The sequence below is a fragment of the Numenius arquata genome, chromosome 6 (genome assembly GCF_964106895.1).
Source record: "Numenius arquata chromosome 6, bNumArq3.hap1.1, whole genome shotgun sequence".
In the NCBI taxonomy this organism is placed as follows: Eukaryota; Metazoa; Chordata; class Aves; order Charadriiformes; family Scolopacidae; genus Numenius; species Numenius arquata.
This window is the reverse complement of record NC_133581.1, coordinates 35,599,616-35,743,794: the sequence shown is the minus strand read 5'-3', so window position 1 is coordinate 35,743,794 and position 144,179 is coordinate 35,599,616. Positions and strand designations below refer to the sequence as shown.

The 144,179-nt window shown below is 45.1% G+C and overlaps 2 protein-coding genes across 3 annotated transcripts in view; one reads left to right on the top strand and one right to left on the bottom strand.

Moving 5' to 3' along the window:
* COMMD9 (COMM domain containing 9) overlaps positions 1-49 on the top strand; it is a 9,102-nt gene extending 9,053 nt beyond the window's left edge. For both annotated transcript variants that reach the window (XM_074149097.1, XM_074149098.1), the window contains one exon: positions 1-49. This exon is cut by the window's left edge and continues 2,954 nt beyond it. The gene's annotated coding sequence lies outside the window, so the exon portion shown is untranslated.
* A 26,837-nt stretch (positions 50-26,886) lies between these two features.
* On the bottom strand, positions 26,887-140,485 carry LDLRAD3 (low density lipoprotein receptor class A domain containing 3). The gene is given in 8 exon segments (XM_074148809.1): positions 26,887-27,148; positions 28,794-29,139; positions 79,537-79,671; positions 82,916-83,041; positions 105,233-105,379; positions 139,854-139,983; positions 139,985-140,168; positions 140,292-140,485. Coding segments are annotated over 8 exon segments (1,524 nt in total).
* Between the last annotated feature and the right edge of the window lie 3,694 nt (positions 140,486-144,179).

Below are 144,179 nucleotides of genomic sequence, written 5' to 3'. Positions count from 1 at the left end.
AGTAATCTGATTTAGAATGGTTGTGACCTAAGTAAAAAATATTAATTTCAATTTGTTTGGTATCTAATTTTCACTGGAGCTAGTACCATTTATATTTAACATTTCTTAACATTTATATTATGGGACCCTCTGCCCAGGTTAGGACTGAAAAAGGCTTTTTTGGTAATGGATCTCATGTTAAGGGAACAACATCTCTCTTAAAAATCACAACAGCACTTAACCTCAGTTCTTGATACTAGGAACAACTTATCTAGTGGTGTAATTTCCTCAGCTGCTTTATAAATGTCATTATTCTGAGTTATAATAACCCTTACAGAAGTAACCAGGTTAGTGAATTCCCTAGTCTTTCTCACATACCCCTTAAAAGATTAATCTCCCGAAGCTGTAGAGAGGCAGAGCAGGTGCTTACGGCTGCAGTGAATCAGTAGCAGCACTGGGGTTTGAGGAATCCCACCTCCCCAGACCCTTTTCTAATGTCTTGACTGCTAAGAAACTTCATTCCGTGACACAGTAATTACAGTGTCATATGGTTTCCCCCTCTACACAGACATCGTGCAGGCAGTTGCTGATTTTTCACTCTATTTTTGGGTGAATACTTGGGACATTTGAGCCTTGCTTATTGAATAACTGTCAACTCCAAGGTGTAATTGATTACCGTTTCGGAATCCAGTCTCCCGTTGGTTTAACACTTCCCAGTACCCACGTGGGGAGCGTCACTGCCCGAGCACAGCTCTGTAGCCTGGCAGTGCGACCCCTTGGCTCACCCACTAGCACCACTGGCTGATCTTGCCTGGCGTTCTCCATCAGCTCTCGTGGTTTCTGTTGGTTGGGCCCCTGCCTGGAAGCACCGCAGCTGCATCACACACAGGGGTGAGTTAGACCTCACAGACTACAGGGGAGAAGGGGTGTGTCTGTAGCCAGAGAGTGTGCAAAAGGTCCTGAATTTCTCAGTTACACCCCAAAATCCATAGGTATCCTTAGAAACCTCACTGTTGGCATCTGTTTTTAAGTGACATATAACTATGTGTCGACGCGAAGGTGTTACGCTGTGCCCAGTGGGTAACTAGATCATCTGCCGTAGCCTTCGGTTTGTCCCTGGGCTCCACAGGGTCCATGTGGCAGTTGCTGAACAGTCCTTGCCATTCTCAGTACATAAGAACCTGACTGTTGCTGCATCTGCTCAACACTATAAAACTTCTTTTCTGGGGTTATTAACGCATAAATATCTCGCCAATGACACTGCTGCTGCTGAAGTATATAACAAAACTACCAAGAGCGTACCCACCACAGAATCACATGGGGTTGGAAGGGACCTCTGGAGATCATCCAGTCCAACCCCCTGCCAGAGTAGGTCCACCCAGAGCAGGTTGCACAGGAACGTGTCCAGGCAGGTTTTGAATGTCTCCAGAGAAGGAGACTCCACCACCTCCCTGGGCAGCCTCTTCCAGGGCTCTGCCACCCTCACAGGAAAGAAGTTCCTCCTCATGTTTAGGTGGAACTTCTTATATTCAAGTTTGTGCCCATTTCCTCTTGTCCTGTCCCTGGGCGCCACTGAAAAAAGACCGGCCCCGTCCTCTTGACACCCACCCTTTAAGTATTCATAAGCATTGATCAGATCCCCCCTCAGCCTTCTCTTCTCCAGACTAAAAAGGCCCAAGTCCTTCAGCCTTTCCTCATAAGACAGATGCTCCAGGCCCCTCATCACCTTTGTAGCCCTCTGCTGTACCCTCTCCAGCAGTTCCCTGTCCTTCTGGAACTGGGGAGCCCAAAACTGGACACAGTGCTCCAGGTGGGGCCCCCCCAGGACAGAGTAGAGGGGGGAGGATGACCTCCCTCCACCTGCTGGTCACACTCTTCCTGATGCACCCCAGGATGCCATTGGCCTTCTTGACCACCAGGGCACATTGCTGCCTCATGGGCATCCTGTTGTCCCCCAGGACTCCCAGGTCTTTCTCCTCAGAGCTGCTCTCCAGCAGGTCAGCCCCCAGCCTGTCCTGGTGCAGGGGGTTATTCCTCCCCAGGTTGCAGCACCCTACACTTGCCTTTGTTGAAGTTCATCAGGTTACACTTTGACGTAAATTCAGTGTGTTATTTTAGTGAGCCCCAGGTGAAGAAGAGGGACCACAGCAGGGTCAGAGCTGGGGCACTGCAGGGGTCCCTAAGCCTGCTCCTGCACCCGTGCTCTGTCACAAAGACAGACAAGTGAGAATGGAAGGAAGGAATAAAAGAAAAGGCTTTCCTGGAAGCGTAAATGCCTTTTCCCCAGGAGATGGCGAGCTTGGTCTCCTGCTTCTATCGGCTCCCCGGCTCCCGGGCAGGAGGCAGCCGGCTGGGCTGTGCTCGGGAGCCGGGAGGGATGGGGTGCCTGCGATAGCCCCAACAGAACGCGTCCCTTCAGTAGCAAAAGGGAAAGGGGGGTGTTAGTCACCGGGTAGCGACAGGGCTCTCGTCTGCTGACACCTCTGCGGGCTGTGGCAGCTGAGTAGGTGTTGGGGGAAGCCGGGGGAGAGGGGAGCAGCAGAGGGCTCTCTGCAGGGTGCCAGTCGTTGCCGTCGGTCATTGTCACCACGGAGAAGCAGGAACCCTGCCTTTTTTTTTTTTTTTTTGCCGGGTTAGAGGCAAATTCCTCCGGGGACAGCTCTGGCACCCACAAGGGCAAGAGCAGCGCTGTATTTAAAGTCATGCTGGCAACTTGGAACATCTCCAAACTGGCCCATCTGAGACAATGCACGTTTTGCAGGGATTTATCTTTAAACAGCCGCAGGCAGGGCACTGTACAAATCATCTCTGGAGAAGGAGGTATGATGGGGGCGGGGGTAGTACCTTCTCTCCCAGGCACGTTTCAAACCAGTTTTAAACAGTGCACTAATCACAATGGCATCCTATGCATTTGATCTCTCTCCTCCACATATACACAACGTCTCTTGGTGCTTCTCTGGGCTCACTGTTGCTGCTGCTGTTAATGGAAGGCCTGGGGTGAAAGCGTCCCGTCCCCTTGCTGCCCCTTCTGCGTCCGCGCTCCCCGGAGGCTGGGGGGGGGCCGTGCTAATGCACACCAGCAACGCTGACACCCCACAGGTGCTGGCAAATACCCACACACTGACCAGCGACAGATGAATAGCAGCCCCTTCGCATCCTTACTCTCTGCCAGTTTGGAATGACACTTGGAATGGCTTTGGGGGTGGGGGGGGTCCCTCCCCTCTGAGGAAGACACAATTTTTCAAGCTGACAGCATCCCTTTATGTTGCTGAGCGAGCGAAGGCTGGGTGCCAGCCAGCAGCAGAAATATAATAGCAGCCATTAGAGCTGTGAGCTCGAGTCTGCCAGTGCTTCTGTTTGTAATTTAGAGGGTTATAACTCGGCCATGCAAAAAAGGTGCAGGAGAAACTTTTCATTGGAAATCTGGACCTTGCAGTGGGCTTTGTAGTTGCTTACAAAAAAAAAAAAAAATAAATACCAAGTTTGCTTTGACACTCTGGACCATGCTGTAAGGGAGAGATAACAAACCTAGGTGAGACGGCTGCAGTACACCAGTGCCTGGCCTCTGCACTGGCAGGGAACGGGGCTGGTGGGAAATACTGGCATCTTCCCAAGTGGATCAGTGACTGTAGGGCCAGGGGTGTCCGAACCCCTGTTGTGCATCAGTAAGTCTTGAGGCCAGCGTCATCCTCCTTCCCAGACGGAGCGCTGTACGGGTGAGCAGGGCTCCCCGCGCTGTGTCTGTGCTCCGCGCCGCGGCGGGGCTCACCCTGCAGAAAGCTCAGCAGTTATCACCAAAGTTACACAGTGTCCAAAATATTTTGGTCCCTTTAGTGCTTTGTGAGATTTTTGGCACTGGTGCCTCATTCTGCAATGAATGCCTGTTTCTGCGTTCATTTAGTTTATATGCCTACACAGAGACATGACCCTTATTTTGATTATTTATTTTTTTAATCCACTAATAACAGTCAGTGTTATTATTCCACGCTCTTCTACACCAGAACGGCAGAAAGTCATGGACAATCGAGAAAGTTTGAACTGGATGTCAATAGACAGCTGGTGTGCTTTCCTAAAGAGGTATGGTGACAAATAAATAATCAGAAGATCCGAATGAAATTGAAGAAACACAAAAGCATGACTGAGTGCTCTGTATAACTGAAAGGTATGAAAAGTGCATTTAGAGACAACTCCCCCCCCCCCCCCCCAAAAAAGCAACATGACGTGTGTACTTGGCCATCTGTGGCTCAGGATGTTTTCTTTTTCCTGGGCACAGATGGTAAACTTCAAACATCACTATCACTCTCATCTCCCACATCAGCCCTGTAAGCAATCTTATTTACAACATCTACCCATTGCTTTCCAGTGACCTCAGCTCTCCCTTTGGTGCTCTCTCAGAAGTTCTGGCTAATATTAAAGGCACTAAAACAGACATGTTCAAAGCTGCCCTTGTGGGTGTGGTAACATAGTTCTCAATAAAGCAAAGACCCTTTAAATGAAATAAACACCAGACACATCTTTGCCTTGCCCTCAGGCAAGAAACAAATTAAAATCCTTTCCTATGCTTTAAAAAAAAAAAAAAAAAAAAAAAAGGTAAGGAAGAAATGTCACCAAGGTGCCTGTCGTCCCCTTTGCTGTCCTAGTTTGCCCACCACCTCTCCAGACTGCATGGTCTCGGAGGCACAGACCTTGTCTTCACAGGGGCAGATGCCCCAAGTGGTCTCATCAACAACAGGGACCCTGTCCCTCGGCTGTAATGCATCACCACAGCAGTTTAGTTATTTCAGGCTTGGTCTTGTCTTTCCCGAGATAAGTAGGGCTGATCTATGCAGTTCAACGGGGGGGACTGTGTCCCCAGTGGCAGCTTCCAGAGAAATGGCCCAATTTTCAGACATGTGGACTCCTTTCTTTGGAACTTCAGATACTTCTGATGTGTTTCTGATAACCCTCCCTCTGGACCCATCCGATCTGTAGTATCAGAAGGGATCCCAGTACAATTTTCCCCAAGAGAAGTAATTTTTGTGCCATTTTTGGTTAAATTTTCTTCTTCCTCTACATTTCCTTTTTCTTAAATCATTTTGTATCATACACACTGTCATCCTCCCCTCCAGAGCAGACTGCACTCTGGCAGTGAAAGAACACCATCCTATTTCAAGAATTCAATAATAATACATGAAAAGTACCAAAATTATTTAAAAAAAATACACAGACTACCTTAATGCCTCCGTTGAAGCAATGAAGAGAGCTGTGAAGTCTGCGAGTAGCTGAAAATGAACTTGACTTTCAGGTGATGAAATTCAATTCACTGGTAATTCTCTGGAGAGGGGGAAGCAGCTTTGGGGATGGTCACTGCATACAAAGTACGTAGTTTGGTCACTAACGATACTTACTCTGAAGTTCAGGCAGGTTATTCTCGTTAGCAGAGTTCTGGGGAAGGAGTATCACCTGGCGCAGGGCTGTTCTAGCGGTAGGCAGTGGTGCAGTTCTGAACCACAGCCTGGTTTTCCTTCAACCTCTGCATCCCCTGCGAGAGATCAAACCCCTCACAGCTCCTTGGGTGCAGAGACCAAGAGGGCTCAGCAGAGCAGCTGCAGCTCTCCGGGCCCATCCGCCACATCCACCCCCGGGCAGTGGGACTGAGCCTGGCCTTTGTAGCAGGGACCCCAGTTCACTGTTCCCTGGGACCCCAGTGAAACTGAAGCGGGGGGCCTGGGTGGGGGTGAGGGCCAGGCCTGGGAGCGCAGATGCCTGAGCTGCGTGCTTGTCGCGGCCATCACTCTCCAGCATCTCACCACCTCCATCTTCTGCCTCGCAGGCAGGAAGACAGGTTACACCTAGTTGGGGGGAAATAGGATAATTAACCGATCCACTTGTTATTAAGCCTCTTGAAGTGTGTAGTCGAAGGAACTTACAAGCGTACTGAGCGTATTGCCAAGAAAAAGATGTGTCCCCCGTGCCAGAGTACTGTGTTCCCAGAGTATTGTGTCCCCCTGTTTCAGCGCAGGCTGAAATGATTTTCTTTTGCCTACAAAGAAAACAGTGTTTTGCAGAATTTATCAGTCTCTCCAGTTCCTCAGGAGCACAGCTTTGAAAATACAACAGGGTTCGACTCCTGAACATAAAACCTGAATGGCTGTTACAATGCTCTCCAGAGGAATCGCGTCCTGCTGGGGTTTATAGCTGAGAGCGAGCCTTCACCTGTCCCTGACCCACTTCAGAAGCTTGTCCTTCTACCTCACTCATATGAAAGACTTTCAGAAGGAAACCGTGAATGAAGGCCACAATGAAAGAGCAGCTCATCTGTTCATTTCAGAAGAACTCTCTTTGCTTTACCTCAATTTCAGACCTGCCTTGTAAACCAGCAACTATTGATGATTCCCCTGGGCACGCGCCGTTCCCTTCTCCCCCTCTCCAGTGGCATCGTGTCCCTTGGCCTTGCCTCATATGACCGTGCCTGGGGAGATGAATTTGCTGCACGGGAACAAAATTTCATGTATTTAAATTCCCCTGTGTGATGGGGCGTGTGTCTGTGTGACGCACATGCCTGTGCAGACCAAGGAAGGGACTGTGGCTCTACTGAATGAGTCAAGCCTGGATAATTCTCACCGACTCACTGACATGAATTTCCGTTTCACAGCTAGCGCCCTGTTGCCCAAGGTGTTTCATTTTTGTCAGATTTGCCTGGTTTCCAGTCATTTGCTGTAGGATTTGCTGCAGAATGAATGTGTCCTGGAGGGCAGTAGAGCCTCGGCAGGCCTGTAGGAGGGTCTGCAGAGCTTGCAGATACCGGCGATGTCTCATGGGTTCAGTGATGTATCGCTCAAATAAACCTGAGATGAAGCAGATGCAGGGGACAGGGGAGGGGTCTGATAAGGCTTCAGCCATCCTAAGTGGATGATAAATACAAAAATAAATACAAATAAATACAAAAAATACAGATTATTTTTTTATCTGAAATCATCGTTGCCATTTATTGCCTTATTAACTGACTTTTATTACAGGATTTAGGATGTTTGGACATCCCACACCTGACAGAGAAATGCCTGCTATGGACTAGTTATGTTCAGGTGTTGTCTTTTATCAGGGCTGGCCCACAAAGAGGTTTATGGTTCAATTACTTTCCCCTTGAGATCTACTGTACGTTGAGTTATATGGAAAATGTCACAAGCTCTTTTATAATTATAAAACAGGCCCTCAGCTAGTGTTTCTGCCTCTCTCCCTCCCCTCGCGCCCCTCAGGAGCCCTCCAAATGCATCATCAAAAAGATCACTTGTCTCTCGAGTCCCTGCCATTGCATGCAGCTATCACATTGCCACGCAGCCCTGCTGCGTTTCTGAAAATAAACCAAAAGTAAACCCAGGCCATCTCCACAGATTCTCCACGTTCGTTACCCACCCAGCTCTTTTCCATGCCTTGTTAGCACCTTCCTATCCTGTTTGGAGCAGGGTCTGAAGGGCAGATCTGCTGCCAGGAGCCTGGACTGGGGCTCTGGGGTGTTAATCCTGGCTCTGCACAGCCGTGACGTGACCGCCAGCAGCACGGGGCTCTGTCACCGGCCAGGCGCTGTTCAGAAGGCAACAACAGTATCGATGCTCCTCCAGTGACTGCAGCTTGCCTTTTTTACTTGGTTCTGGGAGTATTACAGAAAAAATAAAAAAAAGAAAAAGCGAGGGAGTGAGGCAGGGAGGGGAAATATCAATTTTACTATGCTCTTTGTGAGCAATGAGACTGAGAATGTTCACCTATCAGCCTGGTGACGAGAAACGGCGGGCTGAGATTGACCTACCCCATGGTCCTGTTTTAACACACAGTAACTGATTGCTAACTAACCTAACTAACATTAGATTAGCAAAACCTTTTGATTTAGAAGTTCAAAACCTATATTCACCTGGAAAAAAAAAAAAAAAAAAAAAAGCTTGTATTAAAAATACTTCTGCTAACTCTGGCCTGACCCAGGAAGGCTGGATCCCCCCAAGCCACGCAGTGTTTAGAGCATGCTCCTGGTCCTGCCGAGTTCAGTGCCCAGTTCAGCCAGCTCAGGGGGCTGTGCCGGGTACAGCCAGGACCCAGGTACAGTCAGGACCCAGGTACAGTCAGGACCCAGGTACAGCCGAGACCCAGGTACAGCTGCAGGGACCCAGGTACAGCCGCAGGAACCCAGGTAAGGGCTCAGAGGGGACATGTGGGAACAGTCACTGCTTTAACCAGACAATTGTCAGTCGGTGCTTGCAATCTAGCAGGCAGCAAGCAGGAAGGCCTCCAAATAAGAGAATTATCTGCTACATAAGGGCTTTGTGCTCTAGCTGCTAGTTGGCAACAAAATTTGTGCTGATTCTGATGCAACAAGCTTTAATCCTGCTATGATATTGACACTATATTTCCGGGTTTAAACACTCCCAGTAGATAAAATGGCCTTGAAAACTCACAGAAAAAGCACAGTCTCTTTGATTCCCAACACTTGAAAGCATTATCCTAACTATCACATTAACCGATGGTCACAGCATCCTTCAGCCACTCTGGGACCCACATTGTCACAGTCCAGCCTCAGAAATGCTGTTAAGAGACCCAGTGCAACACTGCTGAAGTCAGACGATGGATTGCCCTAAAATTGCATATCCTGACATTCGAGGAGACGACTGAAGAAGAAATATCTCAGGGAAGGTAAAGTGTTTCAGAGGAGCAGAAAGATGGCCAGGGCACAGCAGAGACATTGTCACATGTCTTTGTCTGACCACAAACCGAGACTGGTTGTGAATGAAACCTTAGAGAGTAATTTCGTGTTCCAGTTTTAAGCTCATGCAAATCTCAGAGTTTGGCCACACAATCAGCCTACCAGCATTTAATGAGTTACTGCATGTCAGCCTCGACTCACCAACTCACCAGTGCCTTCTTCGTCCCCTGCCTGGGAGCACCTGCGACTGCGCTTACCCTGCGGCAATAGGCAGGTTGACACCTTTCAGCTTACCCCAGCCCCCTGTTACTGCAGAGACTCCTTGCCTTGCACAGACAAGCTCTTCGATGGTGAGTCAGGGATGCGGCTCTCACGCCAACATTTCCCCCTGCACACTCCGTCCCCCTCTGAAGATCTTCAGATCTGCCAGTCTCAGCTACAGCTCTTGCCTCGCAGACAGGCAGTGCCTGGAGTGATAACTGGGGATCGTAAACCTCGGCAAGCAGATCCCCGGGGCTTTCGTTTCTGGCTGTTGCGCCATCAGCATTATCAGAAGGATTCGGAGGAAAGCAGACATGATGGCATCAGCATTTAGGGCAGAGGGCAGGGAACACAGAAAAGTTTTTGGGAATCTGAGATGGGGAGGTCGGTGTTCAGTATTTAAATAACGAGGCTACTCATTTCAAGATAGACTCTCATGGGTTGCAAAAAGCCTCAAGTTAATTCCAACAATCCTCTCTGTCTCATCAGCCTAATTTCTCCTCTGCTCCTTCACCCAAATGCGGTGTGGTCCCTGTTGCTCAGGAACCCTAGAGAAAAGCTGGGGAAGGGACGTCTCTTCTCCTCAGCCAACTTCTGCTGACAGGAAAAGCGTCCAGCCTGCCGGGGATGCAGGGTCCAGCTGTAAATGAGCGTTCGACACAACCACTTCCAGCTTTGTATATAAATCATACATTGCTGAGCAAAGGTACTTGTAGATCTTGGATTCACAGCCCCACAGAAAAACACCGACCACAGCCAACATTAGCAGCAAAGCAGAATAAACACAAAACTCACAAGCTTATGAAATGACCAGCAGGAGGGACTGAGGCTGGGATTTTCAGCTCTGCCAGCAGAGTCCCACCACTCAGATGGACAAAGAGGAGCCTGCAATCTGGGAGTCCAAACAGCATGTTCTGTCAGCCTGAAAGGGGCCAACATTTCCCTCTTTGGGCCATCTCCATCTGAATTGCTCATTTGTACATGCTTGATAGTGAAAGAGTTAACTTGGAGAGACTCCCTCGATACCCTCTTCTGAAACGTGATGGAAATGCCAAGTGACCCCTCTGGTCCAGCACGTTCGCTCAGACCAGAGGCTGCTTCCTCATTAGCAACAATAAATTCAAAGCAGATGGGAAAACTGTGCTCCATTCTCTGATCCAGCTTTCAAAGCCCTTTGATTTCAGATTCCCTTGGCTGCTCTTTGACTTTTCTTGTCTGTCAAACTCCCCGGCAAGATTGATAGGGTTTGGACAGGAGGACATGCGTGCAAATTCTGGTACCAGCCCTCTCCCCTGCCGAATTTCTCACATCTGACCATGTTAATTGCAGCTTTTCTCTCTGCCTGTCATGTAAAGACTCTTTGATTACTTTTTTTTTCCTATCCTTCCTCCATCACCAGTTTATTACAACACTTTGGTGGTGGTCAGTGGCTAATGCCTTATTGCACACACACTGTCACACACAAACCGTTGCCTGCACGTCACCCAGCCAGGCTGGCCACTGCTCGAAGCTACAGTAAGCTTCTTCAGAGAGTGTGCTCTGCTGTTTCCACACCACAAGCTGAAAGCCATGAAGTGAGGTGACGTTTGGAAAGGACAGCAAGACAGAAACCTAAGTGCTAATGTCTGGAGAAAACTCCACAGCAAAGGTAAAGGTAAAGGTCCCTCCCCACCACCATTGAAGTCTCCTCTCACATCCCCTCTTGGAGCTCCTGAGGCTGCTTGAGAAGGCCCTGTGAAATGAGGAGGTGCAGAAACAGTGATTTACTCAAGGTCACCCTGGGTAGCAACTCTCACCCTGAGGCCCTGACACCTCAACATCCTCAACGGCTCAGAGCCGTTTCCACAGGTGGAAACTCTGGGGAGCCTCTGAAGTAGGTAGGAGTCCCTCCCTCCTTCCCTCAAAGCTCAGCTTGAACAAGGCAACGCTGGCTGATGAGGCTTGGCAGAAACCCCCATTCACCATCCCAGTCCCATCGTGGGCTGAGACCAGCTCTGCCAGTTAAGACAGCTGCTATACTCCATCATTTCCACCTATGATAAGCAAACTCAGGTTTCTCCGTGGAGCTGTGACCTTGGTGGCAGAGGTTTGTGGTCCCTGTTCCCCACTGGCCTCCTGGGCACTGCAGATGCTGCTGGCGATCCAGCACAGGGGGTCCTATGCCATCGGAGAATGTGAAGAAACACTCCCGAAGACTGGGCAGGTCCTCACCATCCTGGGGCTGTCCTGTCTGGCCCTGGCTCTTCAGGAAGACCTCAGAGAAGTGTCCCTAAGCAAGGCAAGCTGAAATGAGGTTAAAAAGCTTTTGCATTGCACACAAATATCTAGGAAAATCTAATAATAAAACCAGCCTCAAATCACATTAGCCTGAGATTTTGACCTCTCCCAGAACTGCTGACCCAACAGTCTTCTAAAGTGCAGCAAAATTCTCTTATGTACTTCCCTGTGATGACTCATTACTCCTTGCAAAAATGTAGCAACACGTATTTCTAGCTCTAATGAATGGCCACGGGGACAGCTCAGCCATCATGGCACGTGGCTGCAGGAGCAGGGTAAGAGACAGAGATATTTCCTTTGCTAAAAGCAGCTCCCCAGATACTGTCAGCAGGACTGAATTTACTGTGCACAGATCAGCAAAAAGCTCATTCCACGTAATGAAAAACAACCACGTGATAATCAGCTTTTTGACTGGACATTTACTTATGCCTGGTGCTTGATAATCCACCTTATGGCCTCAAAGCTAATGTGGGTAATGCATGCTTTTTACACACCCTGTAGTAACGCAGAGCTGCGCCAGTGGTGTATTCAACATGTATGAGACGATACATTTTGGAGCACGTTGCGCTTCCAAATCCCTTGGATGCTTTCAAAGATCTCCCCATCGTCATCCCTTTTGGATGAAACCAGTGCACACAACTCAGCTGTTGGAAGAGCAAGCCGGGGTGCCAGGGGTCAACCCCGACTCAGGCAGCAAGCCTTGCGTTCAGGCTGTTTCACCTCTCTCTGCTTGCGAGGATAAAAGCCGGATCGTAATTTCTTCCTAGCTTACACACAGAAGGTGAACAGCTTTAGTTCTCTGTAAGGGACTGTGTAATAACCTGGGTAAGGATTTCAGGCCAGGACTGAAGTTACATATTTCTTATCCACTAAACCTAGTTGTCCTGGTTTCAGCTGGGGCAGAGTTAATTTTCTTCCTCGTAGCTGCTGTGTTTTTATTTAGTATGATCAGAATAGTGTTGCTAACACATATCGTTTTAGTTGTTGTTATGTAGTGCTTATATTAAGCCAAGGACTTTTTCAGCTTTCCACAGAAGCTGAGAGGGAGCACAGACAGGACAAGGTGGCCAAAGGAATATTCCATCCCATAGACGTCATGCTCAGTGTATAATTAAGGGTTGTCCTGGGGAAAGGAATCCACAATTGCCGCTCAGGATGGGCTGGGCAATCAACCATCAGGTAGGGAGCAGTTGTATTGCATCACAATGTTGTATATTCTTTTACCATTACTATTATTATTATTATTATTATTTTCTCTTCCATTACTGTTCTATTAAACTGTCTTTAGCTCAGCCCACTAGGTTTTTTTGTCCTTTTCTCCCTCTTCTCCCCATCCTGCTATTGAAAGGAGGGGATATGGGAGTGAGTGAACAGCTTCATGGTCCTAGTTCCCAGCTGGGGTTAAACCACGACACGAGTGAAGGCACAAAGTGACACTAAAGTTTCTCTCTGAGGCTGAGCAGCTGCCGCTGTTGTTTTGGCACAGAGCTGAGTGGCAGTGAGCTGGGCCACCAGGGCACCCACGTGTTTCTGCTGTGGGAGATGTGATCGGATGCAGGAGGGAACCAGGGGACTTGCCGTACAGCAAGGGGAGGTGCAAGATGATGTTCAAAGGCTGCAAAACTGTTGTTGGATGATTACAGGGAGATTGAAGGCTGCTTTGCCTTCCTCCTCCTTCCAGGGTGCAATCGCAGGCACAGCACAAACAAGGAAGCGTTTTGTTCACAGCAAACAAAAGCCAAGCAAACAAAACTGATTTCTAGTTCAGCAAGTCAGGAGAGAGAAACATTTGGTGGTGTGTTAATGAGACTTTGGCCAACAGAAGAGCACAACTGATGTTTTCTGGAAGTAGCAGAATGTCAGACACTGAAATGCTAAAGCTTTGGAGTTGTGTTTGCCTTGGATTTACTTGTTGCCTCCATGGAGTCAAGTGCAGATGAGGGAGAGGGTTCCTCTATGGTACAGTGTACTTCTAAAACTCACTCCTTTCCTTCCAGCTTTGGTAGCTGGGCCTGAAACAAAGGTGTCACCTCCCCTCTTCCCACCCTGATGGACTTCCTCTTCGTTTAAGTAAATCCCTTGTAGCTTCCCAAAGTGCTCAACACCTCGGTAACCACTGTCAGTGCCATGGCAGGGGCTGGGAAAGCAGGCTGTGACAAACTAGGACAGGGAACAGGGAGACACTCCATTGCTCCAGCAGCAGAAGCCTTGAGAAGAGCAGCAATAAAAAAAAAATCAACTAGCGTTTTTCCTCAGCCTGCAGTCTTGGGGCAGATTCTGCTACCTATTTTTACTTTGGACTTGAAATAAGTAAATTATTTGGTTTTATTATTCTCTGCCCTCACAGCAGCTTATAAATCTTAAGCCATAGTGTTTGCAAAGCAGCCTGTGATCCCCAGGGAGAAAGCACTGCTGAAAAGCCACCCAGCAGCATCAGCCCCGCCGCCGCCACAGAGCACAAGGCACCCAGAGATGGAGCAGAGGGGACAGACAGGGGAGGGATGAGGCAGCCCAAGGGCCACCCTTCCCCAGCCCCTTTCCTGATGGAGGGAGAAGATGCTCAGCTTGCCACGACGCAGTCTAATACTCAGAGGGTCACAGTTTTGACTTTCGCCTCAGGCCTTCCAGACTATCTATCTGGCACAGCCTTTCAAATTGCATTAGTTTGGGAAAGAGACAAACAAAAAGAGTTGTAATTTTTTTTTCCCAGGCATTGCTTAAAATAGAAAGCAAACAAATGTCGTTGCTGACACACAGACCCTGGAGACAGCAGTGAGACATGCAGACACAGATGCACGCAACTGGCCCCTGTGCTAGACCAAGACTACAATGATAGAAAAAAAAAATTAATATCAAATTAGGGAAGATAATTAAACACCTTTCCACCCACATGCTGGGCCATTTGGTGAATAACATGAATACTGTGGTGGTTTGTTCTCAGTTTTCCATCACTGTCTTTTCCCCAGTCTCCTGTGTAATTTGCTCTGTCTGGCTATTTCAAAGCACATCTTTATGATGTCCTTTTACTCTATTCAAATCGCCATCTGTTTGTTTCATTAGCAGTCTCACTTGGGGGGCGGTGTGTATTTAGGAGGGCATTCAACATTCAAAATTAAAAGCCTTGGAACTAACATTATTCAATTGGAAAATTATAAAGTGCTGTTATATTGCATTTTTCAGAAGCTTGTCCAAAAGTGCCAATTTCTTGGTACTTCCCCCTTCTCTTTTACTTGTAACTGAGAATCACTGGTTTACTTGCAGACTGAAGAGGACCAAATGCTTCATGCATTTCAAAGAGAGGTTGTTAAATAATCAGGCTGATACTCGACGGTTTCACTTATTTATCTGAGTGCGTGGTGCTCAGCAAAGAAATGTGATGTTACCAGACACAAACCCCAGCCCCCCCAGAACCACCAGCCCCTTCTGCCCTGCCTTCAGTGGAGTCAAATCTAACAGAGATTCCTTTTGGCCAGCAGTTCGTAGGCAGCAACACATTTGATTAACGAGAGAGCCACTATACAGCTTATCTAGAAAAATGCACAATGCCATAAAACAAGCAGGCATAAAAAGGGGAGCATTTGTCACCCGTGCTGTCAGTGCCACACGGAAGACAAAGGATCATTTTTCACATCTCTACCAGGAAGTACAAGGTTGTTGGGACACGATGGCAACTCATTGATCTAGGAAAAAATCTGAGTAATTTCTTGCTGAACCGGAGGGGGAGCAATGAATTCAGCCTCATGTCTGCATGCCCCCCCTCGTTCTGTAGCACAGGATGGAAAATAAGCCCAGCTGGAGGGGGAAAAGGAAACCATTGCATTGCATTTGATTATATTGCCTTGCATTTGGTGTTGGGGTGACAAGGGTAGCTTGGCTGCAGGGGCAAACCGGAGATCAGGCAGACTAGAAGCATAAAGAACCACACAGTGATTTGTTTCTTCACTGGGCCGTTAACGCAGCAGCAACCATCCTGGATGTTTTATTGGTTCAGATCCTGGATTTGAAAGGTTCTCCCATAAGTTGTGACTCCTAGACTCACCAGACTACAGCCGTAGCTATAATTTCCAGCTGGAAAAGAACAAGACACTTGAGAAATACAAACACATTGTAAGTAATGCGCTGCTAATCTGCCTGAATCCGGGGTCCCGCTGCCAGAGAAGGACGCTGCCACTCCTGCCCACACGGGCTGCTGGCGGGAAACACGTCGGCATCAGAAGAGGGTAAGTGGTGCCTCAGGCCATTGCTGGTGCACTGCTGGGGAGAGGCTTCTCCAAACTACTGCCTCAACAGGGGGACGCTCACTGGCCCCTTCCCACCGGCCGCCGAGAGACAGCGGGCGGACATCCAAGCGGTCAGTCAAGCCACAGCAGTGCAGCCAGGCCTGCTCCATGCCGGCAAGTTTTGGGGCAAAGCCCTCTGTGAAAATATCACCAAAGAGTTCAGAGATGGCCTTTAATTGCTGGAATTACCCCCCGTCAGCAGGGCACTGTAAAGCACCGAAGAGAAAGCAAGGGCAGAAGGCCGTCCTCAGACTGAGCACCACACCTTCACCACAGTGACACCCAACATGAAGCTGACAGAAGAGAACTAACCACAGGCACAAATAAAATGAGAAATTCTTCAGGGTATCTTAATAAACTCTCAGACTGCACAGAGATGAGGGCAGGCAGACCCTTGCAGTCGAGAGCAGTGGGGGAACCCTCCGCCATTGCCTCAGGGATCCATGGCAAGCCCCAGCTTGGCTAATGGTGTGAGGTCAGACACTCCCCAAAGAGAACAGCACAAGCTCATTTACAGATGACGGTTCATGTTCCTATCCCTCCCTCACCTTCATTTGCCCAATTTGCCTTTGGACCCGTCACAGTCTATTTGGCAAAGATGAACTGTGTTGCTTCTGTGGAAGTAGAGGCCTGGATCCCAGGATGTGGGTTGAGGGCTCTCAGACAGACCCACTGTGTGAGCCGATGCAGGCAGGACGCAGGAACAACCACAAAACCATGGATTAAAGCCAAAGAACAAATTTAATCTCAATACCTCATGGATCGGGGGAACCTCTGAAGCAGCACCCGGGCAGAGGCAGGCAAGCAGGGGACGCAGGTACCACGGAGCGAGAGTCCTTATTAGCAAGAGAGTCCTCGTTAGCAAGGGAGTTCGAGAGTGAGAGAGCTCCCACCTGCTGTTTGGGCCTGTATTTCAGGGATTCCGGCAGGCAGAGTTTTCCGCTGTGCTTTGATCTCTTCAACAGCAGGGCAGGAATCTCAGGTGTGTTCGATAAGGTGCCCCTGAGTCCATCCCAGGCCTGTGTTATCTAAATGCAGATGTCCTACTTGTTGAGCATGCAAAACTAAGCAACAATTAGTGTGATATATGTGTTTTCCAGCACCCCACATGCGAGTAACTTGAGTGTATTTACAGTCCTCCTCGCCGATCTTCCATTACTTTCCCACACCCACTCCCGGTGCTGCCACCCTCCATCACTACAAGAGGGCTGAAGCCCAAAGCCTCCGTCCTGAGCATATCTCGCAATCCAAGATCTCCCCTCACATGGATCTAGTCTCAGTGACCTGAAAAATAAAAATCCTAGGAATGATTAATTCCTTAAAGGCTCTCTTACTTCAGAAGTAGGACAGCCACCATCAGAAGTCCACTCAGCACAGCTCAGTGGGACAAGAGATGAACCACAGGCTACAGGTGATTGTAGAAGCTCAGATCAGACTCTGCTTCCACGGAAATAAGTACCTGTTTCTTCAAAAGAACGTGAAACCCTCAGGTGTGCCCGTGCAGGCAAGTTCTGCCTCACTGAGAAATAATGGGGTAACCCCTGAGGCCGGCGGTGCCACCTGGCACACGGGGCAGCAGCACTAACACTGTGCGGGAGCTACAGTCCTCATTACCCAGCGCCTTCATGGAGCCCCCCCTGAGGCAGCAGCACTGATTCCAGCTCTCACGCCAGCCAGGGCCTCACCCCGCACAGGACGCACGCACACCCCCAGGAAAAACAAGGCTGAAGGCAATTTCTGCCTTGAGGTGCTTAGCAGGCAGCAATGCCATTAGCTCTCCTGCTCCCTGCCTCCCTCTTCCTGCCCAGCCTGGGCCTCATCCTCCCAGGATTTTGCGTTGGGTCCCCTGTCTTGGTGTCACACCACACCATCCTCCCAGGATTTTGCGTTGGGTCCCCTGTCTTGGTGTCACACCACACCATCCTCCCAGGATTTTGCGTTGGGTCCCCTGTCTTGGTGTCACACCACACCGTCCCGTTCCAGCCCGAGGCACACGCTCACAGCCCACCGCACTGGGCACCGCCACTGCTTCCCCACACTGTGCCCAGCCTGGGCTGGGAACATAGCTCTTCTGCTTACCTTATCAGATTAATACAAAAAAATGCTATCAGCATAGTGGCAGGCTCTTAATAATGATTAATAGCTGCAACGTAGGCGTGATTAACGAAGGGAAGGGTTAATGTCAGCGTTTGTGTGACTGAGGCTGTCAGTGGGGATTAGGAGAAACACCCATCATACCTCCAAGTTCTTGTCTGCTTCCACTTTCTTTTAAATAGAACATTTTTTGGATGGTATTAAAGTAATTTGGCTCATTAATTTTTTATGTTTTTCATTTGTCTTTTGCAGATCATGGCTTTTTTTTTTTTATTCTTCCTCCAGTCATCATCACCATGGGAAATTAGCTCCTTAGGCCTTACTCATTCTTTGCTGGCAGTCTTTCATGGCCTTGGATCTCACAAGGCATTTCATTCATCTGGCGACTGCTAGGCTGCAGGAGCACTGGGGTGCTCTCCCCCCACACCCTTTTCCTCAAAGCAGAGATAAGAGCACAGCTATTTTAAAAGTAGAAGGTGAGATGAAAGCACCCGCTTCAGATCAGACCTTGCTGCCATTCCATAATTAACTTCACCTAAATTTTCAAAGGAAGAAAAAAAAAACCCACCATCATTTCAAACCGCTCTCTCCCCCACGTTATTCATCTCATTCTTGATACCAATATCAAGAAAAGAAAGTGGGAACAGGACTTTTTTCTTTTTTTAAATAATATTACCAAGCCACCCTTCAAAGCACTATCCTGAGCTCATTTTTCAAATGCCAGCACAAAAGGCAGCCTCTCTTCTCTCTGCGATTCCCTGTATCACTTTGGGCTACCTGTATGCTGAGGGTCAAAATGACATTTCTCCCTCCCACTTCCTCCTTCTCCTTTCCCAGTTGCATAAAGGAGAAAATGTTGGTGCCAACCATGTGACAAAGTGCCCCTGCCCTCCATATGCTGCAACTGCAGTTTGTGTCTTGAAGCCAGCACTGTTTAGGGAAGCCACTTCCAACGTACCCTGGCTCCCTCCTGGGAGACATTCACAGTCCTCATATTTGTAAACCTGTGGAAACCTATGGAAATCTGTACTGCAGGGTAAGTCCCAGCCTGGAAACTTATTCTGGAGCAGAATCCTCCTCCACACAAGGAGCTATACAGGATAACTGTTTCAATAAGTCTGCAAACATAAATAAGGCAAACAAGTATCCAAAGGTTAGAAGAAAATATAGAATTCAAATACTTGTTTCTGTTTTTTGATCACTGCCTGAATTTTTGCAAAAAGGAAGAGAATTTGAAAGAGTTACCTGTAAATCTGGACTTACCTCTTCATTTTTTTTCTTAAATCTGCAAAAATCTTTTTTGTAGATGTTTTTTGGTGTAGAATTATTTTCACACATTTCAGGTATCAGACACCAGACAGTCCAACTCCCGCTACCCAAACTGTAACTGCTCCTGCCTTCAGCCCCGAGTGCTGTGTGGGAAGGAGCTCCAGCCCTGCTCCCAGCGCAGGGGGGTGTAACCCTGACCTGCAGCCAGCTCCTTCTCCAGTGCCCTTGCTCATGAATCACAGAATCTTCATGGTTGGAAGGTACCTTTGAGATCATTGAGTCCAACCACACACACACACAAAAAAACCCAACCCAACAACCTCGGGCACTAGAGCATGCCCTGAAGTGCCACGTCTACACGTTCCTTAAACACCTCCAGGGATGGCGACTCCACCACCTCCCTGGGCAGGCTGTTCCAGGGCCTGACCACCCTCTCAGTAAAGTCATTCTTCCTAATATCTAATCTAAACCTCCCCTGCCCCAACTTCAGACCATTTCCTCTGCTCCTGTCATTATTCCCTTGGGAGAAGAGGCCAACACCCACCTCTCTACACCCTCCTTTCAGGGAGTTGTAGAGGGCAATGAGGTCTCCCCTCAGCCTCCTCTTCTCCAAACTAAACGTGCCCAGTTCCTTCAGCCTCTCCTCATATGACTTGTTCTCCAGACCCCTCACCAGCTTGGTGGCTCTCCTCTGGACACGCTCCAGCAGCTCAATGTCCTTCCTGTAGTGAGGGGCCCAGAACTGAACACAGCCCTCGAGGTGAGGCCTCACCAGTGCCCAGTACAGAGGCACCATCGCTGCCCTGCTCCTGCTGGCAAGGAGATCTGCTGCATCTCTCAGACGTGCAGGGCTGTTGGTTTTTTTTATGTAGAAGCTCAGTTGTCTTATCTAATGCATGTCTTAACCAGCATATCTAACAAAACTCCTTGAAAGCAGGTATTTAAGCCAGCTCCCTTGTTTCTGAAGCAGAGCACCCTCCAAATCCACTTTGGATAACACATTGGTTCTGCCAACTCTGCTCTGCACAGACTGCCAAAGGAGAACAATAAATAGAGCAACAGAAGCTCAGAGAATTTCTGCTCGACTTTGCATCATATTTGAGTAAACAGAAACTAGCAAAAGAGCAGCCAAATATCAAACATGTTCCTTTAATCTGCAAACGCACCTATTATTTCTTATTCAGGTATAACAGCCGGAACACTTAAGAAGCCTCCAATGAATTATATCTGTATCAAACAGCTGACCGTACTGTCCCTCCCTTACCCCACACCTCTGCAAGCGAGTGCTGCTTTGGATGCAGTGCTGGGTGAAGAGCATTTCCTAAGGTAACTCTTGCACGAACAAATGAGAAGAAAAATCTACTCTGTCAAATAAAACATCATACTTCATCGCTGTGCTGCAGCATGACTTGCACTTGCCAAGGAAATAGCAGGTATTCCAAATAAGTGCAATAGGCCATTCATTCATACCATCAAATTTGCCACTCCCAGGGCGCTCCTCTACAAGTGAGCTGGTTTGGGTCAAGCTGAGCTATTTTTCTTACTCCTATTGTTCTTACACAGATGAAGGCTCTTGTACTTTTGTGCTGAGAAATGACCATGGTTTAAATTTGAAGGCTGTGGTATCAAGTAATGAGGTATGAAATTTTTTACCTCAGGGTAACTGTTAGGAATTAACCCTAAGTGAGAGCTAATAAAACAACCCCCAAAAAACTACTGACCCAAGCAGTGGCTGTTGGGAAGTGTAAGGGAAGCAATAGTCCCAAAGCAGGTCTCAGTGAGAAGGGGTCTTCTGCACAGTATCCAGCACAAGAGCCACTACGCTTTGTGCCCGTTCTCACAGAAATACTTTGGGCCAGATCTGTCGCAAAACTGCTCTACCTTTTCCATCTGCTGTGGCCCCCTCAGTCAGGCTGTACGGAATACTGTCAGGATTTTGGGAAGCAGAGAATCACATTTTGGTTCATCTGTTCACAGTATGTTTGGCAGATAAACAGAAAGGTTAATTCCCTAGAGATCAATCCAGTACTTTTCCAAAGTGCTTTACGCAATATGCATACCCTCAACTTCGCTTTGAAAAGAAGAGCTGTGAATTTTCACAATGAAGATGCCTTTACTTCAATTAATAACAGCCCATCGTTTTGGACTACAGCTGCCCAAAAAGTGAAAAGCTGCTTTGTCCTCTCACCAACAGATAACAGGCTGAATGATTAGGAGACTGCTTGCAAATCAGCAAGAAAAGATGCTGCATTCCAAAATCACTGCTGAAATAAACCGCATATTTAATTTTTAAGGTGTAAAAATTAAGATCTTTACACAGATCGAAGTGGAGAGAATAAAAATGATTAATCAGCAAGCTTAGCTGGAGAGTATGCTATTTATTTTCATAAGCAGCTGTCTTCTAAATCAACGTTTCTTAAGTATAGCTCTTGCTGGGACATGACTGACTGAGCCAGCTCCAAGACCCCAGTGTCCCCTCCCCTGGGAGAGCCCATTGCGGCAGCCTCCACAGCTCCGTCTCCCTTGTGCCGCCGGTGGGAATTCTGCATCCACAGGTCCTGTCAAACAAAGATCACCATCTGAGAATTTCAGTGAGGTATGCGACTTAATTAACCAGGATAATGATAAAACTGACGTGCCCTTGTGAAGGCAGCAAGTGGAGATGAGTCATGGAAGCGAAATATGTCAAGCTCTATATACTTACATAGATTGCAATATTTAGACATAACATTTGAACCCGTTCTCCTTAGTCTGTGAAAATTACTTCATAATATAAGGGGTACTTCCTCACGCTAGTCCTCTGAGTCACAGCACCATCTCTAATTAAGTACCCTGACAAGAAGAGTGCCTATGATCCAGAGGCCAAGTGGGTTTGGCCTTGGTGGGGCTGGATGGTTCTCACGATGGTGGTGGTGCCTGCAACAGGCATCTGCTGGAATCTGGCTCACCCGTCTGGCACGTGAATCCTGGACCTGGAGATAAAGAGGGATGCTGCACTAGGAAGGTAAGTGGTGGGAGAGCAACAAGCGGAAAGGGGGAGGTAGAAGCTCACACCAGTAAATCTGTACGCAGCAACCAGCACAGAGCACCAATCTCTGCTGAAGCCTCTAGAGCTTTGCTACAAAGCAGACAACAACAAAACATGAACCCTTCAGATGTCTTGTCTTTGATAGTACAAACTGAATGGCAAAATGAAAACAAGAAATTAGGAAATGAGGCAATTTTCATTTGTATAAATATGGAGACATATGTTTCAGTATATTTTTATACACCTGTGTGTATAAATTTCCGGGTTTCCAATATCACTTCCTTTTAAAAATGTTTAAAACCCACAAAGATTTAACAAAACTTAACACTGAATGCAAAGGAAGTTGGGAGAAGCCTCATGCAGGAGGCTATAAAACTAAACCAACTGAGACTTCGTGAGACAGGGGACATCCTGCTTGTGAACAGCATTAGAACACCAACTTTATTCAGGAATACAGAATACATTCTTGAAGATTTCCAGTTTACAAAAGTTTAAGACAAGGTTGGGTTTCAACATACAACCTCCCTTAAAGCTCGTATGTAACATCTCCATTTCAAGTTGACAAAACCCCTCAAATCAGAAAAAAAAGGACAAATGAAGGCCACAGACCTGCTATACATTGAGGCAGAATCCAGCATGGTATCAAAATTCTTTCTGCAGTCACAGAATTTAGTTCACGGGTGCAATATAGCCTTGTGTTAATAAAAAATATTTCAGATCTAATATGAACTGGAAGTAGAGCATCTGTCTTACCATTTTAGTTCCAGGCATTATAGGCAAAGTAGCTTCCAATGAGCAACAGTCAAAACCAGTACTTGCCATGTGATCACCACGTTAAAAATACAGCATTAAATTCTTCCTTCATTTATACAATTTTAAATATTCATTAAAAATTAAATTCAGCATCAGTGTCCCTCTATCCTTTTCATCACTAATAGTTTTTTTCTTATCTACTAAAACCATTTGTCTTTTCTAAGATGTCTAAAAAGTAAAGCGCACAAGATTAACAAGCTGCAGCATTAATTAAAATGAGAGTCATCATCTCTTTCCTCCACCCAGCTTCTAAATCTATCACAAGGGCCCTATTAGCTGTATCAAAGTGAAGTGGTGTAAATAAAACTGATTTGACTTAAAAGGAGAGAAAGAACGAATGCAGAGTTATTTAAAAATCGCAGTGCAGTCAGTGTCGTTGTGGATGTCACTGTAGACAAGAGCTGAGAAAATTATTCCCAGGCTCTCTTTTAAAAGCATTACTGCCAGATTTCCATTACCACAATACCAGAGAGGTAAATTGTAATTTGCCTTACAAGGAACTTCAGATTATTATCAAGTGGATTCACAAATGGCCTAATTTTAAATAGAGAGCACTCTGACTTTGGCAGAGGTTACAGACACTCAAAAATCCTGGAATTTATTTATTTGCTTATTTTTAAATAACTCAGATCTTATTTCCAACAAGCTAATCCACATTCTTTCATCTACCTCAAGCAGTCACTTCTTCAAATTGTTTTGTTGGAAACATTTATATTAATACCTCTGCTGAGAACTACTCTCAGTGGTAACCCTACAATACAGATGTGGAATCAGAATTTGGCTCTGGAAGAAAACTTTAATCGGCTTTACTTTTGTAAGAATAGGTCTTTGAAATAACACCCATTTGTTTAAATATGAAGTATGAAGGAAAGCTCCTGGAGGACTATTCTCAAACAAAAAGCTTAAGAGCAATTGCAAACAATAGAATGATCAATTCCAATTTTACTGGCTACTGAAAAGAAATCCTACCACATGGTATTTTGCGAACATTTAACTTCAGCCTTACAAGCTGCAGGATTTTCAATGAAATATTTAATTTCATCAGTGCGGTTGTTGCCACCATGCCTTCCCAAAGATTCTACTGAATAATGCAGTATAACGCTGTATTAACACTACTAGAAGTGACACATTATGAACAATTTCTGTGTGATACCACAGCAATTTCCAAATAAACCAGCTCACAAATCTGTTCTACAAACCAGAAAACTGGAATAAGATGAAAACCCTCTTAAGGTATTAGCATGCCTGTTTGGAACAAGATACCGAACTCTGTACTCCTCCAAGTTCAGTGGTCCCCATAAGTAACTACAAATAGGAAGACAAGACTTGTTTCTCTTTTTGGATCTCTAGAAAACGGTATGTAACAACACCCAGAAATGTAGTTAACAGCCGCCCAAATCAACATTCAATCAGAAAGGCACAATATCCTTTTGTAACTTGTGTTCTCAAAAACTAAAAGATTCCTATACAAAGATAAATATACCCTTAGCTGGAAGGGAAAACGTCACACCATTTAGAATGTTTTTTCCTTCTTTTTTTTGTAAGTCCAAATGGATTATCTTAATGCCAAAGTTACATGAATATATACAACCAGAAAGAGCATCTTTTTATATATATATATATGTACATATATGACAGTGGCTGACACAGAAGGCAGAAGAAGCAGGCTACGTCCACTCTTTTCCTACTTCTTACCAATGCAAGGCAATGTTTTTCAGATGCCACAGGCAAACAATATTTGGTTTGCACACACCCTGGTGTCTTAGAATACACACATTGAAATACAGTCCCCTTTGCGTGAGGGATATGTGCGACCTAAGTTACACCGGACACAACGATTTAGTTTCACTAACACAGTCTTGGGCAACTTTAAAATTGAAAAGATGTCTAATTCTAATGAAACTACTGCAAACTCTTTAATAATATGTTTTAAAGTCCAATATAATGTTTTAAAAACTGCAACAGAAAAATGTTAAGGCTAGTTCTGATATAGCATGATGTAGCGCTATTACAGAGGCCTGGCAGAACAAAAGGCAAGAGGGACAGCAGGTGCCCAAAGGGGACATCCCTGCACCCACCTTTACTGTTAACTCTGCTACGGACCTGAGTTTAACATGTCTGTGAAATAAAGAATAACTGTCTGCTATGTGACAATGACAACAGTCTGCCTATCAAGGCAGAAGGAGTCATTAATTAACCAAGTCCTGCTTTGCGAAGGTCAGCATAATTTCATTGCTTGAGCTCCCAGCAAGGATTAAATCTGACCCAATGTCATACATTGTTTTACAAGGACCTGGGATCACCTTCACCAATGCACTTTCAGGACAGGCCGCCTCGGCCCGGAAGGGAAGGCTGCCATTAATTTGCTTCCAAAGTCAGCCAGGCCCATCAGCATTAGAATTCCCTAGTGCTCCCCGCTGTGTCATCTCAGCCCTGGAATGACCTGTGCTTGTAAATCCATCTGGTCGCTGCCTCTTACATACCATGGCAGTAGACTCCAGAGCTGGAAATGAAAAAAAATACTACCAAGAGTTCAGGTGTATGTGTGGGAACCGAGACAGAACTCGAGTCATTCCCCTGCCTACACTCAAGCTCAAAAATTCTTGGGTCCTGAGCATATAACCTTTGGGCATAAGAAGTTACCTTTGAAAGCAGGTGGTGTGGGCAGTCAGCTTCCTTCATTTCCATTAAACAGCAAAGTCTGATTAATGACACTTTTCATTACATGGAAGGAGGAGTGGGAAACCTGTCTGATAGACAAATATAAACAATTTTTAATGGCCAGTTTCCCTCTGGGCAAGAGGAAGACACTGCATTGCTTTCTGTATACTGAGCATAAGCGCTGCACTGGCATTTAAATTCACAGCTAAGCTTGCCTCTTGCCACTCTGAACACCTTCACCTCCCAGATACTTTCACACGGGTGATTCAACACTGTGCCCTGAACCGCACTTCACAGAAGACCATTCCAAGAGCTAGGACAAAACAGACATAAATAATTCTGTTTTTCTGCACAAGCTAGAATTTCAACTAAATAAACATGAATAGTGGCAAACTCTGTAAAAAACAATGAGAGTATCATCAGTGAATCTTTGACATTTCAGAGTTCTACTCGTGCAGCAGAACTAAACCTGCGGGAGACACTACTTACATACATACACGTGGTACTAAACATGTGTATCCATGCATGTACATATACACACTGTAAACAGGGCTGACAAGCCCAACACCTTTCACTACGTGACCTCCTTTCAGTTATTTTACAAATATAACAAACTAGTCATTCACACTAAAGCTTTCTGTGACGGGTGTTTGCCTCGGGCTGGTTTTGGTGTTCAAGATTTAGCTGGCTTTTTTTTTTGGTCATGTGTTTTTTGTTTTGTTGTTTGGTTGTGTGTTTGTTGTTTTTTCAAGAAGGAACACATGGAGAAATGTTGTTTTGCCACGCTTGAAAAGAAGTCTTGCGCTGGTTTGTTGAGAAGCTTCAGTGCCTCTGTACTCAGCCTTGAAGTCTGACAGGTAAGCCAACTTCTGTGATGTTCCTGAGAAAACCCATGCAAATTTGGCCTAGATATTAGCAATTGGGAAAAAAAAATCTCATTTGCTCAGTTAGAGAGTTGTTGCATCTTCAGAAGCTTAAACTTTGAAAATTACATTCACAGTGAGAATGTCCCAGGCCATGAAGAAAAGGGTCAAGCAGGACATTTTCTGCAATTTGAGCGCTACCGCTGGGCCAGCATTGGACACCAGAGCTCCAAGCAGAAAGACTGCCTCTCATGTGCTTCAGCGACCACCAGTTGGCACCAGCCAGCAAGAAGAAACAGCTCACATGTCAACAGGACGGTAGGCAGTCTGAAAATGAGAGTCCTTCTGGCACAGTTTTTCTGTGCAACATCTGTATATATTACACATGCACATATATACATCATATACAGTCCAAGAAATACATCACATCAATTCTTTGACACAGCACTGATGTTTCTCTTACAAGTCTGAACTGGAACTTGCTCACAGAAATATTGTGGAGAGCTGATGTAACTCTCACAGCTCTGTCTCTGATGAGCCCAAAATGCGGAATTCAAATATTAACTTAGTATGGATTCAAATCAAGTCATCATTCAGGCACGTGTGCCCCTAGAACATATTAGCCACAGCAGATTAACCCATACAGACTTGAAAAAGTACATGCCTTGCTGCCCATCCCAAACACTGGAGCAGTTACACTTCTCTTTCAGCAACATGGTTAACCAGCACATCGCTCTGATCTGCTGTCCTCTCCAGAAGAGTTCTGTGCCCATCTATGCTGCCATGGATATCTCTTGCCCAACTGCCGGCTGTGCCCAGGGGGCTCCCTGCCGCAGGGGTGTCCATGCTCACCAAGCTTCCTGTCCGAGATCGGTAAGGAGGGAGATCTGGCCGATTAGGGGAGTCAGATTCAGAACAGTAAGGTGGAGGAGGAAGGTCAAACCAAGGCGGTCTGCTGTAAGACAGACAACACAGCAAAAGGTTATTGAAAACAGTGATACGGAAGAAAGTACATCGGTTTCCAATTTTGGAGAAAAACAAACAGTATTTCTTAGCTTTTCCATGATGACACCTATCAGGAGATCTCAAACAGACCTGCCCACATTATTCAGGTCATCCCAAAACATCCGCAGCACCACTGGGCACCAAGGTTTCTGGTCAAGATGCAACACAGCTAATTACATCCTGCTTAACACTCTACACTCCGATTTTCCTGGGTATGTACTTCCAACAGATCTCGGCTTACCCTCAAAGACAGCTGCAAGAGGTAAGACTTTTTCCTGTATAACATTTACACAACCTGAGAAAGTGCTTTAAAAGAAATAAGGCAAGTAGTGGATTTACACCTATAGATAATGATGTGAACACAAGAAAGCTCTGAGGAAACCACCATTAAGTGACAGAGATTAATGGCTTATGGTCTACAAATAAATAACAAACTGAATTCTTCACATGACAAATAACTTTTGCTGTCATGATACCACTTTCAGAGCAACTGCAATGTAGGCATACACAAGATGAGTACTGGATTCAGGAAAACTGTTTCTTGGTTCTAATAGTAAACAAGTAAAGGGACTGAAGGGTTTAGCAGATTGATAACAGGTCCTGGGAGCAATTAGCTCTGAAATTGCTGATGCTTTGTATCAGCCCAGGTGAGAAGTGATTAGAAGCTGGACTGCTGCTCATTTTGTTGTCCTTACTGATTAAAAGATACCATTATTATGAATGTCAACATTAAGACAAGGGAGCTGCTGCCAAATGCAGCAGAGAATAAGAATGTAAGATTATACTATCATTCTTAGATCCCAGAGTTTGTACTAAAAAAATAACGACAGTGTGACAATCTGGACCATTAAAGTTCATACCAAGCCCTTTTTATGTACAGAGGATGTCAGTCTAGGAGTTTTGTTTGGAAAGACTTTAGAGACAGAGGTTAAAATGAAGGTTATTATCTACAAATAAAGCCAGTGTCATAACTACAAAAACATCATAACCCAAACCACCCCCACCCAAAAAAACTGTCCAAAGCACTTTCAGCTATTTTAAATGAGAACAGCACTTCCCATTTCAGAGTCCTGTTCTTTTCTTCTATTGGCAAAGGGAAAGCAGTGCAGAACAGAGAAACTATAAACCTTCTTTATGCAGGAATTGAAGACCTCTTATCTTTATATAATTATCACATATGAGGGTAATTTTTTTAAAAATAGTATGACCTATAACCTAACTGCTTTTTTGGCAAAATTCCACATTCAGTTTTCATGTTTTGATTCTAGACTGGCACAGGATACACTTCTTTGCATTCTCCTTCCATCCTCAAACTCTCTACTACCAACAACACGTGCTAAGAGAGCATGACTTAACTTTGCATTAAATCCCTTTAATACCAGTAACAGTAAGGGGACCTGAGGACCATGAATTTTTCATATGCAGAGGGAGCTCAAATTTGCCCAAATTTGGTGCTATGCGTGTGACAGAACTGCAACGCGGTACTTCTGTCAAAAGCAGTAATAAGAATAAATGGGGAGCAGAAGCACAGATTAACAGACCTACAACCAGCAGCATGAAACTTTGGTGAGCACAGAATGAGCTCCTGTACATACCTTTGGTCGAGCACAGCCTCGGAATAGGATGGCGGAGAGTCCAGGTCCACCGGTCTGTGGAAGGCCTGGTTGGACGTGTACTGGATCCCATTGTTGACGTTGTAGGTGACGCTGCAGTGGTGCGGGTGATCGAGGACCACCAGCCGGGACAGCAGGACAGGGTGCTGCAGTCGATGCACTGGCAGGGTCATGAGATTGTTGCGTTTCCGTTGGTGATGTAGGACCAAGGCAAGAAAGGCCACCACCAGTACGAAAATGACGGAGCTGCCGATGATAGCGTAGGTAATACTGGGGTAGTAAAGCAGCTGGTTTTCTGAGGTCACGTAATCTTGGCCGCTGCCTGCCTCTGCAAGACACAAGGAAAAGGAAGCCTGAGATACGTTTCAATATAAAACTGCTCTTAACCTATGCCGTGTTTTCTGCTAACGCACTGTGTGACAAAAGCAAGTTTTCCTTTATTCTTCGGACTGTGGAAAATTAGCTTGTGCATGGAAATCAGAGTGGCTGACTATCCCTCAGTCCATCCAGCAGATAAACTGCTAGGGAGAGACAAACTGAGAAGGAGGAAAACGCACACCGTAGTAGGAAGCACGTGCGCTATCATGGGAGCATCTCTCCCATCTCTACCTACCAGTCACAACTCTTTGCTTCCAGAGGTGAGACACCCAGTTCCCAGGCATAAGCACAGTACCTCAGCTGTACCCGGCAAAGCACACTAGAATCAGAGATGTAAAAGGCCTCGTCTTGACTTTCAATGATAACTTGCAGTGCAGTTAAAGTTTACATAGAGCTCATCAAAAAAGGCAGCAACAATACTGTGCTCCATAGATCTAACAGTCCAAAAGAAGTACAGGAGAAAATATAGATATCTGCTGACTAAAGGGTGGTTATTTGGATGTTTGTGACCAGAAGACCGCCTGCTGGAAAAAATTCAGGAGAAGGGTGTTGGAACAGCAAAACCAGCGATGTGTGGTAGATGTGATACCAGTAAAAGATATGAAAGTCTAAAAGCAAAGAGGGCAGTGAAAGAAGTGAATGGTAGAAACAAGCCAAACCAAACCCCCCAAACTAAAAAAGGTTAGGATAGAAACAAGATGAGGAAAAAAACCCATGAGCTGGACTGATGCCATGAAAGATCACGTAAGTGAGCTTCAATTTGAGATGGAAATGGTGAAGGGAATGGTTGAAAATGGTGAGTGGCAGGGAGCAGGAGCAGAAGTATGAGCTCAAGCAGCAGTATTAGAGGGATGATGAGAAGAGATAAGAAGACCAGATCAGAAGATACCTCTTCAGATAGGAAAAAGTATATATTTTATTTGCAGGAGACACTGAGGAATCCGCAAAGTTACCAAGAATTGTAAGCGAAGTTACAGATGGATTTGTTCAGAGTTACGATACAGAGGAAGTAATTCCCACCCGGGCTCTGGGCCCAGATAAGCAAAATGGGAATGGAATAACGACTTTGGAGAACATCTGAAGGGATCTTGCAAATCTTATAAGAAAACACAACAAACGGCAACAAAATGCAAAGGAGGAAGGAAGCTCAGAGAAGCAAAATGGCAAAAGTACACACCTATGTGACCTGGCTGCACTGGAGGCCAGCACCAGCACCACAGAACCATGTCCCTCTGACTCCATTTCAGCCCCCTGTTCGCAAGGTCATACAGCCTCTGTGGATTGTTTCCTTTCTTGGGGGAGAATTTCTATTTCTGTGCAGGCTGTAACTCCTTACAGCCTCCAAAAGAAAGATACTATTCTGATACAAGACATTCATCTCCCTCAAGAAAAATGAGAGGCTGAGTGAAAAAACAAACAAAACAAACCCAACCCCTTGACCTCCAAAATCCACACGATTACAAGAGGACTATCCATCCAAATTCTTCATTTCCTACTGCAGAGGCTGGGGCGGTAAATTTTAACATACCGTTTTCCATTCTTTTGCCTATCAACTAAAACCACTTTTTGGCCACTCAGAATTGCAACTGAGCCACTTACAAATTTCTCTAGCAACAAAATAATGAAATATATCCTGACTGTGTCCAGCATAATAGAAGAGCTTTCCTCAAGCACCCTTTGTTCTGCATCAAGATGCTTTGTGCAGTATTTGATTTTGGTAGTTCACTTCCATGGTTAAACACCAAACCACATTTTCCAGCATAACTAAAAATACCTTATGCATTAGTTAGGTAAGATGTACAATGTAACATGGCTAATCCTTTAAACATCTCCATTCTAAATCATAGATATTTTAGTAAGAAGGGATGAGATGGGAGAGAAAGACTGTATAAGAGCTAAGAGAGCATGATTATTGGTCCTGCTACTGACTACAAAAACTACCGTGCTGAATAGATCTGGTTTACTGGTGATGCCATTACAAGCACAGACCAGAGCTTGGCAGGCCAGCTGCAAGCCACGCTGGTTCCTTCTTACCAGAGCCACACTTCGGTCAGGATCCTTACGAAATTTATTTACTTGTGCCACTGTGCTGGAGAGAAAGCAAAAATCATTGGTGCCGGTCAACACTAGTGAGTCGGCAAAGTGAACAAAGTCTGCATGAAGAATGTAAATCACAGCAAAAGGGAGGAAAGGAATTTACATGTATTAGTAATTTTAATTACAGCTCATCACATATTGCTGTGGCTTCTTCAATACACTCCCTAAATTCACCAGCTGAGAAATGAATTCACATCAGATATCACGGACAAGGGCCAGTGTAGGGAGTATAGTGACAAGCAGATCATTTTAATGCAACCATCAACAAGTTTATTCGCAAGGAACGATCCATGGATGAATACCACTACCTGCATTTCTTCAGTGCAAGGAAAGTACATGTATTCTGACATCCCAGTAAAATACCACAAGACTTTCACTCAGCTTGGCTCACTGGTCGCAGCGCATTGGCATCAGACTGACAACAGGACGCCTTTGCAGACCTGATGAGACCTGATTATTTACCATGGGATCATTCTGCAGCAGCAGGGTCCCTTCTTTTTATGATCCACCTTATTAAAAGTGAAGAAAAATGAGATAAATGAATTATACATCACCCTCTTTTCAAAATTTTTAAGGTTATCCATCTGTTTAGGATAGTATCTTCTAGCTCCTGCAGGAAAAGCCTCCATAAATCCAAACAGATTAACCAGACTGTCAGAAGTCAGATGGGATCTGATGACCAGCTTTAGGACAGCCTGAAACAAAACCAGGTTTATCTGGTTTTATGATCCTTTTCATACAACAAGCACCCACATTTCTTGCAGAGATTTTGTACTTTGCATGGTACTTCTTGGTAATTCCTTGGTGACATTCTGGTTTTTTTGCAGAGCCAGGTGAGTAGGCAGAGGTGTGGGAGGGAACGGCGGGTATCTAGCCGAGGCTGCTCAATGAACCTCTGCCCATTTTGTGCACATTGTAATAGGGAGAAGGCAAGACAAAAGAACACCTGAAAAATCCCAACTGGACATGAACGACTACTTCAGAAAGAAAAAGCCAGGACTCTTTAGTTCTGCTCCAGTGACTTTCAGGAAATGTTTATATATCACAGGAGCCACTGAACTGAATTTCTTGATAATGTAGTCATCTTCTCCCAGAAGAAGCAGATATTGCCCAGGCAGGTTTAAAAAGTTTTGTCTGCTCTGCTCTTAAATGCAAATTCACAAAAAAGGTGAGTGGGCAAGCTAATTTAGCTTAAATTCATGGAGTATTTATTCTTTAGTGCCTTTTTTTTTTCCTTAAGAAGATCTATGTTTCCTACTCACACCACACATGAACAGTTTATCAATGCCACTTACGCCTATTAAACCTTATTACCTGGGAAATGCTGAATTCACAGATTAGAGATTTTTGGAATGTAAAAAGCTTTGGAAACATCACAGGTTGTTCTCAGAGGGCTATCTTATTGACTGTGAACAAATTTGCTGTCTCAAAGTTTTTAAAAAGATGTGAAAGTAACTGCATTAAGTCTGCCAGACACAGGGATGAGTAGCTATTATTTTATCTTTCACAATCCTCTGCTCAAGCCTGGCTTTTCACAGTTCATCAGAGAAAAAGCTTTTGAAATACTTAATCTGAGCAGACATCTGTAGCCTTAATGAGCGTGAGTCACGGTCCATCTCCAACAAAGACACTACTGTAACAACACATTTAAATTCCAACTGGTTAAAGAGCAGAGCTGCAGCTTGGGAGGTTAGAGACAAAAAAAAAATCAAATACAGACAGGCAGAGCCTCTGCACATTATTTACTTTTCATGCTGGGAGTACCTAGGGCATCCTTCTAAGGCTCCAAAAGCTATTAAATTTCTGATCCTTGACGATCTTATGCCCCACTAAAACAAGTCTTATGTAGATTTTGCACACTGGACTTTCAGGATATTCTGTACTCTAGTGATGTCCTTTCTAAACCAGTTATCTTTTTTCCCTACTGCCCTTCTCCAAGCTACAAATGAGATCTAGCCCAGGTGACAGCGCATCACCTTGATTTCGTGGCGTTTCATGCTCAGTTACCATCTGTTCCCCTCCCCAAGCAGCTTTGTATTTCCCTTAGACACCCAAGACAAGGATTTCTTTTCAACTGCATTCAAGTGTGTTTTCTGCCCTGCTTTGGCTTTCTCCCTTGAAGGCACCAAAGAGAGATTTGTTAATAGAGGTGTTACACGTACTAAACGGACCTTATCTATGGGAACTGGCCAAAGTAACACAATGTGGTTACATCTTTGCTTACCAGGTCCTTGGTAAATGTGTAAGATTTCTGGGAAAGCAGCAGGATGAAACCTCATGCTTCTTCAAGGTACGTCTATAACAGCAATGGCTCCACATCCAGACAACACTGATCTGCACAGATGTCCTGGCTTGAAATGGCACCAGATTATTCTGCGTTTCACCCTGTGCTAATCACAAGTGTCCCTTATACACAGGGACCAGAACCACAGCAGCCAGCACATCCCTCGAGCTAAGCTGGAGCAGAGGGTGCCTCTATTCCCAGCTCTTGAAGTTGCCCATCAGGTCATTCTCTCCACCTCTACCTGCCTCCCTGCCCTGCTATCCCCACCTGAAAACCAGATGATGATGTTCTTGGGCTCTCAGGACTTTATCCCAAGCTGTTCTGTATTGACAAGAACTACATTGTCCTCAAAAGCATAAATGTTTCAAATATTAATCAGAAATCTAAATACCACTGGGTGCTGTGTCTTTGCCTATTCTTTCAGATGACTGAAAAGACATTCATGACCTTGCCTGCATAAACAGAGTAGGACATCACACAGAAAACTGGTTTTCCATCTATCCCTACAAATTTTTTTTTCATCATTATTAGTACTAGTGCAGTGCCTTGAAACTCCAGTAATGAAACAGGATTTCTCTGTATAACATACTGTACAGGCTCCAAGCAAGATGATGGCTATCGTTCCAAAGAATTTAAAGTTAAGCTTAAGATTTATAAGCCTATGCGACTAGCCAGCGAGATACAGATAAACCTCAAGACAGTACTAGTCAGCAGAATTAGCCGCAGCCTCAGCACATCTCGTTCAGTGCCTCAGAATGAGTGCGTTCCCCGTGCCTTCCTCCTCAGACCGAACCCCTCATCCTCACCAGCATCACGAGAGCAGCACTTTCAAGTCTCTGCAGCTGCTGAAAGAGCAGCCGTGTCATTAGATCGAGAGCCTCGCCTCTCATATGCCCTCCTTTTTACCTTCTGCAGGGTAGGATAATTATTCCATGCACTGCACACATCGAAGTTTAAATGTTAAGAAACAAAAAAAAGGATAGGAAAGCAGCAAACTTAGCAAATAAGTAGAGAACTAAGAAATACTTAGCAGTAGCCATGGCAACTAAAGATCTAAAATTAACTTGTCAGCAATGTAAAAACCTGCAAAGCCAAAACCTTCCATCAAGCATGGAAACAAAAGGTCCAGGTTTGGCAGCTGGATGAAGGCCAAGGAGGAAATTAAAGTGTTACTCAAATGCAATTCAGGATCACTCCAGCATTGATCTCAGCAGCACTTCCCGGACACGTGATAGCCCAAAAGGCTAGTGGTGTAATTGGATTAATTCACAGCCAGTACAGAAACTACACTCAAAAGCAGGGGTGGGATATAAAAAGGATGAACTTTCTCCTAATAAACCCTTCCTCTTTAAACAGAGGAGTTCAGTTACTTCTCTGTCTCCTCTTTCTCCTCTGAAAATTGAGGGTTGCCATCAAGGACACTGCCAAGAAGTTAGTTACTATGCACTTCTCAATATTTTATGACAGGAGGATGCCACTCAGCAAGAGTCTGATGCACTGATAGCTCTAGGGGCGTCTGCTCCTATCGTCCTCCTTGCAGTCACTAAATTAAACCTGTTCTACAGAATGAAAATCTCAAATAGCAGCGCCACTAAAAGGCTCTTTGGAGGATCAAACATAAAATAAAGCAAGAATGTGCTTCAAAGAAAAAAAATCAGGAAAAAAAGAGAAAAAAAAAAGAGAAGAAAAAAAGAGAAAAAATCAGGAAGGCAAAAGCCCAGCTGGAACTCAACCTGGCAATTAATATAAGGGACAACAAAAAAAGTTTCTATAAATACATCAACAAAAAGAGAGTGACAGAGAATGTCCATCCCTTACTGGATGCGGGGGGAAACCTTGCAACCAAGGACGAGGAGAAGGCTGAGATACTTAATGCCTTCTTTACCTCTGTCTTTAATAGTCAGACCAGCTACCCCCAGGGTGTTCAGCTTCTTGGGCTGGAAGATAAGGATGGAGAGCAGAACAACCCCCCCATAGTCCAGGAGGAAGTAGTTAATGAATTGCTTATGCACCTGGACACGCATAAGTCTATGGGGCCGGATGGCATTCACCCAAAGGTTCTCAGGGAGCTGGCAGGAGAGCTCACCAAGCCTCTCTCTATTATTTACCAGCAATCCTGGTCAACAGGAGAGGTGCCAGATGACTGGAGGGTGGCCAATGTGACGCCCATCTACAAGAAGGGCCGGAAGGAGGATCCCGGAAACTACAGGCCTGTCAGCCTGACCTCAGTACCGGGAAAGATCATGGAGAGGATCATCCTGAGTGAGCTCTCAAGGCAAGTGCAGGGCAGCCAAGGGATCAGGGCCAGCTAGCATGGGTTTATGAAAGGGAGGTCCTGCCTGACCAATTTGATCTCTTTCTATGACCATGTGACCCGCTTTCTCGATGAGGGGAAGGCTGTGGATGTTGTCTACCTGGACTTTGGTAAGGCCTTTGACATCGTCCCTCACGGCATTCTCCTGGAGAAACTGGAGAATCATGGCATAGACAAGTGTACCCTCCGCTGGATAAAAAACTGGCTGGATGGCCGTGCCCAGCGAGTTGTGATTAATGGAGCAAAATCTGGTTGGCGGCCGGTCATCAGTGGTGTCCCTCAGGGCTCAGTTTTGGGGCCAGTCTTGTTCAATATCTTCATTGATGATCTAGACAAGGGGATTGAATGCACCCTCAGTAAGTTTGTGGATGACACCAAGTTAGGTGGGAGTGTTGATCTGCTTGAGGGTCGGAAGGCTCTACAGAGGGACCTGGACAGGTTGGATCAATGGGCCAAGGCCAATGGGATGAGGTTTAATAAGGCCAAGTGCCGGGTTCTGCATTTTGGTCACAACAACCCCAGGCAACGCTACAGGCTTGGGGCTGAGTGGCTGGAAAGCTGCCCAGCAGAAAAGGACCTGGGGGTGTTAGTGGACAGCTGGCTGAACATGAGCCAGCAGTGTGCCCAGGTGGCCAAGAAGGCCAACGGCATCCTGACTTGTATCAGGAATAGCGTGGCCAGCAGGAGCAAGGAAGTCATCGTGCCTCTGTACTGGGCACTGGTGAGGCCTCACCTCGAGTGCTGTGTTCAGTTTTGGGCCCCTCACTACAGGAAAGACATTGAAGTGCTGGAGTGTGTCCAGAGGAGAGCCACCAAGCTGGTGAGGGGTCTGGAGAACAAGTCCTATGAGGAGAGGCTGAGGGAACTGGGCATGTTTAGTTTGGAGAAGAGGAGGCTGAGGGGAGACCTCCTTGCCCTCTACAACTACCTGAAAGGAAACTGTAGAGAGGCAGGGGTTGGCCTCTTCTCCCAAGGGAATAATGACAGGACCAGAGGAAATGGTATGAAGCTGTGGCAAGGGAGGTTTAGATTAGATATTAGGAAGAATTACTTTACTGAAAGAGTGGTCAAGCACTGGAACAGCCTGCCCAGGGAGGTGGTGGAGTCACCATCCCTGGAGGTATTTAAGAGACGTGTAGACATGGCTCTTCAGGGCTTGCTCTAGTGCTTGGGATTGTGGTTTGTGGTGGGGTGTTGTGTGTGAGGTTGTGGGTGTGGGGTTTAGTTGGTGGGTGCTTTTTTTTTTTTTTTTGGGGGGGGGGGGTTGTTGTTTGGTTGGTTTTGTGTGTTGTGTTTTTTTGTTTGTTTGTGGGTTTTTTTTTTTTTTTTTTTTTAAATGTGGTTGGACTCGATGATCTCAAGGGTCCCTTCCAACCACTAAGATTCTGTGATTCTGTGAAAAAACACTGTATTGTCTTATTTTCTTCATAGCATAAATGTGCTCTTGCCAAGTTGTCTGACAACAAGCAGCACCCCAGGCTCTAGCCCCAGTGCTTGCACTGAGGGTAAGTTGGAGATAACAGCAACTGATCTTTTCCCCTAATCTCCAAAGAGGTATTCCCGTTTTACCTTGTTCAAGTCACAAACGATATCCCCCAACTGCAGGAAAAGTCCAGATTTTGGGTCTCTGGTTGCTGTGTAATCCCTTGTGTACAATTAGTGAGTAGTATTGTGTAGTCTTGAAAGTTAGAACAAAAGTATGTTTTAATGGAAGAGTTAACAGAACTGTGAAATTCAACCAGCAAGACCAAAGCGGACTGGCAGTTGGAACTCTCCAACATCAGCTTGATCTTCACTTCTTTAACTAACGGCATAACAAGCATATTTTCTACCAAATACCCTTGGGTATTTAACTGGCAAATTTATATGCAAGTGCACCATCCTGTCTTTTGCAAAGGTAAACTGGAATAATGGAGCTTTGAGGTAGCTAAGAGCCTGGATGTTATACCAGGTGCCTGCTAGCACAGAAGGTTGCTCTACCTTGATTAATTTTGAAAGGTCTGAAGCAGTTTCAAGTCAAAAGTATGAAGGAAAATAAATTTGTCAAAGGCCATGGGTGGCTTTGCCTTTCCTATTCCAGTCTGACCCTGAGAACTTAGAATCCAAGTTTCCATGACATGGTCCACTAACATTCTTGCTATCGTTTGAATATCTAAGAGGAAAAAATACCCAACTCAAAACAAAAAGTAAACTAATTACAATGAAAATCAGTGGATGAATGCTTGTGTTTTTATCATCTGTCAGCCCTGAAACTAAATTACACCACATTGCAAGACTGTTTGCAATTTATCTTGGGTGATCTACATGCCTGCAAAAATACATGTTATTTCAATAGAAAGTCTGGAAAAAGCTGAAGGTGGGATTCTGTACAGGACAGGCAGATGAACTGCATTTTTACAGCATTTACTCTGGAGGTTGGTAAGAAGAGACACATCCTGCTGAGCCAGAACGTGCACATTAACTTTTTCCTGGATGCCGCATTAGTGGCACGGACAGCTGGTGCATAAGAAGGATAATAAGGCTTGAAGAGATGCGGTGCAGGGTTTAGGGAGCCTGCAGAGTCAGCTATACTTGGCAAGGAATACTCCTTAAGTGTGATTTAGATAGACTGAAAAGTAAGTTTTTAAGCAGCTTTTCAATTTAGTCCAATCATTCAAGGACTGTGTTTTTGAAAATGTGTTAGTACAAAGTCCATGCCCTGTCTTATATTTTACTATTATAAATCATATTTTTTTCCAGAACTGTGAAGAGGAAGAGATACTGTCAGATACACAGCCCATATAGCTTCACTCGTTCAAGACAGCATCCTAACGATAAAGGAACCAGTAGCAGGTTGTGATCTGTAAAAGTAATAATCAAAACAGAAAGCAGAGACAGACAACACCTCCTAGGTCACCAAATCCCTTCCCTAGGGTCACATTTCACATCATCCATTCATACCTACCTAACATCCCTTCACCGACTGCTTCCAGGATGCAGCAGAGGAAGCGGGCGGTGAATCCACTCTAGCAAGAGAACTGCAGGCTGTCCTGTCTGCCCCAGGGGGCAACAGGAGACTGGAGAGGAAAGCAAGACCACGACCATCCAGTGGATTTGGGCAGATGCGCAGTACAAACCAAGGTGGACATCAGTGCTTGGTTCCACCAGAGAAAGCACCTGCCTGAAGTTACATCATGAGATGCTTTGCTTCTTAAAGCTCTCCTGACTTTGCATTACAGTTGTTTGACATACAAACTAGTGTCCCCTTCCAGCTACAAGCTCTGCAAACTCAGTGTAAAAAGGAAGAACGTCTTGCCAAACAGTGGCCTCAGCAGTTTCACTATGTTCAGGTTACACCTTCAGGAAGGTCTTAACAAACATCATACTTGGTTGCAAATCAAACTCTAAATCTTTCCTTTAATGTTATTAAAAAAAAAAAAACCAAACCACAAAAGAAATAAAGCTTAAAGCACAAGAGCAAAGATGACAACAATTGGTTGGGAAAGTAGCTATTGCATAGCTCTGTTTGGCCTTCATGGTCACAAGACACTGACTGTCGAATGCCAGAGAAAGTGAGGGGGAAGAAAAAAAAGAAAAAAAGAAAAGCAACCAAAGGGAAAAAAAAAAAGAGAGAAGTAAGGGAAGCAAAGAGGAAGAAAAAGGAAAAAAGCTGCATTTGAAAGCTAGTGTACACAAATGGGGCACCGATGAGCATCTGGAAAGCATTAGCACCTGGAAGAAGAAAAACTTGTGTTTTTCGTTCTCTACTAAAAATCTCACCTGATCAGAAAATATGACACTGAAAACAGGGAGCGGGAGGGAACCATTCAAAGGCTGTGGCTGCCAGTGCTTCATTACAAAACAGAAAGCTTTTCAGGAGGGCCCTAGGGGCTCTGCTCTGAATCTGATGCTATTCAATAACTACCTGAATGACAAAGCAGAGAGAATATCCTTATTCAGCTCACTGGTGGGGAGCGCAGGCACCCTGCTAGACAAGACTGAAATTCCAAACGATCAGCAAAGAGATGGTCAGGATCAGGGTAGTCAGGTGTCAGCAGAGAACAGGGGGTTAACCAGCAGTGAAAAATGCACCCCGGCCCCAGTGAGGTGTCTGCTGGGACACCTTGCTCAGGCCCAGCTCAGGACATCACACTTGAAAAAAAGCAAAGTTGAATCAGAGCTTGGTGGAGAGCAAAATGAATTATCAGATGTCCGCAAGGCACTAACACAAAAGGTTGTAAGAATCGGGGTTGTTTAAGCTGAAGAAAAGACTGCAAGGAAGCTTTCAGGATTTTCAACTACAGCAGTTTGAAGTGGCCTATAGTCTGCCCCCAAAATTAACAAAACCTCCACCCCTGTCAATCAAATAACCCAAAACAACCCATAAACCCCAAAGCTGGGTTATTTCTCCAAGTGAGCTGACAAACCTGCATTAGTTTCACCAAGTCTGATTTCAGATAAAAAAAGATACCCTCTAACAATGAGGACCGATCTCCTCTTTTAAAGAATTTTATCTCACTTGTTGCATGATTCCATCCTACTGCCAAGTTCAGAAGTTCACACTTCATTGACAAATCTATAAATTCTCCAAGGCGTAGAAGCTAACCAGGCATTCGCAAAGGAAGAAGGGGCTCACCTCCTCCTTTAATGTGTAGAGGAAACTTGGATAGCTTTCCTTAGCGCATGGACTCAGCCTAACATTTCAGACAGTAAATCAAGATACTGTAGTACCTGGGACTTTATCCAGAACCTTCATTTCTCTTTTTGAAATATGCATTATAAAAATTTTGGTCTCACTTCAGCAAGTTTTCATATAAATAAATTAAGCAGAAAATACCTTTGATTACAGAATGAAGAAAATTGCTGCACTTGATGAAATGCTGTTTATTCAGCACTGACAAACGCATCCTAATGAATGTGAAGAGTGCCAGGTCTTACTCTCATTGAAGATGTGGTCTTGCTTTTTGTTTCCACACAGATTGTGGAACCATTTATTCTCCCTTTGACCCTGGCTGACTGACTGAACTAGCCATACTCAGTCCTGCAATTCTTGATATGAAAAGCATGTGTACAATGCAAGAAAGAAAAATGTATTTTAAAATTTGTATTAAGAGGCAAGAATCATAATTATTAATCACTATGTCAAGATAATTACTATATGCAAGGGCAAATGAAGAGATTTCTGGTAGCATGCTTAGAGCTCACATTCAGCATGGAAAGAAAGACTGGAGGCAAATAATGATTAGTAGAGTTAAGCACAGTTTAAAAGACACTGAATTAGCTAATGTGCCACATGAAAATGAACTTTTATTGACAGAATACTGGTGTAATGCATAGCAGTGGTAAAGAAGGTTAATAGAAAACTGGCTTATCACAAGCAAAGGATATTAAATATATTGTTGCAGGATTCTACAAAACCCCAGTGAAACCACGTTTGAACACTGGCATCCTATTTTGGCCAGCTTATTTGAAGACAGACAGAATTAGGTTGGTGAGTACAGCATGCGAAACAAAGATGATGAATGGGGAAACAGCTTAAATATCAAGAAAGAAAAAAGCAGGATTTATTTAGTCTTGAGAAAAGATGATTAAGAGGAGACATGATTGAAGTGTTTATAATAGCCATGGGTTATAAAAATTGAGGTCAGTGACTCATTTTTAGATTGTTGGGCAGACCAGAACTAAAGGCAACAAGGGTAAAAGGGAATAGATGCAGGACAAATTATTTGATACATTTCACAGGAAGATGAGAAAGTAGGTGAAATGATATTTTGTGACGATACTTAAAGAAAAGCTGGCTGACCATATAGAATATGTGCTGGGGAATAACCACATCATGTGGGAAAAGCTTCTAGGAACACCTTTTGTAGTAGCTGAGATATGTTTCCATACACACACACATAAGAGAATCTTCAGTTTTTTAAAAGTAATTGTATAAACAAAAAAGGTTAAGAGTTTACCTAATTTCAAACAGGAAGAAACAAAAACATTTATTACTATTCCTTTATAGTACAGATACAAATAACGAACTATACTATTACTTTTATAGTACTCTTCCTTTAAGTATTTACAGAAAAATCACAGAAATGTTACAGTAATCTAACAAGATAGGTAAACATATTCCCTACCTAAAAAGCAAGGCTTAAATTAATAAAATGATTCACCTAAAGTTGCAGAGCTAAAAATTGTCAGCCAGGGTCAGAAATGGGAGTTCTCGGCTTCCCTCAGCCATACCCTGCTCTCCACACTTACAATTTGATGGATTACTTCCTTTTTCTTTACTGTCATAGAGGAGGTAGCTTTACTGGTTTACTTTTAAGGTGCACTTAATTATCCTTGAGCAACTCAGTACTGTCCTCCCCAGCACTCTTTGGTATTTTAACAAGCCATCTACAGTGTCCATATATTCAAGAAGGAGATCGATTTAACATGCCCATGTATCAGCTTAAAAACTTAAATAAACAAAAATTAGGAAAGTGTCCCAGATTGAGGTAGAACAGAACCAACCTTCCGTTCAGTAATTTTACATCTTAGCCAGGCCTCTTCTAACTCTCTGACATTAACAGCATGTTGGGCAGACACTGTTCGTTCTCAGGGTGGTCAGACCTGTGTTTATAGTCAATGCCAAGGAACGGTGTGCAGAGAGGCTCTTGCTTGTACTTATTGCTCTGACAGCCAAGCTCAGCTCGTTTCGTTATTTGCCCCGTTGGAGGGTCGGAAGAGGAGAAGCCTAGAGGGGTCCCACCTGTGGGGAGGAGGAGGGGACAGGAGAGGTGACCCCAAACTGACCAACTGGGTGTTCCATCCCATCTGCCCCATGCTCAGTATAAAAGCTGAGGGATCAAAGGGTCAGCTCTTCCTTCAATGGCCAATGTCCGAGGAGGACCCTGTCTGTTCGTCTGCCTTTGATCCCGATCCGTGTGTTCCTGACTCCAGAGCTGGAATCCAGTTCCCATCCATCACTGAGTCCAGTCCAGGACTTCCCCAGTGCCTGCCGGTGACATCATCCTGGGAGCTTGATACGGTTTTGTATATACTGTATCTATTTCATTATTTCCTTTTTATTTTATTATTAACATTTAGTTAAAGTAGTTTGGTTCCTTCTAAACTCGTAAATCTCTTTATCCCTCCTCCTCCTCTCCTTGGAGCAAGAGGTGGGGGGAGAGCATCTGTCGCCTGTAATTGGCCAATTTGGCCTGAACCATGACAGAGAGAAAATTAAAAAAAACCAAAATCACACTGGATTCTAGACTAAGTGGAACATACCAAATATTTAGAAAATACTGAATTAAAAACCCAAACCAAATCACATACACACACTCACTCCTCACAAATCCTTTCTCCCTTTATAAAGCACTTTTCTTTAATTTTTCAGCTAATGTCCGTTTCTATAGATAAGGACCCCATTAAAAAGACCTGTGGAAGCTACAGCCCTGACTCTGATCTTAGCACCACTGTGTACAGCAGTCACTCTTGGCCCGTGCTATTGAAGATCAGGACAGTTGCTCCACCTCATGCTCACCTGTGCAACTCTACATCTTTCTCTTTGAACATTTTAAATACACAAACAATGAAAGGTTCAATTTGCTTTTATCAGGCTTTTCACAGAAGTTTCAAGGGCTGGAAAGCTGGAACATAATGGCTACCTACAACTCAGGAGGTGACAGATGACTTGGGAGACCTCTACAGAGGCAAAACAGATCCTAAAAAGTCATTTTCACGCTCTGGGGTGTAACTACCCTGCCTGGGGAGTTTCACAGCAGTTTTGAAGGGATTAAAACAAAGAATAGCCTCCATAACTAAGCCAGCTAAAAGTTTAATTAAATACAATTGCTTGCTGTGCTTCCCTTCCCCAAACAGCCTCATGCATATTCATCACTGTAATTACAGCAGAAAAAAGTCCACAACTAATTATGCCACGCTTCTCATCTTCTATATGCCTGGAATTTTTTACATAATTACTACTGAAATTAATTGCAAGTCAGTAAATTTTGCACTTTGTCCTTTCAAGCTTAATTGAAAATTAAAATTTTTCAAACCAAGTCATTCTTGTAAGCATGGTGCTTTTACCTCAGATAGGGCCATACACCAAAATGTTCTTTTAATTGCTGTTAGTAATGTAGCACAGAGGAGTATTGTAAATTTTATCATTTACAATAAGAGAGTGTTGCCCTAATGCATATTAACTATATGCTTGTTAGTCGTACACTCTTCAAAGAATGCTCAACCTGACCGCTGCCACTTGGCACCTCATGCAGAACTTCCACGCGTCATCCCCGGAGACACAGGCTACTCCATCAGCGCCACAGTTAGCTTAGATCAAGCTCAAACCTGGAATTATCTTTGACTGTGGTTCAAACATTGTGCCTAATATTTCAAGGGTAAATAATGATTTCAGATGTCCAGTTCTACGATGGAGTTTGAAAAAAGTAACAAACCCTTCTTCTTTTGAGAGATGGGGGAAGAGGAAGAATCAAACAGGGAGGACAAGTTTTGACTTGTCCTAGAAAAATAATTGTCTGAAAAATTTTGACTTGGCCCAGAAAAATAATTGCTCAAGAATCCATGGTGTGTACGGCAAACTTTTAAATCAACAGGTTGAAGTCTTTCAAAGCTATAAGCAAGCATTTAACAGAGCCTCCTCATTTGCTAGGGTAGTCCAATTGCACATGATGTTCTATTGATCTGGGATATGCCTTTTAAGAAGGACACTGTACAATGTAAAATCTTGCTGTCTACTAAAAAGCATCTAAACTCCATGCTGTGACAGCAGTCACAAGATGCAGAAGCCTTGGATTGGGCCCCAGCAATTTCCAGAACACTGGTCCTCGAACGGGAGCAGTAACATGTCTCAGCAAACCAGAGGACATTTCAGACACCCACATCACATAGCCCCATGTAAATCAATCAGCTATTAAAGTTATTTTAATTTAAATCCATGTCCTTAGTACCTTATAATAATGATAATTACATATTAGCTTTTAGATATCAGATATTTAAATATTAGCTTTTTGACCCATTAAAATACTTCACTACTTTTTAAACAAAACCAACAACAACAAAGTCAAGTCATCTGTATGCACAGGCTGGGGGCTGACCTGCTGGAGAACAGCTCTAGAAACAGGAGAAAGACCTAGGAGTCCTGGTGGACAATAGGATGACCATGAGCCAGCAATGTGCCCTGGTGGCCAAGAAGGCCAATGGCATCCTGGGGTGCATCAGGAAGAGTGTGACCAGCAGGTGGAGGGAGGTCATCCTCCCCCTCTGCTCTGCCCTGGGGAGGCCCCATCTGGAGCACTGTGTCCAGTTCTGGGCTCCCCAGTTCCAGAAGGACAGGGAACTGCTGGAGAGGGTACAGCAGAGGGCTACAATGATGATGAGGGGCCTGGAGCATCTCTCTTATGAGAAGAGGCTGAGGGACTTGGGTCTTTTTAGTCTGGAGAAGAGAAGGCTGAGGGGGATCTGATCGATGCTTATAAATACTTAAAGGGTGGGTGTCAAGAGGACGGGGCCGGTCTTTTTTCAGTGGTGCCCAAGGATAGGACAAGAGGGAACAGGCACAAACTTGAATTTAAGAAGTTCTATCTAAACATGAGGAGCAACTTCTTCACTTTGAGGGTGGCAGAGCCCTGGGCTCTGACACCTGGCTGCCCAGGGAGGTGGTGGAGTCTCCTTCTCTGGAGACATTCAAACCCCACCTGGACACGTTCCTGTGCAACCTGTTCTGGGTGGACCTGCTTTGGCAGGGGGTTAGACAAGATGATCTCCAGAGGTCCCTTCCAACCCCATGTGATTCTGTGATTTTGTATTTCAAACACCTTTTTTAGCTTAACTCCAAAGCTTCAGTCTTGCCGGGTTTAATTCAATTAAAGTTTTTTCATCTGTCAAGAAATCTTGCAAATGTCTATCCAGCTAGTAGATTTTCAGGACAAGAGATGTTTTCAAACAGAACACTTGTTCCTTACTCCTCCATGATCTCTATAAGCCACTTACTTAATAGGTAATTTTTCTCTTACAGCCTTTCAAGGCTTCACCACAAGAACAAGAGTGAGCTGCAACAATGCAAGGTGGACACTTCGCAGGCCAACTCCTTCAGAAGGCAAGTTCTTCTCAAAAGTGTGGCTTTTACTTACCAATTGCCCCATGAGCAAGACATGGCCTACATGAAGGGAATAAACCAAGTTTATCGATCCTGCAATTCTGCAAAATTTCCTGTTGCTCCAACAGGGCAAGAGAGTCCACAATACATTTGTCACAAAGACCCACAGCATGGGCTGTCCTCCAGGAAGGCGATCCTTACCGCTAGCTAACTTTTCTTCCAGTTACGCAGCATGAAGCCTGGTGTCCTCAAAAAGCAAAAGGTTGAAGAGCAGCACCTCAGACACAGTACAACATCAATAAACAAGAGCTTCCAAAAGACTGGTAAAAGCAACTACATCTGGAACATGTCCGGAATCTCCAGAATGTTTCAAAATCTTGTTGCAACAATACTCAAATCCCAGACACTTAACCCCGTCACCTGTGCTGGAAACTGCTTAATTAGAGCATGTGACAGTAGCATTAAAGGCTTGAGCAATACACAGCTGTACAACAGGGCACAGGGTTAAAGCTGTCCTGGACCACATCCACAGAGACAGAAAGGGACCTTCATGAAGTCAGGAGGTGGTGTACATCATAACCTCTAGAGCAGCTCTTATAAGGAAGGTGGAAACTCAATAGCCAAGAGGAATTCCCCATTTTGAAACTCCTGCCTGAAGAGCCAATAGTGAGCTCCCAGGGTGAATGGGGAGTAATTAAAAAGGTAATTAAAAGGAAAAAACATTGAAAGTCAAGAGCCCAAGAATGCCAAAAAAGCACTTTCAGTAAGTGTCGTAAAGACCTACGATTAGCGATCCCTTACCCGTAAAGCAAATGAACACAGTATTTCTTGTGTCTCAGAGGTCTGAGAGCTGTTGAACCTGTGAGCCACGTGCGTATGATTAACTGGGAGGTTCTGTACAAACCTGACTGGTACACTGTCAGAAAGCAGTGATTTCTGTTTTACAGGTACTTAGCAATTTCATGGGGAAAATTCCCTACTTGTTTACCATATCCAATTTAAAAAGAGTAGCTAAACACAAATCAGTTTCATGCTTTCATAGACTGACTATAGTTAAATACTTCTAATCACACAAAATTGCAAAACTCTTTGTAAACAAGTCTAAAATTTTCTTAACCGAAGTATTTTTTTTTCTTCATTCTGCTCATGGCTAGCAATAGCATTTCACAGATATGTACGCAAAAATGCCATAAAAGTTTTGGTGTGAAATTCTTGAAGATTTATGTATTCTGTATCTTTCACCTGATGGAAGTCTTCTATGCTCTTATTCAAAACTTGGAAAATACCTGCTAGGAACTTTCCAGGCTAGTGCATACTTCCTGAGGATTTCTCCACGCATACCTACATACTATACTAAGAAACATTTTTTAAAACCTAAAACGAAAAAAAAAAAGAAAAAAAGGAGAAAAATAAGATTGTGGCAGTCTTGCAAATGTTGACTGTCGTTTATCTAAACTACCCCACCATAATACTTCTGCTTTAATTAAATATCAAATTGGTCAAGTAGGCACACAGATTTAATTACTGCTGCGGTTTAAAATTAGCTTGTTTCCCCTTGAAACCAGTGAAGGTTAGTAGGATGACCTCAGTCTAATGGAAAATCCTCAGCCTGGCAAGACTGCTGGACAGGAATTTGTCCCTTATGGCAGAGTTTAAATACCATTCTCAGTAATACAATGCTCACAAAGAAGTACTGGTTTAACAATTCTAACCCAAATACACCTGAGGTCTATGGCAGCTGAGCATCTGATGGAAATAAATGAACTGGACTGTTTTAGGGAAACGGTGTATTCAGCTTTAACTCTGTCAGCTCAGTAAGAGCGAACCTGATGTCAGAAGTCCCTAAACATCCTCAGGTTTGATTTGATATCGTTCTCCTCTTACTCACAACTCCCAGCAACCATTTCCCTCAGCCTCCCTGGAACACCAGCCAGGGGTCAGGTCGCATCAAGGGAAACGGGCAGAGCTCTCACAGGGGACAAGGGGAGGTACAGGAAAGGGGAAAGAAAAGAGGAAAGCTAGGAAACAACTCTGAGCCAGAAGTGAGAGTGGAGGTGACTGAGGGACAGAAGAGTCTTTTAGGCCACACGGCATCAGTACAAAGTGTTTCCCATCACACATGGAGAATGAGGATTGTCACCTCAAGCCCAGCCTCTGCAGAGCTTCCTGTTCACATCAAGGGTTTGGCAGAGACCAAGAACACACCCAACACGATGACGGCAAGAAGTTCTGTTCTCTCCTAAGGTTCATCCTAAAGGGACTTCAGCAATTTGGATTTATTCAAAAAACATAAGTATTCAGTGAAAAGCAACTCACAGCTGAGAAGGTACTTAGTAACACAGTCCTCTTGCATTTAAAAATTGCAGATGTTCCTGAGTATCTTTATAACCCTCCTCTAATACTCTGTCTAGACAAAAAACCCATAGAACATACAACATATGACACTTTCTACATCCTCTGAGGGGATTAACCAATAAATCAGATTTGCAGATTCAGAAAAATTGCATCCTTTTAAAAGTGACTTGCCAAATCTCAGCAAAGGAAAGGTTTTCTGCCCTTGGGAGTAAAACTATGATGCTTTAAGGATGAGTAGCTAAAGACTATACCCAGGAAAATAATTAAACCAGTATTGAGGTAATAGAATTTGTAGAGATGAAGGAGAAAACAACGACAATTTCTGTGCTGCACACCTTCTTTTCAATGCTGCATCTTACACAAGGACTCCAAACTTGACACTCATTGCACAGAACAAATATTACGCATGGTCTTCATTGCATGCTAATTCCATAACAGAACTGCAGCATGATGACATTTAACGCAAAAGCAGCATTCTGTTCTCCTCCTTCACTAGCATCTGACAGCAAAGGAAATCGGGGGTGTGTGATCGTCCCTGGTCAAGGGAGTTCAAATCAATGTTCTTACTGAACCTGCCCAGGCTGTAGGTCATGGCCCAGCAATTAGAGTTCACCTGGGAAACAGGAGATGGCAATTCTGATCTCTTGTTCAAGGACTTAACACTTTTCCATACAGTTCAATATACAAATACACAAGCCATACCTAAGGAGGAGAACGGAATACAGAGCTGCCTCCTCCCCTGCCATTTTTGCAGCATCCTTCCTCCTTCTCCCCCTTACCAGCCCAAGGACTCTCAAATTCTCTCCTGCAAAGGAAAAAAACAGAAGGAAAAGAGTGTTTCCACCCAAATAGCCTGAAACTGTACAGTTAAAGGTTCTCTCTTAAGGTGTTTACTGGGCATGTTTAGTTTGGAGAAGAGGAGGCTGAGGGGAGACCTCATTGCCCTCTACAACTCCCTGAAAGGAGGGTGTAGAGAGGTGGGTGTTGGCCTCTTCTCCCAAGGGAATAATGACAGGAGCAGAGGAAATGGTCTGAAGTTGGGGCAGGGGAGGTTTAGATTAGATATTAGGAAGAATTACTTTACTGAGAGGGTGGTCAGGCCCTGGAACAGCCTGCCCAGGGAGGTGGTGGAGTCGCCATCCCTGGAGGGATTTAAGGAACGTGTAGACGTGGCACTTCAGGGCATGCTCTAGTGCCCAAGATTGTTGGGTTGGGTTTTTTTGTGTGTGTGTATGGTTGGACTCAATGATCTCAAAGGTACCTTCCAACCATGAAGATTCTGTGATTCTGTGATTCTGTTTTGTTCTTAATCATCTTAGGATGAGGGCAGCAAAGTGTTCCATACGCTTTGACAAAGATTTAACTATGATAGTGGATGAAAGGGAAAAGCAGCTTATCCTATGTCTTTCTGAGGTAAGTGGACGCAAATGAGATATTTCTGGTGGAACTCAACCCTGCTTGCGCATGTGAGTCTCCAACTTGGGACTCTTTGGTAAATGAGCTCCTGCTGAGCGCATCCCAATCAGATACAGGTGTGAAACCAAAGCCACACTGCTTTGCCCTGCCCAAATGGAAGCAGAGAGAACACTTCCATTTCATTAATCTAGGTCTATTTTTTCGACCAACTACTTGCCACAGCTCAATGGCACAGATCTTTCAAACATGCACCCTTCTCATTCCGTTGTCTCCACCACTATCATCAGTTCTAAATTACGGGGGACAGACTTTCTTTCTGGCTTTGTCTTTGGTACAGCTTCTTTGCTGAAACTCTAAGTATAACTATTCACTTGCTTACTAGTTGCTTGCTATTTCACTGCTAACTGGACATATGGCGTTTCATTTAATGAACTGCACATCTTTATTTAACAATCCTTTATAGTGCACTGCATTTTTAATAATGGGCTGAGTGAAAAAGAATATACTGCATTACATCACCCAAGGCCAACACTTTCTTAAATAAGGGGAATTTCCCTTAATCTGAAGCCCAACAGACTAACTTCATCCATTCTATTTACTTATATTGGGTGAATGCATGCCACAAAGCATAAGCATTTGCCATGGCAATACATTCAGGGCTAGGGCTTCTGGTGTGTGATAAACATTTTAAAAACAATACGCAAATTCCTTCTTTTCCAGCAGAAGAAAGCTCCTATTCATTCATCCATTGTATACTGTGCATTTTTAACAGTGCAAGGGGTCACTTCACTAAACCCTAACCCAAACTGAACTGTACAGAAATAGTCCAAGGCTCTTTCTCCTGTAACTAATGACACTTTTTCCTAAAACACACACTACATGTTCCTTACTATTGTTCTTGATCTCTTAAGGCAAGATAGTACCTCAGAATTCTCCCTTCCCCCCTTCCCTTACGAAGAAATCAAATAATTTCTTTGTAATGGCTCCATAGTTCCTAAGTTTCTCACGCTCTAAGTGTAACTTCAACAAACTCCTGACCATTAAAATGTCCAAAAAGTATGCAAGCAAGTGCTTTCATCTGTCTAGAACAATATTCTGACCCAGGCTGCAAAGTAGGAAACAGAAGATACAGACCTACACTTTTCAAGCCACAGCCTGTCCGTAGGTGAAGCCTGGTGTTCATTACTGAAAACATTTTGGCAGGAAGAAACCATGCCAGGCACCCTATACTCCCCTAATATATGCATAAGTATATAAAAAAGAACATATCTGTCAAGACTGTATTAATTTTCACGTTTGATGGCTCTGGTCAAACAATTAACCTGCTTTGCTGACTAAAAAAAAAAAAGTAACTTTCTCCCCTTCTAGTTCATACAGACTCTTCTCCAGACTCTTCTAATACAGACTCTTCTCCAACAAAAAAATACATTCTTGTGGAGGATACCCAGAGCTGTGTGTCCACGTCGGCTGTTCTGCCTCTGGGTTATACTGTGCATCTCAAATCATATAGCATTTAAGCTAAAATAATAATGATCCTGTTGGTTTTTGAAAGCTAATGATATGTGCTACTTACAGCAAACTGCAAGCCCAGTGGGAGGCATTTTAATTAATACAGTTTGTTCAAAGAAAAACAAATGCAATTCCCCCTCATCTGTCAGGCAGCTGTACTGCAACCTGAACGCAAGGAACACAGAACAATAAAGCAAGCCTGGGAGAAAAGCAGACAGAATTGGGACTTGACAAAGAACAGTAAGAATTTAAGCCAATTCCACCAATATTAGGCAGGAAGATTTGAGGTTTGCAACAACTATTTCTTAATAAATATAAATTTTCACCATCTGCTCTGGTTTCAGGTGTATCTTTCCTAGCAGAGATTAGCAGACAATTTTGAAATACTCTCCCCCAAGGAGATCTCTCCAATGGAAATAGGCAGTGGTCTAGATAATGACAGCTTGCAAATTCAGGCATGGAGGAAAAGCATGGTAGGAAACACGGTAAAGAACAAAGATCAGAGTTTGCACAGCAGAACCGGCCGCGGGAACTTCTCCCCAGCCCCTGCAGCCATACCTACACCAGTCAGGAGCCAACGGTCACGCTCATCAGAACCTGGTAACGGTTCCTTGCTCCAATATTAGCACTGAACTCAAAGCACTCACTGAAGCTTGAAACGATGGAGACATTTCATTTTTGGGACCAATGTGAATGTAAATCTATCAACATGCCATGCTGCTGAGACAAGACAACCTCCCTCTGAACGAGATCCCAGTCCCGTAGGCTGCAGGTCAGCTAATGGTCTCCAGTTAGAACACGGGGATAAGAACAGGTATCCTTTGGCAGAAATCTAGATAATGGAAGGGAAGCATTCTCTTCCCCTCCTGCTGAGATCAAGTGATCCAAGAGCTGCCAATTGAATGTTTAAGTTGAGGTATATATATCTGTACGGCTGAGTTTAACTTACCACGCCCATGGCAACACATGATTGGGCACGTCTTCACGTACACCAGACACAGCTTCATTCTCCTTCAGCTCTGGGCTCCACTTTGCAATGCCCAACACTTGTTTCTATCTTAAGGTGATCAATGCTTAATTTTGGAAAAAGAAGAAGAATCAACCAGCTCTTCTCTACACTATATATAAAATTAACCTGGCCCATGAGAGGAGTGACTGCAAGAGGGGCAACATCAGGATCCTTCCTCTTAGCACTGGAATGGGCTGCCCAGGGAAGTGGTTGAGGCACCATCCCTGGAGGTTTTCAAAAGACGGGTTGACACAGTGCTTAGAGACATGGTTTAGTGATGTGGGGAGGTTTTTTGTATAGTTTTCTTTTGTTATTTTGTCAGAGTTAGGTTGATGGTTGGACTAGATGAAATTAAAGGTCCTTCCAACCTCGACAATTCTATGATTTCCCCTCAAAACACGGGGACTGCTACTGTATGCATTTCTTCTAATTGGGTTAAAAGGAAATGAAAATCCATGGGTAATGACATGCACTGCAGATCAAAAAATTACTCAAGATCTGGCATTCATGAAATTTTAAATAAATCAATTTTTTTTGCACTGTTTCTCCTCCTTCCCTACCCCCCCCCCCCCCCACCTCTACAGACATGAAACAAACCTAATCTATGCAAGTCCCAAAATTTCTCTTGGCACAAAACTTTTAACAATAGACTATTTTTCAAGCAAAAGGGCAATTCTGAGACCACATGACCCTCAGGTTGGCATCCACCAGCACCCCGCCAGGTCAGTGAGAAACTGCTGTGGGCACCAACATCAGACCTTCTCCTCAGAGTCAATTACCACAGAATCACAGAATGATATGGGGTTGGAAGGGACCTCTGGAGATCATCTAGTCCAACTCCCTGCCAAAGCAGGTCCACCCAGAACAGGTTGCACAGGAACGTGTCCAGGGGGGTTTTGAATGTCTCCAGAGAAGGAGACTCCACCACCTCCCTGGGCAGCCTCTTCCAGGGCTCTGCCACCCTCACAGGAAAGAAGTTCCTCCGCATGTTTAGAGGGAACTTCTTATATTCAAGTTTGTGCCCATTTCCTCTTGTCCTGTCCCTGGGCACCACTGAAAAAAGACCGGCCCCATCCTCTTGACACCCACCCTTTCAGTATTTATAAGCATTGATCAGATCCCCCCTCAGCCTTCTCTTCTCCAGACTAAAAAGACCCAAGTCCCTCAGCCTCTTCTCATAAGACAGATGCTCCAGGCCCCTCATCATCATTGTAGCCCTCTGCTGTACCCTCTCCAGCAGTTCCCTGTCCTTCTGGAACTGGGGAGCCCAGAACTGGACGCAGTGCTCCAGGTGGGGCCCCCCCAGGGCAGAGCAGAGGGGCAGGATGACCTCTCTCCACCTGCTGGTCACACTCTTCCTGATACACCCCAGGATGCCATTGGCCTTCCTGGCCACAAGGGCACATTGTTGGCTCATGGTCATCCTATTGTCCACCAGGACTCCCAGGTCTTTCTCCTGTTTCTAGAGCTGCTCTCCAGCAGGTCACCCCCAACCTGTCCTGGTGCAGGGGGTTATTTCTCCCCAGGTTGCAGCACCCTACACCTGCCTTTGTTGAAGTTCATCAGGTTCCTCTCTGCCCAACTCTCCAGCCTGTCCAGGTCTCGCTGTATGGTGGCACAGCCTTCTGGTGTGTCAACCACCCCTCCCAGTTTTGTATTGTCAGCAAACTTGCTGAGGATACATTCCATCCCTTCATCCAGGTCATTGATGAATATATTGAAGAGGACTGGACCCAGTACTGACCTCTGGGTACCACATTGCTCCAGCTTCTGCTCAGTTGAGTATTACACTACTGAAGCTCTGTAGTAAATCATACTCATTTAAAGTGTGTCCACCAGCCTCTATTCTTCTCACTCGGTCTTTTCTATTTAGAAAATCAAACTCTTTAAGGGAATGGTGTTTTCACCTCACACAACGTCCTGACCCCATTTGATGGATTTTCAGCCTGACCAGTCTCTTCTTTGAACTGATGTTTTAAAGTGGTAGAGACTGTATTTCCATCACATTTATCCATGAAAGAATTATTAATAACTTAAATTTGGGTAACTTGAGGACTGTTTCACTTAGTTATGCAAGAAATAGATATGAAGCAGCTTAATGAGCAGCACCAAATACAGAATTCACATTAATGGATTGTATATCCCACATAATGCTTTATATGATGTGTTTTTAATATATATATTAATTCTTTTCAGTATGTACAGAAACATGTAAAATTCAGAATCGTATTCAGAGTGGAAAATGGCTTTTTTTAATTGTTTAAAAGTATCCTGTCAGACCCAAACAACTTTTGGAGATGCCAGAACAAAATGGTGTCTTCTCACATATAGATTAGAAATAATTAACAAACGAGAGCTGTTCTTTCTCAAGTTGAAGGGGGGCAGGAGCATCTTCATAGGCGTCCAGGCTTCACATCACCACAAAATCAAGAAGCAATGAGTCTCTTATCCCTTGTAGTTGCCTCATTCCCCAAACTCCAAGGGGCTTGTACATTGTAACTTCAGAGGAACAGAGGCTGGCATGTACACACGCCACGTGAACATGATCATTAAGAAAGAAATTACTTTCCAAGTAAAAACCCTCTGCAGAACTCCAGATGCTTCTTCCTGCTGTTAATTAATAACAGTGAAATATCCTCCCCCGCCCCTATAATAAAACAAAAGCCATTTTACCATGAAAAAACCTCAGTGCCTTCTCCGTGCTACGCCTCACGTTTACTTCATGTTTTGGCCTTCATCACTGATTTACAGCTAAAACTCCTCTCTATCCGTATCATTGACTTCCAAGAAGAGCTGCCCTGAATGAGCATAAATTTCGCTCTTGAAGAAGAACACTGTGAAAACACTCTTAACTAATTGCATTGCTGTAGCTACCAGGTATTTTTCTCTTCCTGATGAGTAGTGGATTTGATTAATAAAGGCAGTCTTTCAAAGAAGTAAAATCTGCCTTTCTAATACAAACAAGATTAATTTAAAAAACCAAACCAAAACAAAAAACCCCACCAAAACCCAAAAAACATAAAATCAGAAAGACTTAATTGAAAGCAGAGGATAACATACCTAGACTCATTAGAAGTATATGCCAAGACTAGGAAAAGGCTAGCTAAGCCCTTCATCCTCTCCAGAGACACAAATTGATACTTTTCTTACCCATGTAAGCAAAAAAAAAAACCATACAAAGAGTAAGAGACAACTGATAAACTTCCCTTCATCATTATCTACTTGCACAGCAGAAGCAAAAGAGTGACTTAATTATGCTCTGATATTCTGGTACTTGTATTTACAAACTGCTGGACTGATTTCAAATGAAAATGTAGAAATATGAAAAGGGACAAGTGAGTGAGTGTATGTTCTCATATTTTGCTAGATAAGATAAAAAAACATTTGATAGAGAGATTTAGAGGTCAAAGTGAATATTTTGAGATTAAGATGTAAATGCTTGTTTTGCAAATATCCTCTTTTCCCCACATTATTTTTTTTCATACAACTCTAAAGTGTTACCTTCCAGGAATTCAGAGGTGAAACAGGTCTTCTGTATTAAACTCTCTTCTTGCTGCTCAAGAGGATTAACCAAGGCTAAGAGAGTCGTGCCAAAACCACAGATGAAAAGGCTAGAATCAGACTGTATTCATCAGAAGGGGAACTGCATATTTTTGTTGCACTTCAAATCGCTGAGCGATACATGCATTTTCCACACAAAGAAACGTGCCCGTTTCACCCCTGCAGAGGTCAGACAGCAGTTCTGCTGGCGTTTGGGGCAATGAAGTTTTGATTTCTTGTGGGAAACTCCACATACACAAGCTCCACATTCCCAGTGAAATCATCTTCTACGAGAAGCACAACTTGAATCAAACCACAAAATGTACAGCAGGATCCAATGGTTAGTTCACTAAAATTCATCTGAAGGCTGTGTTTAAGACCACTGGCACAAACCCATTCATATTTCAATGCAAGGTATTACCCCATTCACTAGTAAAAAAAAAAACCAACAAAAAAAGGAGCGTATTTTTCCTATTTCCTAGAAGTCTTGGTCTGTTCAGATAGTAATTTCATGCTTCGCAGCTTGTGTAGATAATATAAAACACCCTGCTAAAAGTAGACAGAGATATAATCTTTCAGCTAATAGGGAACCTTCTGCAAATTTTGGATACCACATTAAGGTGCAAACAACATTACCCAAATCCCATGACGTGAAGATTTTGCCCCAGTCAGCACACAACTGCCTGACTGCTTACAACACAGCAGGCATTTTTATTGTGGGCTTGTGTTTTTTTTTTAATTACCTGAAATTATAGCTACTCTGTCAAGCTTAAAATTACATCAATGATTCCTCCCTCCCTTGAAACCTGTAAGAGCCCTTAAGAAGAGAGATGGACTTACTTTTGTATGCATGCTGTCAAATGTAAGTAAGCTGTGATGGTAATGAGCATTAAGAGATATTCAGTATAAGAAAAAACTCAGGATTGCAAAGAACAAAACTGTTCTCTTCTAACATCAGTTTGACAATTAAAAATGATTTATGCAGCCTGTAAATCAAATAACGTGTCCGTTAAGTGTCCATGATCAGATGATTACAGTGTGCATTTATCACCTAGCATTCTTCTCTGATGATTTGGAGTAGTGAAAATAGCCACGTTAAACCCCAAAACTCGGCCCCCTTCTTTAGAACACGCAGATGTTACACACCTGTAAAACACCACCACGGGCCTCCCAAGGTCAAGTGCAAGGCTGCTGAAGACAGGCTTTACATCAAACCTATCAACTTGGAGAGCCAGGTTCTCTCCTCCTGGGGTAGGAGAGCTCCAACACCAGGCTGCTGGGGTGGGAAGAGCTGAGGTTTGCAGTGGCAGAACGCCAAAGTGCCCATCCTTGTGCCACAGCACGATGGCTTCCCATGGCCATGGAATGGGCATCCTGTCCCACACCCGCTTACGGTGGCCCGTAGGCGGGTGTGGGACAGGATGCCCACTCTGTGGCACGCACTCACCTTTTCCTCTTTTCAAAGCTTTCCAAACTTTTTCCAAAACTCGCCTTTCCCTCTTTTTCAAAGCTTTCTTAGAAAAGGCCGTGGTGGGTTGGCAGGTCTGTGCTCTGCCTGGAGCTGCCTGATGGACCTTGGCTTTTGCTGGGTCCCACCACTGAACAAACACAGCAGCACTGGGACGAAGAGACACTATTCAATCTGCTGTATCTAGAGAATCAACAAATAGAGAAAAACACCAATCAAGCATGATCAGTCCCAGGACACTCTTTTCAGTGTCTCATCATAATGTTCAAAATTCATATTTTGTGTCATTTCTGTGACTCTCATTACCTAAGACAGAGAATTAAGTAAGCAGTCAACGAATACTTTCTATAATCTCCAACTGCATCCTCAGAAGATGAGGAAGCACTACTGCTATTTTAAAAATTATGGGGGTGTGGTGTGTGGAAATTATCAAGACTGAAAGTTTCTGCAAGTCACATAGTAGGATCACAGATGATCAAGGAACTGCATTCAGCTTCTCAATTCTTTGATTAGGATGGTCCAAGTGGCACGGACGCTGTCTTTGATCTTTACCTTTATGATCTCTGGTGACAATTAAGAGTATGCCAGGAAGCCTGCAGACACACTGTCCCTATATTTATACTCTAGCTACAATAGCAGAAAAGTAGTTTTAAAAATAAAAGCAACATTATTAGGATTTTGGGATAAAGATTGGGAATTTGGGATAAAGAAATTATATGAAAACCTCTTTCTTTACATCTCTGATGATAAAGAGAGCTCCTGCTTTTAGTTGAGAAGGTCTATTTCAGCTCAGGATAGTGGTAAATGAAGAAGGCAGTGAATTATCTGCTCACCTATGGGGCTTCAATACCCTCCTGAGATTAGGTTGTTCTGTTGCGCCACTGCATTCCCAGCACAAGTCCTGGGGCCACAGCTGTAATCTGGAACCAAAAATACCTGGGCCACATCATGCAAAGTGCTAGTTTGGGATAAGAAATTTAATAAAAATAAGTAAGTGACTGTATGTGAAGACTTTGTGCTGGATAGGTATCATCTGTCCTCCTTCAGCTGACCTAAACCCAGTGTTGTGGTTAACAACAAAAATATTGGTCAAATCTGTACCCACAGCTGACACAACAGCACATGTCCCCAGAATGAATGATTCTGGAATCACGGTCTCAGACCCATCCTATACTCTAGCAACAAGGCAGTTTGAAGGAAGACAGTATTGATCATCCATGCCCTATCCATGGGCATAGGATTTAATTCTTTGGGGCTGAAAAAGAGGAGGTTGGTTTGTACGGGTGTTTTATGTTTGTTTATTTCCACAGCTACTGGATACATTTAGAAATTCTGCTACAGTTCAGAGGCAATATAATCCCCTTCCATGAGGAACAAAAGAAACAGGGTACTGAAATAATTGGAGCCACAGCACTTGCATGGACAGTTATCCCAAAGTATGCAAAGAATTCATAGTGCCAAAGGATGCAGACACAACCAGCTGAATGTTAACATGATGTGATGCAAAAAAAAAACCCACAAGCTGAAAAGAAAATATTTGACAGTCCATTCTCTGGATCACTAACAACGTCTAAAAATACCTTTGGTCAGCAGCTTCCCTTGACACAAGCGGTCCATTCAGAAAGGCAGGTCAGTCTCCCACTAAATCCTGACCAATAAAAAACCCCACACGATACAGAAACACCTTCTCTTGACAAGTTGAGTAGCCAGTGCTTTGAACATCTGCCTAAGCATCGCAGCAGGGGAACCAACAATGAAAGCAGCAGAAAGAGAGAGGGAGACCAGGGGGAAGTGCAGAGGACGTACGTTCCAAAGTCCAGCATTCAAGCGCCTCTCATAAGCACTCAATTTACATAGCTGGTCTGAAAACTCATGTAAAATACGTATTTCCTTTGGAAAAAGTATCTACTTGGCATGCAGGAATCAATCACATGATTACATGTTAATAGAGAGAAACAGAATGCTCTGAATGCATCTAATTATAGTAATGGGAACCAGAAGGGAAAACATTATCCTCTGGAGTGACTGAGGCGACAGCAAGTTTTTCTGATAGGAAATCAAACATATTATTCCAGAGCTTTTGGTATGTCGCCCAGAGAAGAATGATCTTCCCTTTGCTCTAATAATTTTAAACATAAACCAAACTCAGCATTTACATGATACCGTTAATAGCAAAACAGAAACTACAAATATAACCAGCATCACTCTGGCAGGGCACAAACGTATGTAAGGCTGATAACCTCCTGCAGAGTGACTGTGACACACCGGAAAAGCTCAGCCACAACACAACCCAGAGCTGATTCCTTTATCTGTACTACGGGAGCACAGAAACTGTTGGAACAGGCATAAAGTTACTCAATAACAGCTCAAGACATTTCACTCTTCCATGACAGAGGCCACGTGATTGTTATCATATCAAATGATACACAACTGACATTCAAGTGTGACGTTTCTAATTTTAAAGGTTCATCTTCAGAAAGATCTAGATCAATTTTTAAATTGTGTCTGAAAAAGTGAAAAAGTGTCTGAAGCAGCCCATTTTCATGTCATAAAAATATGATGGAACAGGCATATCTGCAGCTCTGGGGCAAAACATGGGCAGTATTCCAAACACTGGCTCAGCTTTCAAAGCAACTTCTGCACTGGACAAGGAGGAAAAAAATGCTTTTAATGTTAAAACCCACTGTGGTGATTAGCATATGCATGAACCAGATCACGGCACATGGAGCCACCACCAGCAGAGACGCTGTGGATCTGCTGATCCCGGGCACCGAGGTGGCGCCAGTTGAAGACGGTGGGAGGTGTCACCCCCGACACCCCGTGCTGTACCTCCCAAGGCCCTCCCTACAGCGAGGTGGCAGCTGGTGAGATGCCTGTGAGATCCCCTCCTTCAGAATGAAGAATCATCTTCATCAGTGAGTGGCTGCAAAGGCCAGGACAACAAAATGCAACTCATTTATCTCGCTGGTGTGAGGATAGAATCATAGAATTGTCCAGGTTGGAAGGACCTTTAAGATCATCTAGTCCAACCATCAACCTAACTCTGATAAAAACCATCACTAAACCATGTCTCTAAGCACTACGTCAACCCATATTTTGAATCCCTCCAGGGATGGTGCCTCAGCCCTTTCCCTGGGCAGCTCATTCCAAGGCTTAATAACCCTTTCCGTGTAAACATTTTTCCCGTTAATCCAATCTGAACCTCCTCTGGTGCAACTTGAGGCCATTTCCTCTTGTCCCATCGCCTGTTCCTTGGGAGAAGAGACCGACCCCCCCGGCTACACCCTCCTTTCAGGGAGTTGTAGAGAGCGAGAAGGTCTCCCCTCAGCCTCCTTTTCTCCAGGCTGAACACCCCCAGCTCCCTCAGCCTCTCCTCATGGGACTTGTTCTCCAGACCCCTCACCAGCTCCGTTGCCCTTCTCTGGACCCGCTCCAGCCCCTCAATGTCTTTTTTGTGGTGAGGGGCCCAAAACTGGACACAGCCCTCGAGGTGGGGCCTCACCAGTGCCCAGTACAGGGGGACAATCACCTCTCGAGTCCTACTCCCCACGCTGTTCCTGGACACACTGCTGGATGCAGGATGGTGAAGCGTTAGTGGAAGGGTCCACTGTAGGACTGGGACCCACAGCGCCGTGCTGAAACCAGGCTGTGCCACAAAACACTACAGAGATTATATTGAATAATCATCAAGTTACTAACATCATCTAACCTTAAAGCTACATGAAAGTGAAGAGATACCCATATTTGAAAAACTGACACTCACCTCTAGCTGCAGATATTGCTTATTCAATATTCTGCCACCATCAAACTGCAAGCCTATAGCGCTAAGAAGCCCCATTCTCTGTGTTCTTGGCATAACACAGACCTGCAGAGGAAAGTTCTTTCCCAAACAAAAAGTTCTCTGTTTAACAGGTGAGAATCTCATCTCCTGTCCTGAGCAACAATCCCACCTAAGGGTATGTTGTTTTGTTTTAAAAAGGACAAGATTGGTAAAATAACACATCACCCATTGCAAGCTTCAAAATCAGAATTCATGGACTAACAATCTTTTAAGGTTAAAGACATGTTAACATGTTAACTAATGTGCCCTGAAGTATGAAGTACACTGTTCTCCCAGGGCAAATAAATCCTTCCATGCCCACCATCACCTGTCCCACTAGCTCCTGCCTGCACACGACTACCACCCACAAAGTAGACTTTAATGAGCCTTCTCTTCTGCTGATCTGGAAGGTGAACTACCTGACGTGGGAACCCCCAGAGCTGCCCTCCAGCCAGGAGAGCTTCAGGCAGTGGGGTGCTCTATGGGGTCCCCTCATATTGGATCAGACATACAATCAAATACATCAGGCCTCCAGAAGCCACGGGAATAAGGTTTTGTTGAAGATCACCTCCACCAAAGAACACGTGCTTGTGTTGTGCTAGGCAAAATTAGGGATCCAATACTAATATTTTTTTTAGGTTTTATTTTTTTACCAGTCAGAATAGCCAGAAGTGCTTTTTCTTCAAGCATATTTCTCTCTACACATTTTCAACAAGAGCACGGCCTCACACAACACACATCTTTTCTTTAAGAGAGCCAGCAATCAGAGAGCAGCAACCCACCGAGCCTCGGTGCCACACATACAATGCAACACGGGACACACTGTCTCATCGGGTGAACACCAGTCAGACAGTCAGATTTGTTTGTTTTATACTGTCAAGATGCTTCAGAGGCTTCAAGATTAATTATAAATCAAAGCAACACGACTCTCTTTCAACAGCAGAGAGAGTTCTGCCTAGCTTTTGCAGGATGCATCCCATGCAGTGCTCCAGACAGACACTTAATTCTCATGGCAACTGCTCAAGTTAAAAAACCACCCATTTACATAATGAGATTGTGAGATAAACTCTTGGAAACCAAGGATTTCAAAGTTAACAGTCAGCTCTTTGTCAATGCTAATGATGTGCATACTTGTGTGCATGTGAGTGGGCAACAATCATCTGCAAAATGAAAAAACTGCATTAGCATTAAATTTTGAATTTTCTGTGTCTTGCTTGGGTTGCAGATTTAATTACTTTTTAATACAGGCTTCTTGCCCATTTTCTGAAAAGGGAAAAAAATAAAGGGTTATGAAAAATGAAACGTATCCACAGAACTTTATTGCTTTAGCCAAGTAATTATTTTTAAGCCGTTTTAATGTTTTGAAAGCGTTGTCTCAAGTAATCAAACACCACTTTAAGGAAGCTGTTCATGATATTTATGAATGCAATTGCTACAGCAATTTATTCTCAAGCTATTAGCTCATTGGGTCTCATGAGTCAAACAAAGGATTAGGGTAAATGAGTTTCTTGAGATGCCTGTGACAGCGTGAAGAGAGGAAGAAAGGGAAGAAAAAAGCTACCGCAAACAGTAGAAATAGGAATTCAGCAAGTTAAGTGCCCACTTTGATCAGGAACACTGCTGCACCACCGCGCTAGAAGATTCCGCAATATTCAAGGCTTCGTCTCAGATGAAAACACAAAGTCCTGACTGAAATACAGCCCTGCATTTCAAGTTTCAATACCTGATTTGCAGTTTACTTGGCATTTTTCACAGGACTCAAATGACAACTTCCCACTACTGCTTCTCCACTGACACAGCCAAAGCCACATGAGCCAACAGAGGTTTTACTCACAGGCCATTTACCACAGAATCACAGAACCACATGGGGTTGGAAGGGACCTCTGGAGATCATCTTGTCCAACCCCCTGCCAAAGCAGGTCCACCCAGAACAGGTTGCACAGGAACGTGTCCAGGTGGGGTTTGAATGTCTCCAGAGAAGGAGACTCCACCACCTCCCTGGGCAGCCTCTTCCAGGGCTCTGCCACCCTCACAGGAAAGAAGTTCCTCTGCATGTTTAGAGGGAACTTCTTATGTTCAAGTTTGTGCCCATTTCCTCTTGTCCTATCCTTGGGCACCACTGAAAAAAGACCAGCCCCATCCTCCTGACACCCACCCTTTCAGTATTTATAAGCATTGATCAGATCCCCCCTCAGCCTTCTCTTCTCCAGACTAAAAAGACCCAAGTCCCTCAGCCTCTTCTCATAAGACAGATGCTCCAGGCCCCTCATCATCATTGTAGCCCTCTGCTGTACCCTCTCCAGCAGTTCCCTGTCCTTCTGGAACTGGGGAGCCCAGAACTGGACGCAGTGCTCCAGGTGGGGCCTCCCCAGGGCAGAGCAGAGGGGGAGGATGACCTCCCTCCACCTGCTGGTCACACTCTTCCTGATGCACCCCACGATGCCATTGGCCTTCCTGGCCACAAGGGCACATTGCTGGCTCATGGTCATCCTACTGTCCACCAGGACTCCCAGGTCTTTCTCCTCAGAGGTGCTCTCCAGCAGGTCACCCCCAACCTTGTACTGATGCAGGGGGTTATTTCTCCCCAGGTGCAGCACCCTACACTTGCCTTTGTTGAAGTTCATCAGGTTCCTCTCTGCCCACCAGAGGTGGAAAACCACCCCGGGGAAGGGTCACACCGGATCGACCCAACAGAAAAGCCCAGAGCTTCTCACATCACTGAGACATGCTGTTCAACAGGCAGCATCCCTTCCAGATTCACCAGAAACTGCCAAATAAGCTGGTGTGAGGGCACCAGAGAATTTTCCCCAATTAAAGAGAGAACAGTCTGCCTTCAGAATTACCAATACAAGCAACAGCCTCTCCTTTTTGTGCTGTACAATAGCTAACGCACTCCCTCATTTCAGCAGATCACCCCCAACTCAGCAACCAGAGGCCACCGAACAGCTGTCTGCATCCCCAGGGACCCTGCTGGAAGGGCAGAGGACAGGCTTGTCACCAGCAGTGGTGAGACACGGGATGGAACAAACTCCAGATGGAGCAATGAATGATAGAATGAAAATACCTTTTAACAAGCAGCAGCAACAACTGGAAGTTTTAAGGAATACTGGGGCGGGGGGAGAAAGAAAAAAGGGGACTCTCACAGACTTGACTATTTTGACCAACAAGATCCCCTCTTCCCCCTTGCTGACCTCCCTCTGACAGCTTCTGATGTCTACACACAGGTCATCTTTTTCCTTTGGGCCACATGCAAGGGGGACACACGCAGCACGTCGAGGTGTTCCACACCAGGAATGCACACACACCTTCCCTTAAACCTTCCCCCTCCTGCCTGCTAGGAAAGGCTTGGCAAGGTGGCACCAACTCTTCCCAACACTTTCAAACCTGGCTTGTGGGCCTATCTGCAAAAATCTTCTCTCATCTGATGAGATGTCCTGAAAGCAAAAAACCGTCAGCAGGTAGCTTACCCAGCCCTGGAGGACATGACAGCCCACCTGCAGAGTTAAAGAAGTTGTAGAAACCTCACTTTGAAGTCTCACCATGGAAAATATCTTTAAAATATATTAAAGCACAAAAAAGCCCAGAACATTTTCCAAGCTAATTAAGATACTTAACATTGTTCTTAAGCAGGACAAATACTTTGAAGATGCATATAAACTGATCTGCAAAAGCAACTGCCAGAAAAAGCAGTACATGTAACACTTTGAAGAACAAGGTCCCTCAAGTTGTATTACCTTTTTTCTATACACTCATGTTTATAAAATTACGTTAATTATATCCAGGTTTGAAACAGAAACAAACAAGACAGTAGGCAGTCAGACTTCAGTACGTGGTAAGCTGTGAGAGGTGCTCTTTCAAAGCAGTAAAAAATCCAAAACTCTTACCTTCCTCTCCTTCTACCCTCCCAAGGAAAGACTCCTCCTAACCAGATCTGTTTTCTGGACGTTTCACGCAATGCTTGGCAAGTGAAACATGTTTATGCTTCCTGAAATCATTTCCATGCAGCTTGGAAGCGCCTAAGAGAAGCCATGCTGCTGAGCGTCCGCTGGGGCCACAGCATGGCCCCCCTCCCTCTACCTCCACCTTCACCTCCACTGCCACCGCCACCTCCATCTTCACCTCCACCTCCACCTGCCAAGGGGCCAGCCGCTCCCCGGGCCAGGGGACAAGGGCCTGGACCCTGCTCCTCAGGGCATCTCCACGCTGGACACCAGGAACCGGATCCAGCCCTAGGAACAAGCAAAACAGCAAGGGGGAAACCTCCAAACTTTTCCCCCCAGGCCCACAAGATGTACTGTCAGCCTGGAACACTAAATGTAAACTACATAGGGCAAGAGAAGGGTTTAGAAATTGAGATCCAGCAAAACCAGACCTAGGTAATAAATTCAACTGGACTGAGGATGAATTCATGTGATTTACTGACTCTGTGAAAGCCAATGTCAGTCACTTCCATCCACGGAGAGAGAAACAAGTGCCAAGAAAAATGAAATAGAATCTTTATTTGATTGTTGTTTTGAGTTCCAGAGATCAAAAAAAGCCCAAACCGTATAATAAACAAATGAAATCATAACATCTGCATCCCTCCTGCACTCCTCTGAAATGAAGCACCTATGCAAACACATGAGACCTGGGGGGAAAAATAACCCACAACAGATGAAATGCAGAGGACAGAAGGAGATCTGGGCAGGTTGACGTTAACAGAAAGGTTGACGTTTAAAGATGAAGCCATAGAGCAGTAGTTTAATCGGTTCCTAATGACAGAATGTCCCTGAGGTCAGTTTGTTCTAACCACTGGAAAAGTCACAAGCCAGAAGACAAGCTCACCGCTGCGTTATCCTGCCTCGGGACAAGCAGAATCTTCTTGCAAGAGATTTATTTAGCAAGACTCAGCAACAACCAGTGCACAAGACCTTCATAAAAAAGGCAGAGGGGGTGGAGTGTTCATTCAATGTTCACACACGCTCAGTGTGCAGCCACAGAGAGAGCCCAGGGCAGGGCACGGCTTTCTGATCGCACAATCAGTCTTCACCCACAACAGCTGAGATAAAGCCACTCCCCTGGTTGGGAAATCAAGGAACCAGGGAGTTTGTTCTGCCTGTGAAACAGAAGGGAACCATCAAGGTTGGAGCCGTGCTGTACCCGCAGTAAGTGACCTGCCCTACAGGCTTGTAGGGGCCCAGAAACCAGGTGGGGAATGTCATACTTGGAGAGTTCTACTTGTTGGCTTTAGTTAGAACAGCAAAACTTGTTGTGAGAACTGCAGGTACGATAATCGCCCACAGACAGTAATGAAATCCTCAGGAACTGAGGCCTGGGAACTCACGCTGCGTAGAGCGGGACAGACTGGTGCCGCCCAGGAATGGTCCAGCCACGGAGATCCCCTTGGAAGCCTCTAACAAAGAGGGAAGTGAAAATAAAGCCTGGGTGATAACTGCTCAAGTCAGTGATCTTGCGAGCAGGGAGAAGTTTTGCTGGCATCGAGTCTCCTTTGGTCCTTCATTATTTAACTCCTTTAAAAAAAAATATTGAGTTCCATAAAAAGAGTGACCTTTTCACATACGCCTAGGAGCACAGAACCTACTAGAAGTTGACCTTACTTGTGCATCTCAACAGGGGAAAAAATCCACCATCACAGTTTTTGGCGTTCTTGTTGGGACACAGCCATAGCATACACAAGAGACACACATTCCTTTCTCAGTGTTAAAAGGGCAGAAGTGCACAGCACCCTCTTCATTCCCCTGGCTCTCTCATTGTGTAGTAGAAGGAAAAAGGCTATGGAAAAGAAAAGACAGAAAAAGGAAAAAGCTAAAGAAGGCCCTTCTAATTAGCAGGAGAAGAGACAGAGTATGTTGCAATTGGAATTCCAACTCTCCAGCCTGTCCAGGTCTCACTGTATGGTGGCACAGCCTTCTGGTGTGTCAACCACCCCTTCGAGCTTTGTATTGTCAGCAAACTTGCTGAGGGTACATTCCATCCCTTCATCCAGGTCATTGATGAATATATTGAAGAGGCCTGGACCCAGTACTGACCCCTGGGGAACACCACTTGTTACAGACCTCCCCTTTAACACACCAGTGGGCAGCTGTAACCCTACTGTCCTGCCCTGCGCACCCGCTGCCACAGAGCTGCCTCTGCCCCCGGGGCCGGACAAACCACCATCCCAGCTGACACTCCACAAATGGACTGTTAGACTACCTCCTGTGGAAACTCCCCCCTCCAGCAGATGTTTTATACAGTAACTTCATTCAAGACACCACCCTCCACCCCTCCCACTGCAGGGGCTTGGTTATAGAATCACAGAATCTTCATGGTTGGAAAGGACCTCTGAGCTCACCGAGTCCAACCACACACACACACACATACACAAAGACCCCCACAATCTCGGGCACTAGAGCATGCCCTGAAGTGCCACGTCTACACGTTCCTTAAATACCTCCAGGGATGGCGACTCCACCACCTCCCTGGGCAGGCTGTTCCAGGGCCTGACCACCCTCTCAGTAAAGTAATTCTTCCTAATATCTAATCTAAACCTCCCCTGCCCCAACTTCAGACCATTTCCTCTGCTCCTGTCATTATTCCCTTGGGAGAAGAGGCCAACACCCACCTCTCTACACCCTCCTTTCAGGGAGTTGTAGAGGGCAATGAGGTCTCCCCTCAGCCTCCTCTTCTCCAAACTAAACATGCCCAGTTCCCTCAGCCTCTCCTCGTATGACTTGTTCTCCAGACCCCTCACCAGCTTGGTGGCTCTCCTCTGGACACGCTCCAGCAGCTCCATGTCCTTCCTGTAGTGAGGGGGCCAGAACTGAACACAGCCCTCGAGGGGAGGCCTCACCAGTGCCCAGTACAGAGGCACCATCACTGCCCTGCTCCTGCTGGCCACGCTATTCCTGATCCAGGCCAGGATGCCGTTGGCCTTCTTGGCCACCTGGGCACACTGCTGGCTCATGTTCAGCCGGCTGTCCACCAACACCCCCAGGTCCTTTTCTGCTGGGCAGCTTTCCAGCCACTCTGCCCCAAGGCTGTAGCGTTGCCTGGGGTTGTTGTGACCAAAATGCAGGACCCGGCACTTGGCCTTGTTGAACCTCATCCCATTGGCCTTGGCCCATTGATCCAACCTGTCCAGGTCCCTCTGTAGAGTCTGCCGACCCTCCAGCAGATCAATGCTCCCACCTAGTTTGGTGTCATCTGCAAACTTACTGAAGGTGCCCTCAATCCCCTTATCTAGATCATCAATAAAGATATCAAACAAGACTGGCCGCAAAACTGAGCCCTGAGGGACACCACTGGTGACTGGCCACCAACTGGATTTCACCCCATTAATCACAACTCTCTTGGCATTGCCATCCAGCCATTTTTTTACCCAGTGAAGAGAACACTTGTCTATGCCATGATTCGCCAGCTTCTCCAGGAGAACGCTGTAGGGTTCTGGTGTGCAACAGGAACGCACTGCAGCCAACACACACACACCTCCTGTCAAAGGCACGAGGACACTGCTCCCACCCAGCAAACCACAGGCAGGCAACTGCTGGCAGTGTCAGGGGAACTGGGGACATACGCTATACGTCAAGGCCGGAGAATATAAGCAGTACAAATCACGGGGTGAGGCAGGCTGAAAGGCAATTCCTGGTCTAACAGCTTTAGCTCTAGAAATTTTCTCACCTCATTGTGACTTGTACACACCATTAAACTTGCAATGTTAAATCTCTGCTGAAATTACAATCAAGAAAAACACGTTTGCGGTGGGTACTGCCAACTGGCCATGTCCTCGTAGAGGGCCACCCTCTGGCACTTGCATCGGAGAGGAGATGTGGTCCCCCTCGGACAGCTGGATGGAGCAGAAAGGAACGTACACCCAGTCTTCTCAGGGAGATGTACGGTTTCTCCCACAGGTAGGGTTTTTTGTATTTGTGTGTTTTAAGCCTAGACCACTCCCTGACCCTCCAGGGTGACACTAAAGTATGAGAGCAATGTTTGAGTAGGAAAGATTTACCTGAACAGGGCAATGAAACTTTGTAGTATTTTAACTGTAGGTAGCGGATCGAAGTCTGAGTATGGCTTAATGTATAATTCTTTTTGTTTGATACTTCCAGAAAAGCCAAAGAACATGTGAAGAGCGAGCATGATACAAAAACTGAAGAGAGAAAGAAAACAGAAAGCAAACACACAACAGGAACAAGCGATGAAAAGCTGCTGGTGGCTCACAGGAAAGAAGGCAATAAAAAAAAAAAACAGGGGGAAGCACAAATTTGACTTAATTTCTTTACAAACAAAAACATAATAAACTGCTTGAAGCGTTTTTCCAACAAGAGAAAGTAGAGAATATGGTGAGGGTGAAACGATGAATGAAAGAGCGTGGGAACAGGTTCAGTATGTTTTCTCCACTCCTTATTTACACAGGGCTTCCTGGAAAGGCCGACCATATAGCTGGTGGACCGATAAGAAAGGCACAGACCAAAAGCATTCCTCTACCTTCCTGGGAAATGCATTATTCAAAGGCTAACTCGTTTCACAGTGTTTTTCCATGTTGCTTGGTTTCCCCCTCAGCTGGCAGGCAGCGAGTTGCCACCTCTCTCCAACGCACACCCTGCTGGTGCTTCTGAACGTTTCCTCAGGCACCTCCTGCCACGGCTCCTTCACACACAGGGTCTGGAGTTACATCCAGCTTGGCCAGAAACCTCCTCTCTGGGTCAATCGTCAGTCACGACTAGAAGCTGATCTCATATGGCTGCCAGCTAATCACCACCTCTCTGGAATTTATATATCAAGATGTGATGGAAAAGGCATTCCGGAAAGCACGGGAGAGACCAGCAGTGGCTTCTGCAAACACTCAGTGATTCCGTCACACTTGTGTTGAAGCTCAATGGAAAGACCACAAATTTGGGCTCAGGAATGTATACCTTGGCAGGTGATTCATCACAAAACTGAGCAGGTTACAACCATCTCAGTCTTAATTATACAAGATGGCTCTCACACAACAGCAAATGACAAGACTACGGCCAAGTGATCCTTGCATAAAATAAAATAATAAATAAATAAATAAGCAGTAGGAGCATGTCTTAAGCCCCTACCTATGATTTGCAAGCCAGGCTCTGCTCATTGCCACCACATCTTATTTCTATCACAAGAGCTGCTCTCACACCTGTCTGAGCCCATCTCTGAAGAGCCTCTCTATCTAACCCATCACCAACATACCTGTTCTAATCTGGTCAGACAAATTTGGCGTGGATAACAAGGAAAAACAACAGAAAAAAATCAGCCTGGCATTCGTTAGCTTTTGAACAGAACATACGGTCTTCTCATCTGCTCTTTCCTGGTTGATCACAGTCAGCCAGTTATTAAACAAGGATGTAACTTCTCCCCCAGCACTGCCTTCCTGAAGTCACGTGCTAATTGTTTTCTGCTTCTAGAGTGTGAAAAAAGAAAATGAAATGTGACAGCAAGTTAGTCACTTACTGTAAGGACACTCCCTTTCCCATCCAATGTTCCTACAGCTATGGGCTCTGACCAGCATCAGTGCCAAACACCTTGCAGAGCTCCCCTTTAATTGCACGTCACGATCCCTTTCCCTCAAGCCAAGTCCAAACACCTCCTTGCAAACCAGTCAGCAAGGCTCCAGCCACCATGGACTTCAAAGTTAACTGACACAGTAGTGCAAGTTTTAGTTCAGAAAACCTTTCTTGAAAAAAACTCTCAGCTCTAGAACTTCTTCTGCAGAAGGACAGTCCTAAGTCATCTCTTGTAGAGAGTAAATCATCAGCACCATTTGCCAGGGAAAAATCTGTCTCAGAAAGTCTAAAAGTGTTCTCCTGGATAGCTCTCACTCAGACGAGGTCGGGGTTTGCTAGCTGTTCAGCACGCAGGAGGCGAAGGGAAATGACAATCTAAGAATAAACAGTTGAACAAACAGAACAACCTAGTTTTTAATTCCCACGGGTTTTAGTGCAGTGTAACACATTTCCTGACCTCTTAACAAAAACACCAGATCCTCAAAATTACTTCCACTTAAGAACTAGTTGGTAATCACTGCATTTACTGTGGTGCAGTAATGCTATTAGAGTAAAAAAAGCCTTGAAGGCTTCTTCTTTGGAGCCCCAGAGGATGTAATTCAGCGCCAATGCCCAGACCCCACAGTGACTGGTTGGTGCACTTCAGGGAACAGATAATATTCAGAAATGATTCATTATATTTATTTTCTCCAAATGACTTTATAATCTTTCATAAAGCTTTCAAAAGTTAAAAGTTTGGTATTCTTTATGTGTAAAATAGAGACCAGGCGTATGACAGACGTTAACCCAGAAGGCCATTGCCATGGAAGTGAAAGGAGGCAGCTCCAGCGGCTGCCACTTCAGCGCTCAGGACCCGTGAAGGGGCACCCACGTTTTCCCTACCTTTAGCCATGTTAGTGGAAACACTGCTCAGCTAACAGGGCATAGGCACCAACAGGACTTCTGCGCCCAAGGCTGCCACTCACCAGGTTGCCCCCTCCCTTAACAGCCAGCACCTGCTTCGATGTCTGACCTGAGACTATAGAGATAGTAAAAGCACTTCATGGCACTGTCCCCTCCACGCTCCTCCTCCTGCTTGTTCTCCAGGTTTTACTGTTTGCATAGACTCTATATTACAAATAAACTGAAAATTAATTATTCAGCTTCTAATTCCCATTGCATGTTGATGTTTATGTAATTGGAAACCATATAATTGCTTTATTTTTTTAACATCCCTCAGAAATATGAATTTTTAACACAATCCTTTATAGCAAATTAGCACAGACTATCTGGTAATGTGAGATGGAGTATGAGTTTGCTTGGCAAGCTCAGGGAACAGCACACAGCCCAAGGACTGGCGTAATGTCTCTCACCGCTTCACGGTTTTCAGCAGGCAGTGCCCACCTTTCCAAGGAAGCTTGATCAGACTCTGGGACACGAGTTTTAATGCAAGAGCAGCAAAGAAGGGAAAGCCAGAATTCAACAGCCTCATCCTTCACAGATGTACAGGTACTGAAATGCCCTGCTGAGGATGAATCTCAGCTGAATCTAAAGCCTGGCAAGAAACTTCCTTTTTTGCGGTAATCCATTTGCTTATCAAGTTTCATTTGCTAGTTTTAGATCAGGCAGTACAAAACGCCTTTCTCTGGAACCCTGACTGGCAACCTGCTCGGGTTTTAAAAATCACCCTGAAAAGCAATTTATGCTGCAGAGTGAATACAGCACACCGATACAGCAACTCACGCGTGACCTGCAGTAAGGAGACAAATGCCCTTTGCTTCAGCTGCAGGAAGTTAATGCTCCTGCTGACCTGGCTGGGACCAGCGTTTGGAAGGAGTGGGCATGAAGACACAGTGATGCCTGGTACACACACTTTGATGTTAATATCCCCCCAAATTTAGCTTTCCATACCCTTATTTCTCCTATAAGATGATATAAAATCATATTTTCTGTATGGCAGAGTAAAATTGCAGTTATGCCAGAATGGTAAAACCACTTAGAGAAAAAAACATAATTACTCCAAGCAACGATTTCGCCAAAGAACAGACACAAACTGCTCAGGCCCATCGAGGTCCTGCACACATGGGCTCACCTGCATTTCTGAGGGCAATTCTGCATCTCTAGCTGCTCCCCCTCCACTGAGCCCAGTGCCCTGCACCAGCACAGCTTCTAGCTCCAGGGACATCTGGCCGACCTGCATTTATTCTTGTTGAGCAGATGTCAGTAAAACTTTTCAACAGACCTTGGTAGCCCTGATCCAGGGGACTGTCTACACTGGAAACATGCTGCCTTAGGTCAATGACATAATTAATTGTATATTAAACTTCTACAACATCTGAATAGAGTCACTTTTACACCTGGTCACGTTGGCCTTCCGTGTGGCTTTACGTTTGAGTAAGAACATATATACAAGCTTTGACGGAGCTCACATGTCACCAATTATTCCCAGATATAACTAAAGTTGTGAAAAGATACACGTCCTAACCATGTGAAAAACTGGTTTCAGCTGGGGACAGAGCTGTAGCCTGACATCTTAGGAGCCACATCTTCCAACTTTACTGCTGGCAGCTGCAGGGGTTAAGAAACCAAACAAAACCCCCCGAAGTCTGACATACAGGCTGCTGGGGGCTGCTTCTCCCACTCACACAGGTCTGGGCACAAAAAGAACAGCCCGATGCCTAAAGAGCAAGGAAGGAAAACTCCTGTGCTCTCTGCCCATGTCGCTGTGCAAACCGCTGAATATAGCGAGCTCCTTCAATGGTTCACCCTGGAAAACCATTTCTAACCAGTGGTTAGAGGCACACCAGTGCCAGACCAAGATTTGTGAAGGCACTGAAGCATAAACCAACTTCAAGCTCAACCTCAACCTCGAGCTTTTACTGTCCTGGTTAATGCAGGCAGGTGTCAAAGACAGATTCAGGGTGAGGCATTATCACATAGCTAAGACTGATGTTAATAATCAGGCTAAAGGAGGAGGTTTGGAATTTGACTGCAACTGCAGGGCTGATGGGCCAGGTCTGGGAGGGCCACGCAGGGCAGCCCTCAGCGGGACTTGGAAGCAGAACCCCAGGTTGGGGCAGGTTGGTCTGTGAAGGAGGGCTAGGACTGGAAGGAGAAGAGACAGCCCAGCTAACTCCCACCCTGCTCCTAAGAGCTTCTCTTCAGTGCTTTTACCCAGGAAACCTATGCTGGGGCTCCTCCCTGACACACATTGTCTGTGACAAATACCATCATCCAACAAAAAACGGGTTGCCCCGGTATGAAACTGCACTAACAAAAAAAAATTACAGTTTCATTTTAAATACAAATGCTATAATCCTTTCCTACAATTACTGTAGAAAAAACACTTGGTCGCCTTACCTGGAATTGATTTTCTTTCACAGCGAGTCAAAGATTATCATCTGTGCTTTAGATTTTGATTCCCCCCATTGACAGCAGAAAGACCGGGGGCTGGCACCTACGGTCCAGGAAGAGGAGCCTTCTGCACAATGAGACAACACTGACCTCATGAAGAGGTAAATGCAATTCAGTGGCCAGGACAGGGCTTGACATCCCAATACATGCAGTATATGTCAAACACATGCTGTTAAAAACTTGTGGAAAATGTATTTGAAAGGAAATGTTTTTTACTAATGAGAGCTCAAGAGAGAATTTAACTAGCCTCACAAACAACAGGGAAAAAGAATGTCCTTTATTTTAAACTTGCTTTCCTCTAGCGTGACATTTTATCACCTGTTTTCAAAGTTTTGAAGCACAGGCAAAGAAACTGGATATTCATGTCATCAACTTTTTTCTGGAACTGTTAATTAGGCATAAATGCCACAAAGCAAAGGTAGAAGTATCCGGACGCAATTGTTTAAGAGCTCATATTTCATCTCTGCACAGGTGAGGAAAACCCATGCCATTTGCAGTCTCAATTCCCAGCTCTCCATCTAGCAAGTGTTATAAAACAGGGATATTAGAGAGCTACATATGCTCAGGCAAAGCCTTCATTTAATAAAACACTCAGTGACATTTTATTTGTATCCTTCCTTAAGTTTCTACTCCTATTTAGTCTGCCTCTGAATATTAAATTCCTGCTGTGGGCTGAATCTGGGCTAAGCTGATGCACAATAATTGCAAGTTAAGCTTCAGTTTAAAGACTGAGTCAATAATGAGTCACAGAGACTCAATAAAAGGAAATGTATGCAGCCAGGATCAGACTACAGAGTTTTGGGATGTCTAAGTGATATCACAGCATCTGGGAATTTCAGAATTTCAACGTGCCACGTGCAAAGCAAAGTGCAAGCTCCATACGGAGTGGGATATTCCGGGAGCTGTTTGTGTTGCAGAAATTAGATTTTGTTGTATTTCATTGAAATTTAGAGAACGTCTGCTCCACTTGGCTGTCAGTTCTAAAACTCACTTTGCATTGCAACTCAATCGTGCAAATACCAGCAGTGGACCATAGTGTTTGCCATCACAGCCAGTCCCCTTCCAGCTCCATATCACCTCCACCTAAATCCACAGAAATTATCATTACAGAATTTATATTATCACTTTAAAATTAATTTTAATAAGTCAACATTTTAAACTGCTTTCTACTTATTTGACACGGGGTCAGATTTTACATTTTTTTCAATATGCTGCCAATTTTTATACAATTTATATGTGCAATAGAGGATAGAACAGACACTTCTGACAATTGTGTATGCTTCTACATCTGGTTTAGAATATTGGTGTATATCAAAATCCTAACACAAATTCAATGAAAAAAAAAAAAAAAACCCCGAGGTATCCACATGTGCAACAGTGGGCATCACCGAATACACTGCAGAAACATAGGGCAGGAATCAACTTCAGGACACTTGCAAAACATTTGGCTTATAACTTGCCCTCAATGGTCCTGTTTACTCCCAGGGCTGCAGGAAGGTTACTGTGGCCAGGAGCCTCTCCGTGGCACCAGTCCCAGTGAATAGGCTCCCAGCAATAAAACCCCCTTTCCCAGGCAACGGGGTTACAGCTAATAAAGGTATTTAGCAAACTCAGGAGCAAAGAAAAGAAGGGCCATGAAAGGAGAAGGAGTTAGAATTAAAATATCCAGTATGCTTTTGTTGGTGTTAAAGCTTTCTAGACTAAACGTGCAAAATGGAGGAGAAAACTGAAGGAAGAAGCACTGTGAAGACACATTTAGATAAAAAGCAATTAAGAGAATAAATTAAATACAGTCGTAGAGCTGAACAAGTGTACATGGTTGTTGAAAAATATTACGAAGGAGCAATTCCCTTCCCATTGAGCGGAGGGATGCCTGTGGCAGAGCAGGGAACCCCCGCAGTGAGGGGCGGCCGAGTACACCCCAGGAGCTGCTGTGAACAGTTAGCATCATCAGCTAATTCCAGGCACAGGGAGAGATCTTAAAGCAATAAGTGAAAAAAGTGTACGGGGGAGAGGAACTTTCCTGGATTAAGACTCGTTAAGGAACAGGAGCAGAAATTTCCAGTTGCTGCAAGTGTTGTTCAAACTGGAATAATGCCCAGTAAGAGCAATTCATACAGGGAACTCGTGTGGGTGACCCACACAATCGCATCCTCCACCCAACCCCAGACGCGGGCACATACTGTGATGAACACAGCACATTCCAGACACGGGAAGTCTGGCCCTACCACTGCAGGGCTGGAAACCAGAGATGACCAAAGTATAGCTGGGGTGAGACTAAAGGCACAGCTCTGAAGCTGCTGTACCACGGCAGCTACAAGAGCTACAAATAATTACTGTCGGGAATTAGAGCAGAATTATTTGATTTGCTGCTAAATCGTCACAGTTTAAGTTTTTAAACTGACACTTTCCCCACAATACACAAACCTTTGTAAAATGTGCAGCGCTCAGTTACAAGTGCTAAGGAGAAAGCAGGGCGGGAATGTGTTCTTAAAAATTTGACCTTCTTCCCATTTTCACAACTAAACCCTGGAGCCTCTGTCTTCCTCCCCTCCAATGAATCCGCCCCTACTTATGACTAAAATTAATCTTTATAAACCCACGGCTTCAGAGTCATCTCAAATTGCAGCATGCTAGCAAACTATTATTCCTCGAGGGTGGCACATTTTGAAGAGTTCCATGTCAAAGCTGGGTCAATATGTTTTTCAGTAGGGGGTCACATTCCTCTTTTCCTCGCCTGCAGAGTGACCCTTCTTGATTGAAAGGATCTTTATGCATGGAAGAGTATCTGACACAAATCAACCCTGTACGCTCCTGGAGCTCTGCAGTAGTGACAGCAGGGCAAAGGAGGCCTGTGAAGTTCATGGAGGAGTAGGAAGAGGTGTTAATTTAAAAACCTTGTCAGTATACCCAAGAGCAGAAGGAGAGCGAAGTACCAATTAATAATTCACACTTGTATTCCCCATGTTATTATAGTATCTCAAAACAGTTTGCAAACATTGATTAAGTCTCACGACATCCCCCTGAAGCAGACAAGCAGGGATGAGGCTCTGCTCCTACCATCCAGGGTGTCACTCTGGGAGCATTTCGTTTAGCTGATCTATGCCCCCTCTTCCCCATCTGTTAAATGGCAATAATGACACCATCATACAGCGGCTCAGCAGCTTAGTGATTTCTAAATCAACGCATTTTTAGATAGAAAAATAGCACACGAGTGCAATCTTGTATGACAGACCACTCAATTACGCTGAACTAAAGCTACCGCATGTGACATGATAAAATAGCTAGTGGGAAGAAAACCCTCTATCTTGATTTTATAATACCCTACAGATTTGCTTTGCTCTGTCCCTAAGTACCCAGAGCACTTGAGTTCTAGTTAATGAGCAGGATGCTTGGGTACTGTGTTAACACAAAACTCACTGTAATTACTGTAATTAGATCTGCCAGAGAAAGAATTGTGAGAAATGAAAGACCGTCCAAAGTAGCCTCTAATTCTCAGCTAAAACAAAGCAGTTGGTGTTTGGAAGCCAGGACAGACATACCCATGGCTGCAAACTCCAGGGGGAATCGTCATTCACATTCCGATGGGAAGCTGAGCACACTATACTGCTTAATCCTCGCTGTGAAAGACAGGTACCTGGGCATTGCCCACTTACAAACAGCAAAAGGGCAACTCAGGGAGGCTCTGGGCTGCCCAAGGGCAAAGGCAATCACACACACTCCCCGTAACCGGCATTTCACTCTGGAAATCCTCATTCCCAACCCTGTATTTGCACTCCTTTTTTTTTAACAAAAAAGCACACAAACCATTGCTGCTCTGGTCCTAATGAGAGAGAGTTCCTTCTTCCTTGTTTGCGGCTCTTCCATGCACAGAATCAGACAGAATTACTTTGCTTAACCCTCTTACGAATTTGACTTTTCCAGAAGGACCAAAGACAAAGACAAAAGTAAGGGCTTCGTGAAATACAGCTCTTTTCTTCTCCTGAGCCTGACAGTCACTTCCAACAGCAGATTGTCATGACAACAAACAACCTGGAGGCAATCCAGGCAATTAATCTGCAGAGGAAGCAATCATCCCAACCTTGGAAAAGAGCACTGCTGCTTTAAGCTTCAGGAAAAAAAAAAAAAAAAAACCAAACACAAAAAAAGGAAGCCAACAAGAAACCTTACCACCTGCATTAATCTTATTAGGCTGCCTTAGGCCTGTAGTGAAAAACACAGCAGCCCTGGGCAGAGGGCAGCAGCAGTACAGCAATACACACCCCCCGGCCCCCCCCGGCCCCGGCCCCCAGCACACCCAACGCCCATTCCCAGGCTCCGACCCCAGCAGGGCTGTGTTCCGGGCCAGGTACCGGGATGACCCCTTCAGCCCTTGCGTCTGGAGCCAAGGGAAAGAGGTTAGGCAGAGGAACGGCACAGAAAAGACTGTTACATACCGTTCCTATAAACCCCGTTTCTTGGCATTTCTGTTGCATATTTTCCCTCTCCCCTGTGAGGTGTCAAGAATATTTATCACCATGTTAAGTTCAGAATTATTTTCTCTTCCACAAAGGAATAAATGACAGTGCAGCTAGATAGTAAAGTCATTCTCCTTCAATTTCCCTAATTTCTTATTCCTTCATTCCCTGCTTTATCTCTCTTCACGTGTCCTGCTTTATACAGGCCCAAGCACATCGCATCTCCCCTGCAAATATTCACCATCTCCCTTTTTTTGCTTGCTCTGATCTTTCTTTCTTGTCTTTCTTTTTTTTTTGTCTTTCTTTCTTGTCTTTCTTTCTTGTCTCTGATCTTGTCTTTCACTCAGACATGAAAATAGTTAGCAGCTGATGCCCAATACACATAATTTATTAACCCCAAGTCATTCATAAATACTTCGTGGTTTATAAATACTATGGTATTAAGTTACAGATAACAAAACCAAGGAGCGCTAGATGTAGAGTTCTAAGCTGAAAAGAAAAAAAAAGTCAGAGATTGTGTTCTGAGATTCTCACAAGATTCAATACACAACAATTTTCAAACAAAGTTTTCCTCATCCTTTCCTCTACAGACAGAAACAAGGAAAGGTAAGAATAAATTCTTTCACTGTAGACTGGTCCTGCAATGAAACACACTTCTCAGAAAGTAACTGAGCAATGAGGATCTAAAGCTTTAAGCCTACACAGATTTACTCGTCTGATAAGCAGACAGACCGCTGAACTACTTCAAACTGAAGTTTTATTATTGATCCCTCTGGGTCCAATCCATCTCCCACAGAAGTCATGAAATGGATTCCCAGCAACTCCAGCGAGCGCTGGATCACAGATTATAAGCACTTCCTGCAAAAGTGCATTTTCACTAGTCTGAAAAAGATACCAGTCTTGTGAGCACTGGGAATGACATGTATGCACACAAGCACACATGCCCTCTGCGCGTTTCACTCTCCTTATATGCAGAATTAGGAAACGACAGCTCTAGCCAACACAGAGCAAGCCAACAGAATCGCATTTTCTACGGAGCCTGTTCCATGTTAAGTGGAGTTGATATGATATCGCAGAATAGAATAAAACCCCTGTGCCTACCTTGAGGGCTTTCGCAGCTTTCTTCATCACTGTTGTCTTGACAGTTATTTTGACTGTCGCACACAAAGCTTTTATCAATGCAAAGACCATTTTTACAGTGGAATCGGGCAGTAGAGCAAAGCAAGGGATTTGCTGCTGCGAAAAGAGAAAGTGAGATCTTCCATTAGAAATTCTCTTACCCGGGCAGTGAAGTAGCCGTGAAGCAATCAGCTACAAGAGGTCACAACTCAACAGTTGGTCAGTTCACGGAATACATGGGAGTAACTTGGCAATCAAACCAACCTTGTCTCTCTAAACAGAGAGAGCTGAAATTTCTAGTTCATGCAAGATTCATTACAATTAGGGGAGATTTAGTCCACCCACAGTTGTGATGAGCCTTCTGTTCCCTTCCATGGGAGCCCGTCACATCACTGCTGGGTGCTCAGCACTTGCTCACGCTGAGGACACACAGAGGGTAGCACTGCCTACCATAAATACTGCTTCCCACTACGAACAAACTCACTTCAGCTGAATTTTCACATTATAAGCCAACAACCCTGGCTGAGAACTGCCAGGCAGTGGTTTGTTTACTTCTGCTTCCGTCTTTTTCCACTTTCCCCGTTCTCCTCACTATTTTGAATTGATACAACAGCAATGTTGACATTTCTCAACTTCTCAGTGTTTGAATTCCAACTCCTTTTTAAGGGTAACCTGCACATTACAGCAGCACCCAGAAAATCCTTTCACATAAGGCCCAGAGCTGCACACAGAGCAAAAGCAGACTAGTACTTAAGCAGAGTGACTTGGAGCAGTCCCCTCACCCACACCCAACCCGGCAGGAACTGCTCTGGAAGATGCTGTGTCTAGTTTCATTTAAAGCTTCAAGCAGTGCAGTTTTCCTCACTTCTCCTAGCACATCACATCCCAGCTTCAATGCATCTTACTGTCAAGGAGGTTTCCTTGACAGACACCTTAGTTTTCCCTTCTCTAATTTCATCCCTCTACCCTTAGCTATAGCCCAGCATACCTAACTATATAATCCCTCCTTGAACAGTGTTTGCACCCTTCATACACAGCCTTATCCTCCAACACAGTCATTAGTGAGCTGAGATATGCACAAATTAGCAGTTTTTAATATCTCCTCATGAATCAATCTCTCTGTCCCTTAGTCATTTTTGGCACCCTTCTCTGAACTCCCGCCAGTTTTTGGTAATGAGGTGACTGAAACAGAATGCACCCTTCCAACTGAAAGCCTTAAAAAAGCTGTTTAGATGCCTCGTCTGCTTCAAAGTGCTTCTCTGCCACAGTAACAAAGGGGACTACAGTTCCCAAATACTAACTGGCTTTCTATTTTTTATTCTTTAAAGTAAGAGCTGCCTTTACCTTTAAAGAGTCTCTAAAAAAAAACCACCATAAAACTTTAAAATCTGCCATGCGTATAACCTGCAGTATATATGGCAAACACTCCCAATTTGCCCAGCTCCCCAAAAGCACGTTTATCACGAACATGCTAAATCTCCTTTGGTCCAAAACTGCTGCACACTTGCAGAGCATGTTAATTTTCCAGGTCACTTTAAGGCCTACAGTGTTGTTCCTCTCCATAAGTGAAGCAGCGACTAGACACTTGGATATGCTAGAAAATACCAAGTGTGTGCTGAAGTGTGCAGGAAACTACTGGAGAGAGTCCAGCGTAGGGCAACAAAGATGATTAAGGGATTGGGGCATCTCCCTGATGAGGAAAGGCTGAGAGAGCTGGGGCTCTTTAGCCTGGAGAAGAGAAGGCTGAGGGGAGACCTTATCTATGTTTACAGTTACCTAAAGGGTGGGTTGAAGGAGGATGGAGCCGGACTCTTTTCAGTGGTTCCCAGGGACAGGACGAGGGGCAACGGGCACAAGCTGGAACATGGGAAGTTCCACTCAAATATGAAGAAGAACTTCTTTCCGGTGAGGGTGCCAGAGCCCTGGAACAGGCTGCCCAGGGAGGGTGTGGAGTCCCCTTCTCTGGAGATCTTCAGGACCCGCCTGGATGCTCCTGAGTGATGTTCTCTGGGCAACCCTGCTTTGGCAGGGGAGTTGGACTAGAGAATCTCTAGAGGTCCCTTCCAACTCTGACAATTCCCTGATTCCGTGAAGTGGTACGGAGAAATGGGGAGATTGGCAGCGTGTTATCATCAGCCGTAAGGTCCCATTGGAGCTACACACTATGAGCTCATGGGAAATTCTGTCATTCATAACCAGCTCCGTGAGTGGGTGCATCTTTAGCTGAGACGGGCCACTTGGCATTCTTCCACCTCAAGAATATTCAAAGCACTTTTGTCAAACCTTTTTTCTAGCCCACTTCTTAAAGCATAACCCAAAGTCATTTTGTTAGCCTGAGATCTTCCTCCTCTAGCTTCCCTTGCTCTGCAGAGGTGCTGTCTCCCTGCCAGTCCCAGAGCCAGAGTCTCTAGGCCAACAACAGATGGCATCTCAAGACAGTGTTCATGCTGTGGGGGAAAGCACACAAACAAGAAAGGCAAGTTCTCCAAGAAGCAGACAGTGATAGATCACTGTAAAGATCGCCCCTTTTGTTATCTTTCAAAGCTGGTGTCTGTTGTCCTCCTCCTGACCTTTAAATGTCATTAAAAGGAAAAATTCAGCATGCTCCAACAAGAGAATGAGCAAGTGTTTGCTGCAAGCTTCTACCCACAGACCGATGCTTTTACCAGCTCCCGATAATGGCAACAGAGCTGCTGGATCGAACGAAACCTTTCCTTTCTGCTATGATATATCCCTGCCAGACCCACAGACACAAAGGGCTCTATGCAGCCACAGGCAGGGGGTTCAGCCCGAGTCAAGCAGTGCTTCAGGTGATGCGAAGGAGCAGCTCAAGCTAGTGCACTGGCAGGCACGTCTGACCTCCAGAACATCCTTCTCCTTCCCAGAACCTGTTTCACTAAATAACCCTTTATTTGCTTTTCTGTTGCTTGAGAGCATGTATAAACAGAGAAACCTAAATGCAATGACGAACAAGTCAGTCATATTCTTCAGTGACAAGAAAGAGGCAAATAAAAATTAAACAATTTTAGGTCATATTTAACATTTGCCCAATTTGAGTTACATTTGAGTACAGAGAACCCTTCCAAAGCAAACATGCAGCTTAAATCTCATTTCAAAGTTTCAAAGGGGCCTGAAGTATCATACAGGCACTAAATACAGAACAAGACTGAGCTGGACCTTAAAAAAAAAAAAAAAAAAAAAAAAAAGACTGTCATTTACAAAGTGAAAAGCCCAAGGATCATCTGGGTTCTAAACGACAGGGAGAATATTTGACCCAGAAACTAAAGGCTAATGAATGTTTCTTTTCTAAGTAGCATTAATTAGTTGAAAGAAAAAGAAGTGCAAGTGGGCTGGCACTTACTGCAGTTTTCCTCATCGCTGCCATCAGGACAGTCCTCGAAGCCGTTGCAGCGGAAGCGGCCGATGATGCAGTGGATCCCACTAGCGCAGGGGAAGAACGTGGCGCCGCATTTGGACTTGGCTTTCGCTGGTAGAAGATACAGACAGAAGAGGGCAAAGATGAGGGAAACAATTTCCAAAGGTCAGAGACACTTCGGTAGCAGTACAGGTTTGGGCACTCTGGGCAGCGCCGGTGGCACCGATGTTAGCTGCCTCCCAAGCTCCCTATGGCCTGCTTTCAACTGCTTTAAGGGGGCTTTTTTTGGTGAGATTTCACTTGCTTGGGCTGAATTTTTTTCCGATTTGTACCATGTCCAGAATGATTAAAACATTCAATCTTAAAACAAGTCCCGTGACCTCTCAAAACAAATTTAAATTGCTCAGTGCTTTGGAGCACGAGCTTGTAAATTTGGCAAGCAGGTACTCCTAACTGTCCCTTAAAGACCCATGCGAATGTGACCAACTTAGAAGCACTGCAGGAAAAATATTAAAATAGAGGGACATACTTCACAGAAAACAAGAGCGACTATCTCCCCTTTTCATGGAAGTCTGCTGCCAATGTTGCTGCTCCAGGCATAAGTCCAGGAGGCAGAAGACATCTAAGCAGGTCCTCAGGTGGCAGCCAACAACCCTCAGAGCAAAGGTCCAGCTGGACTAGTCATAGCTCCCCCACCCCACCCCCCCCAACCTGTCATACCAAGTCCACAAACACTAAATAGCAGCAAAAGTCTATATTTTGTACACCACCAAGCTCCTCTTGCTTGCTCAGAGAAGCCAAAGAGTGAAGAGCCCAAGGCAGACAGAGATAATGAACGCAGCAGCCAGTTCAGAGAATGTGGGATCTGGAGGCAGACTTGGACAAAGACAGCTGTACAAAGGGTAAGGAAACATCTGGAGAAGGAAAGGAGGAATAAAGGAGGAATACACAGATATCAAGCAAGTTAGTGTCTTTTCGAGAATAAGAAACACAAGAGACCTTCATTAAAGTATTGTTCAGATTGCAAAATTCAAACTCAAAAAAGAAAATGCTACAATTAACACTGCCTTTATTCAGCACGATTTATATGAAATTGTGTGTCAAAGGAACATGAGTTATACGAACTGCATCTCCTGCTGTACTTCTCTCTGTCATCCGTTATTCAGCTCTTCAGGACAGAAACTACCATCTATTTCATAGTACCAGCACAGCTATTCATAGAACCCTAAACACTAGCATCAAAATGTGTTTAAGAAATGATTACAGAATCTCATTATAATCTGAAATACTTCACATTTTTTACTTCATAGCACAGGAGCTCTGCATGGCAAGAAGAGAACACCACCCTCAGCGAGAGCGATGTAGCTGCTTCCCCCACGATGCTCAAGGCAAGCACCAGTTAAGTCCTGTGGTACCACCACCCCAGAACAAAGCAACTCCCAAAGTTAAGAACCAATTTAATGAGACGTCTGGTTAGATTTTTTTTTTCTCCCTTTTGCTTTTTCAAATTCGCACGTGACACAATGGACCACAGCCCAGGATGCTGAACTCTTCAGAAAGCCCATCGCTGCGGCAAGACGGTGCCAGTGGCTGCAAGGAGACGTGCACGGTGCAACGTGGACACTCGGTGACGCCTCGCACAGACCTTTGGTGGGACAACACCAGAGAAGAAGCCAGCTCCATAACATGAGCACCTTTTGAGGAGATGTTTCCTACTCCTACACCAAATCTATGCCCCCAGGGCAAGAAGGTCCAAACCACATCTGGTGCATCACCCTGAGCTACCGCAGTAAAACCACACACAACATTTAATGTCTGACCAATTCTGGAGGAAAAAGGTGCTGGAATGACCAGGAACAGAGTTGAGTTTCTGGAAAATGCACTCTTTCTTCTGTCCAAAGCATCCTGATAAGGGATGAGAGGGAGAAACCATTCAGAGCAATGATTTAATGGAAGTATTACTTAGACAGCTGTTAAGTTCAACATTTTCTCCCCAGAGCTTTTCCTATCTCCTCTTCCCCTTGAGACAGCAGCCAGAGCGCAAGAAAATTCTCTTTCGGAGTAACTGTTTATCTACAAGATGCGTTTACACCTCCCAGGTTTTGAGGTGTGACAGATCTGGAGATCACAGCAACCAGCAGCTGTTTTACTAGCCACAGGGCACATCAACACACCAACCTGCACAGGATTATAAAGCCAGGACAAGTTCAGGGACAACCGGAGCACAGACTAACGAAAAGTATATGCAATAGGGACAAAGAGCTTCAGCATTGGTTTGGAAGGAATCCTCTCTTCAAGGGTTAAAAACTCAGTGCAGCTGCAGCAAAACCTTCTTCCCTCACTCAGCAGAGCCCATATAAACTCTTCTGAGCCACGGCCATAGTCACCCTTGCTTGATTTAGTGTCCTCCAAACCCAAATTCCTGCAGTTCCTCTCTTACATGTTTGTCTTTATGATACCAGTAGTTTTCAGTCAGGATTATGAAGTGTAAAACAGGATGTATTACTGAATTTCACATATTCTACTACCACTTTTTTTCTGAAAAGTATCCAAGGCCCACTTGGGAAAAAAAAAAAAGTGAACCATTATTTTGTAGAAAAACAGGTGATAAATTACCACGAAGTAGCTGCCGTGCTTAACACCAGCGGCAATAAAAACCCTCAGCCGAGACACCCGAGCCCCAGCAATCCTTCACACAACTTCAAACAGCAGCTTCTGCATGCAGAGTTTTGAGGCAGATTGATCTCAGCTAAATAATTCAGTAACCAAAAGGTTTGAAGCTGTACCGTACCCCCAAGTCTTTAAACAAAAGCAGCAAAACAACCACCTCGGCAGCAGATTCCCAGACCGTCACCCAAGCCAACAGTCCATGTGAGCATCTGAGGGACACCCAGCCAGCTGTCCTGCCAGCCACCCTGCTGCAGGGAACCTGGGGCAGGGACACCTGCAGGGGAAGAGGTGCCCAGTGCTTCACTTGTTACATTGGAGAATGGAATGGAGTTAAATCCAGTTGGCGGCCAGTCACTAGTGGTGTCCCCCAGGGCTCACTGTTGGGATCAGTCCTCTTTAACATCTTTATCAATGATCTGGACGAGGGGATCAAGTACACCCTCAGTAAGTTTGCAGATGACACCAAGTTGGGTGGGAGTGTTGATCTGCTGGAGGGTAGAAAGGCTTTGCAGAGGGATCTGGACAGGCTGGATGGATGGGCCAAGGCCAATGGGATGAGGTTCAACAAGGCCAAGTGCCGGGTCCTGCCCTTGGGTCACACCAACCCCATGCAGCGCTACAGGCTGGGGGCAGAGTGGCTGGAGCTGCCTGGCAGAAAAGGACCTGGGGGTGTTGGTCGACAGTGGCTGAACATGAGCCAGCAGTGTGCCCAGGTGGCCAAGAAGGCCAACGGCATCCTGGCCTGTATCAGGAACAGCATGGCCAGCAGGACTAAGGAAGTGATTGTCCCCCTGTCCTGGGCACTGGTGAGGCCCCACCTCGAGGGCTGTGTCCAGTTTTGGGCCCCTCACCACAAAAAAGACATTGAGGGGCTGGAGCGGGTCCAGAGAAGAGCAACGGAGCTGGTGAGGGGTCTGGAGAACAAGTCCCATGAGGAGAGGCTGAGGGAGCTGGGGGTGTTCAGCCTGGAGAAAAGGAGGCTGAGGGGAGACCTTCTCGCTCTCTCCAACTCCCTGAAAGGAGGGTGTAGCCGGGGGGGTCGGTCTCTTCTCCCAAGGAGCAGGCGATGGGACAAGAGGAAATGGCCTCAAGTTGCACCAGAGGAGGTTCAGATTGGATAACGGGAAAAATGTTTACACGGAAAGGATTATTAAGCCTTGGAATGGGCTGCCCAGGGAAGTGGTTGAGGAACCATCCCTGGAGGGATTCAAAATATGGGTTGACATAGTGCTTAGAGACATGGTTTAGTGATGGGGGAGAGGGGGTTGTATGGTTTTCTTTTGTTTTTTCATCAGTTAGATTGATGGTTGGACTAGATGATCTTAAAGGTCCCTTCCAACCTAGATCATTCTATGATTTCTCTGATTCTCTTTCTTTTTCTAAAAGCTAACATCTTTTCCAAACCATGCCCTGCAGTCACATTCCCCAGACCAAACGACTGCCTCCGCACAGCCTCCTTTCTTAGAGATGCACTTTGAGCCACAACAGTTCCAAGGAGAGGAGAGGGAGAAGAAATAAGAAAAGGGGGAAGCAACTGTGGGTTTGCCCCTGTTAACATCGACTGAATCCCACTTCTTCAAGCAGGTCATTTGGGGTCTGAATTGGGAGGCTATCAACTTTCTGGCAAATCGCCTTGAGAGATGCTCTTCTCCATCTCTGAAAATCCTGCCAAATTAAGGCTTCAAAATTATTTACTTCCAAAATTTCTAATATGGGCCATCTCTTACTCTTAAAGCACTACTCTTCCAGGCAGACCTCAGACTGAAAATGGTCAAAACCCGAGCCCCTGGCCCTCTGAAGAGCCGAGGGCGTGTGCCTGCCCTTTCTCGTGCCCACAAGCTGTGCCCAACGCTGCCGGAGCCCCTTTCAGGTACAGATACACATCACAGCAACCCCAGCTGTCCTGCCCCCCAGGGCAAGGAGGTCCAAACCACATCTGGTGCATCACCCTGAGCTACCGCAGTAAAACCACACACAACATTTAATGTCTGACCAATTCTGGAGGAAAAAGGTGCTGGAGTTGAGTTTCTGGAAAATGCACTCTTTCTTCTGTCCAAAGCATCCTGATAAGGGATGAGAGGGAAAAACCATTCAGGGCAATGATTTAATGGAAGTATTACTTAGACAGCTGTTAAGTTCAACATTTTCTCCCCAGAGCTTTTTCTATCTCCTCCTCCCCTTGAAACAGCAGCCAGAGCGCAATAAAATTGATCTGGAGATCATCTAGTCCAACCCCCTGCCAAAGCAGGTCCACCCAGAGCAGGTTGCACAGGAACGTGTCCAGGGGGGTTTTGAATGTCTCCAGAGAAGGAGACTCCACCACCTCCCTGGGCAGCCTCTTCCAGGGCTCTGCCACCCTCACAGGAAAGAAGTTCCTTCTCATGTTTAGGTGGAACTTCTTATATTCAAGTTTGTGCCCATTTCCTCTTGTCCTGTCCCTGGGCACCAGTGAAAAAATACTGGCCCCATCCTCTTGACACCCACCCTTTCAGTATTTATAAGCATTGATCAGATCCCCCCTCAGCCTTCTCTTCTTCAGACTAAATAGACCCAAGTCCCTCAGCCTTTCCTCGTAAGAGAGATGCTCCAGGCCCCTCATCATCTTTGTAGCCCTCTGCTGTACCCTCTCCAGCAGTTCCCTGTCCTTCTGGAACTGGGGAGCCCAGAACTGGACACAGTGCTACAGATGGGGCCTCACCAGGGCAGAGCAGAGGGGGAGGATGACCTCCCTCCACCTGCTGGTCACACTCTTCCTGATGCAACCCAGGATGCCATTGGCCTTCTTGGCCACAAGGGCACATTGTTGGCTCATGGTCATCCTGTTGTCCACCAGGACTCCCAGGTCTTTCTCCTCAGAGCTGCTCTCCAGCAGGTCAGCCCCCAAGCTGTCCTGGTGCAGGGGGTTATTCCTCCCCAGATGCAGCACCCTACGCTTGCCTTTGTTGAAGTTCATCAGGTTCCTCTCTGCCCAACTCTCCAGCCTGTCCAGGTCTCGCTGTATGGTGGCACAGCCTTCTGGTGTGTCAACCACCCCTTCGAGCTTTGTATTGTCAGCAAACTTGCTGAGGGTACATTCCATCCCTTCATCCAGGTCATTGATGAATATATTGAAGAGGCCTGGACCCAGTACTGACCCCTGGGGAACACCACTTGTTACAGACCTCCAACTAGATTCTGTGCCCCTAATCACGACCCTCTGAGCTCTATCTTTCAGCCAGTTTTCAATCCACCTCACTGTCCATTTTTTTAATCCACTCTTCCTAAGTTTATCTAGACTTCCTAAGTTTATCTAGATCTTCCTAAGTTTATCTAGACAGACTGAGGGAGCTGAGGTTGTTCAGCTTGGAGAAGAGGAGGCTCCGGGGAGACCTCATAGCGGCATTCCAGTACCTGAGGGGGGCCTACAGGAAGGCTGGGGAGGGTCTGTTTACAAAGGCCGGCAATGACAGGACGAGGAGCAATGGTTTTAAGTTGGAGAAGGGGAGATTTAGATTGGATATTAGGAAAAAGTTCTTTACCATGAGGGTGGTGGAACACTGGAGCAGGTTGCCCAGGGAGGTGGTTGAGGCCCCTTCCCTTGAGATATTCAAGGTGAAGCTCGACGAGGCCCTGGGCAACCTGGTCTAGTTGGGGGTGTCCCTGCTGACTGCGGGGAAGTCGGACTAGATGACCTTTGGAGGTCCCTTCCGGCCTGGACCAATCTATGAATCTATGGATCTATGAATCTATGAGGATGCTGTGGGAGACTGTCAAAAGCCTTGCTAATGCAGCTAATCAAAACTTGATTACTTGCATGTGACAAGAGCAACTCTCCGCATAGAACTGGGGTGTGCAGCTGCTGCACCACTGCACAGCCACGGGTACCTTCCGGGCTTGGATAACGAACCGTCTGAAACTTCTCAGCTGTTGTTAATTTACGCTGAGAGATGGCACTGCCACATCAGGCAGCTCCGTAAATCCAGCCTCTCCTGCTGCACGCCTGTCCCAGTTTGAAGTAAAACTGAACCAATTTTCTGTTCTGTAACTTTACATCCTAGCTAGGCCTCCTCTAACTCTCTGAAATTAACGGCATATTGTGGGGAAAACTGCTCATTCTCAGAATGATCAGCCCAATGTTTGTGCTCCGTGCCAAGGAATGGTGTGCAGAGAGGCTCTTGCTTATACTTATTGCTATAACAACCAAGGTCAGCCAATTTCGTTATTTGCCCCCTTAGGGTCGGAAACGGAAAAATCAAAGGGTCTTTGATCACAATCAATGTGATCAAAGGGTCACATCGGTGGGGAGGAGGGGACAGGACAGGTGACCCAAACCTGACCAACTGGGGTATTCCATCCCATCTGCCCCATGCTCAGTATAAAAGCTGAGGGATCAAAGGGTCAACCCCTTTCCTGCGATGGCCAACGTCCAGAGAGGACTGTTCAGGAGTCTGTTCATCTGCCTTTGATCCCGATCCGTGTGTTCCTGACTCCAGAGCTGGAATCCAGTTGCCATCCGTCGCTGAGTCCAGTCTGGGACTTCCCCAGTGCCTGCCGGTGACGTGACTGTCATCCTGGGAGCTGATATGGTTTTGTATATATTGTATCTATTTCATTATTTTCTTCTTTACTTTTATTTTAATATTAATTCTTCATTAAAGTAGTTTAGTTCATTCTAAACTTCTGAATCTCCTTATCTCTTTCTCTCCTCTCTCTCTCTTTTGGGGGGGGGCGGGGAAGGGCCATCTGTCGGTCTGGTTTCGGTAAATTCGGCCGAAACCACGACAACGCCCGGCGAGGCACAGCACCTAGCAAGGGCTCCACACGCAGGAGTTAAAGGCAGCCCTCTTTTCAGCTTGTCCCTGCTCTTGGAAAAACAGGTTTTAACTTCAGGTTTACAAAGAAGAGAAGGATTTGTAAGAGATGGATAACAGTTTTGCTTCAGCCATAATGAATTTGCCTGTGCATATAGAAAGCTCCTATAAGTGTCTATTAACTCAGACTAACACAGAGCTGTAGGGAACTTATGTGAATTGTCTACGTAAGCAGTTTGTAACCAAAAATTGTACAAAGGAGGTCATAAGAAAAGAAAGACTAAATCAGACCGTTGTAATCCTGACAGGAGCTCCGTAGGCGGACGGGAAGGTTCTAAGTCCCTGAGCACCTACCTGGCCAACAGGGAAAAGGGATAGGGAAATCAGGCCATCGGGAAAAGGTATAATTTCTCTAAGTGCCAAGAGGAGTGTGTATCTCCTTTTTGGGGTAGGCACCCAGCTCAGCCGACCTGTACATTTTAATAAACTTTTTTTTGGTATTTTTGCTTCAAAGACTGTCCTCTTTTCACGTTCTATGAGTGAGCTGGCGTTTCTCACAGATTGATTTTACCACGCTACTTAACACAAGCAGGACAGCACCAGGATGCCATCCCTTTTCACCCCAAGAACTGATATAAACCCTAACCCAGTTAATACCAACAGTTATTTTGGGTTAGTTAATTGCTGTCTGGACCCTACAGTATTTCCAGTTCAGTTCCCAGTGGGAAAGCCACCGCTACCTGTAGTCGTTCAGCTGCCTCAGCACAGAAGGCAAACGTGTCATTTGTTGGCTCCCAGAGCTTGCAGAAGTTCCCCTTCCTCTGCTTGCTTTCTCCTACCTAGAAAAAAGCTAGCACTTGAGCACTATTCCCAGTATAAAATCCATACTAGATCCACAGCAGACCCAACAGTCTTCTGCCAGTTCTCCAATTCAAGACAAAACAGTTATTTAATTTAATGAGTTTTGATCCAAAACACAGCCAACTGCAGAGCATTCACTGCACCTACAAAAAGCCCTTCGGTCACTCTTGCCTTTGCTCCCTGTTTAACCACTCAGGTGAAGAGAGTTGCTAGTCATAAATTGCTGATGTAAACTCAGAGAAAGTGAGCCTAAAATGTACTTCATTTAAAAAAAAAATATAACAATGCTGCCTTTAAAGTAGTGAAATTAGCCCCACAGGAAACAACAGAGGTTGCCTCCAGCACAGTAGTGGGCAATATTTGCACTATAAGTTAGAGAGAAAGCACAACGCTGATGTAAAAAAGCCATGCTGCCATGAAGAGTGAACTGCTTCCTTTGAAAAGGAGTGGTAAGACAGGGGTTAAGAGTGTCTTCACAAACAGGTGATAAAGCAGGGATACGAGTGTCTCCACAAACAGGGAAGTTCATTTAAATTGCAAGAGTAAGATAACTGAAGGAAATAGGAGAGAGAATTGAAACTGCAGGACTGAGATAACTGAAAAATAGGAGAATTAACTGAAAATGCAGAAGTTAAACAATTATAAAACTGCAAAAGTTAAACTTTTATGTAATAGGCGGATCAAGAAGTCTGTACCTTCCAAGTACATCAGCCCATGAGGAAAGGAAGAGGGTTATGTGCGGCTGGGGAATTAGGATAAATGGAGGCTGCGTCCTCTGGCAAATCAAGAGACCCCACAGGGATATGCCCCAGTGGACTCTCCCTTTATTCGAATGAAGTCTTTGCAGGACTTCTCTGTCTCCTTCGTAAACATTCACCTCTGAACAGGAGAAAAAGAGAAAGCACTTCAGACTTGGACTACTATCTCTCAGTGGTCTTTACTTCTTGCCAGGCAGTACAGCCTCGGAGTAATCTTTCCTGGTCTAGAAGTCTACGTTTCAGCCCTTCAAAATCATCACAAAGCAGATGAGATGTCAGAAGAGAGCACAGGCAGAAAGCTTGTTTTTCAGGCATTCAGTAAAGAGAATTCTTACTAAAAGAAGCATTTTAAAAGTTGCTACTCATTGAACAACCTGAACAGTAATATCATACAAAAGGACAAATTATAAATTAGCTGTCACGCCGTACAAATTAAGCACAAAGTTGTTAAGTTACTCCAGATGCATACAGGCAGGACAGAACGCTGTCATTAAGGGACTTCAGAGGTGGGGGCAACCCTCCCAAAAGCCACCAGTGTGCCCAATGGGCTATAACCCCCCACCCCATCCCGGGCTAAGAGCTACCTAAGCTTTTCACCCCTTTGTGCCATGATTCCATCCCACTGTTAAACCTATCTCGATTCCACCTTCTCCATCGGGCTATTTACTGACGCCCATCTAGACGGGACCATCATGACGATTAAATAATTAGCAACGCAAACCCTCTTGATTTTTCTGCACAAAAAGCTATCAAATGTAAGTAGTTATTGCACTTGCCCTTACTCATGTGTAAATTTCTGTAACTGAGCTTCAAATGAAACATTCAGCGTGGTCACTTCATTATAAAACTTAGTGTAACTACCAAGTACTTGGTTGCTTAATCATGAGTGAAAACAAGAGTTGATTCCAGTTTGCTATTCCAAGTTGGAGAGCCATCTGGGTAAGTGACAAAAAGATCAGCAGCTGGTTTACAGCATCTGCCCAATTAATGCAGATGCTCGTTTAATGCTGTGTTTAATATTCAGCTTTGCTTAAGAATTCTGATGTTCGTCACCTACGTGCAGGTCAGCCGGGAAGCAGTGAGAAAAGCAGGAGGCTTGAAAGCACTCAGTGATCCTAAGTTATGAGTAGAAGCCTCCATGGGTACACGTACAACTACTACAATACATACAGCTTACTCTCCTAGAGGAATTCCCAGCTTTCTGCTATATATCATAGTTATAGCATATCATATACGATATATTATAGTATTATTATATTATATATACTATATATAGAAAAAGAAAAAAGGTGTTAATTTCATTAGCCTTTTACACAAATTATTACTGGATTATAGGTAAGAATGGGACCACTAAAGATTGGTTTTGTACAGTTTTGTAAGACTGTTGTTTGCACAACAGCTGGGAGCCTGGAATCCTAGCACACCATTAACATAAATACACCAAATCCACTTTGACTCTTTGACTGCAGCTTTTCATTGCCGTGACCCTTCCAGGGTGCGAGCTCTGGTAGAATTTCACTGAATTTCACTGAATTTTTAGAGTTGGAAGGGACGCTTCTCTCTTCCTTAGTTCTGGCCATAGCGTTAGATTTTCTCCTCCCGTAAGTAGTCAATTTAAAAAAAAAACAAATTACCTACTTAGAGGTTTCCTTAGAGACTCGTGCTTTCTCCACAGACATTTAAAACACACTAGATGCAGTGTAAGGCAGGGCACCACAACAGTAGACTGGTGGTCCTGTTTATAGGGAGAGTTAAATTCCCAGATCATACTCTCAAAAAAACCCACAAGCCCCACACTTCCACCATTTCACATAGATTTTAACAGGAATGCAGAGTTTTAAAGTGTTCAAGTTGCTGTAATTATATAGTTATTTTAATTCACTGCTTTTGTATTTATCTCTATGCCTTTATCTTGTTCCCTGTGCCTGTATCATCCTCCTTTGCGCTCACAAGGGGTCAGAGAGCACATGAAATCATGTATTTAAGGCTTGCTCAGTTACGTGTATCCACCATTCCGTGTCTTTGGACACATCCAGCTGCAGGAGAGGCTCGTCACCATCTCCAGAACTGCACACAGACAGCGACCAAAGGCCACAGCCACCCAAGCCTCTGGAAAGTACCACCAGCCACATCACTGCCACTCCACACTTCCCAAAGCAGCAGATAGAGATTTGATGAACTCAAGAGCACAAGCTCAGCTCTAATGCTTTTGAATGGTGTTAGAATCGTAAGATAAAAATCCTCAAATGTGACAAAGTGATTTTGATAGAGGAGGTTTTTTTTCTTCCCAAGTGACAGGCTGCTGAATCGTTTACTTGCAAGTATCCATTACTTACTTGCTTACCTTTTCCAAAACGCGGTGAGCTTTGATACAACACACACTTCACAGCTATTCAGCTCACACAGCTGTAAGCTGTTTAGCTGGCAAGAGAAAATCCAAACTTATTAGAAACCAGCACTGGAAACTTCTCAAAGCTAGAAGTGCCCCTGGCTGGCAGCAGCACGAGATGAGTTCGCCTTTACACACAATGGGACAGTCCAAAAAATTGTCGCAGGTTTGCCATGCTGGATCTTAACCCCAGGAATCCCAATGCACCTCTTGAAAATATCACCCTGACCCTGATCTTCTTTAGCATCGGCCTTAGTTAACACCAGGCTTTAACTCATGCTTTAAGAATCACTTTTTGGGGCCACCAATATATTAAACAATTCAAAGTCACAGAATCACATGGTGCTGGAAGGGACCTCTGGAGATCATCCAGTCCAATCCCCTGCCAGAGCAGGTCCACCCAGAGCAGGTTGCACAGGAACGTGTCCAGGCGGGGTTTGAATGTCTCCAGAGAAGGAGACTCCACCACCTCCCTGGGCAGCCTCTTCCAGGGCTCTGCCACCCTCACAGGAAGGAAGTCAAGTCAGTAATCTTTACAGATGGGTAGGATTAGTCCTGCCCAGGGTCTTGGCCTGCTGCTGTATTTCTAGATCTCAACTGGTTTAGACAATCCCTAGAGCTTACTGGTGTTACTTCTGAACTGGGCAGACATTCCTTCTTAGCAAAAGGCTGTGTCTCATTCTTCAGTGCCCTGAGCTCTGCTTGTTGAGCCTACAGCCTAGTATTTAAAAGGACAGCAGCCAGAGTTATGTTGTGCCCTTTGTTCCTGTAGGTGAACAGGCTGCCCAGGGAGGGGGACCTCCATCTCTGGAGACGTTCAAAACCCGCCTGGACATGTTCCTGTGCAACCTGCTCTGGGTGGACCTCCTTTGGCAGGGGGGTTGGACTGGATGATCTCCAGAGGTCCCTTCCAACCCCGTATCATTCTGTGAAAGCCATTCATTAGACTGAGCGCTGAGCAGCTAAACCCAAGAAAAATATCCCAGCTATAATAACTGCACTGTCACAATGAGCAGTCATTAAATACCTTCTAGAGATTGCAGAACTCATTGTCTCTACAAGATCTTTTCTCTCTCTTTTAGCGGCTCCTAGATCTGGTTACTTATTCTTAGCAGTGTGGAAGTCATGAATCTGACTGCTCTCCCAGCAAAGCACAAGGAAATGCAAAGACAAACATCTAAATTCAGACTGTCAGCAGAATGATTTGGGTTGACAGTAACGACCATTAATTAGTAAATTTTGTCTATGCCTTCATTTTAATTTTGAGACTTACACAGGGAAAAGCATAGGTACATAACGTGCCTTAATATAATTCCAGCGTGTGATCTTCCTGTAGAGCAGACTCGAAGCATGCTCCTGATAAGGGTAAAATCCATGAAAATTTTTAATATTTTTGTTTTTAGCAGTGAACAGCGACAAATCTAGAGGTCTTTGTCTGAAAGCTACTCCACACCAATGGCGGCAGAACCAGGCAGTCTGACAATCCTCATCTGAGGCTTCCAGGCACTTGACGTGGATTTGAAGCTGGTGCAGTCCCCATTCGATCCCCACTCCCTCCTCCTCCTCCTCCGGCTGCACCAGGCAGTGTAGGAGCTCTGGCATTCAACAGCTGCTCCAACGACAGGCAGCTTCCTCAGCCATGACTTTGGTTTCAATGGGCTTTTTTCTGTTTTAAATAATTTCCACCCCTCCGATGCTGTGAAGCTTTTAATACCTACAGATCTTCAAAAACTCTCTTTTGTAGAAACAGGATGTAATTAAGTCAGTCAAAATGCATCTGAAGCACCAGTTTGAAGATGAAAACCCAACGGACCTGCCTTTGTTCTGTCAGAATTTCAGTTTCCCAACTGAACGGTTCTGAAAAAAAAAGTCTTTTCCTGGAGCACAGGAGAAGATTTTTCATGTAATCTAGGAAACCCAGGCTGCTAATTGCAGAGTGTGGGTTTCACTTAGCATTCTTGTGAAAAGACTCTCATCCACAACTGTGTGTAATTGTTTGTTATGAATACTTTCCTGCAGACTCTCCATTCGTGAACGTGTGGAGCAGTAAAACCTCTTGCAAATGAACGCCAGAGGGAGCAGCAAACATTTGTCTGGTAGGAAGTTTTTAAACTGGGAGATGGAACAATAAGGTACATGAAAGCTTGGGGAAACTTAAAAATGGTTACCACGGGCTGTATTTTCAAATTACAGTATATTACTAATCCAGTCTAATTCCCCACCGGTGCAAGTTCAACGAAGAGTAAGAGCAAGCGTGCAGATACAAACACTTTGAATGACGGGAGCTTAGTTGTGCCACATCTCCCACCCCCCCTCCACCGCCTGATAACACCAGAAGATTTATAAAGTCTTCTGAGACTATAAAGCATTTATACAAAATGCTGTGTGCATTTAGATAGATTACATGGAACTGAAAATATACCCAACTGTCATGGTTTCGTCTGGGATGGGGGTGACTTTCTTGCTGGCAGCTGGAGCAGTGCTGTGGTTTGGACTGGGATGGGAACAGTGTGACAGGGCACTGGTGTTCCTGGCTGTCTCTGAGCTCTCGAGGCTTTTTCTGCTCCTCACTCCACCCCAGCGATGGGCTGGGAGGGGACACGGCTGGGACAGCTGACCCCAACTGACCCCAGGGATGTCCCACGCCATGGAATGTCATGGTCAGTGTATAAAGGAGGGGGAGGAAGGAGGAAGGGGAGGACATTTAGAGTCATGGTGTTTGTCTTCCCCAGTAACCATTACACCTGACGGAGCCCGGCTTTCCTGGGGACGGCCAAACACCTGCCTGCCCACGGGGAGCAGGGAATGAATTCGAATTCCTTGTTTTGCTTTGCTTGTGTGCACGGCTTTTGCTCTACCTATTAAACTGTCTTTATCTCAGCCCAGGAGTTTTTTCTCACTTTTACTCCCAGCTGGGAGGAGTGAGCGAGCGGCGCGGTGGTCCTGGCTGCTGGCTGGGGTTGAACCAGGACACCAACATCAAAAAGATAGACACAGAAAGGAATGTGAAAAAATAGGGCATTTTTATTATATATAAACACACAGTTCAAACTCTACAGGGTGAAACCAAGAGCATGGTTAAGAGACACATAGCTGAAATCAAGGATTAATATGCTAACATATCAGCAATGAACAAGTAATTACAGCATTATCTCAAATACTATCCTAATAACCTGCCAAAGACAGTTAAAAATGCTCGCAGAAACAGCAACAGAAGCATGGTCACAACCATAAAAACACTCCCACCACACATTAATAAAAGCCCCCCAAAACTCTTTAAGGAACTGAACTTAAAAAGAAAATGTAAGTTTTCTCACGCCTTCATCTTCACACTACAGTGAGCAGCCTACCACACCTAGGAGATCCTCAAATATTTGTCAGCAGGACCCTGGCTTCAGCACGAGTCCCAAGGGCTTCAATTCCCTGATACAGAAATAGAAAGGCTCTTACCAGATCTGCCAGGCACCCGGGTTAAATCGGTTTCTCAGATTGCCCAAATCTGAGTCACAGCCTTCAGGGCTATGAGATTTAGCCGGCTGGCGTGGGACTCCAGAAGAGCTTGGCTCATCACACCAGGGCTGCAGACATTATAAACCCTTCCCTTCTGACTGCGAGGGGTCCCCCACGAGCACATGTGTCTCAGGCACGAGACGAAGCTGGCCATTAGCAGAAGCCTCCTTAGCAGGTGGCTTCAACACCTGCCTAGGGAATGTTAGTTAAAATTGACCATTTTCCTGCAGCACATTATTTAATGAAGACATATCTCCCCCCACGGAGAAGACCTACTCATGAAGACTGTCCAAAGGACATGTGGAGCAAGGTCTGGTGATGCAGTGAGCTTTTTACTAGTGCGGTTCCAGCTGTCCCTACAGAGGCCAGCTCTCACCAGCTGGTGCAGAAGCGTGTTGGCAGCACATGCTTACAAGCACGGATGATGCCCTGTTGCTCAGACATCACACAGCCTTTAGCATTGACTCAAAAACCTGCGTTACCTTTATGTTTGTGTTGAATGAGCAACAGTGGCAGCTGGAAATAGAAACACGTGAGACACAAGTTCCTAACAGGAGAACACACTGCCCCAAGGCTATCCTTGCGTAGGATTTTTTTTTCTAGCCCACAGCCTACACTCTTCAGCCCTGGAATTCATGCAGCGCGTCACTGGGTTCACTGTCTGCCACCATTTGCTCACAGCCGAATGCACAAACTCGGCATGAAAGAAACAGCTCTCAGAAGAGCGACGGAAGGGAAATCTAGACTTCTGGGTATTTGGTATGTCTCTAATTCTGGCTGCTGTCATGCCAAGCACTTAGCAGGGATGATGTGCCATGCTCTGAATCTGCACCATCTGCTGCTCGTTAGCTAACAAAGGCAGCAACATGCCATCTCTCCACTAGCTGTTGCTCATTAGCTGACAAAAGCCACTTTCAGTGTTCACATTGTTCCTTCTATAACAATCTAATGCAAAGATTTACAAAGAGCAAAGAAAAGAGGAAACAAAGATGATAGAGTAAATTATGAGCTTAACTAGGAATATTGGTGTAGTCCTAAATCTCAAGGAGAGAATCCTTCCAACAGCAAGAAGCAGCCTTGGCCCTAAAGGAATATGTCAGCAGGTAGGTATAAAGGTCAGCACCAAAGATAATCCATTCACATCGAGATGTTTTGAAACATGCAAGCACACACCTCTAGGCTCCTTCCATTCAGGTTCTCTATTTTGTGCTATTTGGGATCTTCCATATCTGGTAACAGACAGAGAAGAGAGGGGCTGACAACAGGCAGCTCCCACCCTGACCAGTGCAAGCACTAAGCCCAGGTGTATATATGCCTGGTGTGCAAGCAGGGCAGGATTTAGGAGCTCTGCAGTCAATATCTATAAACTCCACAGGAAAGTCCTGTTGGTAAAGGTTCTGCATTTGTCAGCTTCCATTATACATCATCTACACAGTTAAAAAGCAGTAGTAGTGGTTAAAAGCCCACTAACATTTAGAAGAAACCTGTGTGACAGATACTGGACTGCACAGGCTGATAAGCAGCCCCAGGAGAACCAGCAGAGTCAGGGGGAATGAACTACAACAGGGAAACACACTGATCACAGAATCACATGGGGTTGGAAGGGACCCTCTGGAGATCATCTAGTCCACCCCCCTGCCAGAGCAGGTCCACCCAGAGCAGGTTGCACAGGAACGTGTCCAGGTGGGGTTTGAATGTCTCCAGAGAAGGAGACTCCACCACCTCTCTGGGAAGCCTGTTCCAGGGCTCTGCCACCCTCACAGGAAAGAAGTTCCTCCGCATGTTTAGAGGGAACTTCTTATATTCAAGTTTGTGCCCATTTCCTCTTGTCCTGTCCCTGGGCACCACTGAAAAAAGACCGGTCCCATCCTCCTGACACCCACCCTTTAAGCTGATGATAGCAGGTTACTCAAACTACAGAGAATTGTAAATACTCATGAAACATTTACACTGCTATGGTCAATTAATTCTTTTTCAAGCTCAATTAGTGGCTTGGAGGAAAAGCCAGAGCTACTCTGCTTCAAGGAGAAGCAGTTTTTATTTACAACAACGAGAAGTCACTGTCTCAGCTTATTCCCTCCCTCTTACGCCTCTTCTCAACCTTCCTCCACAGATAAAAACGGGTAAAATTCTCCTGTCATCACATGGCCATGACAGAAGGCAAGAGCACAAGGAAGGTTCTGTGCACTGAACAGCACACAGGCAGCTGGCATGGGAAGCATCAAACCGATCTCGGGTCAGGGCACGGAGGGAGCAAGGAGGATGAGGGATGGTGTGGATTCTGGCGAGTGGGGGAGGTGAAGAAAAAGCCCCCCAAGCAAAGTGACGGGTTAACAGAGAGGTCCTGCAAAGCAGGAGACACAAAAGGGACAAAAGCAAGAGAGGAAAGACATCAAGATCGGAATAGACAAAGTGCAGGTAATTCTGCTTCGCATCTGATCTTCTCCTCACACCCAGAGCAGCACTTTTCACTCTGTGGCCACAGAAAATGAGAAGCAGACCAGGAGTGTTCTTGTTTGAAGGGGGACAGACAGGATGAGATGCTACAGCAACAGAACTGATAAAATATTGCTGGACATCCATGTTGAACCATAAGGCAATCCAAAAGAGAGAGAAAGACTTTGCACATAACCACAGGTGTGTGCGTGGAATTTCCTCAGTGGGCACACCAAAATACAGCACACTTGTCTTCACACAAATACCAGCCCCTGGTACCCTCTAACCAAACACCTATTCACAAACACTTCAAAGCAAGGTTAAAGGCTTTCAATGTGAACTAGTTAGTCAATGAGGAATCACACACCAAGCAGCTTAAAGCACATCTCAGTAGTAACACACTGGGCACTCGGCCATCTCATGCTGCTAATGCACCTCCTACGGCTTTGTCTTCGCTCTCACCAGCTCAGCTAATGCAGAGCGACACCGCAGCACAAAACAGAGGACTCCAATTTTGCTGCAAGGTAAGTTTTTGTAAGTAGAGCCCTATTCTGATAGGAGGAAGGTAACAAAGCCTAGCCTAAAACAAACAAAAAAATGAAAAAGTTTTTTACCTATATCTAAACACACACATGCTCCAACCCTCGCACGGCCAGCATGACACTGCCAAGCATGGCTGTCCTCCCTGGAGCTGCCTGACACAAGTAACACAACACACACTGGTACAATGACACAACCAGATGTGACGCACACAGTCACACATTTTGAATGTCAACTGTTCTTACTTTTCAGCTGCTGTTTCTGCAGTCAAGAAGAACAATTCCTGGGCTCCTACATTGCCCTCTCCCACTCACTAAGGCCAGAGGATCTGAATGTTAATCGCACTGCACTTCTTTAAAAAAATGTTTAAAAAAATGTTCAGCTTTTACTCCCTCACTGGAAACTGATCGTGTGACTTGGAAAAAAAATTTTGCCCATGGGCCATTCAAAGCCTAGAAGAGGTGCCCAGTGGGGTTGTGGACTCTCCATCCTTGGAAATGTGCAAAACCTGCCCAGACAAGGCCCTGCGCAACCCTCATCAAAGCTAGTCCTGCTCCGAGCAGGCAGCTGGATTAAATGACTGCCAGAGTCCTTTCCAGCCCAAAGTCATCTTGGAGCCTGTCTTTATAGGCTGACAAAAGCTGGAGGGGTGAGAAGAGACAAGTGATTTTTGTTCTTTGTCCTTCTCAGACAAGACACTAGGGCTGCCTTTCAGTGCCTTAACTCTCAGCTGAAAAGTGAGAACAGTTGACATTCAAAATGTGTGCGTGCGTCACATCTGGTTGTGTCATCGTACCAGCGTGTGTTGTGTTACTTGTGTCAGGCAGCTCCAGGGAGGACAGCCATGCTTGGAAATGTCACGCTGGCCTTGCAAGGCTTGGAGCAGATTCAGGCTGTATAAGCCCATCCAAATTTTGATCACTTTCTGATGTAAAAAACTGTTGGTAACACCATAACAGTACCCATGAGGAGTGGGACCATTTTCAAATTTCATCAAAAGTGCAAACCAAGCTTTTTTAGCTACACACACTGTATGTACATACCCACATATGAAGTGGCTGAATCATCCCTCTGAAGCTATTAGCCAGGCTAGGTGCTTAGCAGGATTCAAAAGGGGGTATCTCCTGGGTTAGAAGGGTCATCCATCCTTGAAACATTAAGCCAACTTTCTCAATTCACACAAAAGCCAACAACTCGCAATGCAAACCCTTCCCAGCCTTCTAACTAACGCTGTAACTCTCCTCTCACACTCCATGTCTCTGCCACGGTACACAGGCTACAGAGAATATCAGCATCCCCCAATACAGTGGTTGGCTCATTACATGTGCTTCTCATGGCAGCATACATGGAGTTAAAAGCTGCCTAGGAAAATGGAGAGGATGGAGATGCAGAATAGGCTGCTTGAAGCTCTCCGGATGCATTACAGAACCTTGTTTACATGAATATTAATTTTTTGTTTGGAGATTCAAATGAGTGCCATCTCCATTCTGTTTTGGCTTATCTGACCTGTTAACAGCAGGGCAGCACAGGATATGAATCCCTTGCTCTCCCTGCTGTCTCTTCTCCATGCTAATTTTACATTTATGCAGGTGATCAAATAGCAGATAGATGTATTGGAAGAGGAAAGAACAGTCTAATTATCTCAGTTAATTTCGGCAGAATCAAAAGGACACTCATCCAGAAAACTGTTAGCCAATCAAGTGGGATGGAAGTATTTAAATAAAAAGCCTAAAGGACAACTCTGCAGAAACTTAAATTCATAGTGCAGCATAGTCTAGATCAGTGTGGTTCATTTGAGTCTGTCGTGACAAGAAAAACTTTCATGAACTGTCATTTTCCAGCTATTTATATTTTATTGTCAGTTACTATATTCATTACTGCCTGCAATTCACTAGACCCAACTGATTTTGGTAAGGAAATTTTTGAACAGAGAGTCACAAAGCATATTTTCCTGTTACTGATTCATGGGCAAATACCCAGCCCAGCCTTCATTAAGAAAAATCTTCATTAAGGTTAATTAAAATCTTCATTAAGATTTTCTAATTCTACCAGGTGAAACAAAATTCATGCAAGGCAGAGGATGATAACATTCTTAGAGACAGAAAACCTCCTGGTTTGTATCCTATAAATACAGAGAAGTGGCATCACTCAGCTTGTTTTAAACAAGCACACCAAAAGCCATGCTAGCAGCGTACTCAGGAGCCAGCTAATGAGGAACCTGAGAGTCATGCAGCGGTCGTCATCAAGAACATCTCGCTGAGAGGGACAGGTTGAACTTCTGACATTTTTTATTCTTGCAAAAGCTCCCACTAATATACATTCTGCTAGGGTTTAAACAGACATCCATGACAATGATCAATCCTTACAACAGGTCCATCCTTTCCTAAGATGTTAAAACATAAGTAAGAAAAATAAAATATTAACCTGTCTTCAATGTTGCAACACAAGCCTGATGCTTTATAAAGACTGCAAAGCATCAGATATTTTATACAGATACTTTTCATGCCTTAGAAAGGGAGAAAAGCTCACTGGCCTAAAGCAGAACTATGTATGGAGATTCCCACAGCACAGTTATCAAAGCCCCCTTATTTTAAAAGGGATAGATAACTGGAGTTAAAGAAGAGGCAACAAGTTAGAAAGCAAGAGCATTTAACAAAACATGGCATTTCCAGTCAGTTAATTTGGAAGAAGCTATTCTTTCTCCATAAGCAAAGCTAATGATGTCTTGGAAGCGTCCTGGGAAAGGTAGGCTTCTTATTATTTGGTTTAATGAAAACAACCATAGAGTATAAATGTAACGGAGCAACATTTGTTAGACAAAAAGCAGTAACTTCTCAGAAATTTCTCAGTCGCTCTAGAGTCACACGGAATTTGAGCGTTTTTTCACTCCCAACTGGATTTCAAATACAGTGTAATGCTGCAGCATCGTCTTGCTGTCTGGGTAAAACGTGTAGGCTAGAAAGTTTGCTAACTAATGGCTGAATAATATTAACTAAACATTAATCAGTGCTAAGAAAAAGATGAAAACAGAGGAGAACCAGATCAGACATTTTTTAGCTCTCTAGCAATGGGAGTTCTGTAGGGAAGATTAAAACATGTAAACACTACCAGCCTGCCGTGGTTTCGGCCGAATTTACCAAAACCAGACCGACAGATGGCCCTTCCCCTCCCCTCTTTCCCCGCCCGGCAAAAGAGAGAGAGAGGAAAGAGATAAGGAGATTCAGAAGTTTAGAATGAACTAAACTACTTTAATGAAGAATTAATATTAAAATAAAAGTAAAGAAGAAAATAATGAAATAGATACAATATATACAAAACCGTATCAAGCTCCCAGGATGACAGTCACGTCACCGGCAGGCACTGGGGAAGTCCCAGACTGGACTCAGCGACAGATGGGAACTGGATTCCAGCTCTGGAGTCAGGAACACACGGATCAGGATCAAAGGCAGATGGACAGACAGAGTCCTCTCTGGACGTTGGCCATCGCAGGAAAGGGGTTGACCCTTTGATCCCTCAGCTTTTATACTGAGCATGGGGCAGATGGGATGGAATACCCCAGTTGGTCAGGTTTGGGTCACCTGTCCTGTCCCCTCCTCCCCACAGGTGGGGCCCCTCTTTGTTTTTTCCATTTCTGACCCTCTAAGGGGCAAATAACGAAATTGGCTGCCCTTGGTTGTTATAGCAATAAGTATAAGCAAGAGCCTCTCTGCACACCATTCCTTGGCACGGAGCACAAACATTGGGCTTATTCTGAGAACGAGCAGTTTTCCCCACAATATGCCGTTAATTTCAGAGAGTTAGAAGAGGCCTGGCTAAGATGTAAAACTACAGAACAGAAAATTGACTTGGTTTTACTTCAAACTGGGACACAGCCCAATGCAGTTGGTCTGTTTTCCAGAAAGTTAGTGTGAAGTTTCAAAGGGTTAAGAATGATTACATTTTGACAGGAGAGAACAAAAATAACAGGATACAGTCAACAATTTTGAAATGAAAGGAACTAATCTTGATGGTAGTCGAGGTCAACTTAAAACACTAGGTCAGTGTGCTGAGGCAGTATACACAGGATCCCTAAAAATCACAGAGCATCACTCTTAGACTGGAAGAATCATAAGACAAGCCTGTCTCAATCTATCCATCTGTGAATAGGGTCTCAGGTACCTGCTACCCAGAGCTGTATTAAAACTGGTCGATTTGAAGAACCTTAAAGACCTGAAATAATAAGAAAGGCTGTATGTTTTTTTTATAACAATAGCTAAAGAAACTGATAGTAGCTTTGTTCCTTAGCTAAAATACACTACAGAACACACCTGTAACACTACCTAGCCAAGCCTTGTGATATGTGACTTACGGCATTCCTTCTCATCACTGTCATCAAAGCAGTCCGGCAGCCCATCACACTGCCAGGCCCCTGGGATGCACCGCCCGTTGCTGCACATGAAGTTTCCAGGAATGTTGCATTCGTTTGTAAAGTTATTCCCAGGCAACAGTTGGCTCTCTGTTGGAGACAAACAAGAAAGAGAAAAGTTTACAGGGGATTTTTAAAAAAGGCAGCAAAAGCAGTCACTGAGCAAGCTGGTTATCAGCGGTTGAATGAACAGGAGAAAAACGTTCATGACAAAACTAGGTGAGAGTGTTGATCTGCTGGAGGGTCGGAAGGCTCTACAGAGGGACCCGGACAGGTTGGATCAATGGGCCAAGGCCAATGCGATGAGGTTCAACAAGGCCAAGTGCCGGGTCCTGCATTTCGGTCACAACAACCCCAGGCAACGCTACAGCCTTGGGGCAGAGTGGCTGGAAAGCTGCCCAGCAGAAAAGGACCTGGGGGTGTTTGTTGGTGGACAGCCGGCTGAACATGAGCCAGCAGTGTGCCCAGGTGGCCAAGAAGGCCAACGGCATCCTGGCCTGGATCAGGAACAGCGTGGCCAGCAGGAGCAGGGCAGTGATGGTGCCTCTGTACTGGGCACTGGTGAGGCCTCACCTCGAGGGCTGTGTTCAGTTCTGGGCCCCTCACTACAGGAAGGACATGGAGCTGCTGGAGCGTGTCCAGAGGAGAGCCACCAAGCTGGTGAGGGGTCTGGAGAACAAGTCACACGAGGAGAGGCTGAGGAAGCTGGGCATGTTTAGTTTGGAGAAGAGGAGGCTGAGGGGAGACCTCATTGCCCTCTACAACTCCCTGAAAGGAGGGTGTAGAGAGGTGGGTGTTGGCCTCTTCTCCCAAGGGAATAATGACAGGAGCAGAGGAAATGGTCTGAAGTTGGGGCAGGGGAGGTTTAGATTGGATATTAGGAAGAATGACTTTACTGAGAGGGTGGTCAGGCCCTGGAACAGCCTGCCCACTGGTGGAGTCGCCATCCCTGGAGGTATTTAAGAAACGTGTAGACGTGGCACTTCAGGGCATGCTCTAGTGCCCGAGATTGTGGGAGTGTTTTGTGTGTGTGTGTGTGTGTGTGTGTGTGTGTGTGTGTGTGTGTGTGTGTGTGTGTGGCTGGACTCTGTGATCTCAGAGGTCCTTTCCAACCATGAAGATTCTGTGAAATGGATGTTGACCCTGGTTATTTTGCCATTATTCTATCAGTATCCCGAGTACGGTGCGTGGTAGCACTTTCTTTTTCCTAAACTATCATTTTACCTGTTCTCCATTCACGTTCCCCATTTTACTTCTTTCTTGCTATTTTCTTTCTAGAAACATACATGCAGCCTTCTGTGTATCCTCAGGTCAAAGCAAAGTTTGATTTAAAAAAAAAAAAAAAAAAATCTCTCTTTCATAGGGTCAGTCTAAACACAACTAAAACAGCCGAGGCTACGAGAACTCAGCTCTGTGTTTGTGTCAGATCCATACTTAGCTTGCAGAATATTTTGTTGCTGTTACCCAAGGGCTTGGAACTGGGTAACACACTGACTAATTCATACTAGGTTTTCAGTTAAGTTTTAAACATAGTGCTGCTGACCAGCATTAGAATTGAGCTTCTTGGTGTTAATAGAGTCCCCTGGCACACACGTGTCCACAGGCGAGGAAGGCAGTTGGCAGGGCTCAGTCTGCCAAGGGGGGAGATGTAGTCACAGGATCCTGGAGACCAGGAGAGCAGAGCGGGAGGGAAACCTAGAGATTTGCCTTCAAGATCGAACACAGCTCTAGTCACTCATTTTAATCTACTGCGTTTCCCACTTTGTGGGAATGGTTTTGGAAATTGCACTTTGTGCATTGGTTTTGGAATGCAGATATCACAGAAATGCAAACTTTGGGGAAGGAGGATAATGACAATAGTTTTAATAAGCACCAAAATGGCATGTCATGTTGTCAAGCTGGGGGGAAGCTGCAGGACAAGGCAGAGGATGAGGGAAAGAATATCCTTCCCCTGGTCCTCCTCTGTCGTGTTCCAGCTGAGTCCCAGGCAACGTGTACTTGACCAGGCAAAACCCAGAAACACAAACCTTCCCACATAAGGGTGGAAGTGTCACAAAAACGTGCCCCTCCTGCCCGCCCTCATATCTTCATGGTTTAAACCCAGGAAGAACAAGTGAAGCAAAGATGCAGCTTAATAAGTTATCTGTCATTTAGCTATTTTGAAGATAATTGCATGATTTTTGGAGCCCTGGGGGAGTGGCAGAGCTGCAGACGGTTCCCCCCATTGCCCACCCTACACCAGCTTGCCTCCTGCTCCTCTTGGAGTCAGCTCCGTCCTCTCCCAGGAAAGGCCGGGGCTCCCGGGCGAGGAGAAGCCCTACAGAGACAGCATGGCGAGCACCCCACTGCTCCGTGCTGCACAGGACTCCGAGCAGATCACAGCTACCAAGACCAGCAGTCTCAGGGAAGACCCTTTCCTAGCTCATTCCTGCCGTCTCGGGGAGCAACCTGGTCCGTACAGGCATCTTTGGAGAACACAGCTGCCAAAAAGACGGGTCTAAGCATGAGGCTTCCCAGAAACTCCTGCATCAGCCAAATGCAGATGGTTCCCCTCCTCCCTCACCACATGGCAAAATGCTCCATCCCTGACACAGGCAAAACTGCCAAGTTTTACTTCACTGTTTCAAAAAAACACATGATAGGAATGCTTCAGGGAAGTATTTTTTTATGCCTATGTCTGCCCCAAACACGTATCTCTGCTCAAATGTTCTTTCTTGCAAATGGCTGACTCTCCCAGGGATGTTTTCACAATCTGCCAGCACAGAGCAGATACCTTAATGGAAACTTGCCCTGAGCTGTTAAAAGACAAAGTTCAGAAAAAGTTGGAAATAAGGGCTTCCGAGGCAGCAAGGCCAGCCTCAGCCACCGGCCACACACTTGGAGCCACCTGTAACTCTCGGACTACGGCACCTTAAAGAAAGAAAGTGACAGCCAGAAAAAAGCAAGCCCAGGCCACACAGCTGGCAATTTGGCATCTTTTCGCTTTTAGCAGGTTCATTCCCCGCATCACCACTCTTCTGATCTAGAAGGACGGGGTTTGCTCCCTGGGCTATGAAGGGAAGCGGCCCCGGGCAGAGGCTGGGCCCTGGCTGCCCCCCCAGCTCCCGGGGAAAGGCTGTCCCAGCGCTGTATGCCCAAGCACATCCCCAGTGGGAACTGTCTGTCCTGGAACACCCGACAGAGCCGGCACTGCCAGTAACCACCCTGGGCCACCGCAGCCTTACAGCACCACAGCTAAGTTCTGCAGTTCCATCTTCAACCAGCAAGGCGGGGTTTCTTGGTTTTGTGGTGTTTTGTTTGTAGGGGCACAGAATCTAGTTGGAGGTCTGTAACAAGTGGTGTTCCCCAGGGGTCAGTACTGGGTCCAGGCCTCTTCAATATATTCATCAATGACCTGGATGAAGGGATGGAATGTACCCTCAGCAAGTTTGCTGACAATACAAAACTGGGAGGGGTGGTTGACACACCAGAAGGCTGTGCCACCATACAGCGAGACCTGGACAGGCTGGAGAGTTGGGCAGAGAGGAACCTGATGAACTTCAACAAAGGCAAGCGTAGGGTGCTGCATCTGGGGAGGAATAACCCCCTGCACCAGGACAGCTTGGGGGCTGACCTGCTGGAGAGCATTTCTGAGGAGAAAGACCTGGGAGTCCTGGTGGACAACAGGATGACCATGAGCCAACAATGTGCCCTTGTGGCCAAGAAGGCCACAGCAAACAGGAAACAAAAGATACTGGCAAATCACGTTACTTGCTGACAGCCCCACACAAGCTGTGCTGCAGAATGGGAACACAGGACTTGGACTAAATCCCATTTCAAAGCTATTCCTCCTAAAACATGAGCTTCATCGGGTGCTAGAAAGAGAGCTGCAGGTTACAGACAGCAATTTGAGAGTCACAGAATCCCAGAATGATATGGGGTTCGAAGGGACCTCTGGAGATCATCCAGTCCAACCCCCTGCCAAAGCAGGTCCACCCAGAGCAGGTTGCACAGGAACTTGTCCAGGCAGGTTTTGAATGTCTCCAGAGAGAGGAGACTCCACCACCTCCCTGGGCAGCCTCTTCCAGGGCTCTGCCACCCTCACAGGAAAGAAGTTCCTCCTCATGTTTAGAGGGAACTTCTTATATTCAATTTGTGCCCATTTCCTCTTGGCCTATCCTTGGGCACCACTGAAAAAAGACCAGCCCCGTCCTCTTGACACCCACCCTTTAAGTATTTATAAGCATTGATCAGATCCCCTCAGCCTTCTCTTCTTCAGACTAACAAGACCCAAGTCCCTCAGCCTCTTCTCGTAAGAGAGATGCTCCAGGCCCCTCATCATCTTTGTAGCCCTCTGCTGTACCCTCTCCAGCAGTTCCCTGTCCTTCTGGAACTGGGGAGCCCAGAACTGGACACAGTGCTCCAGATGGGGCCTCACCAGGGCAGAACAGAGGGGGAGGATGACCTCCCTCCACCTGCTGGTCACACTCTTCCTGATGCACCCCAGGATACCATTGGCCTTCTTGGCCACAAGGGCACATTGCTGGCTCATGGTCATCCTATTGTCCACCAGGACTCCCAGGTCACAGAATCACAGAATATTTTTGGTTGGATGGGACCTTTGAGATCATTGAGTCCAACCAACAACAACAAAAAAAAGTCACACCCAAAAAATCCCAGAACACCAAAACCAAACCAAAACAGACCCCCACAACCACACCCCACCCACAAACAAACACAAACCAACAATCTCGGGCACTAGAGCATGCCCTGAAGTGCCACGTCTACATGTTTCTTAAATACCTCCAGGGATGGCGACTCCCCCACCTCCCTGGGTCTTTCTCCTCAGAGCTGCTCTCCAGCAGGTCAGCCCCCAACTTGTCACAGTCAATGCACCTAGAAACTTCTTACGTGCATTACTCCATCTCCAAAAAAATCCACTGGTGGATAAAGAACCGTCAAAATAATTACACACATGAAATTGTTTTAAATCATATTGCTCCTTTTGCTTCCTTTACTTTGCAAGTCTCCTCTTTCAGATGTAAAAGCCCTTAAAGAACTCCTCCATGCGGTTCTCACCTCCCAGCCCTCAGGAATGCGATGTTTCTGCCCCTCCAGCGCACAGCCCGCTGCCTAACTCGGGAGGCTCCAGGCACGTATGTGAGGAGGAGCTGTGTTAGACATGCACAGGGCGGCCGTGGGAAGGACCAAACTAGAGAAAATGGACAAGGTGATCTAATCAGGTGCATACAGATGTCAGGTTTTGGGCAGCCAACTTGCTATACTGCCTGTCGGCAGGGCAGAAATCCCTTCCATCTGGCAGAGCTGCCTCTCCAATAGTTGATTTATTTACCCTGCAGCCTCTTGGACTAATTCTGAATTCAACCCAAATATGAGCTACACGGATGTGTTCAGTTACGTAAAGGACGAAGGGAAAAAGGGGAAAGAAGTAGTCCATTTTTACTGCAACACATTGCTCACTTTAAGCAGCACACCATCTGGGCTGAATAAAAAAAGGGACTCATATTTCACTTTGAAGGGGACTCCGTAAGGAAAGTCAATCTGGTTTAGCAACCACTTCCAAAAATGTTAGCGTCTAAATATTTAATACTCACTGAAAAAGAATCAGTGAAAAATAAATAAAAGGACATGTCATAGTGAGCACTTCACACTATTAAGAAAGCAAGTCAAAAAAAAAAAAAAAATATTTCACAAGAAAACAATTACCTGGAAGCACTGCAGAGAACAGATCCCTACCGATAACCCCCTGCCTCTGTATCAGGAAGCAGGATCACTAAGAGCAGGCAGTCCCCTCTGGCCAAGGAGGCTTTGAGGAAGAAATACAAGACACTTAGGTGTTCAACACCCTCACGAACCATGTCAGTAACTCCAGCCTCTTTGCAAAGAGGGTCTGTTGGCAGGGATGGAGCATGAACTCTTCACTGCCCAACCTCTGGCATGTATTTTGTGGGAATCCTGGGATCTTCCCCAGATACTTTCAATATTCTGATCCAGATTGGTATGTGGCTGTGAGGGGAACTCACAGCACCTCCCTGTCACACGATGCACGCTCTACGCTCCACATTGGAATGAATTCATTCTTTCTGCTTATCCCCTCGCTGGGTGTAAATCCACACCAGGTTTGCTTTCAGCACATCAGAAATCTGTTCTCGCTCTACTGAAATCTGCAACGTGTTGTGAAAACACAAGGAGAGAGACTAGAATAAGTCAGTAACTGGAATTTGCAGCACGATGGCATCAAAAATACATACCTTCAACACCTGCCAGTATTTGCTCACCAACAAAACACATCACAACTAAAGAAAAGTGAGTGTTAATGGCAGACTTGAACAAACACCTCTTGATTTTCCTCCATCATCTTAAGAGATAGCAAATAAGCAGTGCTAAAGTGCCCAGCAGGATATTACAAGATTTGAGTCCTCAGAGACTGCAAAACGAATTCCTACATTCAGGTCCGGTTGCTTCTGTAAATTTAGCCGCTAAGGACAGATGTATCTTATCACACTTCTTTATGATGACAGGAAGCATCTGAGTCACTCCACATCTACTAACGCAGGTAACACATCCGGAAGAGGAATTCAAAAGCTGAGGACAAAGAAACTCCAAACATTATGCTTTGCCTATAAACTTCAGTTTAACATGTGCCTGCATAAACTTCACTGGCAATAGAAGGATGCTGCCAGGGAGCTAACACCAGTGGAATTAAGGCAGACACTCACTGCACTGAAACAGAAGGCAGAGACAATTTGTGCTTATAAGAGAACATCAAAGTCAGGATTCCTGCAGGCACCCAAAGAGTCTAGGTGGTTTTGTGGTTGTGGTTTTTTTTTTTTTTTTAAACTTACTCAACCCCTTTACTACACTTTACCCATTGCTAAAATGAAAACAGGGCATTAGATTTTAAGAGGAAGGTCCCATACTGAATTCAAGTATGTAGGACATAAAAGATTGCCCGTTAACAGCACCAAAACAGGTAAGGAAAGTAGGCTAACAAGGACTGAGTTTACATTCCATCTCTTAAATAAACACCTTTGATATCACCCAAAAAGTTGTTTGCAGCTGAGTGTTCATAAGCATATCTAGTAAATCCCCATAAATGCTAGTCTTTGGGTTGATTTGCTTTCCTATGCACTGATGCAAAGGTGCCCTGCCAGAACAGAAGCAAAGCATCCCAGCGCACGTTCAGGCTGACTTTGAGAAGCAAAGAATAAGGCAAGCTCTCTTTTGCTCTGCTGTGAAGCCTCTGACAGCACCTAAGCCATCTGTAACAAGTAAAGGACACCTGCCACTGATTATCTGACAACTTAAATCCCCTCGAACAGTTTTAATCCCTATCCTTCCCTACCCTCATTTAAACTGCCTGATGATTACACTGCTTACGCAATATTAGAAGTTATGAGGGTTATTTGTGAAGGCAGATTGACAGCTCACTGTGATACAAGTGCTCAAAAAAATCTTTCTTCACTGAAGCAGCACGTAAATTATTGATTATTCAAGGAACCGCTCACTGTTCAGGTTCAACTTCCCTTCCTTCAGTTTTCCAGCTGTGACCCACAAGATGCGATGTATTCGATATCTAGCATTTTCAAGATTTGAAATGGATTGGGCTTAGCCAAGAGCAGAAACTCCTATGATTACTTCCAATTTAACACTAAATATTACAGAGGCAAGTCAAAGTCAATGGGAAACTCCTTTCTAGAGCACTCAAAAGGATAGCTTCTTTCCATTGAGACAGAAAAACAACAGTGGGAATGCAGACTATTACCAGTTACCCATCCTTCACCCACTAATTTCTCACAGCAAAAGCTGATATCTCCACCATAAATAATACAACATGCGTAGAATAGAATGTCTTTTTCTAAATATCTTTCTAAATATCATTTGCCACATTTCCTGTTGTAGGTGGCTGTATTTCGGCACTTAGCCGCACAAGCACCTGAATTAATCTTCTAAATCATTCCCTAATAAACAACTGTTTGCTTTTTCCTTGCAACCCCACGAGCAGGAAGCGAGCCGAGGTGAACAGGCTTACTTTGATCCTACAGCCTTCACAGCTGGATTCTATATTTGGGGGACTGGGCATTTCACTAGAGCCCCCACATTCGCTTGTCTCCGGTGCAGCTGTGTGAGCACACAGCAAAAATACATCCATCTCCCCAGTCCGCCAGCTCTCGGCACAGTCGGTGTGGTGGAAGACAAACAGGCTATGGGCCGCTAGCGGTACAGAGTGAACACAGCTGCAAACCAGGACAAGATTAAACAGACAAAGGAGGAGAAATACTTATTTAGATTACTCAACTGGGTACACCTTGAAAGAGAAGCAGTCCCCAGCAAGCAGGTCAAATGGAGATTATACGCTGTTCTTACCCAAACTAAAGCTACCCAACCACATTACTTCCTTAGAGAAGTAGCAGAGGTAAATATATCTTATTCTTAATACCTTCGAGGGATGTATTGCTATAACACTATCCGGAGAATAACATTTTTGTCTTCATAAAAAGAAAAAACTAAAGGACTTAAGCACAATACTGCAGAACACCTACAACAGATCTTTGGGACAAAATTTAGATGTCACGGTCCCAGTCTCTGCTTTAGCAATACACTTGCAATTCCTTGACTAAAGGAGTCAAACAGGAGTGTTTGTATCAAACAGCTGTACCTAAGAGAAGGTAACTGGGGGGTAGGGGTGAGGGAGCAGATAACAAGCACGTGTGTCCCATCATGCTGCTCTCACGACCAGGCCAAGCTGGCATTGCTGCACGGTTGCTAGACAAGCCTTCAGAGACACTGCTGCATGAAACTTTGCTTTGATGGCAACCAGGTTAGTGTCTGATGCATAATCCTTTTCCAGATGTTCCCTGGCTAGAAACGCATGCTTTTTGAATTTAACTTCAAGCTTTATTAATTTGATGGAAGAACATGAGAGTACTGGTGGCAAAAGGATAAGCAATAGAGATACACATCAAAAAGTGCAGTTGAGCACACTGATGAGGGTAGCAGCAAAAACAGCCAGAAAGAACAAAAAACTAAAGATGTAATTTCTTTATTCAAACATACAAAAAGCAAAGCTAATCCTGTTCATACCCTCCATACTCAGTAACTTTCAACTCACTTCTTAATAAAAGACAGAACCTGTGTCTATAGAAAAGAATCCAATTTCTTCATGAACCAAGTACATAATACGTTCATCGCTGTACACCAGCTGCCCTACAGCAAAGGGCAGCAGTAAGTCACCTCACAGACCACATCACAAACTACAGACACCTAAAGAGGACAGAAAAGGTAATTGTTTTCAGCATCTCAGAACAGAGTATTTTTATCTTGTTTTGCTCAGCCTCTCTACCTTTGAGAAAATATTTCTCTGCAGCACCCTTATGATACAGGTCGGTGTATTATCCTCCCCTTGGAGAGATTCAGACCACACTTCGAAGAAACAGTAAATCAAGTTATACCGTAACTAGTGTCAGATGAATAAAAGTACAAGTACCTGACACAGAGAAGAACCTCAGATTAGCCTGCCAGTTACGCCTTAAAAGCCTGGATTTTTAAAAAGGGAAGGAGGCCTAACTTTGGCTTGGTAAACCTTATGATCAATAGAGTATATCATCTGTCCTCCCACAGACAGCACTGCTGCACCTCACCAAGCTAACAAATGTGCTGCCTGCACCAAGACTGCACTATCTGGCCATTTGGCATTAACCACCCTGAAAACACAGCCTAAATTATTCTCACCAGGGCACAGACATAAAGAGAGCAAACAGAGACTAAGTAATCTCAGTCTTGTTTCTCATGTCCCAAACTACCATAAATATCAAATCCTTACATCAGGCTCCCCGCACGTGCATGATTGCAGAAGATCTTGGATTTGTAGACCTTGTGCCCAAATCACTACCCACCAGCATTTTGGAAGATAAAATCCACTCGATTTGCACAGCTTTTAAACATCAGCTTACTTAGAACAGAGGTATCTGAAATACTTTCTAAAGAAGCAAGACTGTTGCGGGTTGCAACATCAGCTCCGGCTGCTGGTCTGACCCACTGCAGGAACCAAATCCAGCTTTTATCAGGGCTGGCAGGGGGAGCTGACTGGAGGAAAAAAAAGAAGTAAGAGTCTCATATCAACAGATAAACACCTTGAAGGTGGGAGGAGTCCTACTAGTAAGTTTTAGGTTATTCAAGGATCTTTCCTAGGGATTCAATACAAATTTGCCCTTATTTCAAAAGCTGCTGAGACAATTAAATTCTGTCTGCAAAACACAACAGAACATGAAATTTTAAAACGGTCTCGCAACTCAGGGCCTATTCAGTCACCCACAGATCCAGCCTTTAAATATTCATGCGAGATGAAAGCAAACTGCTAACGTACAGATCTGTATATCGTTACTTTCCGCTGTTAGGTTTTAGCTACTTGTTCTCTCAGCAAACACAGCCCTCTTTGTCTAGCGTTTGCCTTGGCAACAGGATACTTCTGACAGCATCACCCAGTATAAATCATAAGCTGGTGTAAACCGGTAGGGAGAGATGGCAGAACTGGAGAGTAAATCTTGTACAAAGTAAACACCAAGACTAAAGAATCATTCGATTAAATTATAGGAAAGGTAAGAAAAGGAATGAAGGATGACAAAGTTTGAACTGAAGTGACATCTGGGATTTCATGGCATAGCTGCAGAACCATTGGAAATCCCATCAGTTCAGTCCAGGTACGAGCTGGTAACGAAACATTTGTCCAACCAATACCTAACGAGCTGCAGGTCCAGAACAAAAGTGAATTCAACGTCCAAAATTAATCAAATTTAAAGGAATAACCTACAACAACAGAAGTCATGAACAGAAATTCCATTTAACAATCAGCACTTCGGGGGGGTTTCTGGTTTGTTTTTCTAACAATTGGAAGCGGCCAGGTTTAAATTTCCTCACACAATACTCCATGTCAATAAAGCCATACCTAGTACAATTAAGTTTCCCAATCACAGAATCTGAACATTTACTTTCAAAGATCAAGGGTTTTTAATTGTTCTTTGAGACTTGTTTCTGCAAGGACTTTTTTTGCGCTATGCAGATGCAAGACATCATAAAAGGCTGCTGTTAACCTCATTTTCTTGCTTAAAAACATGTATTAAATTACCTGTACTTAGGGGCCTTCAGAGACGACAGTTAGCTGTGTAAACAAACTCTGGATGTTCAGCCTCACTAGCTGGGCAGATTCTTTTAGGTCTTATTCTCAATGTAGAAAAATTCCACAGTTGTTCTGTCTGGAGAAAACAACTGACTTCACTATTAGTTTATTTCCCCACATGCAAGTGCTACTTCAAACTGTTCCGTTGTGTCATACAATGACGACTTAAAGGGTGCTCCAATGAGAGGTAATCACAAGGAGTGGCAGCAGTTAATTGTGAGGCTGTAAATGTCAGTTGTCGTTGAAAAAAAAAAACAACCAAAATTCTATAATGTCAGCTGGTCTAAGAGCATCTTGCTATGGCAGTGGTTAAAGTACGCCGTAACTTATAGGCAGAAAAAGCACTGAAGTCCTTTGGAGTAAGTACCTGATACTGGACAAGCTATCCCTCTCTACATCCCAGCATACAAAAACAATGCCCAAATATGCAGTAATACAAAAATGTGGAAGGGGAGGAGAGAAAGGGAAAAGCTGTAACTATCAAGGAGAATGCCAGTCTCCCTCAGTGAGATGCTAAGGAGGTATCATCTTGCCCCTTCTCCAATGAATAGTCACTAAGCACTTTTAAGAATATTTAGTATTTCTGTCCCACCACACAGATCACACAGAATCAACCTCTGCAAATGAATGCAGTTTAAGCAACAGGTATGCATTATGGAAAAAAAAAGGAAACATAACCAGAAATTGTTAACTGGTAGGCAGAAGAGGAAGAAAAGTGAGGAAAAAGAAAAACCACCAAAACACCAACCTCTGCACCAAAGACCTTAAGAGTCCTAATACATACGAAGATGACAGTACAGAATGATATTACTGGTCAGTGGCAGAAGCACTATGTCAAACTAACCATAGATGCTTTTTGTACATAGCTGTGATTAGCTAAAGGTGCATCTTCTCAACAGCTTAAGCTGATCTAAATCAGAGCCAATGGTCCCATCCTTCTCCCACCCTGCTATAAATTCCTGTCTTCCCTCTTACTATCCAGTTGCATAAACTCCACCACAGGTGGGCAACAAGCTTTAATAAAGTTAACCTAAAAGCCTTTCGTTCTCAGCAAATCAACCCACCACCAAGTTTCCAGAGCAGCTGCCATCACAGAGGAGAGGAACAGACATGCCCTGGAAGGAGGGATACCCCAAACACCTCATGCTGCTGAGGAAATGCACCCCTAGGTCAAGAGCAAGACAAGGACTGTAGCCTTTTCTCAGGCTAAACCAGGTAACCTAGGAACAAAGCACTCCTGCCATTTTCAACTCCAACAGACATCATCAAGTCTAATAAAGTTGCTGGTCCTTAACAACTATGCTGCAATTCCTTCTTTAAGCAGTGAAAGAAAGTTTCCAAGAGCAATAATTGTCTTTGCAGCTGCCTATCAAAGTCTTCCCCAGCAAGGAAGGCTGCATGCCAGAACCAGGCATGCCATGCTGCGTCCCAGCAAGCACGTAGGGGATGCAGGCTGGTACCCTATGCTGACCATTTGACAGGCGTGCTAGAGACTGAACACGCCAACTCACTGTGTAGGCACAGTGGAGAAAGCAAAACCAGATGAAGTTATGATAATGATATCCTCCTGATGATATCAGGAGGATAATTCATACATTCAGGATCCGACCGCGTGTCTGTACAGCGCATGAGGCGGGGAAAGGGGACGGTAAGCTGCGGTATCAGTCACAAGGGAAGAACCGGGGCTGTGCGACGACACGAAGAGGCCACACTTTGGAAAGAGCCTGCAAGACACAGCCGGGATGTGAGGCTCTGCAGAGCGGCCGAGTCCAAGAAAGGCCAAGATGCAGGCCAGAGCAACAAAACAAAACATCAACAATGTCCTTAACAGTAAAGAAATAACTCATAACCTCTCACTCAACAACACCGAGCTAATTTCCAAGTGCGAGGAGATTGATGACAGATAACCATGATTTTAATCTAGACACAGATCTGCAGACTTCCCTACCCTGGAAAGGCAGCTCAGCTCCTGCTTTGAAGTCTTGCCCTAAGAACAGAAAACAAGGAGACCAGAAACGTCTCTCCTGAGGCTCCTAAAAAAACCTGGAAGAGGAACAAGAATGGTTTTCCAAACAATACATTGAAGCAACACTTAGAGGAATTAGCAGAAGACAATCAGAGACAAGGAGAGGCAACAGTTCAAGAAGAGGAGAGTGACTGTACCAAGTGCTAGTGACAGCACACAGCCAGTGAAGACAGGGTACTGCTCCTAAACAGAAGCATTACCTGGAAACTGATGATAACCCCTTCAAATAAGAATGCAAATCCAACAAAGAGGTAAGAGTTAGACTGCAAAGAAGGCATATGTGAAGACCACGTGAGCTGGATGACAAAACACGGTGCAAAGTCAACTTAGAACATCCCTGAATCTTCAAGGGGAAAGAACACTCATTCCTCTGCAGCTGCAATGATAATGCAGAAGTGGACATATACATATTTAGGAAAAGCAATTTCAATATAAAAAGCCAAACTAGAGCCTTGATTTCAGAGAATCATAATCAGCCGGTTTTCATCCACCCTATATTGAAAACATGACAAGCCATGGCACAGCCACAGCAACACCCTTTAGATGGTCCAGGACCTCACACTACTCTCACAGTATTTTGGAGATTACTGCTAATATACTGGTCTAATTCAATAGTGAGACATCACAGGACACAAGGCTCTTCAAACGTCATGCCCTAGGTCTATTTGAAGAGATTTTGCCATTACTTTAGCCTGGAGAGGTTTCTTTTATAAAAGATGGTGTGCGTTTGCCCTTTTCCAGTAGCTCTAGTTACATGTCCTCGACTAGACAAGCCTCAAAGAGAGTTAAGTGGGGGCAGAAGATGGGGCTTAGGAATGACAGAGGTATACAACAACTGGTTATTTATTTGAAGTTGCGAATTTCCCATAATCACTACCAGAGACCTAGAAAATAATCACTTCAAGTGAAAAATAACAGCTTTTATAACCACCTACCTAAACTGTGTTTTTCTCCCATTCAAACTGAGCTCTTTGATGTGCTTTATACAGTAATAATAAAAATTTATACAGAAGAAGGTGACTCAGTATTTGCAGCATGGATTAGATTTCTGCTGCTTTCTGTAAGCAAATCAATAACAAAATAAATGGCATTTGCATTTTGTCAATGGGAAACATGCTGTTAGGAAGATACACGGCAGGGATTATATTGAAGTGAGAAGCTCATTCTTTTCACAGGATTTTAGTTTCACCTTATCCATTTCACTTCTTCATCGTATCAGAAGCCCCAGCTGAGAGCAATGATGTTTTTCCATTGTAGAGGAACGTATACAGTACCCCTACACAAACGGGACGTTAATGTGGGGCTATGCAATCTTTCTGCAAGGCACTGGTGACCAGTTCTTTCCAGCAAATACTGCCACAAGAAGACACCACCCGTGCACACCAACTGCTTTTGAGCTAGCTGTAAAATCAGGGGGGTGTTTGCAATATGGGCAATCTTGGGGTTTCGCTCTTCCAACAGTTGCTGTGTCTAAGAGCACAGTGAAGAATACTGGAATGAAGACAGACAGAGGAACATTTAGCAAAAAGTAGAAAAACTTTTGATGCGTGCATGAGAAAAACGAACTTTTTCCCAGAAGCAGTGGAGGTAACTGTGGTCAATGTCTCTGGAAAGGGCCACACAAGAAATGGTCCAGGATTTAGTCTATACCAGCTTTCTTCCTTTTCCCATTTTTTTGCCACTTCTTTGTTTCCTGCCAAGTCTGCTTCCTTTATTTCCTAAAATCCTCTGAAGAGTTTCCAATAAGGAAAAGTAGCACCTGCTTTTTAGAAGTCTATCCTGGCCTCAAAAGAAAAAAAAAAAAAAAGAAAAAAGAAAAATAATGCCACCCTACTCAAAGTGCCCATTAAACGAAAAGTCTCGAAGAGAAACTTCCCAGTACACTCTAGTTAAGGAAGAAAAAGCATTTACATACTTCAGCCCCTAATCCAAATAATTTGTGCGTCTCACTTGAGCCACTTGCAGCTTCCAAACCTGGATGTGTTTTACTCAAATGGGTCAATCCTGGGACAAACTCCAAGTTAACAAAAAATTAATGAGTTTCTGGTTCGCTACAAAACCATTCTCAGCTTTTAAGGCTTCATTCAACATTTTTTGTATCAGGTACTCTTCCACTGAGCCAAATCAAAACTCAGGAGGTCTCTAAAACCTTGCTATAAACCCATGCATCATTTTGCTGGTTAAACAAACTCTGAGAGCTCCACATCCCTCCCGCATCATATTTATGCATGCTACAAAGCGTACTTTCTGAAGAAGCTGGGGCAAAGACATGTCCGGACAGAGAGCGGCAAATGCTGGGAGGGCTGCGGAGCTGGGGAGTCACCTACAGTTACACAAACAGGAACCAGAAGGAACAGACAAGATCTCAGGAATTTCATGAAAATTTTCAAAAAAAACAAAGTCCATAATACCTCAGTAACCCAGAGAACTCAAGATGCCCAGGCAAAATACATGCCTTATACATATTCAATAATAAACTTTTTATCCTCAAAACGCGTATCTACTTGGTTCCAAGGCAGGAAATTTGTTTTCACACAAAACCCAAACTAAAACTTAAGATGCACCAAGTTCATAGATTTGTCATTCTTTTTTTTCAAGGTTCTAGGGAAACGAGCGTTATCACTTGCAGTAGCACCTGAGACTGGTCATGATGGAGGCTCCCGAGAGTCTTGATGAATACACCAATGAAACAGCAGTTTCAACATGTTGCCAGTAAGGGTTAATTTTAATTTTGAGTCTCATTGGCCTAGCTGGCCATGTCCACAAATATCAACCCAGCAGATATAATTGCAAAGCAGGTATATTTGGCTCCAGTCACTCTGCCAATTTAGCGGCAACAAATGCCTGAAAATTGCAGGGTGTAAGTTTAGCATAGTGGGTCTCACACATCGTGCTTTTTTTACTGGTAGAGACTGTATTTGATTAATCAGAATTAAAAGAAGGGTATCATACTTCATGAAAGCCTGTCCATTTTTCCCCCTAATCTCTGGAAAGAAGAAAAAAAAAAAATCAGACTGTATTGACTGGATAATGACAAAGGCAGCACAGCTCAGAAGTGTGTGTTTCTGAGTTTCAACAGTCGTTTCTCTCAGATCAATGATCAGAGACTTGCTAATGCCAAGCAAAGCCAAGGCCTGCAAAGCAGCTATCAAATCTGGGTAAGATAGGGCAAGCAGGAAGAGACATCTTTGGAATACAAGGACAGGCTGAACGTGTTTTCTCTGTAACAACCATGTTGAAATTTCTTTTACAACCCCAAGAAATCAGCAACTGGCTCTCTCTAACTGTGGCTCTCCACTTCCACTCACATGCACATCTGCACCTTCCTTTCTGTCATTCCCACACACTACGAGAAGTTCAGGGGACAATGAAAACTCTACGTAAAGGATATTTTTCAGGAGGTTCTGGTGGGTAACACACAGTGCCAGACTGAGAGCCACTGCCATCAAAACAGACCACTGGTGTGACACATGCGGGCAGGAGCCAAGGTTTCTCCCACTCCTCTTAACCCCAGTGTGCAACGTCAGCAACCAAGCAGAGCACCCTCCAGCCTCGGCGTTTCCACATGCCGCCATGTCTGTGCATCACTGCTCCAACGATAACTCCAATTCTTACTGACAGACAATGTCTCAACCCACACTGGCTGCTATGCATCTGGGTTTAGATTTTCTAATGAAACACCTAAGCAGACTTATTCCAGACTTACTAAGATTTTCAGTCTCTCGGCACCAGAGCAGCTGCCACATGTACCCTCACTTTAAACACCCAGGCCCATATTTAAGAGAATGGGAATCTTCCTGAACATTCCAAACTCATTTTTCTCCTGGGGAAACAGCAATAAAGATCCTTACAAAGGCACCCGAGATTCTTCATAGACTCATTTCTTAAATTTTGATTCCCAGCTACTGCAATATTTTCTACTTTTCTTAAAAGACAAGATGACACGTTCTGTTCAGATTTTCCATCAGAGCTGCCGAGTCACAGCTCCCACATTCCTAGCTGGAAAGCCTGGGAAACTGCAGTCATCCATACGCTGAGGTATTCCCTCTTCGCTGAATCCACTTCGCTGATCAGAGAAAAAGGCCTCACAGGTGTGGTACAAAGCTCTTCGAGGTAATACACCTTGTCATAACTTTGGAAAATTAGTTAAACACTTCAGAAAGAGACCACATACTTCAGACAAGATGCAAAGCAAATGGAAAAAAAAAATATTAAAAAGAGCAAAGACTTCTCTCCTGCAAAAGAAGTAGGAAGGGGCTTTCATTTAATACCATTATCTTCCCTAAATTTTCCCTTCACTTATACCTCCCAATACTGGCAAGTTACTGAAGAATATGGAGATCAGCATGTTAGCACAAAAAAAAAAAAAAATCACTCTAAGGCAAAAATATTTGGCCAAGAAGAATAATCCTGCATTTCGATCCTACAAACGATGAATTCGGGACCTTTTTTAATTTTAGCTTTATTATGAACAAAAAATGTCACTATCCTTCAAGATTCTTCCAAAAAAGGGCACTTTCCTCTTTATAAACACTAATACTGAGTGACAGCCTGTCACAGCAGTTTAACAGGGCAGCTATACCGTCCTGTTAGCAGGAGACATCACACATTAGCAGAAGACAATAAGCAATTCTGTCTAGCGCACAGGATAAGCACCATCACAAGAGACAGGTGATGTCACTGGATAACCTGTGACCTCACGTATTACACAATACACTGAGCTGTTCTGTTTTCAGAGAGACCCACGCAAATGCCCCCCAGACCAATTCATTCCAAACAGGCCTTCATTTTCCAGCATTTAAGAGGACGCTCATCCTTCATTGTAACGTAAAAGTAAATTCCTTGCATTCAAGAACTAGAAAAACTGAGTTCTGTGAAAGACATTGACAACTGAGCTGTGCTCTCCACTTCCAGGCTGGAAGAAAGCCTGTCTGTATCTCACACTGCTTCATGTCGAATGAGACTCCTATGACCCTGGTGATTAGCACAGAGGTAAGAGGATAGCCGACAGTCAGGAGTAGCTTCCTTCAGTAACATTTCATTAATAATTTAGCTGTTAATGGCCATGTAACTGGAGTGGCTGCAGGAGAAATGAACTATGTAGTTGTCCATTACACTGAAAGCACTTCTCTTAATTGTCTTTGCTTCTCCTTTGCAAAGGCTTCTCCTTTGTTTAAGGGTTAGTCCCTTCTAAAAAAGGAAAAAGGTGTGAAGTTCAATTAATAAATACAATTTAACTTATTTTTTTAATCTCTCAAAAAGGCTGAATGTGATTACTACAGGTCTTTTCCATTTTCCTAACCTCATATGCAATTGTCACACTCAAGCACAATATAGTCTATACATAGAAAGGAAAGATTTATGCACTCATTGCTCCGCCGCAAGTTATGGATATGGATATTTCTGATTCAGGAAGTTAACACAAAAATAGTATTACTTTTGACCATGTACACTGACTCATATTCTGTGAACTAGCTGAAAGTATAAAGGGAAAATTAAGATACAGAAAATACAATGCAATGCTAAAATTTGCCCAGGACTCTAGCACCAAAGAACTTTGTTCTTGGTAAACACAACCCAGGCTTTAAGTGTCCTACACCACATTCATGTGTTTCATACACAAAGCAGATGATGTGGCTCAGCCAACAGCACTTAAATTATCCACTAGCTCTTTGCACTATGGCTGTGTTTTCTCCAGATTTCCAAATAAAGAAATTCAAAAGGAATACTCTAAAACTGCATTACAGCCAAGGACTGCACAAACTTAATTGTTACCACCACCAAATAACACAAGTTCGTTCCATGTGCAAACTCAAAGAAGGACAACTGAATGTGTCTATGATACAATATCCCAAACTCAGACATCCTCAAGCAGGTATTAAAGTTCTTGTTTGCTTTCCACTTACATGGTCACTAAGATTACTTGTATGATCAGCTATCTATATATAATCTATAACATGCCATATACTGCCTCCAAGGAGAAGAAGGGGCAACACGCAAGGAACAAGTAGCAGTAACAACATGAGTCCTCTCAGCTAGCTGGAGGCTGTAAAGAAGACACAGTCAGAAATCCAATGCTAAAGAAATGAGCTCTCTGGGGAAAAATAATTTCTTACTTCTTACTTCCTCTAAAATAATCTACTGCCAACAGTATAGAGTTGCCCAGAGAAGCTGTGGCTGCCCCATCCCTGGAGGGGCTCAAGGCCAGGCTGGACAGGGCTTGGAGCAACCTGGTCTGGTGGGAGGTGTCCCTACCTAGGGCAGGGGGTGGAACTCGATGATCTGTAAGGTCCCTTCCAACCCAAACCATTCTATGACTCAACAGCTCTCTTTCTTCAATGGCTGATGTCTGAGGAGGACCCTGTCCTCCTCATCATGAAGGCAGTTCATCTACCTTCAATCCCAGTCTGTGGGCTCCTGAACCAAGATGCGGAATCCAGCTCCCACCCGTCTCTGAGTCCAGTCTGGGACTTCCCCAATGCCTGCCGGTGACGTCATCCTGGGAGCTTGATACGGTTTTGTATATAGTGTATCTATTTCATTATTTCCTTTTTATTTTATTAATAATATTTCATTAAAGTAGTTTAGGTTTTTCTAAACTCCTAAGTCTCTTTACCTCTCTTCTTCCTCTCCTTGGAGCAAGAGGTGGGGGAGAGCATCTGTTATCTTGTCATTGGCCAACCCAGCCCAAACCGCAACAGACTGCTGCCAGCAAAGCAACTTTGCAGCTTCATTACTGTCGTTATCTGAGTGCCCATAAAGAATTTCGCAGGGTATTTCAGATAATCTTGTAAACAACACGTTTCAGGAAGGGCTAGACAATACTGACACAATAGGCTTGGGTACCTGGATGACACTTCTCATCAGGCTCGGAGACAGCAGATAGTCACGTCATTCACAGCCACTGACAGAGACAGGCGACATCACAACTTTTCCAGTATGTCAATATACCTTGTCAGCAAGAAGCATGTACTAACAGAGATGTTTGTGATCAAAAACTTGATTTAACAGAAAATGTTGCATGGCAAGATGAAAACCACAGTAAGACTTTAAATGTACAGACAGAATAGGCTTCCTTCTCCCCATGTATTCTCTCCAACCAGAGCACAAAACTCAGTGTGCCACTGGACAATGAAACTGAGTTACTTCTTTCCCATAGACCTGCCCAAACCTCAATTCCTCCTTCTGTTGGACCACTTTTACATTGGATTCGCTCCTCTGAAGCTGTTAGAATCTCACTGGTGAAAAGGAGCACAGAATCAAGGATTTTGTTCATGGAAAGTAAAGGTTTAAGCCATTGTACTCAGACCTTAAAATTACTGTTTTCTCCTTCTCAATTTGCTGCCTAGAAAAGTCTACAATAAATTTTTCCACGAGACACAAAAGAACAGATTTAGGAACATACTGTGCAGGTACATTACCACTCAAGATATCCTAGCTGCAACGAATTCAAATCAAAACTCTCAGTTTTAACAAGTCCTCCATGGAAAACTCTTCACACAAATAACAGCATCTTTTGTGTTATTTTCCTCCTCTGCCTCCAAGGAGAGGTAAGAGTAACACTGTGAACAGAACAAAGTGCAGCTGACTGAAAAGATTAACTTCTTTCAGTTTTAATGAAATTTCATCATTTGACATTTCATTTTGAAACCAACACTTTTTAAAGGAAGTTTGCTAACTGGAAATTGAAATAAGAATGAGGTAGTCTTTAGGGAATCCCACAAAGCAGTTTAGCAACAGTGACGGTCTTTTCAGCCTGTCAATTCAATGAAGTTTAAAGACATCAGAACACCTCAAAACAAAAAGACTTATTTCTGAGAACTGGGTTGTCAATTCATTTTTATATTCATAGCAGTTTAAAACAGAGAGTTAATACACTGAAACGTATCCATAAGTTCATTTGAAGAGGAGAAGAATCCAGACACACTGCCTCAAAAATAGTAACAAAATAATCCTTTATATGTGTTTAAGATAGAACTGAATCCATTTGGAATCTATGTATGTTTAAACAAAAAAAAAAAAAGAAACCACACCCCAAAACAACAACATTCCCTTCTAACACCTCTTTGGCAAACCAGACTCGGGTGAAGGACATGCTCCAACAGACTGTGTGCTGTCTTTTAGGATGTAGCATAGACTCAGAAAATGTTTGGCAAAGCCGAACCCGGCACAGGCGTTAAATGGTTCAGATTCTGCAAGACAAAGACAACGTCCCAAACTGTAAGAAAGTGATCAGAAGAGACTCTGATTAAAGTAACTACAACTTACCTTTGGACCATCATCCAACAAGGGAGATGCAAGATGCTCACAGTAACCCATGGGAATAAACTATATCGATAAACCAATAGTCCTTCCCCACCTCTCATTTCTAGGTATGTAAGACTGTGATACTCCGCTGCTTCCTCATTTGTATTTTAGTTCATATCTTACACAGAACAGAGACTATCCTACGCTAATAAAAACAAGCGCCACATATTTTCCAGGACATCTATTTTATAGCTCCCCTCTCTAGCGTCCAAACTGCTGCCAGAAAAGAAACCTGCCATACTCCACCCTGGGAGACCGGAGGTGCTCACCCATTAGCAGGCAGGAAACCCTGCATAATTCCAAATCCTCACCTATGTTAGTATGATTTAAAGTACATTCCTCACATAAAGAAAGCAAAATACAACTACAACTGCGATCCACTCCAGAACTATGTAGTCCCATTATGATGAAAAACCACAAGAAATAGCTCACACATGATTCAAAATAGGGAATATAAAAAAGGGACAACTGAAACAGCCGTAACCAAGTTTACAGACAACAGCATCAGAGAAAAGCAGCAGACTTTAAGCACTCTGGGCTCCAGCAGGAAGAAAAGACAGCAGTCCCAGAGAAGCCTCTCTATCTGAACAAGTAAGAGAAACACAAGTGACACAGTGACAGTGTGTCATATGTGCACGGCTGAGCCCTCCAACTCCAGCCTGTCTGCAGTTCAGCCTTTCTTGGACATGATGCTTTTGAAAATAAAAAAAATTAAAAAATCCACAACTCCATGTGATGCTGTTTGCCCCATTCTTTTTGTAAACTCCTCCAGTTTTATTGTGGCCCTAGAGCAAAGCATCCATGGAAGAAGAGCAAAGAGGCATGTGGACACTCCCCCATGAAACTTTGGCAAAAACAGTGAAGTGGAACTGACAGGGGAAATGTACCATTTCCTAGTGTCCTACTTACCAAATCAATCAGAAATCAGTTACAGCAATTAAGTGATAATGAATTATTGATGACTCTCACTTTGGGGAACTGAGCACTTACCAGCATTTATGAAACTAAAGAAACTGAGGTGGCTAAGTGGTATCTCCATTTTAAGTCAGGCAGACAGTAAACAATTTGCCTGATGTTATGCACTGCCAAGAATCCCCGTTATCTCTAAGATATTATTGTAGTTCTAGTTGTACATGATCACACATTGCCTTGATTTGTGCCCCACTCTACCCATGCATAAAGTATTCCCACTTCAGAGAGCCACAGCGAGCATCGCATACACAAAATTTAATAATTTCAGTAACCACAGCCTACTACCCTTTCAGGGGAACAAAGGGAAAAAGAAAGGAGAAGTACTAAAAAAGAAGAAGAGAAGAAAGGCTGTGTTCAAAGTAAAGGGCAGCAAAGTGGAAGCCACTTTAAAGTGGAAGCCACTTTAAAATTTGGTCACTCAAGTATCACTCAAACTGTTCTCTAACCAAAACATTTACTATGGCATTTCAATAGCACATTTTTTTCCAAACCAATAGGCCAACATAATCCTTCCAAACTGAAGTAAACAACACTGGAATATTTAATAAATCTATGCCAAGTCAGTTTTCTTAGAGGGATGTGCAAAGTCCCTTGGAAGGCTCATGTTTGCAAACACCCAACTCATCCTACCCTCAAGGGCCAGGCTGGCAAAGGTGGAAAGAGAGCCCTGTTGCCCTGAAGTTCCTGCCCTGTTCAGGTATCCCATATCAGACATGCTTCCTGTCCAAAGCAGAGACAACCACCAGGTACTCTGGAAGCATAAGTGTAATTTTAATAGGGTCTCACCAGCGTTATACAGGTCTCTTCGATACAAAGAAAGTTACATTGATCACTTCTTAAACGGGAAAGTCTGTTCACAAAAAGTGGGCTGCCTAATTTTTGCAACTGTTGATGAGCAAAGAAATGAAGCACCAACACTGCAAGGAATAACCAGCTAACCCGTGCTTCCCAGGCTGAACGCAGCTCCCCCAGGAGACCACTCACAAGGAGCGGTGGCAGTCTGCAGGCCAGCAACTCCGGATTCAACCTCAGTCAGGACAAGAATATCCTGCCAGTGACTAGAACTGCTTTTTGTATTTTCAGATTTCATTTGACTCTGCTAATTGGCCATTAAGCTCCAATAAGGTGGACATTTATCTACAGATAACACAAGGAAATTGGAAAGTAAGCAGCCCGAGGCTACCGTGAAGACTGTTAACCAAATAGCAAGGCAGAGCTCCATTAAAACAATTCATCAGAAAACCTATATAGTCCTTTGGCAGACTTTCAAGGATCCCATTAGAAACGTTAAGGATACCCAATCTGATTAGACACCAAAGTCTAACTCATGCAAAAGTCATTAATAAGTAGAGAGCCTTTAAAGTTATCAGAAGTTTAAGCCTTAAAGTTACCAAAGCTGCTGCAGGAAGAGACACTGAGCATTTCTGCTGTGACTAATATACATAGTTTTGCATAAGAATGGCAAAAGCTTTCTATACTTCATTTTAAAAGTGAGGCTGAAAAGGTATAGCTGTGCAAATCAATGTCACCAAGTACCCTCTACATTTGGATGGACTTTGGAGATAAACACTTTTGTATGTCACCTCAAGAGAGCCTAGATCCAGGAACTCCGAATCAGGAGTTCTCCATGACACGTCTACTAATATCTCAGTTGTTGAAAAGGACAGGGATTTCAAAAAGAAAATCACTTGAAGTTGCAATACAAATAGGAAATTATGCTATAAAACATTTTGTTTCTACATTTTATAAAAACTGGACGGAGGAAGAAAAATGGCTGTTGTGCTCTTACCCTTAATGAACATGTAATTCCTACGAAATAAGGTCACTATTCTGGACTCTTTTTTTGAAAGAGAAAGGCTGCAATGAAGAAATGTTTCAAAAAAGTGTGATGCTGTCACCAATCCTTATAGGAAAAAAAAAAAAAAAAGCTGACAAAATCGCTCTACCTCAAAGTTGCAATTTAGAAGCTAGCACTCCTCATGGAAGATTTTTAGGGTACAAGCAGTACTGCCAATTTGTACTGTTTATAAATACTCTTAGGAACTCTACTATCAACATCCTTTTTATCTTCCAGGTATGCTGTTAACATTCTAGCCAGATCAATTTGATCTTTGGTCAGAAGTACGCTCCTGATTTGTTCACTGCACATGAAGGCTCCTTTTTCAGAGGAGCAAAAAAGAGCTGGTTCCTGAAACTCACACCCCACTTGCAATCTAAGGGGAAGCCCTCCATCTGGCTGCAAAAGCACAAACACTTGTGGTTTGTTTTAGAGCTGCAATATTACAGGGCTTCGATTTTCTCTTACCTTCCCACTTGCTGATACTCAAAGCCACTACATTCACAAGGTTGGAAATGGCTAACCAGTGGAGGTAGACCTCACCTTCTAAGAAAGGGCTAGCAAACAAAAATCTCTTAGAGGATGTAAATCAGAATTCCAACAGACTCAACTCAATAAAGGGCAAGTTTAACACACAGAACCTCAGTTAGACGGTGAAGTGAATGATCTGTTCATTTAGAAGTTCACAATGGTGGTGGTGCCTTTTTTTTTTTTTTTTTTTTTTTTTTTTTTTTCCAATTCTGCCTGTCACTCCATACAGGCTTTTATTTGGCTCACAATCAGGTATCTGAAATTCAGCCAGTACTATTAAGAGATGTGACTAACAACAGCCACAAGGTTTTTTTTTTTGTCCCTCTCCACCTTCTTTCCACCTTTCAAAAGCCGGTCTTAAAAGAAAAAAAAAACACCACCAAACCTTTTTTGAGTTTGACTAGACAGCAATCGCCACAAACACACTGTTGTTGCTTGCTAGCCAATTTTGAATTATGCCTAATTAGTTTAATGACAATCTTTTCAAACTGATTGAGTGGCGAGTACAGTTCTTCCAGACTCCAGGACTCCACGAGCACAGTTTGCATCCTGCCAGCCTGAGATCTTGATCTCAGCATCTGTATTGTGTCTGTCCGGTTACCTGAAAAAGTAAAGCTGCAGGCTCTTCTACAGTATGGCAAGTCCTTGGTAAGACATGTTTCTTATTGTTGTTCAGGTCATGGGAGATTTAGTCCCCCATCCCCAAGATCACACATCCAAGATCAGCATCAGAGCCCCAAACTCTCCCGATAGACAGCCATTCTCCTCAAGTCAAAATGCATGCTCTCCAGGTTCCAGTCAGACCATGTATTGGTTTTAGTAGTGCGCAGTTCCACCCAGCTCTTAAGATGCCACAGTTTTGGCCCTAGCTGCAAGAGCAACTCGTGCCACTGACAGGAGAGTGGATAGCAAGTTAGCAGAGTTATTTTCCCTCTGAAGGTCATTGACTGCAATGTGTTTCATTTGGAGGTCCTAAGTGCTGACTCTATCAACTTACCCGTTCATGAAGAACTGATGTGCTTTGGCAGGTGATGCAAAGTAGAGCTACTCTGCATATTTAACAACACAAGGAACTGCTGTAGCATATTGTATATCAGTCTTTCTAACAGTGCCCTCATTCACAAGTTATTTAGACATCTACACATGCACACCTTGCATTGTGTGTCAAGCAAATATTAACTGTATTTAATAAATGATCCCTGAGAAATCAAGTAATTGGCTTAAGATGCACAATTTACTGTTAAAACTGTATCTAAAACCTAGGGAGACCAAGTCCCAAGCAGTCTGCTCCAACAAAACACCACCTTCCAAACTCAGTGACAGCAGAAGCTCCACGTAGCTCAAGCCCTGGGCTGTAACACACAGCACAGCTAAGCCATGGACAGGGAGAGGGACAGCAAGTCCAGCAGCATAAGATCACGCTACGCATCAACATTTTCTATATCAGTGACTTCATACTCCATTGAACGTAAGATCCAGATCAAGAAGAAAGATGAAGTGGAACCACAAAGTACAGGAAAGGCACTCTCACTACAGAATAGCGATATAAACGGGGACATGGGCTGCAGAGAAGAATGGTGGCAGAGTGGTGCAGAGCACTTGCAACAGAGACCAGGGAAAGATTACAATTCCTAGCTGCAGGTTTGGTCCAGAGCAGCACATGATCCCCACACGTAGGGAAAGGTAGGGTAAGCACATATGTGAGTTTCTTTCTTTTACGTACAGAGCCAAAGGCACGATGAGGAAATCCATTGCTAGAACCATGCACCAATGGGTACAATTTGAGGTGAGGTCATGAGCCACAAAGTAAAAAAGAAGAGGAAGGGATACTGAGATGCGAGGAGGATGGAGGTGAGACAAAGAAAGTAGGGAAAGAAGCAAGTGAAGACTAAGTCATCAGTGTGCAGATTCAGAAGACGAGAACAAGGATACAGACAAAGAAAGAAAGAAAGGGAAAGAAGTTTGAATTTGACAAGAAAGGGATTCACACTCTGAGAACAATGGCTATTTTTAGCTGCATAATTTTAGCTAAGCTTATAGAAAGGCCAGCAGAAGCATTTAATAGCCCTTGACGTAACTTACTTTTGCATCAGAAAAGCAGCAGTCCCAAGACTACAGCCTCCAATGTCAAAAACACAAGCGTAATCATAGAATTCTAGAATCATTTAGGTTGGAAAAGACTGTTAACATCATTGAGTCCAACCATTAACCCATGACTGCCAAGTCCACCACTAAACTGCATCCCTCAGCACCATGTCTACTCGTCTTTTAAATACCTCCAGGGATGGTGACTCAACCACTTCCCTGGGCAGCCTCTTTCAATATTTGTCAACCCTTCTGGTGAAGAAATAGTTCCTTATTTCCATCCTAAGCCTCCCCTGGGGCAACTTGAGGCCATTTCCTCTTGTCCCATCACCCGTTCCTTGGGAGAAGAGACCAACCCCCCCGGCTACATCCTCCTTTTAGGGAGTTGTAGAGAGCACACCTCTCCTTGTTGGCTCCTCCACCACCTGTTTCAAAAAGTTATCATCAATGCTCTGCAGAAACCTCCTGGACTGTGTGTTCCTGGCTGTGTTGCCTTTCCAGCAAATACCAGGGTGGTTGAAGTCCCCCATGACAACCAGGGCCTGTAGTTGAAGAACAACAGGTGCCAGTTGCTACCACAACAGTGCATCAGTGACAATATTGCACCAACCGAGACTCTCTGATTCCCATCCATAACCTAATTCATCGGCTGGAGACCCAAGGAGCGATCAGCAAGACTCGCTCACCCTGTAATAGTCCCGTATGTCCAGTGAGGAAATCTAATGGAGAGTGGAGGCTGACAGTGGACTATCACGGCCTGAATGAACCCTAAACAAGACCTGAAACACATTCAGGAGACACACCAATAGGACCATACTGGTTTGAACACCCCAGGGACATTAAAAATTCTCAAAAGCTTCCTGGCCTGAACAAGAAAAGAGAGGTCAAAGAGCTGGGGAAAGTATTTGCCCCTGTTTCCCCCCCCCAGACTGGGTGCAAATATTAATAAATTCCAAGAGATGGCACTTGAGGTATGGGCAGGATGACAATGCCACATAAACATACCGGCAAAACCACGTGAACAGTGATGTTTTCATATCATAAGTTGAGATTACACAGGACAGGAAAGTGGTAATACTGATCCCTCTCCCAGAGGTGACAAACAGCATCGCAGGGAGTACATAGTGCATCTAAGAAGTCACATAACACAACCATGTGAACAAACGACATTATGACCAACGACTATAACATAATAAATGCATATAACAATTTGTTTTAACGTGTTCTGGTCAGATCTGTCATCATCTCAACCCTTCATGCCCCATGTTGGGCACCAAAAATGACTGTCATGGTTTAGCACCAGCTGGCAACAAAGAACCAGCGGTTCCTTGCTCACTCCCCACCCCCCCCCAGTGGGGGGATGAGGGAAAAATCGGAAGAAAAAGGCAAACTCGTGGGCCGAGATAAAGGCAGTTTAACAAACAACAATAATACTGATAAAGGAATAGACAAAGCATGATTAACGTACAACCACTCATTGATCGGAACCCAGAAAGCTCAGCCTGCTCCAGAGTGGTGATTCCTGCCCCCGCCCCGGGCAGCTCCCCCAGCTCCATACTGAGCAGGACGCCATACCTGGCTAGCTCGGGTCAGCACTCCTGGCTGTGTCCTGTCCCAGCTTCTTGGGAAAATTAACCCCATTGTCCCAGTTTGAAGTAAAACAGAACCAGCTTTCCATTCTGTAATTTTACATCTTAGCCAGGCCTCTTCTAACTCTCTGAAATTAACGGCGTATTGTGGAGAAAACTGCTCGTTCTCAGAGTGGTAACACCAATGTTTGTGCTCCGTGCCAAGGAACGGTGTGCAGAGAGGCCCTTGCTTATACTTACTGCTGTAACAACCAAGGTCAGCCCATTTCGTTATTTGCCCCGTTAGAAGTCACACTGCTGACAGGGAGCGCAGCCAGCGCAGAGCCTGCAGCGCTAACCCCCCACCAGCAGACCATGAGTCTTCAGCTGACAGAGACATGGGGGGCAACTGCCCTCCTGCTGGAGCTATAACCCTCATCTCGTTGACAACTGAAGTGATACATTCCTGCAAAATCTATAGAGAAAGGACTCCAAGCACAAAGTTGTATCTATTAGCCACAATTCACGTGGTAGTGTTCAGTGGGACCACAACCTACCTGCTGCAGTAATGTTACTGCATTCTATCAAAACCAGAGAGAAATCTCCACATGAAAATGTTAGTCAAAATTGAACTTTTCATCCAACAGACCCAGCTGTTTCGAAATAGACTGACACAGGCTACCTCCTCCTCTGATGTAACTGGTTTCCATCTAAAATCTCCAGTAAAAGAACCCCAAACCAGGAATGTCCCCCATCACATTCCCCAGGAGCCATCTGGAATAATAATCTGTCTAAGCAGATCCCAACACCAGAGACTCATAGGAAGGTGTGGCACTTGGGGGATTTTCCTTTAATTTAAAAAAAAAAAAAACAAAAACACACAAACCAAACCAGGATCCCTACTAAAGGAAAAAAAACTGAAAAAAAAAATAATAGCACTAAAGCCTGAAAATATGTATTCTTGGTCCTATTGAAACAAACTACTTCATAACACGAAAGCACACTTCAACCATATTCAACTTATTCATATTCAACCACTTCCCAACCCTTAATTAATTAAGCCTCACAGGCTGCCAGAGAGATACTAAATCCATTTTAAAACTGAAACCTCATGGCTAAGAGGGCACAGCGTCAGGACCTCCCCAGATCTGCTCCGAGTTCTTCAGCCCCTAATCCTCAGTGATCCCACACAGTGGGTTAAAAGCTCATTCTTATGGTACAGAGATCATTTCAGCTGAGTGTCGCAGCCACATCACCTTCCGCTCATTAGCTCAGTCCCCATGTCACACACTGCGACACAGCAGCTCACACAACCACTCACTCGTACACAAAAAGCAGCTTTGCTTGATATGCTTTCATTGTGCCCAAGTTCACAGCTGTCCAGACCACGGCAGGAAGAAGGCTTAAGGATCACAGAGAAGAAAGTCCTCACCAGCCACTCTCCCACAAATTGTTTCCATTTTGACTTTGTTCATCTGGGCCCCTTTGATAATCCACCCACATCATTCCCCAGTCCTTCAACACATTTCTCACACCAACAGCAGCTACCTGTTATTTCTCTCAGCCTTTCAAAGAGGACATATTTCTATAAGCTGCAGCTAAATTAGGTATCTGATTCCAAAAGCTCCTCTGCGATCAAGATGTGGATATCTGTGCGAGTAACCAAAAACAAGAACAAGCAGAGACACCGATGGCTCCATTTAGAAATCTCCTCACTGCCTCAACGTTTCCCGTGTGCAAATTAAAACACAAACACACACCAAAACCAATTAGCATTACACCATCTTCTCTCTTTAAAGGGCTTTTCTGTCCCAACAGCCAGCACTGCACGCAACGTAAGGTTGGTCTGAACTGCCTGACAATTTCACTGGCACAAGAGGCTGCAAGAAAAAAACCACTCAAACACCTGATCAAGTTACTCAGTTTAACAAGTTTCTACGTGTCAAATAAGCAAGTATGTGGATAGACACTCAGCCCACAGCAAAGGCAAACCTCTGCTGATCATGCAAGTTAGAAGTTTCATTATCAGAGATAGTAATTTAGTTAAATGTTTTCTGCAGGGGTGTTTGCCAAGCTTTTTGGTTTGCCTTTCTTAAGCTATTTGTTTAAATTTTCATCTTGTTGTTTTGGGGTTTTTTAAACAGATATGAGCCCCCCCCCCTCAAAAATTCTTCAGAAGTTGGTAAATTTATGATAAATTTATTATACTACTGGCTGACTATACAATCACTTCCAGCCATGTTCTACTTACATTTCAGGCAAAGGACAGTCTGTCGTTCAATGTTTCACTTCACTGAAACTGGTTTCACTTGAAATATTCCATTCTGCACCTTAGCATATTCTGTTATGAGATCTTGCCAGAGCAGAAGTGTCTTGCTTTAATACTTGAGAAGACAAGAATACCCAAACCCAAGAACAACTATTGAGACATAAGATCTTTCTCCCTCCTCATCTTCAAGACGAACCTGCTGATAATGAAACTGTTTTCAAGTTCAAATCCTGAAAATGCCAGCTTAAATACTTATCACAGAGTGCCTTCTACCAGAAGTAGGATGTCCACAGCCTCAGCCTGCAGTAGGTGGGACAACCAAACAGCGACAGCCTACAAGGATTACAACCAACTCATAAAACTCGTAATTAGCTTCCACAGTGAACAAGATATCGGAGAGCACTGCTTTCATCACAGCACTACAGATTTCTCAGACCTGCTCCATTACTGCATTTCTTCCTGGCTGCTCTCATCGTGACCGCTGGCAGTCTTACGTCTTCGGTAATTACCCAGTAAATACCACCTCTCTTTCCTATCACTTTGTCCAGTTGGAAGTGTCTTGACTTGACAAAGCCACTACAAGAATCCTCGTCCATCTCGAACGCAGTGACGTCTGCTGTTCATGCTGTCTGTGGAACAGGGAATCGATTCCAACAGTATTAGACCGAAAGACTGGAGGGAACAAGACACAAAAGCCTCGCCTTAACCCAGACCAAACTGAGTATATTTTAAGAGTTATAACATCTGCGTTATATATTTGGCTTACGCATTAGAAGGGCTCTTACACTGAACTGTGACATCTCGGAGACCACACTCAGGAATTCCAGCTGTGCACTGCATTCTCACCCTCCAGCCAGTTGAAGACTGACATTTTTAAGACCCACTTCATAGCTAAAACAGGAAGGGTTGTAGCAGACAGAAGTAATCTTCCTTTTCCACCCACTTTGTAATCATACTTTTTAAAAGCAGTTCATTTAGCTAAATATTTGTGACTCCTGCCATCATTTCTCTCCTTAATGGACAATATAAAAAAAAATGCTAAAAAAATGTTTTAAAAAAATACATAAATCTACGTTCAAAATATACTCAGTATATTTAGGTTTCTTTGAATTAAAAAAAAATTGTCTTGAAGATACAACACAGCGGTAGTCAGGATTACAGAGAGTTCATCTTTCTTTTAGGGACTGTTTACATTTCATTGGTTTATTCAGCTATAACATACTCGCAGTTGTCTGAAGCAATCCCTTCCTAAACTCACTGTAACCGTGCGTAGCTCAACTTGTGTGACTTAAGTAATACAAACTGTGGAAGAAGATAAACAGAGATGTCTGTTTTCTAACTAACAAATGTTCTTCTACATTAACTTAACCCGCTAATGTTGTTACTCCAAGCTGGTAACTGGAATCCCTGCAGGATCTAACCTACATCCAGGAACTCCTGGGCTGACACTGAGCAAAAGTAAAGCGCTGGGAACTGGGTCAGACCATGGCACACGCAGGAGGGAATCGGAGCGAAGCACAACCTGCTTATACTGGCAAGAGCATGGAGAAATGGAAAAGGCTGGGTGTGCACATGTTTGCACGCACCCGAGAGCTTGATGAGACTTGAAATGAGGCAGGGAGCGGAAAAGGAATGTAAGGGAATGGGGCAGCTCCTGTGTGGGGAACGGAGGTTAAAGCTTCAGACCAACAGGCTCTTTCTGATCAGTTATCAGCTGCAATTACAAACTGAAGTTACACCAGCCTGGTATAAGTTCACACTATACATCATAACAAGATAAAACCTTTCCCATGCACATAAGGTCTTTCAGGATCAAAAGCACTATTTGACCCAACTATAATATTAAGAATAAAGATGCAAATAAAAGATTAAGCTTTGCCTTGCAAATTTTCACTGGCACAATCCAAGTCAACAGTTACTCCTGCGCGTTAACAGAACAATTGTTTAGACAGAGACACTACACTGTTTATTTTCTGTTAACTGAATTGATCCCCAGGGTTTCAAGGTTTCCCATCTGTATCCAAAAAAAGAATCTGTAGGAAAAGAAATATTCTCAGGAGTTATCAGAACTAAAATTCAAAACAGAGTGAAGGCTGGGCAGAGACAAACTAATTCTCCCTGTTGGAAGTTTGCAGGGGTGCCAAAATATACAGAGGAAGCAACATTTAAAAAACAAATCCCCAAAGACCCCATACTTTATCCTTCAAAAGAAAAACAGAACACGTTAAAAAAAAAGTTTCAGAAAGCTCTTTGAATCTGCCCCAAAGTAAGCCAGAGCCTCTGGTTAAATAACGGCAGGGTAACTGTTGTGCAAACCTGGCAGTTTGCAGTCGAAAAGCTGAAGTACTAACTTCCTTGTGAGAAACAGGTCTTCTTGGTCACTGCCCCCAGGGCAAGGTGGAGCAGGAACATGAGGTGTGGGTGGCTGGGAAATCTTCATACGGAAAGATCAGCATCTTGTAGCATGGAACCCTCCGTGTTAATCTAAGGGTGATATTACAAACAAATATATTCAACAGATGGAAACGTATACCTTGCTATGAATAATTAGGTGAAATTTTCGTAACATTACTGTAGTAAAATGGAAGCTAATAAGAAGGCAACACAATCTAGATAAACAAACCTGAGCTTTCCCTGAAGCTTTCCAAAAGAGAACTACTGAAATAGTTTGCAAAGACACCCGAACCTACACAAGAGCGATGAATGTCGCAGCCGAAGCGTGCAGTGAGGTAACCCCAAAACAGCGCCAGTCCTACCGCACTTCTCCTCCCTGCCCATCCGCACCGAACTCCAAACAAAGCCTTATCGTGGGACCTGTGAAACTTAGCGGTTCTTCATGACAAGAAATACTCTTTGAAAAAGAGTGAAAACAAAGAAGCTGAACTTGATAAACCTGAGTTGTACCCACTGTGTGTCGTCGCTCCATCGCCAAGGCGCGGCCGGGAGCCGGCCCCGGCAGCAGCCAGGCTCCTCGCACCGCCCGGAGCGGCGCCCGCCAAGATCGTGTCGCAGAAACAACTCACACCTGCAGCGGGGCCGCACGGAACATCACCAGCTCGGCCACTCTGGCAGACGCGTGCCGACCGCGGGGGGGGGGAAAAAAAGGACTTTCCACAAAGATTAATACGAATAAAAAGTAGGAGGTTCCCCTTCAACACTCCGAGTGAGGCCAGGCAGGACCCGGACGCTTCGCTCGGGAGTAGGGAGCCCGGCGCTGCCCCGGCCCCACCAGCCCAGCCCGCCCGCCGGAGGGTCTGCTGCAGCCTCCCCGGCCAGGCCTCAGGAGGCAGCAGGGGCGCGGGTCGGCCCAATCCGGGCTCCACCAGCGGGACCGCAGCCCCTTCGGCCCGGCGCCGGCTTCGACGCCCGACTCGGCCCAGGGGCGCCCGCTCCTCACGGCCGCCCCGGAACCATCCCGCCCGACCCGGCCTCGCTAACCCCTCCGGCCGCCTCGCCTCGCGCCGGCCCCACGCACCCCCGGAGGGAGCCGGGACCACCTCGAGCACGCCCAGAGGGGGCGGAGACGCGCGTACGCCCCCGCCCTGGGCATCCCCGCCCGGCCCGGCCCACCCAGCGAGCCGTGGGGCAGGCGGTGCCCCGCGCTCGGCCCGCCGGGGGAAGGGAGAGGAGCCGAGGGGAGGGGAGGCCGGCGGCGACCCCGGCCCGGCCCGCAGCGAGCCGCCGAGGGGAGGCGGGGGGAGGCAGGGAGGCCCCGGCTCCCTCCTCCGCCGAGCGGAGCACGCCCCCTCGCTCCCGGGAAGCGCCCCGGGACGCCGCCACCGCCCGCACTCACCCGCCGAGCCCAGCAGCAGCCACAGCAGCCACATGGCCCCGGCGCCGGCCGCTCCGCAAACTTCGGGATTGCTCCGCCAGCCCGGCCCCGACGGAGCCTGCGGTCGGGGGCGGCGGGGCGGAGGGCGGGCGGGGGGAGGGCCCGAGGGCGGTGCCCGCCGCCGCCCCGCCCCGCCGGACGCTCGTGCCGCCCCGCTGCCGCCGCCGCCGCCCCGGCCCGCCCGGCGCCTCACCGCACCCCCGCCCAGGCGGGTCCCGGGACCGCCGCGGGGCCCGGCCCCGAGCCCGGGAGCCGGCTGGGCAGGCTCGCCGGGGGCTGCGGGCCCGCGGGCCTCGTTGCCCGCCCGGGACCCCCGGTGAACGAGGCGTCGCCGGCAGCCCGGCCCGCAGGGTCACCCCGGTGTCCCGCTCGGGGTGTCGCCGGGCGCGCCAGCCCTACGGGCCCTGCCGGTGGCCCGGCCTCGTGCTGCCCGGCGGTCGCCTGCTGGCCCGGGTTGCCCGGCCGGGTTCCCGCCCGGCTGGGGGCACGGGGGGGCCGTTGGTGGCGACCCCCGAGGCGGTCGCCAGCAGCGCACGGCGGCAGCACGCCCAGCCGCTGAGGGCCGCCTCCTCTCTGCCGGGTCTGTCGCCCATCGGACACCTCCGGCCGGTCCCCGGAGCCGCGGGGGTCGTGGCGTTAGCGTGGCGTGCGACGAACCCTGCGCTGGCCGTGGGGCGGCGGGTGGGAGCCCGGTGGCGGTGCCTGGCAGAGCTCGGGTGGGAGCTGCGCCCCTGGGGACGGGCTGGGTCTTCGCGGGGCACATGAATGCTCGCTCCGCCCCTTCTGCGCTAAGGGAAGGGTACGTTGCCCTCAGAAAGCCCCCCTGTCCGTCTTCTGGCGCGGGCTCCTCTCGTCTTCATTCCCCAACTGGAAGACGAGAGATATTTTCACTATGACCAGCCTGTGGGATTTAATATCCCTGTGAAGCTCTGAAACCCGGCATGCAGGAAACTTCAAATTGCATTTTCAGTCGAGCGGCCCAATCCTGATCCCACTTGACTTCGATGGGAGGAGGGGTGGGCCTTGTTTGAAGGAACATTATTTTCCAGTATGTCATGACCAGGAGTGAAGAAAGGCACATCAGCATTTGAGCCTCTCTGCTTTTATGGGAAAATGGCTGCCTGTTCATTAAGTGGTACCTTTTGGTTGTAAAGAATTCCCCCGAGTGTGTGTGTCAAAGTATATAAGTAGATCATGTGTATAGAATAAAGTTTAACTCACTAAAAAGCTTGCAGCATGTATTTAATAGCTGAAGAGGAAGGCTTAGTGCAGAAGGTATTTTAGCTAAGAGTTAAAGCCAGTTTATAACAGTAAAGAGCTGCCAAACAATTTCTAAAACTGCTCAGCTAATCTGCACAAAAATTGCATTTCAAGCAGAATTCTTACAATTCATGTTTAATACAGTCAGAGAAGCTTGAGGAGATTTATTGATAAGGATTTCACATCATTTGGAAGGACGAATTTATTTTTGTATTTAAAATAAAAATTTAGATTTATCTTCTGTTAGTTCTTTAATGGTATTTTAACCCCTGATAGCTAATTCTCACATGGAAGTCAGCCTGGGAACTAGTTTCCAGAAGGGGTTTGAGATGGAGGGGTGGTTTCTGACCCCTGGGGGATGTGGCTGTAGGAATTCCTTCCACCTGCAAGGACAGAGTCCCCAGCCACTGCCCGTCCTGCCCAGTGTGACAACAGCGTGACCCCCCTCGCCACCCCCTGAGCTCCAGCCAACTCACCCTGACCACAGGCAGCAAGAGGAGTTAAGAGGCCAAATGAGGTTCCTCCTTGGCAGTTCTTCTGATCTTCTTCTGGTCTACAAAAAGCAAGATCTTCTAGTTCGCCAAGTGGGAAGCTCTCAGGCTGTAAAAGCATTTTATTCACCTCAGGTGCTTCGTCAGCACAGGATAAAGGGTCCAGTGTGATGTCTCCTTACCTTGTGGATGTTGGGTTACATGATTTAACGTCAACACAAAGCAGCAGGGAGAAAAAAGAGAGAGAAGCCTGAGTAACCTCATCAGGGAAAGGGGAGCACACCACACATTGGCTGCTCCCAAGCCCATCAGAGGAGACAGATTAGACCTTGTTATCTGCTGTGAAGCCACCCAGACAAGTCAGAGAGAAACTGTCTCCCAGATGCCTCGCACACTACAGGTGGTTGTTGCCTATGGTACAGGAGACATTAATGGATGCAACGGGAACAGCATTTAGGGAACGTGCAAGACTTACTGTACAACATTTAGGGCAAAGACCAAAGGAGGGGAGAGGGAAGGTTTGAGGTGACTCAAGGAGGAAAAAACATGGGGAAAAAAGGGAAAAAGGGCTGGCCAAATGTAGGTGAGCCCTGTGTTGGATCACCACAGCCTGTCCCGTATTCTAATTAAACCATGTTTCTAGCTATTTGACATGTAGGTGCAGTGTTACACAGAATCACAGAATCTTCATGGTTGGAAGGGACCTCTGAGATCACCGAGTCCAACCATACGCGCACACACACACACACACACACACACACACAACACTCCCACAATCTCGGGCACTAGAGCATGCCCTGAAGTGCCACGTCTACACGTTTCTTAAATACCTCCAGGGATGGTGACTCCACCACCTCCCTGGGCAGGCTGTTCCAGGGCCTGACCACCCTCTCAGTAAAGTAATTCTTCCTAATATCTAATCTAAACCTCCCCTGCCCCAACTTCAGACCATTTCCTCTGCTCCTGTCTTTATTCCCTTGGGAGAAGAGGCCAACACCCACCTCTCTACACCCTCCTTTCAGGGAGTTGTAGAGGGCAATGAGGTCTCCCCTCAGCCTCCTCTTCTCCAAACTAAACATGCCCAGTTCCCTCAGCCTCTCCTCGTGTGACTTGTTCTCCAGACCCCTCACCAGCTTGGTGGCTCTCCTCTGGACACGCTCCAGCAGCTCCATGTCCTTCCTGCAGTGAGGGGCCCAGAACTGAACACAGCACTCGAGGTGAGGCCTCACCAGTGCCCAGTACAGAGGCACCATCACTGCCCTGCTCCTGCTGGCCACGCTGTTCCTGATCCAGGCCAGGATGCCGTTGGCCTTCTTGGCCACCTGGGCACACTGCTGGCTCATGTTCAGCCGGCTGTCCACCAACAAACACCCCCAGGTCCTTTTCTGCTGGGCAGCTTTCCAGCCACTCTTCCCCAAGGCTGTAGCGTTGCCTGGGGTTGTTGTGGCTGAAATGCAGGACCTGGCACTTGGCCTTGTTGAACCTCACACTATTGGCCTTGGCCCATTGATCCAACCTGTCCAGGTCCCTCTGTAGAGCCTTCCAACCCTCCAGCAGATCAACACTCCCACCTAGTTTGGTGTCATCTGCAAACTTACTGAGGGTGCACTCAATCCCCTCATCCAGATCATCAATAAAGATATTAAACAAGACTGGCCCCAAAACTGAGCCCTGAGGGACACCACTGGTGACCGGCCGCCAACTGGATTTCACCCCATTAATCACAGCTCTCTGGGCACGGCCATCCAGACAATTTTTTACCCAGTGAAGAGTACACAGGAGTGTTGATTCTGAGTGCCTATCTTAGCAAACTTCTAACTAGATTAGCCAGCAAACACAAGGTCTGAGTGTCTGTAACTGAGTGCACCACAGAGCTCAGGTCACCAATATGCACTCCGATGCACTTTACTCTCATATGAACTGCCTTTGTACCACCAGGGTGGGTTTCTGGCTTTGTCCCCGAGTGCAAGACGTGGTCTCAGCTCTGTTGCAGACTTTGTGTGGCCTTGAGCAAGTCACTTTTGTCAACCCATGCTTTGACTCATAATGAAACTACAGGCCCTCTATACCACAAAGGCTTTGCAAGGATAAATAAATAATTTCAGGTTGCTCAGGATGTGGGTAGATTCTAAATACCTACCTGTAATGCAGGGTGCCAGCCAACAAACAAGGAATATACTCTGAAAAAAAGATTATTTTCTTGCTTCTGTTAGCTTCACAGTAAATTATGCTGAAGTAATGAAGAGCTGTGCTCGGCTTGTGGTCTTGGCAGAATCCGTTGTGAGAAAGCCACTTACTGTAGCTTTGTGCACGATGGCTGAGGGCTAGAAAGGGAAATTTCCTTCAGAGCCAAGCTCATCAGAGAAGGGCCATTTATATTAGCACATTTGCTACTAGCCAAAGTTTCTGATGCTTTCTTCACTGCTGTAAAAGATGTGGATTTTTGCTGCTGGATTTTAATTTCCAAATGCAGCTTCACCTTCTGCCCTATCTTGAAAGGAAATCATCAGTCCTCTGGTTTATAAACATCCCAATC